The following is a 118395-nucleotide window of genomic DNA, read 5'->3' as shown; positions in this document are numbered from 1 at the left end:
ACTGCTAATCTCTGATAACAAGTACCAGATAGTTGATAGACAAAGCTGATTGAGTTTCTGTCTGAGGCCAAGACAGTCGATTCAGTTTGCTTTGCAGTCTTGGTATGGCTATTAGATGGATGGTGATGTTGGGGCTTTTTGACTATTTAAAAATGACTTGTGGGTTCCTATTGGGTGGATCTCTGGGTCCTGGGGGCTCCAGGAGGGGCCTGCTGTCATACTTCCTGGAATGCATTCTGTATCCGTATCCACCTGTGCTTCCTCAAAAAATGGAGGAGTCCACCAGAAAGAGCCCAAAACAGGGGATTCTGAGGTCTCAGAATTCTAGTCCAGGTTTGGCCATCATCTAGATGTGTGACTTTGGACAGTTCACCTCAGCGTCTTCATCAGTAAAATGTTTTGGACTAGGGGATCTTTAAGGGCCCTTTGAGTTCTAAGCAGTCATGATTGCTCAAATAATCTGAAATTATCCTTGTGATATCTGTATCATACGAGGAGCAGAAGTCCCCTTTCATTTTTGGTACTCTGTCATGCTGTGAGGATGGTCAGGAAAAGATATAAAGAAATTATTTCCTGGAGTCACACTGAATGAGATCTAGCATCCAGGACTGTGGGCCAGCAGCTCTGAAATCACAAACTGGAGGAACGTGGCTCACCTCTCTCTGGGTCTTACACACTCTTCTTGGTACAGATGAAACTTCAGGGCCCCAAGATTTGAAAAAGTGCTCCTTCTGAAGACTCCAGATTGATGTTCTCCAAGTGGAAAACAGTACTTTTGTTTTGACCCAAGTAATGAGGTTTAAAAATGTTTCAGAAGCTATCCATCCAGATGAGCACTGTCTCTCACAGCAGCCACCTTGGAAACTACTTACTCCAATGTTGCAGCCATTGCACAAACATATTGGAACTCCCTTTAGATAGTATTCAGGACCCAATCATATCACCCTAAGAGAACCGGGCTTATTGCTTCTTAGCCACATTTAGTTTGGGGCCCCAAACAGAATTACATCACCTGACCAATTTTTGTCACCAGTCTTGATTCTAAATGCTTCTTCAAAGAATAGAAATTTGCCCTCAGTGGAGAGGTATTGAATGGTCTATAGGTTCTGGAAGCTAATCCCAGTGAGGGAAGCAGAAGTGATGGAAGACATCTTCAGTCTTCGATGGCTGCCACACTGAAGACGAAAGCATGCTATGCCTTAGTTCAGGTGTGTTTTCTTCAATCCATCAAATGAGCTTGGTGTCTCCCCTCACTACCCAGCCGCATTGATGAGAGGTGAGAGCGCCCACGGGTTATCAAACTGGAACACACCTCCGAGGTTTCCCGCAGGGTCCTGCACAGAGAACACTCAAAGTCATTTCTGCAATTTGGAGCAGTGGTTTTTTAACTTTTGAGGTCACAGACCTCTCTGAAAATGTAACAAAAGCCATGCCCACTTTCCCAGACAGGGACACACTGCCTGAGATTTTGCATACCATTCACCATTTTAGGGGTTTTACGAACTCTGGAAACTCCTCCTTAAACCCCAGGTTAAGAACTCCTGCGTTCAGCCTCTGGTTTAGTCCACGCTGCAAGGCTGTGGTGGTTAAACTGACCAGGTCAGCTCTGTCTAGGATGTCCTGGCACGTGGTTGGACAATTCGGGCCCAGAGTAAATCTTCCCGTTTCGCTATGAAGTCAAGCAGTCGAACAGTCCCAGGGCAGCTGTCAAGGCCCCTGGAGCTTCTCTAGGTACCTGGGACGTCCTGCAGCCTAAAACCTAGTTTTTCACACAAGGACAGGGCTGAGGAATTCCTGGTAGCCCTTTCCTTACAGGAGGGTATAGGTCTGGGGTCTATGGGAGTACAATGGGGTTACAGGACACAGCTGCTGAGGATTTGGGGAAGTTAGCATTGCAAAGGTTTCCAATAACTGGCCTGGGGAGAGTCTGAAGGAACGGAAAGAAAACTGAACCCCCCTAGGAAAAAGGACACCTTTTTCTCCAAAGGATTGGGAGATCCTGCCTGAGTCACTTACAGATCATAAGAGGTCTCACAGATCATTTGGTCCAAGTCCTCTTGTCCCACCATCATCAAGGGAACTTGCCCAAGGCCACAGAGCTGGCGTGAGGAAGAGCAGCACCTAGCCTCACTAGGGAGCCCCTGAGATGGGCGTGAAGGAGCTGTCCTTGCAGTTAACGTGCTCACCATGTGGGGGCACCAATGTTCTCTCCCTTGTGGCCTCCAGAATGTAACAGCTCGATTTCCAAGCAATCTCAACTTCAATCAGTCCAGAAATTCTGCTGAAGTTAAGTACCTACTACTAATGGAGCGCTACTGCACATCAAACGCTGTGCGTGGCTTTACATAGCCACATAAAACATTGATACATCCTCCCAACCATGTTTTGCACACGAAGAAGATACAGCCCATGGATTTTAAGAAATTCACTGAAGGTCACAGGACTAGTACGTGCAAAATCAGGATTCAAACCACACCTATTATTTGACTCCAGAATCTGGGCTTTTACACCCCACCCCTGCCTCTCCTAACAGGTGGAAACCTAAAAGCTGGAAACCCCCACAGCCTGGGTCTGGGTCCCACTCCAAGATGAAGTCTCTCATCATCTTTCTAGAAACTGGGGAGAATCCTTGGTTCCAAATTCTCCCAATTTAGACATGATGAAAAAAGGACCAGAACCAACCGAGGGATAGGGCTTATTGTCCACAATTACATGCCCAAAAGAGGGGCAACCAGAACAGCCCCAGGAGCCTCACTCTCAGCCCTTGTTGCTCCCTAGGTGCCTCCAGGAACATGGGAAACCTCCTCAGTGTGGTCAGAATCCCCACACGCTTCCATTGGCAATTTGATTCCTCACCGGATCCTACTGCTTGTCTCCTTCACTTCCTTTCTTGCTGTCTTTGAGGTGGTTGTATTTTAATCGATTTTCACGTTCATTAAAACTTTAACCCTGTTGGAGAAATCAGGGGCACAAAGGAAAAGGGAGGAATTGGCTCCTTGGCCCTTAGAAAGCTGGGCACTGACCCCCATAAGTGCTGAGGTCCGGACTCCTGTGGGCTTTGGGGTTGCCTCCAATTCAGGAGGCAAATAATAACTAAAATGTATTGAGCTGTTACTATATGCCAGGCCCAGTGCTAAGAGGCTTAAGTGAATCATCTCAGTAAATCCCACAGTAGTCCAGTGAGGGAGGCATTTCACTCCATTTTACAGCTGAAGAAACTGAGGTACGGAAAGGTTAAATCACTTGCCCAAGCTCTGCCTGCTGAGTGGTAGGATCTGGACCCACGTTGCCAGATGCAGGAAGAGGGTTCTTCACTGCTATTCTACATTTCTCTTCTAGGAGCTTGCCCTTTTCCAGGCAGATTCCCTAGCCGTATTGTCTTAGAATGATTGCATACACTTGCATCGCACTTTACAGTGTATGAGTGTTTTGTATCTGATATCTCACTTAATCATTCATCCAAAGAATATTTAATGAGTGCCTCCCAACTGCCAAGCGCTGTGCTCTAAGTCCTTGCTGCTCCAAGTACAGTCCCTGGACTAGGACTAGCAGCAGCAGCATACCTGGGAGCTTGTTGGAAAGGCAAAATCTTGGGCTCTGCTACAAACCTGAGTGAGAGTCTGCATTTAAACAAGATTCACAGGTGACTCATATGCACATTACAGTTTGAGAAGCCCTGCTTTATATTTCCATAGTAACACCATGAAATAGATATCCCACTTAACACATGAATAGATTTAGATATTGTGACTTCCTTGTCTCCCATGGCTAATAATGAGGCAACATATGTAAAGAGCTTAGAACTGGTATCTTGCACACAGTATGTGCTCAACAAACAGCTACTATTATAAATGACAACAGAGTCATCTGGTTTCTCAACTGTATACCCCTTTGGCCTCAGCAGAGTCCTCTTAGGCACCAGGCATTCATTCCAAGAGGTGAGGCAGGGATTATGGCTCTGCCGTCCTTCCCAGCTCAGCCAGGGTCTACAGAATGGGGAGTTGGGGGCTCCAGCAGCTACTGGTGGGGTGTGCCCGATCCTACAGCAGGGGGCATCCTGTGATGGGGATGTTCTCCAGAGGAGGCCAGATAGAGAAAGAGGGAGACCAGAAGGCTCTCGGGGGATCCCTCTTGGAAACTCCATGTCCTCAAATCTCACCTCTGTCTCTAGGGTTCCTGTGTGCTGAGGACCGTGGGTACCAGCACCCCAGGCCTTCCCCGCCTTCCTCTCCTCACTTCCTGCCCTAGCCCCTTCAGAAGGCCACCTGTCGGGCTCCCTCTCCATCAGCAGGACACAACCCGAGGAGGGACTGGGCCTGCCTCCCCGTGCGGGCCAAGTCCTCCCAAGGACTCAGCTATGGTCCAGGGTGCCTGCCATCCGGGGCAGTTTCTGGAATACCTGCTCCTGCACTTCTGAACTTCCCTGCTGACTTCTTGGAAAGTGTCAGCTCCTCATCCTCTTTGGAGAGCTAAAAAAGGAACATACTTATTTTGAAATAGTCTACTATTTTCTCTCTTTTATTCTTTGAGATAATTTAATATACAAATATTACTTTTAAAGGAAAATTTGTTTATGGTAAAAATTCAAATAATAATATTTAAATAACATAAAGCGAAAGATCCCCCCGCCTCAAAAGTTTCATGAGAATTTCCTGACAACCTGTTTCTTTTTCACAATTACCTCGCTGGGCTTGGAAGCCGAGTCAAATCAGCTCAAAAGCTCGCCTCTGCCTGAAACTCCCAAAGCGCTCCTATTCAGCAACTTTTCTCTATAACCGTCTGTCTCCGTAAGACAATCCACTTTCCAAGGGCGGCTGGCTTCCTTCCACCACCGGCTCCGTCTCGGTCTTTCTCCGCCCGCCTCCCACCCCCGCGCTCGACCCCGACCCTCGGCCGCCTCCCAGCCTCCAGCGGCCCCCTTAGGGGAGGAGCCGCGCGCTCGCCCCGCCCGCTCCAGGACAGAGCCCCGCCTCCTGCGCTCACCCCGAGGGAGGAGCCTGGCGCCACGCCCCTTGCCTCCCACTCCGACCCGCGGACCGACCTCCACGGCCGCCGACTCGTCCCCGCCCTCGCCGGCGCTGGGCCTTGCTGGGCCGAGCCGAGGGGCCGCGGGCCCGGAGCCGGTGAGTTCTGCCGGCCGCGCTCCCCGTGGCCTGCGCGGCGGGGAGCTGGGGGAGCGGGCCGGCGGGCCCTCCATCCTAAAGGCAGGGCTTTCCCCGGCCGTACGGCGGCCTGCGCGCGGCGTCCTCACCCTGTTCGCGACCTGGAACCTGAGTTATCGTACGTTTTACAAGCGTCCCTGATGGAGCCCGCGCCCCGGGCCGAATTTGTTTGTTTGCCACTGTGCCTCCGTGCATTTCCCCGCTGCGGGGCCCTCCAGCCTCGTCTCTGGGTCCACCTCTCTCCCCCCTGACCCCCAAGAGAGTTGGGAAAAGCAGCCGTTTTAGACTCTCCCTCCGGGAATGAATGATTGACTTTAGAAAAGAGGACGCAGGTGACGCCCCTCTCCTCTCCTGCTTTCAGCGTGGTCCGATAGCGAGCCATTACCCAGCCTCTCCGCGGTGAACAGCTTGAGGGAGGGGACTTGAAGGTGGGCATGGTTTGTCCACCAAATCTCTGTCCCTTCTGGTTCTAATCTTTTAAGGCGATGGTAGCGGCAACTTGCTGCTCAGTTTTCCAGCTCCGTAAATATACCTAAAAGAAACATGCCCGGGTGTCGAGAGATTTTTAAGGACTAAGTGCGCTTCAGAGGGAGGCTTTCCAGAAGCTTCCTCTGTTGGAGATGACCAGGGCACGGAGAGCTGGTTGAGGTTAAGGTCGGCTGCGGAATGGCAAGCCTCCTTGCGGCCCCGCAGTTTTGTCAGGATAGCCTCTTGAGTGTCTTGAAGGTTTGATTAGGGGAAATAGTTCTACATTCTAGCGACTCTAAGTAGCATCAAATTTAAAATACACGTCCGTGAATGTGCTGCCAATTAAACTAGGCGAAAGCATGGATTGTAAGAGGCATCCCCATTTCAGAGATTTTAAAATGTTATTTTAGAATTGTTGAAATACAGTAGCTCCCACCATGCCAGGTACCTCCTTAGTTCTTTGGGTTTTCATCATAACTTATAGAAACTTGTGCAGGTGAGGAGGAGGTGGTTAAGTAGTGTCCCCTGGGTAAGGGTGGGGGGCACTTCTGTGTCTGACAGGCTGGATGCAGACCACTCAGACTCAGACACCTGGACGCCTTATGCACAAGTTCTCAGCGAACTTGGATGATTTGGAGCAGGGAGAGATGGGGGTCACAGATAACCCTACCTGAGGGTTAAAATGGAACCCCACTTGTTCCTCAGTTACCGCGGACAATTATTTGTAGTTAAGTGGGATGTGGACTCTCCCTGCTCTGAACCGACATGACCCCATGCCTGCACTTGTCCTGATTCTGAGCTCTGCATTGTCATCACATCCACCGTGCCTCTACTAGGGCGTGGTCCTGGAAGAGCTGGATCCACATATATCCTTGTGTCCCTTACAGCCTTCTCTTCTGTGACCATCTCTCCCCTGAAGGGGCAAATAAATCAGCAGCAGTGGGTTGGGAGGATTGGTTTTGAGGGGCAGAAAGGAGAGGACAGAGAAAGTGTGGAGATGAGTTAGGGGCCCACAGTACAGGCAAAAAATAACAAAGTCCAGCTCCTGTTCAAGCTGCCACAGGATCAGAGCGGAGGGCGCCCATGAGATGATGCTGAGCACACTGTTGGTGCTTAATAAGTGTTTGCTGCCTGAAGAAAGATGAGAAGGGCTGGAAAGGGAAACCATTCTTGGGAAGCTGGCCTGTGCCCTGCCACAGCTGGTCCTTCTCTTTGGTCTGACCGCCCTCCCCAGCCACACTCCCTTTTTGGCCATAGATACTCTTAAAGTTGGTGGCAAAAAGTAGCTGCTTGAAAGCTTGGAGCTTGGCACCCATTAGAACTGCTAGAAAAAAACTAGCTAAGTCAGTGGCCTCTTTCCCCCATTTCTGCCTGCAGGGATGCCAGAAGGGCCATCTGTGAGGAAGTTTCACCATTTGGTCTCCCCCTTTGTGGGGCAGCAGGTGGTCAGAACAGGTGGCAGCAGTAAGAAACTAAACCCTGCCAGCTTTCAGTCCCTGTGGCTCCAGGACACCCAGGTGAGTTCATCCTCTTAGGCTGGGCTTGTCTGATATGTCACACAGGTGTCCTGGCTTCATCAGCAGCTGTGCCTCCCCTAGAATTTATCTCCAGACTTTTCATGCATCATTTCCTTGAACCCAAGGCACCCACACTCGGACTCCACGCAGCTTCTCCTCTTTCCATCCGACGTTTCTCAGCCAGAAGTGAGCATCACAGTGACCTGTGGGACTGTAAAAAATATACATGCATGAGCTAGAGATTCTGATCACTCCAGCTGACTCTGATGTGCACCTTTGGTTGGGAATCATGTTTAATCCCACGGGGCCAGCACGGAGGTAAGGAAAGAGCCAAGCCTTCTGATCTAGGTTCCACCCGACTCACCTTTGCCCTGAGCATAAGTCAGAATTCCTTCAAGGGAGGCACAGGGTACCTTGTGGACTGACTCGTGCCTCCCTCTCTAGCCTGCTTCTTACTCTCTCTTCCAATCATATTGAACTATCTGGAGCTCCTCTAACAGTCCTTCTTGCCCCTGATTTTGACAGTCTGCTCCCCTGCTTGGGCAGGTCTTCGTTTTCCTCCCGACTCTGACCCCATTCTTGTCCCTCATGTTATCGTGGTAATTCCTAGTCTTTGTTCTGGATTCAGCCTTGCCATCACATTCTCTGAGAAGCCTGCCCTGCCTGCTCTAGGTCGGGGGAGAGAGACTTCTTTGTGCTTCCAGGACCCCCTGTACTGCTTCCTCCTGTTGGACCCGCATTGCTGAGTTTGCGCTGCCTGCTGAGTGGAGGAGACAGATAAACAGGGCAGAGGCTATGTCCTCATTAATACGGTATCCCGAGCGCCTAGCTGAGTGCTTAGGCACTTAGAGTGCTTAGAAGCATATAGTAATTGGCTGTAGAAAAAATAAATGAGCTCTGCTGCTGCTCAGCTGTGTGCTCCTAGGCGAGTTACGTAATGACTTAGCTCTGGTTTCTGCAGTTGTGAAATGGGATAAACTACCTACCACGCAGACACACACTCCCCATGGGCCGTAAAACCATTCCTGGTTAGAACTGGGAGAGGTCTTCTAGACATTCACTTGTATTTTCTGTGTTTGGAGACAGGGGCTCAGAGAGGGGAGCACTTAGCCCGAGTTGACATAGCTAGCAAGGGACGGAGACTGGGGCCAGGCCTCCTGACCTCCAAGTCCATGTTCTTCCCACAAGAGCATTGGGACTGTTTGTCCAGTCTGTCCTGTAAGGTTCGCAGGGCAGGATTATATCCCTTCGTCTCTGGATCCCCAGTACTTAGCATGGTGCCCGTCCCAGAGCCATCTCGGAGAATATTTACTGAATGGTTGAGTGGACAGATGAGTGTGTGGGAAGGGAGCCTTGAGATGGAACTGGAAGCTGCTTTCCCAGTAAACCAAGGCAGCAGTCTGTGATGTGAGGAGGCCAAGGAAGCCTGAAGGAGGTGGCCTTGGGGACTACCTGGCATGTAGTAGTAGAGGGTAGTAAGTGGGATCCCTTCTCTGTGCTTCTGTCGGTCAGTCTTCTCCCCTGAGGAACTGAGAATTGAATTTTGAAGGTAAGACATATGTCTCCATAGGCGAAACTGTTAGGTAACAATAAATAGGGAGGAGGCGAGCATACGGTTAAGCCTCAGCTGAGGGCCTTGACATGAAGAGATGGTGTCCTTGGGGCCTGGAGGATAAGATGTCATAAAGGAGGTGGGACTTGAGTTGGACCTTGAAGGCTGGAGGATTTAGATGGACCAAAATGAGAGGAAAGGGCATTTCAGGTTTGAGAAGCAGTTACAGAGAGGAAAATGGAGATAGAATGAGCAAGGTTGGTTAATGAGGCAGGGAAAATACTGGCTCCACTCTGTGCCAGCTGTTTTTCTGGTATGTCTCTTCACTGTCCTTGTCAGCTATCTAGTTGCTGTATCAGTATTTAATTACTCATAACAGACTTAGAAGAGTGGCTTACACAAGTCAGGATTTTTTTCTTTCCTCTTCATGTAATGCGAAATCCAGAGGAGGTGGTCCAGGGTGGTATGGGAATGACATGAGATCACTGGGGACAAAGCTTCTCCTGTTCTCCCCTCCCTGGGTGTGGCCCTCATCCTCATGATGGTAACATGGCAGCTGGGATTCTAACCATTACATCTGCATTCTAGGCAGGAAGAAAGAGGAAGGAAGGAGGAAAGGGCAGAACAGACCTGTAAGCATTTTAAAGAGCGTTTCTGGAAACCACATTTGACCACTCCTGTGTACATCTCACTGGCCACCCCATCTGTAAGGGAGGCTGGGAGATTTTTAGCGAGTGTACTGAGGTCCCCATCAATCAGTAGATTTGTTAGTAGGGAGGAGAGAAGAGAGGGATACTGGGAGACAGGCAGCAGTCTGTCTACACATGGTCCGTAGCATCTTCTCTTCTGTTTTATCCTCTCGTTTCGCAGAGCACACACTCCAGGCGTTGCCTGAAAACAGATGCGTGGGAGATAAATGAGTCCTCGCATGGCTGTTAATGTTTCTGTCCCATCCTAGTTTGGGTGGGGTGGGAGATCTAGGGATCAAACCGCACTACATATTTAGACTTTTACTCCATCTTCCAGTTTTTAAAAAATACTTAAAAGCTTGATTGAGATGTAATTTACATAACATACAGTTCACCCTTTTAAGTGTGTAATTCAGTGACTTTTAGTATCTTCATAGAGAGTTGTACAGCCATCACCACAATCAATTTTAGAACATTTTCATCAGCCCAAAAAGAAACCTTGTGCCCATTAGCAGTCACTCCCCATTTCGCCCCAACCCTCCATTCCCAGCCATAAGCACCCACTAATCTATTTTCTGTCTCTGTAAATTTCCCTTCTTTTGGATATTTCACGTGCATGCAATCATGGAATGTGTGTTTTTTTGTGACTGGCTTCTTTCATCCAGCATAATGTTTTGAAGGTTCATCGTGTTGTAGCATGTGTCAGAACTTCCTTCCCTTTAAGTACCGAGTTCCTAGAAGGAAGGAGTGGAGACTTACTCCTCTGTGTGCCCTCAGAGCCTAGCACACTGCCTGGCACACAGTATGAGCTCAGTTAACCATCAGTTAATTGAAGTAACTGCAGTGTCACAGGAATTTAAAAGAGGGACAGTAGAAATTGCCGAAGTTGGACAACGTACAAGGAAATCCTGACCTAGGGATTTTCGACCAGGTAAATGTTTTGACCCTGAGGGGCATTTGACAAATACTTTCATCCACGTTATACCAGTGTTGGTGAATTTCCATCGAGAAAGTGTTTTCTGGAACAAATTCTATTATGCCCACTTAATTCCTTGCTCAGTTTTTTATTAGTAGCTCCGTTAAACCATTTCTGATAGCAAACAGCTGTGCTCAGATTTGCAGATAACTTATTCTGGAATTATTTAGAAAGGTAATGCCCTCTTTTGGGGAGAGGATTTCAAAAGTCTGCTGCAGTTGTAATTTTATACTAATTGACAAATTGATCATATCAGAACTGTGATCTTTAAGTTTGTACCTTTGGTGGTCAAAAAAGTAGCACAGGCATTTCCATTATTAGTGCCAGATTTTTATTTATTTTTTTTCAGGGAAAGGTTTGCCCTGAACCAGCATCTATTACTGGTCTTCCTCTTTTTTTTTTTCTCCCCTCCCCAAAACCCCAGTGCATGGTTGCATATCCTAGTTGTAAGTTGTTCTAGTTCTTCTGTGTGAGCTGCCACCACAGCATGGCAACTGACAGATGGATCGTGTGGTTCCATGACCAAGAAGCGAACCCTATCAAAGTGGAGCATGCCGAACTTTAACTGCCGGGCCATCATGGCTGGCTCCAGATATTTTGGTTTTAACTCTTTAAAAGTCTCTGTGAATTTCAGGTCGTGTACAACAGGCCCATCCCAGGATCTGGCCACATACATATTACATGCTAGAGCTAGCAATATGAAAATGGAATGAAAATGGAATACAAAGCAGCTGGAATATTCTTATACACACATTTTCTATTCTCATTTTCTTTTTTTTTTTTTTTTAATTTTATTTTTTTCCTTTTTCTCTCCAAAGCCCCCTGGTACATAGTTGTATATTCTTAGTTGTGGGTCCTTCTGGTTGTGGCATGTGGGACGCTGCCTCAGCGTGGTTTGATGAGCAGTGCCATGTCCGTGCCCAGGATTCGAACCAACGAAACACTGGACCGCCTGCAGCGGAGCACGCGAACTTAACCACTCGGCCACGGGGCCAGCCCCTATTCTCATTTTCTTTTACTGAAATAAGTTTCATTGGGATGAAGTGAATTCTTTTCCTTATACATGGAAAGGAAATGGTGTTGGTTTGAGTCATTGATCAATTTTTGTGTCAGTATTCAATTTTTATTGATTGTAGTTTTTTTTATTGAGTTCTCTTGTGGCCCTTACTTCTGTCAAATCTAATTTCAGGGGGGTGGTGAGGGGTACCAAATTTTACAGTGTGTTGTCTTTAGCTGCTGTCAATTTGTGTGTGGCCCGTATGTGTGTGTTATAATTATTTCTAATATACGAATGACAGTTTGTACTTATTACTTAGCTAATCCATGAAAAAACTGGGAGCATTTCTCCTCAGGTGTTCTAGGTGGCTGTGCTGTCTAGCATGGATCTATTTCATTGCTAATCTAGTTATTCCATTAGTTTGCAATCACATTGAAAACCATATGCTAACTGCCCACACCACTGGAGCAAAGAGCAAAAGGCAAGTCCAAAATAGTCAACTTGGGAAAGCTTCATGGAAGAGGCAAGAAGGGAGAAATTGCATTAGGATAAATGTCTGTAAGCACCTCTTCTGTCTTCCCCTTTCTGAGTCTGTAAGGCTCTCTTAGTCCATTTGGATTCCTATAACAGAGTACCACAGACTGGGTGGCTTATGAAGAACTGAAATTTATTTCTCACAGTTCCGGAGGCTGGAAGTCCAAGATCAGGGTGCTGGCAGATGCAGTATCTGATGAGAGCTCACTTCCTGCGTCATAGATGGCCATCTTCCCGCTGTGTCCTCACATGGCAGAAAGGGGTGAGGGAGCTCTCTGGGGTCTCTTTTATAAGGGCACTAATCCCATTCATGAGGGCTCTACCCTCATAAGCTAATCACCTCCCAGAGGCCCCACCTCCAGATACCATCACATTGCCAGTTAGGTTTTCAACATATGAATTTTGGGGAGACACAAACAAGTCTACACCAAAGGCTTAGACCATGTTCATTTTTTTCTAGGTCCACGGAAAGAAATTATTCCTTAGATTTGATCCAGATGAAGAAATCGGATCCTCTGGCAACAACCCACTCCCAGAGTCTCTACAAAAAGGAGAGAGAAAGGAAGAGGCTGGGGACCAAAAGCAGGCCTTGGGGCCCAACAGCCAGAACACTGACCAGCCCTCCCAGTCCTGGGAGCTTGTTGTCCCCGGTGGAGAGGATGCTTCGGAGTGTTTGGGGGGAGACGGCCCTGCAGGAGGAGCTGAGAGGTGGCTGCAGGTCCGCTTTGGTTTGTTTGGCAGCATTTGGGTGAATGAGTTCTCCAGAGCGAAGAAAGCAAACAAGAGGGGAGACTGGAGGGACCCGGTTCCAAGGTAATGGCGTGGGTGAGCAGACCGAGGGCTGTGGTCTGAGGCTCCTCAGGGTTCTACACAGCCCCCACCATGCCGGGCGGGCCTGGGCTGGGCTCTGCGGGCACTCGGGGGACATCCAACCTCCTCCCCAGTAGCCTGCTTCCGAGGAGAGAGACGGTACTTCTCCCTCTGCCTATAGTAGAAAGTAGACTGTGTGTGCACCCAGAGAGGGATGGTGACATCCTGGGGCAGCCCAGGGAAGGGACAACTTTCCCAACAAACATGGCCCTTGAGTGGGGGAGGTCTCTGAAGCGCGTTGTGTGGCTTGACTAGTACGCTCTGAATTTAGGGACAGTGTTGTCCCGGGTTTTAATCTCAATGTTGAGAAGAATATCTTGGTGCGTAAAACGGTATCCATGTTCAGGATTATTTCCTCAGTGTAGATTCCTAGAGGAGTCACTCCTGGTCAGAGAGAATGAACATCGTGTGGCCTTGCCAGAGTGCTCGCCTGCCTGAATTCTCACGGGCACTGAGTTGTTCGTGTACTTCTTATCAATTTGTCGGGGCTTTTGGATATTATGTGTTAACCTTTGTGATACGTGGTGTCAGTGTTGTTTCGAGTCAGTGTTTGTGCGTTTTGGTATTCAGGGTTTTTAATTTTTTTGTGTCAGTGGTCAGTATTTTCCTGAGTAGCTCTTAAGTTTTCTCCTCTTGCTAAACAAGGCCCCTTCTACCCAAAAGTCACACTACTTTTCTCTTTTCTAAAATCTCATAATTATATATATTTTTAATGTTCAGAACTGTAGTCTTCATTTATGGTATGATGTAGGGCCAGTCAGATGCTTTGGACTGTAACAATTACTCAGACTGGCTTACGTGGTGAGGAGATTTTTGGCTCACGTGATGGGAAGCTCACAGGGAGGGTGAGCTTTGGTGTTGCCTCAGTTCCCCGCTTCTGGCTTCACGTCCTTGTGACTTTCAAGTCCTCGCACTTTCCCGCGTGTTGGTTTTGTCCTTAGACCAGCAGCAAGGGGCTCTCGCAGTTCCCGGCCTCATGTCCACACGAGAGAAGAGGGAGAGAGAGAGTCGTTCTAGAAGTTTGGGTGAGCAAGGGGAGCTTCCTCAGAGCTCCCAGCAAACCTCTCAGGGCCCGAAGCCGGCTCCTGCCCTGGTTCCTGAGTTAGTCACCAGCCAGGGGAACGGAAGTGCTCTTCCAGTAACAAAGCTCACCCCAGGTTTTCATGTTTATTTTTACACGGATCATGCACTTATTTTTTAATCTCTTCTTGTCATGTTATGTCTCCTTTCTGATTCTTCATATTTTATATTTTGCTTTGTCCCCGTATCCCTTTTGTCTTTTTCTTTTTTTTTTTAGTTTCTTTTTTTGGTGAGGAAACTTAGCTCTGAGCTAACATCCATTGCGAATCCTCCTCTTTTCTTTTTTTAGCTTGAGGAAGATTAGCCCTGAGCTAACATCTGTGTCAGTCTTCCTCCACTTTGTATGTGGGTCACTGTCACAGCACAGATGGCGAGTGGTGTAGGTCCATTCCCCGGGATCCAAAACCAAGCTGCTGAAGCAGAGCACACCAAACTTAACTGCTACGCCACGCTCCTGGCCCCCCCCCTTTTTTTCTTAATTAGGTTTGCTAGAGTTTTATCTACTTTGTTGGTCTTTCACACAAATGATATTAGTTTTATATACTTTATCTATGTGGAAAAATATTTCTTAATTTTCCAAATGCTTGAGTGTTCGGGCCATTGTTTTGTTTTGTTGTAATTTTTTATTGGATTATGTTCAGGATGTCAGCCTGTAGATTTTTGACTTTTGGCATCTATTAAGATTTGCAGCCGGCCAAACACAGCATTGATCTGTGGTTATATTTTATGTACATAAATGAAGGTACTCTGTTCGTTAAAAGTAAAACATTCTGTATATGTTAAGAACAGGTTATTGTTTTGCTAACTCAAAATCTTTCTGTGCTTGCTCTTTTTTTTTTTTTTTTACCTTTTAAAACAATTGTATAAGTTTCAGGTGTACAGCTTTATGATTCGGTATTGCTTACCCTACATAGTGATCCACCACTACCATCTAGTTATCACCCATCACCGTATAGTTGATTCCCTTTGCCTCTTTCTCCCTCCCCAACCCCTTCCCCTGTGGTGACCACCAATCTGTTCTCTGTATCTATGAGTTTGTTTTTATTTTATTTGTTCATTTGTTTTGTTTTTTTTAGTTTGCACATGAGTGAAATCATACAGTATTTAAATTTCTCTGTCTGAGTATTTTGCTTAGCATAATACCCTCAAGGTCCATCCATGTTAAGTGGCAAAATTTCCTTCTTTTTTATGGCTGAGTAATAGTTCATTTTATATATATGTATACACACACACACACACACAGACACACACACACCACATCTTCTTTATCCGTTCATCTGTTGATGGGACTTAAGTGTTTCTGTTTCTTGTCTATTATAAATAATGCTGCAATGAACATAGTGGTGTATATATCTTTTCAAATTAGTGTTTTTGTGTTTCAATAAATACTCAGAGGTGGAATAGCTGGATCATATGGTAGTTCTATTCTTCCTTTTTTGGGAACCCTCCGTACTGTTTTTACTAGTGGCTGCACCAGTTAACATTCCCACCAACTGTGCTTGAGGGTTCTCTTTTCTCCCCATCCGTTCCAGCACTTGTTATTTCTTGTCTTTTTGATAATAGCCATTCTGACTACTTTTTGTTTACTTAAGGTGCCAAACTTGGGCAGAGGGGCATTAAAGTCCCCCGGGTGATTGTGGTTTTATGTGGTTTCTCCTCTTTCTAAGTGTTTCATTTGTTTTTGCTGCCCTGGGGTCCCTGGCATCAGGTCCCTGCTTCTCAGAGGTTCATAGCAGCTTCATTAATAAACAATAAGATACCCTCTCTTTGCCTGTGGTCTTAAATTCTGCTTTTCTTGATGTTAATAGTACTGCTCTGTGTTCGGCTGGCCCCCACGTTGGTCTTTTTCCCCTTAGTTGTAGGTGTGTGTTCTTATTTTAGGTATGCTCCTTACAAACGGTGAGTAGCTGGGTTTGTATCTCTTTAAACTCAAACTGAAATTCTTTGTTTTGAACTGGGATAACCGTGGTCTTTGGATTTTCTTCCATTTGCTATTTTATAGCAGCTTTCCTTTTCTTCTGTTGGATTTATCAAGTTTCTTTTCTTTTTTTACCCCTGTTAATTGGGAAGTATTGCTATTCATCTTTTCTCTGTTATTAATATTATTTTGAAATTATATCTCTTTTTTTTCTGAGTTAATAACTACCAAATTTTTAATAACATTAAATTAATAATTCTTCTCCTTTATTATTGAAACTGGTATTTTGCTCACTGTCCTTCATTCCTCTGAGATGAGACCTTTAAAAGATTTCTGCTTCATGACTTCTTTTCTGTCGTATCCACCCCATCTCCTGCGTTTGCCGAGAGGGTTTAGAATTTTAGTTCCAGATTGTTAATGAATGAACTATACTATCTTGTTAATCACATATAATTAAATTAATTAATATTAAAAACATGTTAATAGGTATCTTTTGTTTCAAGAACTCTTTCCTGACATTGTATTACAGTTCTCAGTTGTACATCATAATCATAATTCTTTTAGGATTTCACAATAAACGTTAGAAAATCTAGTGCTGCTCATTGTGTCCTGTCCTCTTCATCTCCCCCTGTCTTGAGATCCTGGCTGATTTAATTTCCCAGGGTGTGTATTTATTCTTGAGTAGTTAATTACCTCAGATACTTTGTGCAGATAGTCTTTCCAAGTCCCTCTTCCTCTAAATTTGTCCTTTTACTTTCACATAAGAGTACCACCTAGGTCAGATAGATGAATCATTCTCCTTCAGATGTGGAGTCCAATTCCAGCCTGATTATGTTCCCCTACAAAGTTACCTGTTGTTTCTTTATCAAAGTTCAAAGGTTTCTCCTCTGTCCTTGGGATTTAGGAAGCCCATGGGAGTACCCACACTTGCTTGGTAAATCTTGCCTGGGATTGGGAGTGGTTCCTCTTCAGCATCCATTTCTCTACCCTCCTTCCTAACAAGCCCTGCTTTTTATGCAGGTAGCCACACCTCCTGAACTTCAGACTTTTCTATATGTCCCAAATTGTCTTCAGTGAACATGTTCTGCTATGATCAGACAAATGGAGAGATATGTATGTTTTCTTTTAATTACTCCATTTAGCCCTGAGATTTTTATGATCCTGGCAGAGCCATCCCGTTTCTCCTTTGGGACCTTAGCTTCTGTAGGTTAATCCTGACTGTGGAGTGGGAGCTGTAGGTGCGTGTGGCCTGTACATTTTCTACTTAGATACAGTCGCCGTTGTATGCACTTACAGTCTTTTCTTTCTCCCCAGGTTGGTCCTGCACTTTGGTGGTGGTGGCTTCCTGGCATTTTATAATTGTCAGATGTCTTGGAGCTCTTCCCCAGTGGTCAGACCCACCTCTGACATCTTGTCTGAAAAGTTCCATCGAGGACAAGCCCTGGAAGCTCTGGGCCAGGAGCAGCCTGTCTGCTATACATTGTTGGACCAAAGATACTTCTCAGGCTTAGGTATGACTGATGGGAAAGGGTTGAGCCCCACAGAGTGATTTAATAGACAGGTCGTTTGACTGGAAGGCTCAAAACAGAACCACCCCTGTGGTGCCCTCACTGCTGGTCTCGAGGCGATCACTTAGTCTCTTTAGCTTCATTTCCCATGTTTTTAAACTGAGGACGTTAGATTAGGTAATTTCTAGCTTCTCTCCTACCTTCAGAATTCACACCCTACTTGTCTTATCGGTTGTAGTCTGCCTGACAGCCACAGTGAGCATGACCTCCCAAAGGGCAGGGTCGTGTCCCCTCTCTCCTTGGATCCTCCACTGCCTGGCGCAGTGCCTGGTACACAGGAAGTGCGGGACCCATGTCTGCCAGGAACTGAAAGCTGTGCCACTTGCTAAGGGACATTTGCTAACGGGGGCCGCTCCTGGGCAGATGGAGCTGCCTGCTGGACAAAGCACAGATGTCTCAGGTCTACATCGGGATCTTATAAGACATGAATGAAGAAGCAGCTTCCCTCTCTCTGTTCAAATGTCCTGAGCAGTGAAGCTGTGAACATTTTGAGGTGGGGAGAAGAGCTGAGCCATTTGAAAACTAGAACAGCTAATTAGCTGGACTACAAGAACCTACCGTTCTTATTGCCACACTGAGGGAACAAGTGCACCTGTGATACGTGCCGAGGCAGGTGGGTGAGCTGGTGATGGCAGAGTCACCTTATATCCAAGGCCTGATTTTGTCTGCTGCAGGCACAGCTTACCTCATGATGGGGAGGAGCCTCGGTGGCTCACCAGATAGTAGCCTTGCATCTTCATGTTAGGACTGTGGGAGTCCCTGCACCCTCGGGGCAAAGAGGCTTCCAGAAGTGCCTTTGGGGTATATATAGCAAGAGCTAATGCTCTACTAACTTGTTGTTATTACTAACAGTAGTATAACAGCCAACATTTTCTCCATGAGTCTAACATGCCAGGCACATGATTTCATCCTTACTGCTATTGCGTAAGATAGTTATTTATTCCTTTTCCTTTTATTCAGATGAAGAAACTAAAGCAAAGGACAGATTGTTAGTAAACGGTACAGCCGACATGAATCCAGGTGGTCGCCAGTGAATTTTAGAAAGAAGTTTTATGTGCAACCAGGAGCGTGATGATGAAGCTCTTGGAAAGAGCAGTAATTTCATTCATTGTTCACTTCACGCGTGCTGAATGGCTGCCCTCTACCAAGCTCACCTTCTCTCCTTGGGGAGACTGTTGCCTGGTGGCCCAGCAAGCATGGACTCAGGTCACTGTGACTTGAGATAGATTGTGATAAATGCCTGGTAGAGGTTCAAGAAAGTGTTGGAACATTTTGAAGAGAGTGGTTGATCCTGGAAGGAGGGATCAAGGCTGGCTTCACAGAGAATGAGGCGAGGGTAGAAAAATAATAAAATAATACCTTTCAAACACTTTCTGTATTTCAGGCATTCTGCTCGACATTGCAAACAATAGCAGCTAATATTTATTGAGTACTTTTTATGTACCAGCCACTGTGCTCAGCATTTGCGTGTGTGTGCATGTGTATGTGTGAAAATCCTCATTTACTGCTCACAAAAACCAGGTAACCTATCCCCATTTTACACATAAGGAGACTGACATTTAAAGAAGCTAAGGAACTTACCAGGGTCACATAGCTAGGATCTGGTTGAGCTCGGATTCAAATCCAGGCAGTCAGGTTTCAGAGCCCATTTTGATAATCTCTTTGCTGTAACATGGGCCACGCATGAGTTTTATTTCATTCCATTTCATCTTCACAACAACCTTCAAAGTAAGTGTTAGCAAACCAACTTTGCAGACAGGGAAGTTGACTCAGAGAATATGTGACTTGTGCAGGAGCCCCTGGTACATGGCAGAGCTGGTTCCAGGTCTTCTGAGGCACTCCCGTGTGGCCATCATACCAGCTTCGCTTTACTATATTAACTTGTGGACGTGTCTTTTTTTCTTCCCTTGTCCTCTCCCTGCTTTCTTCCAGGGAACATCATTAAGAATGAAGCCTTGTACAGAGCTGGGATCCATCCCCTTTCTCTTGGTTCGCTCCTCAGTCCTCCACGACTTGAGGTCCTCCTGGATCATGTGGTGGAGTTCAGTGCAGACTGGCTTCAGGGCAAGTTCCAGGGCAAACAGCAGCACACGCAGATCTACCAGAAGGAGCAGTGCCCTGCCGGGCACCAGGTCATGAAGGAGGCCTTTGGGCCTCCAGGTGGCTTCCAGAGGCTCACCTGGTGGTGCCCACAGTGCCAGCCCAGATTGCCACCCAGCGAGCCGGAGCAAGTCCAGCTCCCCTAAGACGCTCGGGCACCTTCTTCACAGAACCTCATCTTTTGGGGACCGTGATGTCTGAGTGTCCAGAAAGGGGCGTGGGCAGGGCTTGGGACCGGGTACAGGAATTAGAGGGCACAGTGGGGCAGGGCATTGTCAGTACTGTTATCTGGAGTTATGTCTAAGACAGTTTCCGCAGGACTAGATGTTTTTCTTTTTTAGTTTGGTTAATTTTTCCTGTCTAATTCTACCATTGTGGAAGATGAGAAAAATCATCATGAAAAACCTCCCAGGACAGTGGGGCAATGAAACTGAAAGCCGGTGGAAAACAGCTGTGCCCCAACATTGCTGTGCAGGTGTTTGGTTTTGTTTTGGAAACATTGGTTGTTTAAGGCCGTCCATTTAAGAAACATTTCTTCATTGCCCTAGAGGGATCCAGGGGTAAGGATGCAGTAGCATGAGAGCAGTGCTTGGATTCAGCCTGCTGCCTGGTCTCTTCCCATGGGATGGAGACACCAGGAGAAGGGATGGAGGGAAGAGGGCGACCGGAGAGCTGGCCACTTTCCTGGTGTGCCTAGTGGGCTTTAGAAAAAAGCTACTTGTTTTCTCTTCAAGGGGGTATATTTGTGACTGATAATTTAAACAATGTTGGAATCAAGCAAGGGTTGTAGAGACACACTGTCAGGCTATTAGCAACAGCTGGAAGAAACCAGGACAGTGACATAAAAATAAAGCCCTCTGTTATTTTCTGTTACTGTCTTTATTTGGCAGCAAAGACTTTTACACTAAGTAACTGAGCATCTTTGTGAAGGTGGCCAGCTGGCCATGTTGGACTTGTTGAGTTGGCCTAATGGGTCCCCTTGAAAGGAGCAGGGCTGGGAGTGGGGTGAACACACACCTGCTCTTCTGCCCCTGGTGCCCTGTGCTGGCAGGACATCTGGTGAAGCAAACATGGATTTCAGTTCTGTGGCCCCAGCCTCTGGCATGGAGAAGATAGTGATTTGTGTGAGTGAAACTGAAAACAGTAGCTGATATTTCTGGTTTTCCTTTACTCTCATCTGTCTTAAGTCATTGAGTGTTGTCAACAGTGGGAAAAGCCACTTGCTAGCATACCTCTAACCTGTGTAATAGTTAATAAATACTGAGTGCTTAGCATGTAAAGCACTTAGCTTAGTTCTTGCCACATAATCTGCAAAAACCCCATGAAGATAGGTACTCAGTCTTATGTCCTTGTTCAGATAAGGAAACTGAAGTCTGGAGAGGCTGAGGAATTTGCTTGAGATCACACGGTTAACAGACCAAGGGCGTGCACTGATCACCCACGCCATTGTAGCCACTCCATGTCGGGCCTCGAGAGCTGCACCACGGGATGTGGCCAAGTCCTGGCCGAAGTCCCTGGGGGTACGTCCCTCAAAGTCGCCAAGTTGTCTTTGATCCATCAGCTCTGGAATGTGATCCAAGGAGGAAGCATCACCCGCGGTGTCTTACAGATGAAGGGTTCTGTGATCAAATAAGTTTGAGAAACACTGCATGCCATCTCCCACTCTTGGAGCTTCATGGAGCTCATAAAGGCTCCAAGAAGTTCCACAGTAAAGCAGACTGTTTTAGTTAGCGCTACCCAGTATTTCCAAACCTTATTTTACCATGAAACCCTTTTTGCCTTTACTATTCTTTGGAATATGGTGTACAAATTGGTATTATTTTCCATTAGGATCTCCAAAACTTCTCAAAGCATCGTTTGAACCTGCATTCAAATGTACGTCTCCACTGTCTGTTTTCTCTTCAGACCATCGCCTGCAGCCAGCATCAGCAATGTGTTAGTCACAGCATTCTTATAGCTAATCTAAATCCTTCTTGCTTTCCTCATGTCTCCTTTGTGTCACATTTTACATATCTTACACACTTGCACCTTAGCTATCTCTCTTTAAAAAAGTGCCAGTTCTTTTGGCTTATGTGTTAGTCAGCTAGAGCTCCCGTAACAAAATATCCTAGACTGGGTGGCTTAAACAAGAGAAGTTTACTGGAAGCCCGAGATCACGGTGCCAGCAGGATTGGTTTCTTCTAAAGCTCCTTTGAGTTACAACTGTCTTCTTGCTGTGTCCTCACATGGTCCCTTCTCTGTGTGCAGGGACTCCTGGTGTTTCTTCTTAAAAGAACCCCAGTCCTATTGAATTAGAGCCCCATCCTTAAGACTTCATTTAACCTTAATTGCCTCTTTAATGGCCCCATCTCCAAATACAGTCACAGTGTGATTAGGGCTTCAACACAGGAATTTGGCGGGGTGGTGGTGGGGGCTGCGGGGACACACAATGATCCGTAACAGACTACAAAAGGGTTTTAGAGAAAATCTTCAACTTCTCACAGGTCATCTCTCGTTCCTTTTTTTTTTTTTTTTTTTATTAGTCTGTAAAATCCCACTACCAGACCAGATGCTCTGAAAATACTATTTGAGTAATAGATTGAAGTTTGTATCTAGATGAGTCTGTAGACTTGCACATTATGTATATAAAGTATGTTATATAAAGATATGTGTGTGTGTGTGTATATATATATATTTTTTTCTTCATTCAAATATATCTTTCTAACCCATATGAGATAATATAAGCATGAAGTGCCAGGCATAAGCTAGGGGCAAAGATGGTACCCAGACAGACCATTTCCTGTAAGTCAACATCTGTCATACAGTGGGTCCAGAATACAAGAAGTGATGGGATGGTGAGGCTCTACAGACATGGGGGGCTGGGCTGGGCTGGGCTGACCACCGCGGCCTGCATGTGGGTCTGTGGGTCTACACCCATTGTGATTTGTAGAAGAGAGAAAAATGCTGTTGCAGTTGTCGAGAAAAGAAGTGATGGGACTAGAAACAGCAGTGGAAGTGGGAAAGGGGAGGGATGTGAGGGCCATCACAGTGCCAGCCTCCAAAGGTGTCAGCTGACTAGATGTGGAGGGGAGGAGAGGGGGAAGAGCTGAAGATGGCTCGAGCCTGGCACCTGAGAGCCAGAGGAGGCCACCTCCCAAATCATACAGAAAATCATGAAGGAGAGGAGCAGGTTCTGTGGGGGAGGAGGATCAGAGTTGAGGCATGCTGAGCTTGAGGGACCTGCACCCCATCTAAGCTGTGTGGACAACCTAACTAGGAAGTAGGGCTGGCTCCCCACAAGTGCAGGCTGGGCTTGGAGGCACAGATTGGAGAACTTTCCTCAGCATGATGGTCAGTTAAAGAAGGTTCACAAGGGTGATCATGTAGCATGAAGGAAGATGAGAATCCCAGTGAAACCTTAAGAGAGAGTCTTGCGTTTAAGGGGCAAGAGAAGAAAGAGAAGCCAGTCAATGAGAGATCAAACGTAACAGAGGAAAAACAACTTTGAGTAGATGCTTATGGTCCATAATGTTGAATCATGCTGAGTTGAAGGAGAATGATTGAGAAGAGGCCTTTCAATTTGGCAGTTGATCACGTTTGAGGTCGTAACGACCTTCAAGAGAGCGATTTGTGCAGAGTGGTGGCCAACCTAAGGGGGCTGAGAACTGTTTGAGAGCCGAGGAAGTGGCAATGATGAGAGTAGCCTGCTCTTCAGGAAGGTTGGCCTTGAAGGAAATGAGGAAGAGAAAGTCAGGGAGGAGCATTATTTATTAACAGATGGATATATGTCAGGATTTCTGTGTGATTAGTTGAGGGAAAAAACCAGGAGGGAGAGAGCACACAAGTGCCAGCACTTAACGATGACTGGGCTAGGATGGGAAGAAAAAAACAGATCCAGAGAAAATTTGCCGAAGGTGAGGTTTTTTGAGGTGCAAAGGAAGAATGGGCAGGTTTGTAACAATTATGGGAATTTAGAGCCACACTGAAGATCTAGGGTAGTTGCTTCATTTCCCGACTTTGTCCAGCAGTGTCTAGTAGTTTAGGATCAAAAAAAAAAAAAGGAAATGGATGCTAGATTAGCCCACAGTTGAAGGTTGTCAGGGTAAGACTAGTGGAAGGCCAAGAATCCAAAGGAGACTCCTTATTTTGTTATTTTAAAGTTATTTTTTAAATTACAGACATCAAAAGATTCAAGCAATACGAAAGTTTATAGAGCAAAATGTGGAAGAAAAATCCACATGCCTACTCTGTCCTTTTAGGAGGAGACTTGCGTATAATTCCTCTGACTTCAGTGACTTACCTACAGTCTGCAGAATGGGGAAATAATAGCACCTAGCAGCTGAGTTGTAAGGTCGTTGTGGGCGCTGTCAGAACTACATGGACTTGGTTCTGCATGGGAGAAATGGGGCAGCGGAAATGTGGACAGCTAACAGAAACCACGCCCCTCTCCCAGGCTCTTCAGCAGAAAGTTTCAAGATCTGAAAGGAGGAAGGGAAGGGATAGATAGCCTAATTGGAGTGAAGGAGAGTTAGAGAAGAGGTAGAGGTGGTACAGAAACAGCAGAAGTGGGAAGTTGAACAGAGAGAATGACTCCTGTTGTCCATGTGCCTGTTGGATGTAAGGAGAGGCTTTTGCTTGAGACTGCAGATGAGAATGGGGTACATAGAGGGTGACTCCAGGTTTCACTTAGAAGTAAGGAGAAGTGAGATATTTGTACTCAACAGATTCTACAGGAAAGATGTATTTATCTCATGACCTGGAGTTTCGTGATAACTAATGCTGTGAAAAACTTGGAGTTTATTGTTAGGTTTCAGTGGCCCTAGTAATTAAATAAATATTTCTGAAATGCCTCCTGAGTGCTAGGTTTGGGAGTACAAGGATAAACAAGAGAAGAAAACCCCTACACTAATAGGATGAGGCTGGCTTGTTACAAAAGTGTCAAAAGTGTTTCAGTAGGTTATGGAAAAAGTGCCATGTGAGGGTGGAGAGGATAAGTGACTGCCATCTGTCTTCTAAAAGTTCCAGTATAGTCCCGATTTCAAGCATTGTTACTCAACAAAAAGTAGTGGAGACTTGTTATGTGGCAAGCACCGGGTCAGGTGTTATGTTTAGCCATGGTCTCTTGACCTTAAGGGGTTCATGGTGAGGTGGAGAGTCAGACAAGAGATAGTTACAACATAGTTCAGAATGAGAGGAACCACTGAACTTGATTGAAGGACTGAGGTTTGTGGAAATAAAGACCACAAAATAAGAACGAACAAATGAGGCTCTTTATTCAGAGCTTGCTATAGCAAGGGCATGAGCCACCATCATTTGCATTTGGCAGAGACTCAGAAGTACACAGGGGAGTGGGAAAGCTTTATAGTAAGAGAAAGGAAAGTGGTCAAGTGTGCTGTGGTTGGAGGAGGCTGGACAGGGAAGCTGGCACCAGGCTAACTAGAAGCCAGGTGTCTTATGTAATTGGTTTGGGGAGCATATTTGGCTTTCTGTGGTTGGTTCTGAGTTGAAAGTGGGGGCAAAAAATAGAAAAGTTATTTATCAAGTTCTGACCATTTTAAGCCAATTGTTGCATAGGTTGTGGGTCATAGTTCTGTTATTCTTTACGGTCTGACCATTGTCCATTTGTACATGCAGCCTTCGGTTGGGCATCTAGGTCAGAGTAGAAGAGCTGGATTAGGCTCCAACTGTGTTTCTAATAAATAGCACCATCATGTCAAACATGTCTGTCTCTGGTTCTGGACTGGAAGCTCTTTGGGGTGGAAAACCTCATCTCATTTGTCTTTGTTAGTTTCAGAGTCTGCCACACTGTTGTGTACTGGATGTTTGTTGAATCCAAAGAACAGATAAAGGAGAGGCCAGGGAGCTTCAGAAAAGGATTCCTGTAGAAGGGGATTCTGCCTGAGCTGTAGAGAAGGCCTGGTGGATAGCAAGGTGAAGAGCAAGGCATGGCATTCCAGGCTGGTGAATTATTCAGGCGCAACCTGAGGCGTGAAGTTCGGTGGCCTGTTTGGGACCTGGAAGTGCTGTCAGAGCTGGATCAGGATTTGAAAGTAGGGGAGTGACTGGATAGGAGGGTAAAATCCAAAAAAGGGAATATAGGTGCCAAATGATGAGGGAGTTTTTATGCTCTGCCAGAATCCTTGATTTTATCTTGAAAGGCATTTCCTTTGAGGAATTTAAAATTGAAGGATTGTAGGCAAGATACCAACATAATCAAGTGTGTGTTTCAGATAAATTAGCTGCCCCATGGAGACTGATGGAGAGAGATGGGAAGTTGGCCTCAAAGTAGTTTGAGAGAGAAGATGAGACTTAAACCAAGATGGAGGAGAGAGGAGAGATTATATGAGAGACGTTTGTTTCTTGGACTCCATAGGATTGGGGAATAATTATTGGACTCTATAGGATTTGATGAATGATTTTGAAGTGGTGGGTATAGGGAGAGAGAGGAGGAGTTAGGGATCACTTCTGGATTTTACAGTTAGGCAATTGGGAGACTGTTAATGCCATTCATAGGACAAACAGGTTCAATGGGAGAGAGATTTCAGTTATGGACATGTTAAGTTTGCACCGTTAGGGGGACATCAACAACGGGGTGTTCTAGATAGTGCTCGATTCAGTAAATATTCATTGTGTGCCTAGCATGTGCCAGGCACTACTGTAGATGCTTGGGGGAGTGTTAGTGAACAAAACAAAGACCTGTCATCTTTGAGCTTACATTCCAGCAAGGGGAAACAAAGCTAAACATCATAAGTGAATTATGTATTATATAAGACTGTGATAAATACTATGGGAAAAATTAAAGCAACATGGGGATCAGTAGTGGTGGTGGTGGGGCAGGCTGCAGTATAAAATAGGGTGACCACGGTGGGCCTAAATGAGAAGATGAGACTTCAGCACAGTTTTGAAGGAGGCGAAGGAGTTAGCCAACTGGATATCTAGGGGGAAAATATTGCAGGAAGAAGTTAGTGAACAGCTAGACAAAAGGCCCTAAGGCCAGAGAGAAAGAGCCTGGAAGAGGGGAGGTCAGACGTAATGGGGTGGAGGGCTAATGAAGCAGAGCTTTGTAGACCTTTGTAGGAGCTTTGTCTTTTACTGAGTGAAATCGAGGGACATTGCAGGAATTTAGGCGGGGATCTGATCTGACTTAAATTTTAGAAGGATCTCTGGCTGAGCGGTGGGGGCCCTCGGTACCAAGTAGTTTGTAGAGCTTGTGAGAGATCTAGGATGGAGATATAAATTTCCACATCACCCTTGTAAAGGTCGTAGAAACGCTTCAAATCATTTCTTGGGACTAAGCGGGATCTAAAATAAACACGTTAAAGAGGGCAGTTGAAACTTCAGGAGCGACTGACACTGCCCAGGGCGAAGTGAACTGCTGGGGCCGGTCCCAGGTGTTCCGCGGGGCTGCATGTGGGAGGCAGGTAAAAGGTACTGTGCGGCGGGTGTGGCGGATGACTGCCAAGCTTTGTTTTCCTGTGTTAGCTCTAAAGACCCAGCGTAGTGGTGGGCCCACCAGCCTTTTAAATATTCGGCGGCTTCACGCGGGACGCGGTTCCAAGCGGAGCGCGTCACCGAAGAGCTAACCCAGCTGGCAGGACAGACAAAGCTAAACACGCGGACGGCTTATCGACAAAATCCTAGCAGACTCTCGCCTGCTTAGCTCTCACAGGACCGCACCAAGCACCGGCTCCGGGAGGGCTGGGTTTGCACCTCTGGACTGGCGCAGGGCAAGCGGAAGAAAACAAAAGCCCGCCCCCATTAGGAGCACCAATCCCACTCGCCTGCCTCTTTCTCACCTTCCAATTAGCTTCTAGGGTGTGGTCGTCACGCCAGCCTCATCCCGCCACCGATTGGTCGGCGTGCTCCTGGTGCGAGCAGCTCTGGCCAATCAGCGCCCCTCAGTCCACCCCACGCGCCTCGGGGAAGCGGCGCAGGAGCCGGAGGCCCGTTTGGGTGGGCGGGAAGTGGGCGTGGCGCCGCCGCGCTGGGCCCGCCTCTGCTCCCGCCCCGCCCCGCCCACCGTGCCTACTTCGCCTAATCCTGCCGTGGGTTGGTGGGTGCCGGCTATAGGTGTCTGCGAGGTGAGCCGGAGGTCCGACAGCCCGCTGCCGCCGCCAGGATGGAGTTCGTGAAGTGCTTGGGGCACCCCGAGGAGTTCTACAACCTGCTGCGCTTCCAGATGGGGGGCCGGCGGAAGGTGATACCCAAAATGGACCAGGTGGGCCGAGCATCCTTGCATCCCAGCCGGGGTGGGGAGGCTGCGGGCAGCCGGCCTGCGGGTCTGGCCGACTGGCCCCACAATCGAGGGCGAGGGATGCGGCCAGCCTCAAGCTCCCTCCTTCCCTCGGGGCGTAGATTTCCGCCCCATCAGGTGGCCCCTTCCGCCCAGCCTGGTTCCGCTCTCCTTAACCCAACGGCGGGCCCTGCTGGACTAGATCCCCTCGGCAGGCCTCTCTTCCTCGCTCCCCACCCTGCCCCAAGTTGTCTTGCTGCTTAAAGTGTTTCTGCTCCTTCAAGGCATTGGTTTTCAGATAGTTTTGCTTCACATTTCGTTATGTCCGTGAACATTGACGTTTATCTGCTCCTAATACATGGGTTACAAAATGAGGTTATATGGGTAGATTAAGTGGGCGAGGACTTGAGAGAATTTTGTAAGTATAATGAACTATGCAAATATTGTCACTTGAATACCTTTTCTGGAATGAAGCCTTACTTATCCTTCCAGTTTTCGGTTACACCACCTCCTCCATACGCTTCTTGCACTTTCCTGCAGTCTGATCAGTCTCCTTCCTCGCTGCTCCTTCAGTTTTTATAACACATATCTACTCTTCCAGGTTCTTACTAGTTATCTCTATGTCTGTCCATCAACTATATTGTTGGCTGCTTGAAGGCCAGACCTAGTTTTGTTTATATTTTATCTGCCTCATTCCTGTACCCTTTGCTAAATGAATGCTTACAAAGGTATAACAACAAGAAAATTACTTTTAAGTTATTATTGAATGAATAGACACATTGAGCCCAATTAGTGGATTATATCAAAAGTTTAAAATTTTTTTCCTCAAGGGAAATATCACAATCAAAACTGTTCTTTGTTTAAATGTACTCTTAATTTGGTATCCTTTATTAAAACACTTCAATTTTCCATCAGAAAAAAAATTTGCCTTTGTCTCATAATTCGGAATCCTTCTCATCCTTCAGTGTCTAGCTTAAATGAGTGCCACCTCTCTTGACCGTTCCACAGACCTTTATTTGGTGCTCGGCATTATACTGGCTGCAGCATGGCAGCATGGCAGTATAAACAAATAAGACACTCAGAGAGCTCACCATCTTGTCAGGTCAATAAAACGTTATAAGACTGTTTGTAGAAAATTTAGGAAGGCACTATAAGGAGATGCCTTTTCATGTTTCCTATGAACCATTGTCTCAAGCTTATGTCAGTCCCATAGCCTTGTATTGTGGTTATTTGTGAATTGGTTTTACATTTCCAGAGTCCCTTTCAGATTTAAGGTTCTATATTTGATTCTGGATTTTAAGTTATTTGAAAATAGGAATCTTATTGGATGTACCTTTAGTGAATTAATGAACAACAGTTGGGTGCACTGCTCTCAAAAAAACCTCTGGCTTTTTAAACAAGATAAACTTAAGTAAATAGGGCAGAATATAATAAATGCCATAAGGAAATTCACAGAAGGGAAAAATCATTTCTGGCTGAGATAAGGGATTAATCTTCTCAGGGATGCCTGAAGGAAAAACAGCTTTACATTGCTCCTGTTCCTCGCTCAGTAGATATTTGTTTAATTAGAGATTCTTACTGAGAGTTCTCACCTAGAGCTTTCCTGAAAGTCTTGCAAATATTTAGATTATTATACATTTGTGTGTTTTGGGGGGAGGAGAATGGTGTCCACTGTTATCAGATTTGTCAAGGGATCTGGGGCCTAAAACAGATATATAGTCACTGCTTTACAATGCTTTTTGTTCAGTCTCCTGAACACCTCCTGTGACAGGTAATTCAATACCTCTGGAGACTGCCCCCTCCATTTCCAGGTAGTTCTGGTTTTTAGGAAGTGTTACCATGTAATGAGCTGAACTTACACTCTTTCTTCTCCCTCTGGAGCTAGAATATAATCCTTGTTTTGTAACACAGCACTTGAAGTATTTTGCGAGAACTCTCATATTCTTTCTAAGAATTCTTATATCTGAGCCAAATGTTCTGTGCTTTTCCTTTAGTTATTCGTTATATTTCACTCTTTCCAGATTATTTACCAACCTGGGCTCTCTCCCTTTAAAGTCTCGTGTCCAAAATTGAACAGTACTTTAGGTGGGGTCTGGTCATTTCAGAACTTTAAATTCCTTTCTTATGGATGCTGTATTTCTTTAATTATAAAGTATTTCAAGGAAATAGAAAAATACTGAAAATACTGTAACAAATCATTTTGTGTCTATTTCTAAGATTAAATTTAAAGTTTTGCTATATTTGCTTCATTTTTTTTTTTTCTTAAGAAATGTCCAGATACAACTAAAATCCTTTTCCCCATCTCACCCCCGCCCCCCCACCAGTGTTCATTGACTTTTTTAGGCAGTCTCCTCATGCCGTGGGCTTAAATTGTGCTCAGTCCAGATCCCCAGTGGCACTTGTTCAGGACCTATTCCTCCACCTGGATGCCCTGCCGAAAGACTTTTTACACCTGGATCCTTCCCTTTTACATAAAGGGTGTCACCATAATGGCTAACATTCATTGAGGTTTACTATGTGCCCAGCACTATTTTCAACACTTCCTTACATCTATTATTTAAACCTTCCAGTAACCCCATGAGGAAGCTACTATTATTTTTCCTGTTTTATACGTGAAGAAACAGAGGCCCAGAGGGATTCATTAATTGCCAGAGGTCCAACAACTATTCAGTGGCGGAGCCTGTCTTTGACCTTGGCAGTCCGACTCCAGAACTCACTCTTGACCCCACCATCTGCTCATCATTGAGGTGGACCACAGAGACACGTTAAGCACAGGATTGTCCAGATTGGGCTAAAAGTTGGTCACACTTGTGTGTGATGAACACAGAGTGGAAAAGGCCTGCCGTAAACACGTTCACAGGCCCATGGAGAACAGGTGTACAAAAGTAAGATCACCTGGGAAGTGTCAAGTACTCTGAAGTACATTTTGTTTTCCGGAAATTTTAGTGAAGTAACAATGTTTTGGAGTGGAAAGTTTTCAGAAAACACAGGAAAAGTGCGTTGTAAGGTGTCAGCCTTGAAGAGGTTAGGTTTAGATTAGTGGGGAGGATCCTCAGTGGAAAAAGCCAGCATGAGCCAAGACATATAGGTACACACAGTGTGTGGAAAGATAAGGACACCAGCCTGGCTGGGGCTGAAGCATGTGAGCTACAAGTGCAAAGTTCAGTAAGTGAGTGTGCGAGTCCAGAAGCAGAGCTGCAGCCAGGACAGCAGGTAGCGGTTAAAGGGCGAACTAGGACGTGATGAAACCAGCTAGTATGGTTTTAGACCACTAATTTGGCAGGTGAGTGAGATTAGGAGGAGATTGTATTATGAGTTAGAGTAGTCTAATTAATAGTGATACTGTTAATCATAATCTAATAATAATAATAATAGCATTTATTAAGTTGTTATGTTTGCCGGGCACTGTGCTAAGCTCTTTAAGTCTCTTATCTCAGGTAGCTTTCATTGAGTACCAAACCACTCCAAAACTGAGTGACATAGTTCTGGAGATTGGTTGCACAACATTGTGAGTGTACTTAACACTACTGAACTGCACACTTAAAAATGGTTAACATGGGGGGGCCGGCCTGGTGGCACAGCAGTTAAGTTCGCACATTCTGCTTTGGCGGCCCGGGGTCCGCTGGTTCGGATCCCGAGTGCATACATGGCACCGCTTGGTAAACCATGCTGTGGCAGGCGTCCCACATATAAAATAGAGGAAGATGGGCACGGATGTTAGCTCAGGGCCAGTCTTCCTCAGCAAAAAGAGGAGGATTGGCAGCAGATGTTAGCTCAGGGCTAATCTTCCTCAAAAAAAAAAATTGTTAACGTGGTAAATTTTATGTATATTTTACCACAATTAAAAAAAATCAAACTTAGTGACTTAAGATAACAACTGTTACTTAGTTCACAATTCTCTGGGAAAGCTGGGGAGTTCTGGTCTGGACGAGCGTGGTCAATTTCTACTGGGCTTGCTCAGCCAGCCAGTCAGCTTGTGGCTTGACAGTCTGATGGTTAGCAGGCTGTAGGCTGGAGTGTCAAGGGCAGACTGGGCCATATGGATCTCATCATCCAGCAGGCAAGCCCCCAGACTCTTCACGTGGCAAGTGGAAGAATGCACACTCCATGTGCGTGCACTTTCCAAGCCTCTGCTTGAGTCACATTTGCTACTGTCTTGTTAGCCAAAAACTCATAAGAGGAACCCAGATTCAAGAGGTGGAAAAAGACCCCATCTCCGATGGAAAAAGCCACAAACTTTTGTGGCCATTTTGTAACTTACCACCCTTAGTCAGTGTTGACAACAACGCTGAAGAGATAAGTACTGTTATTGCTGCTGTTTTACAGATTAGGAAATGGTGGCATAAAGTAACTACATAACTCTTGAAGGGTCACACAACTGCCAAGTGGTGGTTCCAGGATGCCAACCCAGGCTTGTCTGAAGACCTCCATGCTTCCAGTTTGGGGGCCACCTGGGATAAGGAGCAGAGGCTTTAGCCCCAGACAGCTGACCAGATCCCAGGCTGTCACATGTGCTCCCAGCACATCACAGGCACTCTACAATTCCTAGTTTCTTTCTTCCCTTCCCAATTCTGCATGTATTAGCTTCCTTCCAACCAATTAACCAACCAACCTCCCTCCCTCCCTTCCTTTCTTCCCTCCTTCCTTCCTTTCTTCCTCTCTTCCTTCTTTCCCCTTCCTTCGATTAACAAATATGTGACCAACAATTGCATGCCAGTTATTGTTCCAGGTGCTGGAGATACAACAGTGAACAAGATAGGTGAACATCTTGCTTTTATAACGCTTACATTCTAGAGGAAGAGAGAGAGAATTTTTAAAAAGCAAATATACAGTATTTCAGGTGGAAATAAGTACTACAAAGAAAAATAATAGCAGGGCAAAGGATCTGCGTGTCTGAAGTCAGGGCACACAATTTATAGGGTTGTGATTTGGGTTCAGAGACTTGGCTTCTCTGAGTCTCATTTTTCTCTCTATAAAATGAGACTATTGGAGAAAATAGTAGCGTTGGTTACCCCTGGAGAGGAGACTAGGTGGGCTTGGTAAGGGGGTAGGAGAAAGACTTTTCACGGTATAATCTTTTGAATGTTTTTAAAAGTGAGACTTGGGCTAGTCCCTCTTCTAGCTCTGAGATTGATGAACAATACAGTATAATATTATTTGTGGTGTTAGTTGCAGTTTTTCTGAGCCCTTTTTAACCCCCCCACCCAAGCCATTTTTGAAAAATAGTTGAGTGTACTTCTAATTAGAGGAAACATGGGAGAAATATTTTCCTTCACTTAACGTCATCTTAAGTTAAGTAAAGCTGGAAAAAAATTTACCTTAGGTATTGAGGGCTAATTATTTCTATCACAGAAGGATTTGGCTGTAAGAACTCAGGATTCAGTGGAATTGATTTATACTGAATTTTTAGGAGCATATAAGTAAATCTAGGGGCCTACTGCCACCTGCAAGTTGTGTGACATCACTCAGAGGGCACACAATGGAAAAAGCAGGTGTTTTGTGATCAGGCCCATCTGACTCCTAGCAAGTCTAAATCGTGTTATTTAGACTAATATCTGAAGTCTGTTTCTAAATCCTGACTGTTAGCTGAGTAAGTTTTGGTAGCTTAACCCCCGAGCGACAGTTTCTTCATCTGTACAATAGAGATGCTGGATCACAATCCCTTAACCACGATTTCCCAACTCCAAAATGGTCTGAAAACGAAGAGTTTTTTCATAAGTCTGACTCAAAATTTGGCCAGCAAACCTGACCTGAATTCAAGTGATCCCGCTTAGTATAAATATTCAATGTTTTGTTGAAGAAGCGTTAATAGTCAATTATGGGGTGCTACTCTACCATGACTGGGGCTGTATATGCATTTTATTGCCTGTTTTCTAAAATTCTGAATTCATGAAGATTTCAGGTGGATTGTAGGTCTCTAAGACCTTCCTCAAAGGGCTTTTTAGGGATTAAAGGTAATGATTGTGCTGTGGTTGGCCTGTAGTAGCTGCCCAGTAAATGGTAGCTATTAATTTGGTTGTTACATAAATTCAGTTCTCAAGTTTTTGGGGTCCCCCCAATTCTGAGGGAACCTGTGTTACTTCACGTCTCCGTGGAAGGCTGTGGGGAGGCTCGGTGGCTGTTCACCGTGGAACTGTCTCAGCTTGAGGCCGGAGCACCAGTCTGATGAATTCAGTCTTGTCCTTGCAGCCACTGCACGCTCTTGCCTTAACGCCCTTTCTCCCTGTTTTCTCTTGCTGGAGAGTTCTGGGGAGTGCGCTCACTCTCAGACAGCCGTGGAAAACATCGGCAGGCTCCAGGGACAGGCGCAGGAGGGCTGGCTTTTTGTTCCCCCTAGCTCATGGGAATCGAGCAGTGGAAATTTTTATAGTGAGTAGTGTTTTCCATAATGTATTTAATAGTTATACCTTCCTGTATCTTCTTGCTAGTTTGAGGAAATTATTGTTACAGTGTGGGGTACTGAAAACAAATAGGTGACTGGAGAAAGAATGATGGAGGAAGGAGAGAGGGACGTGATTTACTGACCTTGGAGAGGAGGGTAGCGTTCTTTAAGATGGTTGCTCTTCAAAACCAGTGCAGCTGCACCTTTGCATTTATTGAAACTCATGATTAGACATCAGCCCCCGAACCATTACTAGTTGTAGCTGAGGATTAAAACATGTGGCAGCCCAGTGAGAGGAACCACTGTGGCCTGATAACACCAGTGAGTGTGAGGAGCTGCCGCGGGGCTCAGCAAATGGCCACTATCCTGTTTCTTTTATTTTACTGTGAAGTCTTACCTCTCCACATTTTGAGAAGGAAGGAGTTGGTGAATAATTTTTGAATACACTATGAATGTATTCCTCTATTCATCAAAGCTTCACTGAGTATTTTTATATGCCAGACACTGTACTAAATGATTTTACTAATATATGGTGCTCAGTAAATATTATTTTATTTTTTTGCTTGAGGATCATTGCCCCTGAGCTACTAACATCTGTACCACTCTTCCTCTATTTTGTATGTGGAACACTGCCACAGCATGGCTTGATGAGCCGTGTGTAGGTCCGCACCTGGGATCTGAACCCATGACCCAGGACGCTGAATGCAGACCCAGAGCATGCAAACTTAATCACTATGCCACAGGGCCAGCCTGATATTAATTTTTACTAATAATTTTTTTATTGAATATGGCAATAAAGTCAAACTCTCACAATTATGTGATTTTTTTTTTAAAACTGTACTCTTTTGACAAAGTAATATACATCCATGGTAGCAAATATAGGAAATATACACAAGTAAAAAGAACATAATTCACCTGGACCCCACCCACTAGGGTCCAGGTCTCGATTTTAACATTCCAGAGTGACTATGGGAAATATTTTAACCACTCCCCTGTTGTTAGATATTTGAAATGTTTCCCGTTTCTCTCTTAAAAATAGAGTCGGGGAGGAGTATATGGGGACTCTCTGTACTTTCCACTCAATTTCCTGTGAATCTAAAACTGTTCTAAAATATAAAGTCTCTATAAAACAGAACCAAACCACATAAAAACAGTCAACAATTCTTTCTGATATGCTTGCATTGAAAATATGGCTTTTTTCCCCCTGGAAAAACAGTTCTTGTTTTCCTCAGGAAAGAGTAGAGTTCAGTAGCTGGTTACAACTCATTGATTTGGAGGGGGAAGATGAGAAGAAATCTTAAAAGAATAGCTAGCTTTCCAGAGGATAGTAGAGGTTTACCTAGCGTTAAAGCAAAACGAGAGCTGGACAGTAGTTAAAGCGGTAAAAACATGTTATTCAGACAAGCGACTGCAATAGGAGAAAAAGACTTCAGCAGAGAACTGGGCTGAATTCCGAAGACAACGAGGAAAAGTGGGAATTTATAGCCAAGGAACAGAGTGGAGGTGTCAGTGGATGGAAATTACTAAGAGGAAAGAAATATCTGGGGTAGGGAGGGGTTCTGGTTAAACGACCTCACGGGAGGTCCCGCTGGAGGCCAGGGCGATGGGATGGTAGGGGGTGAGGAACCGGGTCAGATAGTGAGGGTGATCAGATATGGGGATGGGGGATTCTGGCCAAACCAATTTAGGAGGGTTCTTGCTAAAATTGGCCCATGCAAAGATAGACACAGAAGTAGAGGATTCCGAGGAGCCAGGCTACAGTCTGGTCAAGGAGAGATTCTGTCATAGGGAGGAAGAGCAGGCTTCTCAAAAGAGGACTGGGTCCCGTTAGCAGCCTGGGGGCTCTGGAGAGAAGAGGACGACCCAGAGGGAGGCACGGGGTGGCGGCGGAGTTGGGAGCCGCGAGGCGGGACGGGGCGGGGCGGGGCGGGCGGTGGCCCCCACGTGTCGGGTGGCCCGGTGGGCCCGCCCCAAGCCTATTGGGGTGGAAGGAGAGGCCGCCCCGCCCCTCGGTGGGCGCCTCCCAGCTCCGCTCGGGTCTATGGAGGAAAAACCCTGCGTTGGCTCGGCGATTCCCATGGCCGCTGCCGCCTGCGGCACCAAGGCCATGTCCCTCTTCAAGCGGACCTTGGTGCTGAGTCCCGCGGCGGCGCCCAGGGGCACGGGCTCGGGCGCCACCCCGCGCGGGTGCCCCTTGCCGCCCGCCGCCTGGCCCTCCAAGGACTGGCCGCGGGGAGAGGGCGTCTGCGGCAGGCTGCGGACCCCCCCGGCCCCCGGCCGCCGGCCCCGGTCCCCCTGCTGCTCCTCCACGTCGGCCAGCTCCGCCTGTGTGCTCTGCCCGCAGGACTCGCTCAGCAGCAGCTTGAGGACTTGCTACAAGTATCTGAATCAGACCAGTCGCAGTTTCGCGGCCGTGATCCAGGCGCTGGACGGGGAAATGCGGTGAGTGGCGGAGGCAGCTCGTTTTGACTTGGGGGAGGAAAGCTTTCCCGGGGGACTGTGAGTCGTTGGAAGCTACTTTTTGACAGGGCCCCTAGCATGGCAGCCTCCGTGCTTGTGGCTTAGCCAGAAGGTGTCCCACCAGAGTGAAGGAAATGGTCGGGTTGGAACGCCCGTGTATTTACTTTAGAATGCCCTTCCTGGCGCCTCGCCATCTAATAGTGTCCCTGCAGGCCCAGCTCTGTCAGGGAAGGGCGGGGCTTGGGGTGGGGTGGTGTTTATTAACTCTTTTAGTCCTGGCAGCAGGTCGTGCATTTTTCTTGGCTTCACTTATCTACTTTTGCATTTCTAGTATATTGGGTTAATTCTTCTGAAGTTGCCTCTGTGCAGATTACATACGTGAACTTAGACCACTTGCCTTTATGTATGATAGTATTTATCCTGAGGGTTATTGTGTCTTTTTTCTTTTATTTTTTTATCTGCAAAGTATTCGTTCTGTCTAAATATTTGGTGTCTTGGTCTTTGTACAGTTGTTCTACGTTAGTTAAATGTAACTTGTTCTGGGAGGCGTAGTGACATCCAGCTGGTAGGTTTTTAATAAATAAACTATAGAAGTTCGTTGCTTCCATCTAAGAAAGGAAAACTAAGATTTTCGTTAAGTGGGCTTTGGGAATCCTTTCATGGTTCTGTAGAGTAGCGGGTGAAGAGGGTTTAGAAAATAGCCTGGCATAAATGACCTGTTACTTTAAAATAAATATTTTTGGATGTTTGTTCAAATATATTAATGGCTCTTCCTTTTTTACAGCCATGCAGTATGCATATTTTATCTGGTTCTGCGAGCTCTGGACACTCTGGAAGATGACATGACCATCAGTGTAGAGAAAAAGGTCCCACTGTTACACAACTTTCACTCGTACCTTTATGAACCTGACTGGCGCTTCACGGAGAGCAAAGAGAAGGATCGACAAGTGCTAGAGGACTTCCCAACGGTAGCAGCCTTACAAATCTCTTCTGCATATAGTTGTGTTTATAATTGATGATGTTGTTGTCAGCTGGCCCACATCCCTGTAGTGAACAGTGCCATAAGCAGTCTGAAGGCAGCATCATATAGTGTCATGGTTAAGAATTCTGGTAGCCAAGACTCTGAAGCCAGACTGCCTGGGTTGGAATCCCAGCTCTCCCACTTACTGACTGGTGCTTAGGTACGTAGTCTGTGCCTCAGTTTCTTCATCTGTAAGATGGAGATAATAATAATACCTACCTCACAGTATTGTTTTGAGGATTAAAAGAGTTAATATAGGTAAAGCTCTTGGAATGGTGTTAGCTCCTATTCTTATTACCAATATGTTTGGAAGTCCAAATCTTCCTGTGGAAAGATGCATTCAAATTCCGATGTTGTAAAGGTGGCTTCTCAGGCTAGCTTACAAAACCTGTTGCTATATAATGCAGCCTAAGTCTCTAGCACTGCTGGCTTCTTGGGTCCCCTAAGCCTGGGAGCGTGGATGTGCTGCTCACAGAGGGTCTCCGCAGTGGGGCAGGGAGCGGGCTCTGCAGCTGGGGCGAGAACTGAGAAGCGGGGTCATCCTCTCCCACCTACAGCTGTGTGATCCTGGACAAGAGCTTTAACTTCTCAATTGTAAGGTTAGAGCTGTGAGGATTAAATAAGTCCATACATATAAAGTACTTGAATGGTGCCTGGTACATACTATGTATTCTGTAAATATTAGCTATTCAGTCCATTCTGTTGGAGTTAAGTGAGTTATAATTAAAATCTTGAACTTTAGAAAATCCCACAAGTTTATGTTACACAAGTGACTAGGTCCTAGTTTTCTGGAATTTGCATGTCTTATCACACAAATAAGTGTTTCTTCCATATCTTCTAAATAAAGATTTGATTTAGCGAAGTCTCATGTTCCCTACTAGTGCAAAGAAACCCTTCTTTTTGTACATAGCTGCCAGAATTTGGGGGAAAGAAGAGTCCTTATGTGGCTCTTGCTGTTGAAATGAATCTTTATTCCTGAGTGGGGAGGTGAGGAATCCACCCATTACAATAGAAGGTTTGGGAAAGACTCCTTCGGAGCAAAGGGGTACCTCAGATTACTGAGGTCACATCTTCAGTGTCAAAGCCAAAAATACATTACAGTACAATACAAACCAAAGGAAAAAATCTCGAGAATAATTAGGCGTAGTTGACACAATGCGATACAAAAGAAGAAAGAAAGAATCTGTAAAGAATAGTTGGAGGAGGATTAAGAACTCTCACCTGGAGAAGGTACCGGTGATTTGGCTCTCACAGGGCACCTCTCACAGGGCCAGAGGATGGATTCCCTCTGACTGGAAACCCATGGACATTCGTTCAGAAGCTTTTGCAACTGCTGAAGCAGAGGAAGTGCTGCAAACAGGCTCCCTCCCATTGGTAATTGAAGTGTAGTCTCACTTTAAAAAATTAACTATGTATTCTAGCTAAAGCCTCCGAAAACAAGGACAACCTCCCAAACTACTTCCTAATTGAGTACGTTCATACCAATTAAATACTTTCTGGTCATGGGATGAATGTAATAGGTATTTTAAAAATCAAGGCAGCCCTATCTACTCAGCAAAAATGAGAGAATATGAAAATGTGTGAACGCTAAAATCATTTTGCAAGTATAGCTAGTAAGTTTGTAGACAGTATTCCAATATGGTTACAAAACCTAAGTCTCTTCCTTTATAAATACAGCATTCCAATGGAAAAACAGCACATTGTTCTGGAAAGTTTCAGTTTGAACATTAAATCCATGTTTTCCTCTTTTGGGTGGTAGTGTTAGAGAGCAGGCAGATGCTACCCTCCTGAAGGCAGACTTGCCCCTGGTGGAGTAAAGGGCAGCACAAAGCACAGGCCGCGCATCACTGTTCTGCTCCTGTTAACCTTTTATATCCTTATGAAGATGAAATACGTGAAGCTGCGTGTTTTGTGGGAGTATAATTTTAAGATCCTTGAATTGAGGTCCTTTCAGTGTGTGATTCAGCTTGAGATAGGAGTTTATGGAAGTTCTGGTGCCTTAATCTCAAGGACTGGTTTGTGTATATGCTGACCCATCCCAGCATCTCCTTGAGATGAGATGCACAATTTGAAGGGTGAAGCAGTTGCCTGGGGTTAGGTGTACAGTCAGTTTTTGCCTGGGTCCTAGGGCAGGACAGATAGCTTGGCCTCACACAAAGTGAGGCAAGGAGGGCCCCTCCGCCTGGCCCCTTACTTTAAAGGGCCCCACTCTGGGCTTCTTCACCCTCGAAAGCGTGAGGGGTTCCTGGGGCTATGGGAGTGTGCCCACCTGGAGCTTAGGTGGCTCCCCTTCTAGACCATGTCCTGGGTACCTGGAATTGCTTGCCCCTAATTCCCTGAGCCCACTTCCAGGGTCCACAGTCTGTTTCCTCAGGCCCCTCTCCTCCAGGGTGGGCCGTGCACCAGTGACAGTGTCCCTAGGCCTGAGAGCGGCCAAGGACGGCTGTTCAGAGGGTTGTGGATGAAGCAGGGCCCTGCAGGCTGAGGTGTCCTTACACATGAGTGAGAGATCCCTCCTCCCAGTGCCGGACAGCTGCAGTGGGAAGGGAAGGGTGGGTTGGCAGTGGGGATCCGCAGTCTTGGCCCTGCTGCATTTTGGAACAAAAGTCCGAGAGCCCAGGCGTTTTAAATTCACACGTGAGTCCTGCAGGTTGTTATGAAGGTGTGTTTGTCAAGGCAGGAGAAGAGTTACTAGCTTGATCGATCATTTTTAAATTTCAAGCCATTTGGTGTGTGGGCCCCCTCTTGTGCCCTTTTCCCAGGCCCCACGGAATTAGGGCTAAGCTTAGAGTGTGCTAACCAGGTGGACTCTTTCTCCACGCACAGTCGGCCTGCATTGAGGGTGACCCTGGCGCTTTATGCCTTAGTGGTCGTTAGTTGATATCATTTAGAGTCAGCTTTCTAGACCTCTCATTGTATCTTATGGATTAATTAGAGTATATCTTTTTCATCTGGTACTAGTAGAAACTAGTAGTCTTAGAGATCTACCTCTAATAACAGAGTATTTTAAATGATAATAGCAATAATAGCATATATTTATTGAGCTATGACTTAGTTATAAAATATATTTCATTATTGATTTACCATTTATATTATTTTATATTAGTGTAGTTTTAACAGGTAATCTATGTGATGTGCTGTTATCCACATTTCGTGTAGATGAGGAAACTGAGGCACAAGAGTCTTAAGGACCTTGCCTGAAATCACCTGTGAAGTTAATTGACAGAACCAAGATTCAAATCCAAAAGGTCTGACTCCAGAACCCTTGTGCTTAATCACTGCTGTACTGTACTGCCCCTTTGAAAAAATGGTTAAAAATAAAACTCCACATGTAGGTGAAGGTAGAGTGGCCCAGTGTTTTGATCATAGCAGCCCAAGGTTTAAGAGGAGATTTTTATTTACAGGTTAATGGAAGCATCACACTACCCTTGCGCCCTCCTTGGGATGTGGCCTCTCTCCCTCATCCTCGTGGACTCACCCTGGGATCCTTCCTTCATGGACTTGGGGCCACCAGAGAGTGACCCAAGGACCTAGAAATCAACTGTGGTTGTGAAACAGACTTACCCAGACGGGCAGTACAAGGCCATCCCGGCCCACTCCATTCGGCACTTACTGTTAGTCTAGGGAACATGGGCGCTGAGTGTGGAGCGAGTCAGCAGTGCTCTCCCTCCTCCCTTGGGTTTCTGGGAAAACACAGAACTCTTCGTTGTCGCTCTTCCCCAGCTATTTTTTTCATTTTTTGAATTATATAATTATGTAATAAGTGCCAAAGAGTTGTTGCCAGGGATGGTTCATATTCAGCAGTGAAGTGTTTACTTTGGAGTGTTTGTTTTTAAGAGTCTAAGCTGCTCCTCCTCCCCCGCCTCTCTGGCCTTTCCTTTCTTATAAATAGAACTGACCCGGCCAGGGATCTGTGGAAAGAGCGGGATCCCAGGGAGACTCAGGGATTCAGGTAACCTTCGGGAGAGTCGCTCTCTTGGTAACTATAGGTGTTACCTTTTGGCTTTATGTTGGAACAGCTGTTCTGGAAAGGTTGGATTGATTTTATGGGTTTAACAGTCGATACTCCTCGGAGTAATCCTAAACTAGTTAGGCTTCTGAATCCCATCAGTGCCCTGCAGCCAGCTGCTTTTCCCTCAGGTCCTCAAATTTAGGTGTTTCCTGAGGAAGTTTTTCTCACCTTTCTGTCAACACAGACCAAGTATCTCTCACACTTCTGGTGTTTAAGGAAGTCTGCTCACTGTGTTCAGTATCGTGCGTTGGCTCTTAATATTTTGTAGCATTTTATTTAAGAAGTTCCATGGTGTTTTTGTATTGTATTTTGATCATCTATAAACACTTCTTTGAACTTCAATAACATATTTGTGCAGTAGCAATGAATTTTAAAAACATCAGTATTACTGTTTTGCATTGGAGCTTGGGCTCTGAAGAAAAATGTTGGGTACTATGCTTCAAATTGAGCTAAGTTGAGTTGTTGAAGGAATTGAAAAGTGTAGCCTTATCGTGGGGGAGACGCTATAACTTAGGTGCTATAAATTTGGGGACTGATGATAGAAAATGGTTGGCTGATCTCCTCGATAGAATATAAATTACTTTACGTGAGTTTCTGGTCGTTCCCGGCTGTGTATCCCCGGTGCCCAGACAGCACTTGTTCCGTAGGACGTGCTCGATGATGTTTGCACGCGGGAATCTTCCCTGTCATGAGGTCTATCTGAAATGAGGCCTTTCCTAAAATTCTTACCATTAAATGCCCAGTTGTATGTGAAAGCATCTCATTTATTATGCATTGGCAAGATGAGTGTATAGTAAGACATTGAATCTTCTTTTGAATCTAGGAACTTTACCATTTTTAGACCCTTCTATTTAAATATTTATAAAGTTTGCTGAGTTTAGTATTTAAAATGTAGACAACTGTGATAACCTAGATGTTAGGCTTATAGATGAATCATTGGGAGTCTTGATGAGTTCTGCTATGCTTTGCTTTATGATCCATAGGTACCATGTTGGTTCCCAGTGTAAATACATATTTCATACTTTGTCTTTTTATGATCTCCATTTCAGATCTCCCTCGAGTTTCGAAATCTGGCTGAGAAATACCAAACAGTGATTGTTGATATTTGCCGGAAAATGGGATATGGGATGGCGGAGTTTTTGGATAAGCACGTGACATCTGAACGGGAGTGGGACAAGGTTAGTGTCCGTAAAGCATTGTCGGTGTGTGGTGCCTAAGACAGGGCTGGCAGGACTCATCGCGAAGTTCAGAACAAGGGCAAAGGTGTCCACCAGTTCTGGGTTTTCTGGTTTTACAACCCGTCTATTTAGCTTGAATGTCTCATCGTAAACACTTAATAGGGGCTTCTAGTTTAATACTTGAAATAACCCAGGCCCTGGAGAGTTTACCGTTAAGTTAGGCTGAAGTAGATATAACTTGTCCCAGAGGTACAGTCATTAAGCTTATAAAAGTGTCTTCGACTTGCTGTGAAATTTTAGGTAAGTGGCCAAGTTACTTTATGTTATATAGAGATATCAGTAATTTTCAAATCTTAAAAACGTGTTTTTTGTTATTTTTTTCCTTTCCATTACCGAGTATGTGTGTATGTCTAGGTACCTTAGGATCTGAGTCATTTCCAGTTCCATCTTAACACAAGATTGCTTTTGAACTCAGTGTAGCTTGGCCCCATTTACTTAGGAGAAATAATTATCAGTTACCCTGTTAAATTATATTATGCATCTGTTTCCTTAGAAATAGGAAAGGTTCGTGAGAATCCAGAGGTGTTAACTTTGGATCATAGGTGTGTTATGCTGAGGAGTGAGTGCCTCTCTAATACCTTACTTCTTCCTTTCCCAGCATCTCCTTAAGAAATAGGACAACAAGAGATGTTCCAAGTTTCGTGACACCCCTCTCCTGATTCGTATGCTGGTTATAAATGAATACATGTGGGGATGAGCTGTGGGATACCCCACATGGGTGAGGCTGTCTTCCTGAGGAGACAGAGTAGCTAGAAAGGGCTATGAGAGCAGGTGATGTGGCAAATAAAATTTAATGACCTTTATTTGGTCAGAGGTTATTCCTGACCTGCAGCCGCGTAGGATAGTGGTAGGAGTATGGGCCTGGAAGAGAGTGCTTGTCTAGACAGAGTAACCTAATCGACTATGAGGACTAAACTGAACATCAAAATGCAAGATAGGGGCGAAGGGTCTTGCCCATTTTCCATTGGAATGGGTTTATGAGACTAATTCATCACCCCAATGGAAGCGGAGACATAAAACATCTAAATTGTGTACATATTTTGTATCTTTAATACTGTTTAGGTTAGGATCTCACAAGAGACACTGCTGCATATTCACTGAGTGAGAGTAGATCCAAAGTTTAGCCTCTTAATCCTTCAAGCCTCAAAACTCAATGGCAGCATCTTTGGAGCTACTGGTTTATGCTCCCCAGTGAGCATGCGTGTGACTGCTGCTGGAATATCAGTTTATGAATTTAAACTTCAAGTGAAACTCCTCCTGCCCAAGACCAGCCCTGGTTATCTCATAGTAACTCCTTTCCTGCTGTGCAGATCTGTTCAGGAAGCTTAATTACGGGTTGTTGAACAGAAGTTCTGATCAGATAAAATAGAATATTTTTAAAGATATTTTTTTCCTTCAACTTTGGAGGAAGATAAATACTTCCATTCTAGGAGTATTTCTACCCGAAGAACTGTTATCTTAAAATAAAAATAGACTTTTCTTTGGACAGCACTGTGATGTACTAATGTTTTTAAATTTCAATTAATTCTTTTTAAATTTCTTGTAGTTGTCCAAGGCTCATTTCTCTCTGTCTAATTTCAGCACATCTTTACTCCTTCCAGATTCTTCCTCTCCTGGAACATAGTTCAAGTGCTTTCTCTTTGCCATCTCATTGTGCCCCTTGATTAGTCTCTGGCTTTGTATTGCTTTTAACTAGAGATACTCTTTGCTTTGTGGTCTTTGCTAACTCTGCTCCAGAGCGTACCTTCTTTAATGACTCTTCATTCTTAGATTGCCCATTGGGCCTTCATTTTATAAGTATTCCATTAAGTTGTCTTCATATACTCTTTTCAGGGGAGGGCAGCTTTGACAAATCACTTTTATGGGAAAAAAAATCTTTTCTTTTTTTTCCGGTGAGGAAGATTCACCCTGAGCTAACATCTGTTGCCAATCTTCCTCTTTTTGTGCTTGAGAAAGATTCGCCCTGAGCTAACATCTGTGCCAGTCTTCCTCTATTTTGTTTGTGGGATGCCTCCACAGCATGGCTGATGAGTGGAGTAGGTCCGCACCCAGGATCCAAACCTGTGAACCCTGGCCACTCCCAAGTGGAGTGCATGGAACTTGAACCGTTGAGCCACGGGGCCGGCCCCTGGAAAAAAATTCCTTGGCAATTAAGAATTATGTTTACTAAGGTCTCGTTTGAGAGAGAGAGAGTTTTGGCAAAGTTGTTAAAGCCTGCCTCTTAAGCCAGACTACCTGGCTTTGAACCCCTGGCCTCTAACTTTCTAGATGAGTGATCTTGGGCCAGGTAATTGACCTCTCTGTGCATCAGTTTCCACATCTATAAAATGGTGATAATGGTATGTACCTCATAAAAAGTTTGTGAGGATTGACTGCAGAGTGCTCTAAACAGTGTCAAGAACATAATGGCAGTGCTCTGTTCTACGTGAGGATTTTGAGACACTGCCAGATCTGGAAATGTCTTCAAGATTAAACTCTACTTTGAATTCTAGTTTCTATTCGAATATTCCTTATTCCCTCATTGTCTTCACTTCAAGTTTTGTATATCAAAAAGTTTACTGTACTAGTTTAGTGTTTCAATAACCTTTTATTCTAGAAGCAGTGCATGTGCATTGTAGAAATATAGAAAATACAAGTAAAAAAATAAAAACATCAACTAGCCAGAGATCACTTTTGTTAAATCTTTTGTGCACATCCTTCTTGACATTTTTTACTCCTTACATGTATATAGTATATATTTGTGTTTTTCAATCAAAATGAGATCTTATACATTCTGTTTGGAACCTGTGTTTTTTTGTAGCTAATGATCTCTAGCGTTTCCATTTTAGTAAAAATTTCATTATTAAAGTACTTTAAAAATAATCTTTTACAGTACTGTCACTATGTCGCCGGGCTGGTGGGAATTGGCCTCTCCCGTCTGTTCTCGGCCTCAGAGTTAGAAGACCCCTTAGTTGGTGAAGACTTAGAGCGTGCCAACTCTATGGGCCTGTTTCTGCAGAAGACAAACATCATTCGTGATTATCTGGAAGACCAGCGAGAAGGAAGAGAGTTTTGGCCTCAAGAGGTAACACATTCAGGGGATTTGGGGAAAAATAATTTTAAACACTCTCTGAAAATAAACCATTAAACTCTTTTGGTTACGAGTGACAGGAACGCAACTCAAACTACCTTAGGCAACGTAAGAGAATGTCTAAAATGTGGTGAAGGTTTAGTTTGCTCCAGGTAGACTGGCTGAACCTAGAGGTTCAGACTGTGTAGTCAGGCTCTGTCTCCTTACTTTCTGTCTCTTGGACAGGCTTTCCCCAAGTGGTGAGTATGTCATCCTATGACTCAAAACCTACTAGCTTAACAAAAAAGTCCTTAGCAAGGCCTGGTTGGTAGGACCTGGTTCCTGTGCCCATCCCTTAATCAGTTACTGTAGCCAGAGGGCTGAGTATCTGTCTACACCTGGATTATGTCTGCCCAGCACACATGGAGTAGACTCCCCCTAAGAAAGAAGGATTCTTTGCCAAGAAGGGGGAAAGGATGCTAGTGAGGCAAAAACTACAGATGTCCGTTATGAGAGATGGGAGTTGATCTCTGACTTAATTCAAAAACGGACAGGGAAAGGAAAGGCTTTGACATTGATTTTATTTGGAAGGAAAGCTAGAAAATATGACTATTTCCTGATTTTACTTTAGTATTTACCTTGTACTTTCCATAAAATGGTTGGTTTCCTAAAACCAAATGGTTTTAAAGTGAAAAAAGAGAAGGGACAAAGTGGGGAAAATATTTGCAGCTTATACTGTAGATAAAGGGTTAATATCCCCATATAAAAAGAACTGCTAGAAGTTAGAAAAAAGGCCCAGTGCCCTGGAGAAAAATGGGCAAAGAGATAAGAACAGATCTTCACAGAAAGATGCAAATAATCCTTAAACATCTGAAAAAATGATCAGTCCTACTCCTAATAAGAGACAATCATATTAAAACTATCCTGAGGGGCTTGCCCCGTGGCCGAGTGGTTGAGTTTGTGCGCTCTGCTTCGGTGGCCCAGGGTTTTGCTGGTTCGAATCCTGGGCGCAGATGTGGCACCACTCGTCAAGCCATGCTGAGGCAGCATCCGACATGCCACAAATACACTCCTATGTACCAGGGGGATTTGAGAGAAGAAGGAAAAATAAAATCTTTAAAACGAAACAAAACACTACCCCGAGCTCAGACATAGAGATTTTCAAGCTTCCCAGGTGATGCTAACGTGCAGCCAGGGCTGAGAAACAGCTCTTGACCGCCCCTCCACTGACCCCAAGGCTCAGAGAAGAGTAGAGGCTTGACTAAGGAGCCCCCGTGACTCAGTGGCTGCCCTGGAAGGGAAGCCTCAGTCTCCAGGTGCCAGCCTGGCGCCTCTCCACCGTGCCACGCTGCCTCTCAGATGGGCATGTCGCCCGCTGCCGTTCATGAGCACCAGCTCTGCAGGCCTGCAGGCGTTTCACTTCCCTCTTACATAAAATAGCATAGCTTGCTTTATACCACAGGATAGTGGTGTAAATAAAATGAAGTCAACTTCTAGCCTAGAGTGTTTAATAAGTGTCAGTTCAGATAGCTTTAAAAAAAAAAGAACCGTAAGATAGCATTTCTCACATCAGTTTGGCAAATAGTCATGAGTTTGATAAGCCCTAAGCAAGACCAGGGCAACAGCCCCGTATGCGCAGTGGTACAACCCTGGGGTGAGCACTGTGGCAAATGGTGATTCTGGGAGGTTACTGCCCACAGCATCGTCTGTAATAAATAACACAGATGTCCCTCCATACAGGACAGATGAAATGAACCATGGTATATCCACCCAGTGGAGCACAAAAGCACTGTACCACTATGCAGTGATCTCCAGGTTCTGTTATTAAGTGAAAAAAGCAAGGTGCACAACAGCGTGTATAGTTTAAATGGAAGGAAAACCCAAAAAGTAATAAAATGATTTCAGTAATCATATTGAAATACTGAAACTATTATAGAAAGTTTGTAGCATAAAGCAAATAGATAATTGTATTCATATCATTAGGAATCAAGATTTTCAGTCTAGGGCCTGGCCCCGTGGCCGAGTGGTTGAGTTCAAGTGCTCCGCTTTGGCAGCCCAGGGTTTCACTGGTTCTGATCCTGGGCACGGGCATGGCACCGCTCATCAGGCCATGCTGGGGTGGCGTCCCACATGCCACAACTAGAAGGACCCACAACTAAAAATAGACAACTATTACCACTGAGCTTTGGGGAGAAAAAGGAAAAATTTAAAAAAATCTTTAAAGAAAAAAAGATTTTCAGTCTAAAGTAAAAGATACAAATATAAAACAATAAAGTTAAGCAAAAACTCCCATAATCTTAAGTTGAATTGGAAATATCGATATGAATTTATGATATGGTTTCTGTCAAAAAAAAACAACAAGTCTAGCTCTATCTTCTAAAAGGTGTAGAAACAATGACCAAACCCAATAGTAAAGTGTACCTGTGGTGTTCCGGTTATGGTCTTTTGTGTGTGTGTGTGTGTGAGGAAGAGTCACCCTGAGCTAACATCTGTTCCCATCTTCCTCTATTTTGTATGTGGGATGCTGCCACAGCATGGCTTGATGAGCAGTGTGTAGGTCCACACCTGGGATCTGAACCCATGAACCCTGGGCTGCCGAAGCAGAGTGTGCAAACTTAACCACTGTGCCACTGGGCTGGCCCCCAATTGTGGTCTTTTGATACCATTTCTCACTAAAAGGAACCGGAGGAATAGGAGGGGCAGGAAATATACAAGATGAGCTTGGGACATCATGTCACACCAGGATGAAGGGAGCTGCCAAAGACTGGGTGAAAAGGAGCCAATTTGAAGGGGCTTTCTCTGGCCACATGTGGAACAGTTTGAGTATCAAAAAGAACAAAAACTGTAATTGATAGAAACACATCATAGATGTTTAAATCTAAATCAAAATGAAGGAAAAGCAGACATGCACCTCGATGAGAGATTTGGTGGTTTGTTCTTTTATCAAAAGGCACATAATGTCTGATTTTTGCCCACTTTTGCTGTTAGCAGTCATTATGCTTCATGCCTCGTTCTGTTAATTATTAGGCTTGCAAATAGTAATTTTTTTTTTTTTGAGGAAGATTAGGCCTGAGCTAACATTGTTCCCATCTTCCTCTGCTTTATATGTGGGATGCCTGCCACAGCATGGCTTGCCAAGCGGTGCATAGGTCTGCACCTGGGATCCGAACCAGCGAGCCCCAGGCCGCCGAAGCAGAACATGCGAACTTAACTGCTGCACCACCGGGCCGGCCCCTGCAAAATAGTAATTTTTTATCACAGCTTTATTGAGATATGGTTCACATACCATGTAGTTCACCCTTTTAAAGTTTTCAGTGGTTTTTAGGATATCCATGGAGTTGTGCAACTGTCACCATAATCAATTTTAGAACATTTGGTTACCCTAGAAGTAACCCCATGCTGACTGACAGTCGGTGTCCATTTTCCCCTGACGGCCACTCTCCAGCCCTCACCAACAGTCTACTTTCTGTCTGTGTAGATTTGCCTGTTCTGGACCTTTCGTGTCATAGGTGGTCTTACATGACTGACTTCTTTCGCTTAGCATGATGTTTTCAGGGTTCATCCGTGTGACAGTGTGTACCAGTGCTTCATTCCTTTTTATTGCCAAATAATATTCAGTTGTATGGATATGCCACATTTTATTTGTCCATTCATCAGTTGAGGAATATTTGGGTTGTTTCCACATGATCATTGTTAATAATGCTGTGAACATTTGTATACAAGGTTCTGTGTGGCCATATGTTTTCATTTCTCTTGGATATGTACCTAGGAGAGGAATCGCTGGTTCGCACAGCGACTCTGACCTTTTGAGGAACTGCCAGACTGTCTTCCACAGTGGCTGCCCCATTTTACAGTCCTACCAGCAGTGTATGGGGTTCCAGTTTCTCCACATCCTTGCCAATGCTTACTGTACACTTTTTTAACTATAGACGGTAAAGTGTACATAATATAAAATATACCATTCTAACTGTTTTTAAGTATGCAGCTCAGCGGTGTTAAGTACACTCACAATATTGTGCAACCATCACCACCATCTATCTCCAGAGCTTTTTCATCATCCCGAACAGAATCTCTGTACCTATTAAACACTTAACTTCCTGTTCCTCTCTCCCTGTTATCTATCTTTTTGGTTATAGCCTTACTAGTGGGTATGAAGTGATATCTCATTGTGGTTTTGATTTGCAACCTCTGATGGCTAATGATGTGGAGCATCTTTTCATACAGCTATTGGCCATTTGTGCATTTTCTTTGGAGAAATATCTATTCAGATGCTTTTACTGAATACTACTAAAATGCTTTCAGATATTTTGATTGTGTTGTTTGTGTTTTTGTTATTGAATTATAATAATTCTTTTTATGCTCTGGATACAAGTCCTTTATCAGATGGATGAATTGCAGATATTTTCTCCCACTTTATGGGTTATCTTCTTCCTTTCTGGATGATATCCTTTGAAGCACAAAAGATTTTAATTTTGATGAAGTTCGATTTATTGATTTTCTCTTGTTCTTGTGCTTTTGATATCATATATAAGAAACCATTGCCTAATCTAAGATCATGAAGATTTATGCTTACATTTTCTTCTAAGAGTTTTATAGTTTTAGCTCTTACATTTAGTTCTTTGATCCATTTTGAGTTAATTTTTTGTATATGGTGTGAGGTAGGAGTCCAACTTCGTTTTTTTGCATGGATGTCCAGTTGTCCCAGTACTATTAGTTAAAAAGACTGTTCTTTACCTGTTGAATTATTTTAGCACCCTAGCTGAGAATCGGCTGACCTGAAATGTGAGAGTTTATTTTGGGACTTCCAATTCTATGGCATAAAATAATAAATTTTTAGTTCTATTAATTTTGTTTTCATTTATTAGCTGGATTGATTTTATAAGGAGATGCCTCCCCTCATCTACTATTTGGTTACTAAGTGGTACAGTTCATGTAGGGGAAACAGTATATATACTTGATTTTTTGTTTTCCCAGCTTTTAAGATAATCAATTGGTTTTCTCTTATCCTCAGAAGGTGACCAATTAGGTATTTTTTTGTTATCATTATAAACTCATGGATTAAAACATATTTGATTGAGTTCGATCTATTGCAATTATTTGCATGATGAAAGCACAAAATTTCACTTCTTTGGTCAGCAGAAGGTTCACGTTGGCTCCTGAGTTCTCTTGATGGGACCCTAATAGTCTTTGATGGCTTCCTTGCCATTTGGCATATGTCAAGATGTTCTGAGCTGATTTTGTGCATTCTTCGCCTGAGATCTGGTCTCATCTGGTTCTTTTAATGGGAAATGGTACTGAAGACCACACGTGGGCACTAGGATACGCATTGCTCTCAGGGTGGTCAGTGTATGTGTGTTTAGTTTAAAGCTAAAATACGTGGTAAGTTTATAGTGATATTTCCCATTCAAACTCAGGACTATAGGATTGTTAATATAATCTCTTTTGTATTAGATCTCTACCTCACTTCTTCCTTATCAAGATTCATATTCCTCAGGGAAATAGGAGATGATAGAATTAGTATATCCCATAAGTATTCACTTGCTTTTTTCCCACATTACAAATCCTGCAGTCTCTGAATAGTGATACTAATGCTATTATCACCAAGTGTGATTACTGAAAACAATTGAAAATGTTTTTCTGCATGTGCTAGTTTAATTCCTTTTTTTCTTTTTGGCTGAGGAGGATTCGCCCTGGGCTAGCATTCATGCCAGTCTTCCTCTATTTTTTAGTATCCCCCTATTTTTTGCGGGCCACCAGCACAGCATGGCCACTAACAGAGCTGTGTAGGTCCATGCCCGGGAACCAAACTGAGGCTGCTGAAGCAGAGCACACTGAACTTAACCACTGGGCCCCTGGGGCTGGCCCTAATTCCTATTTTTTATGGTTGTATTTATATCTAATTGTCAGATCAGATAGCCATTACATACTATAATATCTCCTTTTCCCCCCTTATTTAGTCTTAATTTTATGCTCACGACCAGTCTTTATGTTGATGTCTCTAGTCCTTTTGGTTGTCTGAGGCTTGTGCTCTGGAAAGACCCATGAGGATAACAACTCCCCAGGTTTATATGTATTGATAATAGTGTAGGTCCTTTGTATTTGAAGGTCAGTTTTTCTGGATATGAAGTTTTTAGCTCACATTTTTTAGTATCTTACATGTGGTACCCTGTTTTCTTCTGCTTTAAAGACTGGCTGTTGAAAATCTAATGAACACTTAATTTTCTTTTCCTTACGAGTAGTGGTTCTTTTTCTTTTCCTTGGTGGTCACTGCCTAGAACCATTGTCATTGGAGATGCCACATGGTAGTATCCTAATTCTATCATCCTTTCTGGATTTATCAGCTAGAATTTTGGATTTTGTGAAAATGGTAGTAGTGGTGACAGCAGCATAGCTTTTGGATTTTCCCAAATTCTCACAAAAAAAGATGAAACAACTCAACAAAAAAACTAAAAGAAGCATACCCAAAACCCGGCCCATGGACAACATGTACAAAAGCACCCAGTGACAGAGCATCCCTAGGAACCCCAGAACCCAAGTGGATGCAGACAAAACTCCAGCAGCACACAGAGTGCCAGCGTGCTGCCGGAGTCCGCGTGGGAGAAGGCAGAGGTTGGCACCAGCATGTCTAAGAGGCCTGAGAATGGGAGAGGCCCCCAAAGAGCCAACAGGTGTTCACTGGACAGCGGGGCGGGCCCATTGGAGAAGATGAGGTGGAACGGGGAGAGGAGTTTCTTCCTCAGCAGTGGGTGAGTCCACAGGAGCCATGCAACGCCTGCAGGAGCTCCATGGACCAGCCCCCTTGAACTGGACACTGACCAGCCAGGACTCTCTTCCGCTGGGCCCCACATTGAGGAGTGAAATAAAAATTGAGCAGAATAGACCTAATTGAGACCCTGTGTGACATGAACCAAATGCAATATATGGATCTTGTTTAGATCCTTATTTGAACAAACCAAGTGGAAAAAAAATTTAGACAATGCAGTGGTTTGAACACTGAATATTTTGTATTAAATATTTACTGTTAATTTTTAGGTGTGATAAGAGGTGTTGTATGTACAAGAAAGGTTCTCAGTCTTTTAGAAATTCCTGCTGAGCTATTTGTGGATAAAATGATATATCAAGGCTTTAATTTAAAATAGTCCTGGGGCTAGGGCAGGGGGTATATAGCTGGAATAAGATTGGCCAAATGTCACTAACTGTTGAAGCTGTGGTTGGATACGTAGGGGTTTTCTCCAGCTTCTGCAGAACCATCTAGTACCGTCAGCCTGAGTGGGTTTAGGTGCGAATTCAGAGTGGGTAACAAATTTGACTTTCCATAGAATCTCCTAATTCTTCTAGGCCTAGTCATTTATTTCGGGAGGTGTATAAAGTTACCATGAGTGTTATTCTTTAGGAAGCTTAAGGATTACCCAAGAATAAAAGTAAGTTATTTTCTAGCTTCGGAGAATCCTTTAAATAATATTAAAAATCATCAAGCCAATGCTACTGTTGGAGTTAAGGATGTTATTTCACTTTCAAGGTGCTGAGATTCCAAGAGGTAGTGTTCTTACCGTGTAGCCCCAGCTCTTCCCCATATGCTCGTTCAGCAGCATTCTTATCAGAATTGGGAATGTAAAGTTGATCATTAATATTCTGAGGCCTAGCCATCTTGAGAATGTTTAATGTGTAGCTTGCAACACTGTTGTAGCTGATTTTGTATATATCTGGTTATTTTCCAGGAGTAGACTAATGCCCTCTGAATAACAGGAGGTCTCTTTAGTCTGAGGGCATCAAAATATTGATTGGTACACGGTGCACTAATTGTCCCAAAGGGACTTCCCCAAATACTGAGCTTACTCTTAGGTTGTAATTAGACCTTGACTGGTAATCATAAATAGCCATTGCATGGAGCTTAAAATGACTTGGTTTTGGTGAAAGATAAGTCAGCAGCTAAGGAAGACTTTACTGGGTATCATAGTTTTTATTCAGTGACAGTCCTTTCATATTACTTGTACATTCTTCCCCTGTGCACATGTTGACTTGTTTTTTAAACTTATCTGTCTAGGTTTGGAGCAAGTATGTGAAGAAGTTGAGTGATTTTGCTAAGCCAGAGAATATTGACTCGGCCGTGCAATGCCTGAACGAACTTATAACCAACACCCTACACCACATCCCAGATGTCATCACCTACCTTTCAAGACTTAGAAACCAAAGTGTGTTTAACTTCTGCGCTATTCCACAGGTATGGAATGGGGCTATTCTTGTTGTATATGGGAAGCAGAGGCTAAAGGGAATGGTGTGATGGGGGTGGATAAAATGCCTTTACTATTTTGGTCTGCTGTATTCAAGGATATGGTTCCCTAAAAAGATGACTTTATTTTCTTTTGCTGGGGGGCAAACAGTGTTCCACAACACCTCCCCTTTGCCCCACAACCACCACACTCAGCCTTGAGGTTAAGTCTGCTCCTTTCCAGAACCTTCCAGAACTTTTCTTCCATTAACTATTCTGAACTAGTTAGATCCTTATCCTCACAATTAAATGTAGGGCTTTGGCCTGGATTTATGGCAGTGCTGAGTGCTTCGTGTAGGTGAAGCTGTTATCAATAAAGGTCTTAATGAAGCACCACTCTCCTTTTTACTAGAACCTGATCCTATGGACTTAGCCCCTCAATATTCTAAGACTACACTTTTTAAATGCCTTTCCCAATTACTTCAATTTTTAACTCAAATAAGTGAAGAAAGTCATAGGATTTAACTGATTTGGAAACTTGGTTTGGTCTTGTTCTAAGGACCAACCTTGAGTGGTTGTTGGAACTAAAATCTGTGTGCCTGACTTAGGTTTCCATTTATCCTAGAAGTAATTTACATTTCAGCTGGGAAACTACCCTCCCCTTTTCTTTTTTTCCCCCCCATGTTATTTTTTAATGTATAATGATTATGTTCGATGTACGAAAAATAGAACAAAATAGAAAATTCTTTCCAGATATTATTTTGAGACATATTTTTCAGATCTAATAACTCATTGCTCTAGCATGGAAAATGTTGCATTGGCTTGTGTTTGTTTTTTCCAAATAAAAAGGAACTTTTGTGGCTGAATTGCAGAGTTATTTAAGACTGCAAAGACCCCTTTATTCTGTGTGTTGTTGAGAAAGGAGGAGTGGGAAAAGTCAAAGTTTTGATGTCCTTTCTTCATGGGTGTTTTTTCTGGTTAGTTACATCTTAGCTCTTTGGCGCTTTCTCATTCCACAGAAGGTTTTCTTACCTTTTATGATGCTGATTGCTTACAGCACTGTTTCTTACTTTTTTCATGAAATGAATCAGTGTTTTATCTCTCTCCTTATTACCTGTAGGTGATGGCCATTGCTACTTTGGCTGCCTGTTATAATAATCAGCAGGTGTTCAAAGGAGTAGTGAAGATTCGAAAAGGGCAAGCAGTGACCCTGATGATGGATGCCACTAATATGCCAGCTGTCAAAGCTATAATATACCAGTATATGGAAGAGGTGGGTGTTTATTTAACTACCTGGATAATTTGTAGCTGTTTTTATGATTTAAATAATGTCAGTATTTAAACATTTCGTATTTGGATGTCAGATGATTCTAACAGCTCACTCTGTTATGGCGTAAAGAGACAGAGTTGGTATCCTTTATTAGGAAAAAGTATATGCACGGGGAGCTGACTGTTCCGAGCTGCACACACAGTACCCTGATGTTAGAGGCCACCTACCCTTCTTGTTTATGGGTGAGGAGTGTGGAGCTGCAGCCTGTGTATGCTAATGCACTGTCCGACTGAGTGACTCTCAGATCCCAGTCCACATTTCCTGACACCCAATCCAGTACTTTCTATTACACTATAGGCCTCAATTGAGAAACCACAGTAGGGCATTTCAGCAAAGGGAAACCATCAAGTTACAATTATTTTTAAATTTTCTAATGTAAATCTCATTTTTTAAACGCCAATGCCATCCTATAAACAAAACATCCTTGTTCGAGTCAAATCTCCAGCTGTGGAGGGTATGACATCTGACTAGGTTCAAAAGAACTTTGTCTTAGAGGCTGGAACTCTCTAATCACCAGGCCTTAGGGCTGTGGTTCTCAAATGGAGGTGGTTTTACTCCCTCTCCCCCGGGGACATTTGGCAATGTCTGGAGACATTTTTGATTGTCACAACTGGGGAGGGGGATGCCTACTGCCATCTGGTGAGTGGAGGCCCCGACATCCTTAGGTGTATTCTTACTGCAGATTGAAATACTACAGAAGTACATGACAGCATAAAAGGACCCCTCCCTCCTCCTTCCCCAGAGATCACTGCCGTCCGTAGATCGCTCTGTCCTTCCAGCCCCCGGTTGTGCCTTTACACGGAGGTGATTTGTAACAGCAGTTTCATCAAAACAGAGTTCTAGAAAACCTTTATTTCCTCTGATTTCTATTCCACATCCCCTTGTATTTCCTCCCTGTCTTCTCTTTGACAAATTCTGGACCTCAGCATTGCCACCAGAGGCACCTATAGAAGGTATAAGAGAAGACCACGTTTTATGAAAGTCCTAAAATCCTTTTAGTGACTAGATGAAAGTGTCCAGCCATTGACCAAAATATTGCTACCGCCAAGACTCAGGACAGTCTGCTTAACCATATAGCCAGCATTTATTTTGGGCTTCCTATGTGTCTGGCATACAACGGAATAGGTAGGTACTATTAATATCAAGGAAACTTGAGGCCCTAACCCCATGGCTGGAGCTATAACTTGGACCCACGTCCGGCTGACTTTGGAGCCTCTGTTGTTCACCACGATTCTGAGGGGTTGAATTACTCTTTCTAAACTGTGAATACTGCCATTTTAGGCGCAGTTTCTCCATTTTATATAAATTAGAAACGTTTTATGTAGTATGTAGTTCAGAGAATATTTTAGCTTTGCAGTTTTATTCTGATTCCTAATTTTAGAAAACCATTTTTTAAAAGTGTTGTAGGCAGTTCTATTACTATATTAAAATTTGAGTTCTAGTGTTCCTCTTAACTACTGGAATTAAATCCTAGTTGTGATTCACAGTTTGATTTAGGGCAGGGGTAGGCAGACTACAGCTGGCTGACCCCGTTTTTGTAAATAAGTTTTTACTGGAACACAGCCACACCTGTTTGTTTACATGTTGTCTGTGGCTGCTCCCGCAATACAGAGGCAGAGTTGAGTAGCTGCTACAGGAGGTGCCCCACGAGGCTGAAAATATGTTTTGGCCCTTTAAGAAAAAGTTCGCTGAGGGCCCTGCCCTGTGGCTGAGTGGTTAAGTTCTCGGAGCTCCCATTCGGAGGCCCAGGGTTTCACTGGTTCGGATCCTGGGTTGGGACATGGCACGGCTCGTCAGGCCATGCTGAGGTGGTGTCCCACATGCCACAACTAGAAAGAACCACAACTAAAAAATATACAACTACGTACTGGGGGGATTTGAGGAGCAAAAGCAGGGGAAAAAAAAAAGAAGATTGGCAACAGTTGTTAGCTCAGGTGCCAATCTTTTTAAAAAAAGAAAAAGAAAAGAAAAATTTTGCTGAGCCCTGATTTAAGGCATCCGTTATTTTGTTTCAAGTTACTCCAGTGAAACTCAAGGTATTTTGGAAGAAATGCTTAAGTTGATTTGATTCAAAAAAATCTCTGAAGATTGCTGAGGCTCAAGTAATAGAATGTGGAAATGATTTCAATGTCAGCATTAAGGACGTTTTGTAAATAAATTTCAAGTTAAAACTTTTTGTATCATGTCTACAAGTTGTCTGGCATCCACGTACTCACACTGATCCTATTTCTCCTCACTGACCAAGTGTGTCCTTGGCAGTAAGACAGGAAGACATTTCTTCCGTCATGTCCCTGGCCTTACTGGTCGAGGCAATAATGCACCTGCAGGGGACTTTCAAGATCTCCTTGTGCAGCTCTCATGGTTAAAAGAGTTGGAGCGAAGCCCAGATGCTCCTGAGCAGGTGGACGCTGCTCCTCAGGGCGCTCCGTCCTCTGGAGCAGCCTCAGCTTGGAAAGGGCCTAGATACCTGTCAGCTGGGGAGAAGTGCAACCAGCTATTTTGAGACAGAAACAAATGCGCAGGCAAACAGCCAGAAACTTTATTTCCTTCTCCGCCAAAGTTAATTCCTTGGCATGAGCAGTCTTTTTCAAGCTGGCAGAGTTTCCTGTCTCACTCTCGCTGTGGTTAAGGTAGGGCATCGCCATGCTCTTCAAGCCCTATTTATTCTCTCCGCTCAGAGTGTGGGCCTCTGTCCAGCAGCTTCTGCGTCCCTGGGAGCTTGCTGGAGTCTCCGTCCCTACTGGAACCTGCTGGATCAGAATCTGCCTTTACCACGACCCCCAGGGATTGCTGTGAATGTAGCGTTTGCAAAGTACTGCTCTGTGTCCCAGCCTCTCACTCTCAGCTGACTCCGCCTTTAACCATGTGAGGAAGTGCGAGGTTCTACGTTGGGAGCTCCCTCCACTCTTGTCTGTGTCTGCCTCTCGCGTGCAGGCCTTACTCCCAGGTCCACACATTCATTTCCTCCTGTCTGCTCAAGATCCGCCCTCTTCGTGTGTCTAAACCCTTTCTCTTCCCTGCGTCATTCCTCTCAGTTTATGTATGTGCTCAGGTCACTCACTTCAAGAGGTGACGGAACCAGAGATCTTCCTGCCATGTGAACTCGCCTCCGCCCGCTCTGCCCCATCTCCTTGCCTTCACAGCTGAGCTTCTCCAAAGAGCAGCTGTACTTAATGTTATTTATTCATTCCCATTCTCTTCTCAACCCACTTCCTTCTAGCTTTTGTTCTTACCTCGTCATTAGAACTTTTCCTACTGGAGTGATTTGATGACCTCCTAATTTACAAATCTAATGACCAATTTAAAAAACTTTTCCACGATCCCACTGTTTCACTTGACGCTGGATCTTTCTCTCCTTGAAGCCCTTTCCTCCTGTGGCTTCTTTGACACCTTCCTCCGGTTTAACCTCTTAGCTCTCTGTCTACTCCTTTCCCTTCTTGCTCCTTAGCTGGTATTTTCTTGAGTTCTGTCTTGATTTTTATTTTCTCTCACTACACACAAGCTTTCTGGTTCTCTCATGTATGGCCATGGCTGCTGCCTCCACCATGTGCTCGTCACTCCTGACTTGCTTCCTCCAGCTCAGACCTTGGTCATGAGCTGCTGTTGTTGCTGTTAATGACATCGCCATTCACCTAAGCATGGAATCCAGATGACCCGGGGGGCGTCCCAGAGTCCTCCTTTATTCTCCCTAACCCTGTGTAGGAATCTCCATGTCCTGCCTCATCTACCTTTAGGCTTTCTATACTCATCAGAGTTCTGTGTGCGTGACCCTCTGACTGAGCAATCTAGGACTTTCCCTACAAAAAGAACCAGAAAATTGCGAGGATGCTTATTGTAGCATTTTGTCCTCAATCCTCATGGAGAAGGAATTGATTAAATTATAGTACATTCATACTGTGTGGCTTGTGTTTAAAAAAGATGACATCATTTTGTAGGTTCTGGCATTAATGAATGTCTGTAAATTGTTCTGAGTGAAAAAAATCAAATTATAGAATATGTTTATAACCTGTTTTTTAAAAATAAAATTCTATATATGTATAATTTTATATGCATAATTTAGAGTTGCATATATTTATACATTATAATATAGTCATATATAGAGTACATAAAATATATATATGATATTTTATGTGTTATAGATAGGCTTATATGGGCATAGCAAGAGGTATAAAAGTATACTGGTATATTACGTTATTATGTCAGTCTATAGGGGACGTTTTATACATTTATACATAGACTTAGTAAGGGCATAGCGAGAGGAGGTGTGAAAGGAAGGATGCCAGCCTGTGGCTGAGGTGAGTAATGTAAGGCAATTTTGACTTTTTACTTTATTTCTATATTGCTTGTTTTTACAAGCATCATTCCATCATCTAAAGTTGTTTCTAAGGAAATTAAAGAAGAAACTGTGGTTTCATCCCGGCTCTGTTTTTCTCCCTGTCGCTGTCCTTTGCAGCAGACTGTTAGATATTCGGGATCGTTAGCTCATTCCTGGAGGCACAGTCTTTCGTTTCCTTGTTATATGAAATTGTAGCTGGGCTTTTTTCAGGGAGGAGGAAGGGTGGCAAGAATATATGTTTGTGGGGGCTGGCCCCGTGGCCGAGTGGTTAAGTTCGCGTGCTCCGCTGCAGGCAGCCCAGTGTTTCGTTGGTTCAAATCCTGGGCATGGACATGGCACTGCTCATCAAACCACGCTGAGGCAGCGTCCCACATGCCACAACTAGAAGGACCTACAACGAAGATTATACAACTGTGTACCGGGAGGCTTTGGGGAGAAAGAGGAAAAAAAATAAAATCTTTAAAAAAAAAAAAAAAGAATATATGTTTGTGGAAAAAATACCTATTATAAATGAGAATTTGGGGGGGGGGAAGTGTGTTTTTAATGCCTGCTCTGTCCTCCTCATCCTCCTGCTTCCTCTCGGCTTGGACCATTGTCACCTCCCACCGTATCACCTCTTACTGATTGGTCAGTTTGGGTCAGTAGACATTTACGGAGGCCCGCTGTGTGGCAGACGCAGGGCCAGGCTGGAGAGAGCTGGCTGAGTAAGACATGGTGCCTGTGAGGCTTACAGTCTAGTTAGAGAGACAAATACAAATAGATAATTTCAGTGTAAGTGATAAGGAAGGAGGATGGACAGGAGAGCAGCGCTTGGCCCGACCTGGGGCTGTAAGGCAGGTTTTCTAGAAGATACAATACCTATGTTGAAACTTGGGCCATAGGTAAGAGTTAGCCAGGTGAAGGGCTGTGGGAGGAGCATTCCAGCAGAGGGAATGGTGTGAGTGAAGAAAGGAACAGAAGCGTGCAGAGGGTGGTGGGCAGCAGCAAGGGAGGCTGGAGAGCAGTGGTGGGCCCGATCATGGGCGGCCTTGTGCCTCACATTCAGGAGCTCAGACCTTACTTGGCAGGGGCTAGGGAGCCAATGAAGTTGTCAAGCAGTGGTTTTCCATCTCTTTGGGGACAGTGTGGAGAACAGATGAGTGGATTTAAGGGTTCAAGCATAGAGGCAGGAGTTCAGTTTGGAGGCTGGTGTAGCTCGGAGGAGAGGCACTGAGGGCCTCACCAGAGGCAGTAATGATAGGCATGAGGAGGGGGACTGGGAGGTTTGTGGAGAGGGGGAGGAGGTGTGGAGGAGCGAGGACTCTAGGATGACTTTTAGGGGCCCTGCTTCTGCTCTTGCCTGCCTTCCTCTCCCCTGTTGCCTGTACCACAGATTCGATCTCGATTCCCTGAGCTGCGTTTGCCCAGTCTTTCCAATATTATTTCCCTTCTCCATGTTACTCTGCTTCAAGCTAATCAAACTGTGCTGACATTACCAGGTGCCTGTGTGCGCCTGGCCTTGTGAGGTGTCGGGGATGCGACAGTCACTGAGAACCTGGGTAGCTCCCCAGGTGCCACACGTGCTCAGGCCTCCCTGCTTGCTCCCGAGGATGGGCTTCAGGATTACACAGGCCTGCAGTGACATCGGGCCTCCTTGATGGAGTGGCTTTGGGTTATTACTTTCGTGCTCTCTGAACCTGAGTTTCCTCATTGGTAATGGGCATAAGATACCTCCCTGCTTAGGATTGTCGTAAGAAGGAAACACGGAGGATGTTTGTAAATTTCCCAGGACTCAATAAGTGGCACTGACTATTTTTTCCTCTTTCTCCAACAGATTTATCATAGAATCCCCAACTCAGACCCATCTTCTGGTAAAACAAGGCAGATCATCTCCACGATCAGGACACAGAATCTTCCCAATTGTCAGCTGATCTCTCGAAGCCACTATTCCCCCATCTACCTGTCATTTGTCATGCTCTTGGCTGCCCTGAGCTGGCAGTACCTGAGCACCCTGTCCCAGGTCACAGAAGACTATGTTCAGACCGGAGAACACTGACGTGGAACCAGGCTGGGGGCTGAAGTTCACCATGACATGGATTGACCTTTTCTTCATGGATGGATATTGGCTTCCCCTCCTTTGTTTCCCTCCTGCTTTAATCCCTAAAAGAACTCTGTGGGCTTGGACCTTTCGAAACTGACATGCAGTTGAGAAGAAGATGAGAATAAAAGGGAAGGATGTCTCATCCTCAGCTACCTGGGGATGCTTGTGGGTGGTGGCAGCTCGCGCAGGGGCTGATGGCAGAGCACTCGTTGCCGCGGGCTTGGGGAAATGGTTGCATATGGGACTGCTGAGAGGTCTTCTTTAGTGTGAATCCTGGCTACAATTATAATTAAATGTATTTCATTTGAAGCAACCTTTGAATACCTCTCCTAATAGAAAATGAAGTGAATTTTCTTTCTGTTCTATTCCTATTTTTCTCGTCCTTTTTTCTTCAGTTGATTTGGATGTAGTAGATATGAATGTTCATAGTTCTAGGTAATATTCCCACCCATGTTCCTAAGAAATGCAGACTGTCTTCTGCACATGAAGGCTGGGAATTAACTTCTGGGTGTTCTGGTGTTATTTCCTCGTTTAAAGGGAGTTTAGCTTTCAGAAAGAAACAGCAGGATTGCCTCTGGCCCCACTATAGAAAATTGGTCTCCAGTTAAGGCTGATGTTTTTGAGAAGATTTTTATAATAAAGAATTGAATTATTCTGCATTTGTCAAGGGCACTTCACTTGAAAGCCTGGATGGGCATGGCATGCGTGGAACTCAAGAATGGAGTTAGTGACTGATGGATGGCTGACTGTCTGCTGCCACCACGAAGCAAGCCAGAACAATACTGAGGGGCACAGCTACCCTGCCCCATGCGCCTGTGCCTGCTGGAAACGGAGCGAGTGGCCACACGGCCTCACTGCCCCACCTTGTGACCTGCATCCACTCTGCCAGCCTACTCGACTTTTGGCTCGTTCTCTTAGCTGCGTTCTGAAATTTTATTGCATTCAGAGTTGTTTTTCAGCTTTTCCTTTTTTTAAATTACCAGTTTATACACCGAAGTCTCGAGAAAGGTAAAAGATGTTCTCCAGTGATCGGTTTAAAAGCTGAATGCTGCTTCGCCTAATTCTCCTAGCAGGGCTCATCTCCCTCTTTACCCCAGCACAGCCAAAGTCTGTGGTGTCCTCTCCCCCAGTGACTCACTGAGATTCTCGCCTCGGATAGGGATGACATGGCCCCTCGCTAGGGGTGCGTTTGCAAAAGCCCCTTAGGCTGAGAATCAGTGTTGTAGGGCGTTGAAGTAACTTTCCAGAAGCCGTTAATGCTCTCAGTATATATCATTTATAGTCTGTTCCTTGGCTACAGTCCTTTGTGTACAGGGACTTAATCATTGGATTTGAGGTTTTTTCTAGCAATAATGTTGGATTGACATTGTTGCACACACCCTCACTGATTGTCCTCCTGTGACCACTGCTGCTGTCTGACGCAGCTGGCTTAGCCTCCGTCAATGGAGGCTTCAGTTAATCGGTTCCTTTGAGGTTCCGCCCCGGACAAACTTGGCGCCACGCTGAAGCCAGAGTAACTTGCCACATGCCACTGTAAGCCAGACTCAACAGTAATTTCCCAGGCAATTTAACCATCAAAACTTGATTGGAGATTCCCAGGAAGATTGTTGAAAATGTGTATGTTGAAATCTAAGGTCAGTTCTGCTAAAGTTCACGTAGGGCACAAGACACCCTGGCAGAAGGAGCCTTGATCTGCGGTGGACGAACTGAAAGCCTCTCTCCTGGCTCAGTCGTGGCCTGTGGGACCTTCCAAGCTTCCGTGTGGTCTAGGTGATCTCTTAGGTCCCTCACAGCCAGAAAGCTATGTAATTTTCACTATCACCGGCTTGTGCAAAGGTCTTAGCTCTCATGCCCTCTGCTAAGCTCTTTGGAAGACTGTTTCCCTCATAAATATGTTTCTCGGCTAAAATTGCCGGGTAAAATACAGGAGGCCCAGCTGGACTTGAATTTCAGATAAAGTGCTTTTTCAGTATAATGATGTCTCAAATATAGCATGGGACATATTTATAATAAAAAATTACTTTATCCAAAATTCAAGTCTAATGGGGCATCCTGGATTTTCATTTGCTAAATCTGGCAACCCCACCCTCTACTCCATTTTGAAGGTAATTAAATGTATAGCGTTGCCGGCATACAGTCTACTTGATTCCTACTTACAGTGGAATATTTTAAGTTTTCCTCAGAGGAGCAGCTGACCCCTCTGAATGTAGGGCTTTAAATGACTCAGTTACAACAGATGGGAGCAGGAGCCTGAGCTCTAGGTTTTGGGAGCTTCTAGAGCTCTAGCTAAACCTGCACACACGCACACCTCCTTTTGGTAAAGTTCTCGGAGCAACTGCCTGGAAGCCCCGTTCTTCTGTCTACTGAGCCATTTCTCTGGCTGGAGGGGGTGTGTGACTAGGGGAGGAGGAAAGATGGCTGCCCATTTGTTAATAAGCATTCTAGGTTATTAGCAGTTCTGGAAGCAGAGCTCTAAGGCTGTGGTTCTCAAATTTTAGTGTGTATCATTAGTGCCTGACGGTCCCAGATTGCTAGGACCATAGACTTTCTCAGTAGGTCCGGGGAGGTGCCCCCAAACTTGTGGTGTTTTTCGTTTTTTTTTTTTTATTGAGTTCATAATAGTTTACATCACTGTGAGATTTCAGTTGTATATTATTTCTTGTCTGTCACCACATAAGTGCTCCCCTTCACCCCCTGTGCCCATCCCCCACCCCCCTTCTCCTGGTAACCACTGAACTGTTTTCCTTGTCCAAGTACTTGTTTATATTTCACATGAGTGAAATCACCTGGTGCCAAACTTGTGGTTCTTTTAACGAGCTCTCAGGTGATAACAAATGCTGCTGGTCAGGAGAGCAGTTGGAGAACCACGGCTTTATTTAAAGAATTATCCTTCAATCCTTCACTTTAGTGAACATATGAATCACCTGGAGTCTTGTTACAGTACAAATGCCGATGCAGAGGTCTGGCCCCAAATTACGCATTTCTCACAAGCTCTGAGGTGATGGCAGTGCTGCTGGTCTGTGGACCACTTCCAGTAGCCAGGCTCTGTGAATAGTTATCTGATGCATATTAAAGAGTGGAAAAGCTTCAACTACCTATCTTTGCTCAAACGTCTAAATCTGAAATGTCTAAAAATATGCCCTTCTCCAGGTAAAGAATGAAAAGGCACTGTCACTTGTCATCTTGTTTGGACAGGCACCCAAGGAAAACTTATCACCTAGGGAATTGAACTGACGTGACGAGGTGATGACTGATGGGGTAATTTGAGCTTTATTAAAGTGCTGACATCGATCCCAATCATAAAATCCCTTTTATTTTGTTGTTTTCTAACAAAGACTCCTTAAGCCAAGTGTGAAGATACCCCTAAATTCATTTTGGTCCTTCATTTAGCACATCTCTGCTGGGGTGATGATGGAGTTGCAGGTGGGCACATGGTGACGATGGGGGAAAGCAGTATTGAAATGGAATTATTCAACTCAGTTTGGGAGTGGGTAGAAATATCCCAGAACTTCACTGAAGTTATGAATGTATTCTAACTGGAATTGTAAGAATAAAGTGATTACAAATTTGTGGCTTTGGTCACCCTTGTTAAGCACTTCACAAGTGCTATGATGTTTCACCAATTTTCCTACAGTGTTCACCAGGTGTTTAAGAGCTTATCTGAGGTAGCTTCTGATTCCTAACTTCTGAGTCAAATCAGAAGTCACTTTCCAAGCTTTTGGAGATAGTCCAACTGTTGGTTGGGGAAGGGAAATAATTGAGGTGTTGACAGGCCAGTGTTATGGGTACCAATTCTTCTAGTTCCCTCAAGAACTAGTATACTTCATTGCTGATTCTTAACTAGGACTATGCCAAGGTATAGTTCTTAACCAGCAATGTAAATTGAAGAGTCACAGGGACTCTTAAAATACAGCACACAGGCCCTGCCTCCAACTCACTCCAGTGTTGGAGGGCACCAGGGAAACGGGACATCACCAATACACCGTGCCCACATGAACCCTCAGACAGGTCACTGCTGGTTTGTGGTTGGTAAAAGATCGAGTATGACTACGTTCTTAGCTCCTTAAATTAAGCAGCAGCAGAGCTTATCAAGGCTTGGGGCAGTCTGGGGGATGGATTCACAGAGAAGGGTTGATGAGAATGACAGGGGACTACGAAGAGACAGAAGCCATGGTTCAAAAGTATGGCTGGGGCAGGAGGAAGTTAAAATTAGGTATTTATCTTGTTCCACCCAATTGAGGCGAGAGATCCTGGTTAGTGGTTAGAGTTTCAAGGGCACCCAGATCCACGAGAACGTGCTTCTTTCTGGGGGATAAGGATAGACAGCAGCTACAAGTCTACAGTGACAAATGATCTTTGCGATCCCACCAGAACACAGACTCACATTGAAGGAGAACACTTTTATTGGCACAGTCATTCCTTTCCTTGTAAATTAACAGAGTAAAGCAGTGATTTTTAAACAGTAAAAGCTGGTTTCTCCCACACTAGTTTCACTGTGGTATCAGAGGTCAGATCAGCCCAATCATAACCACCCAGTTTTAATTTAAGGAGCCCATCTGTGAAACTAGCACGGCTCTTCCAATGATCAGACTCTCATTCACATGATCAGCTGAGGTGCACAAAAAATAAAACTTCTATTACAAAAGAATCATGCCAAGGACAAGACTAGAGATGGTTAGCAACAGGGCAAAGCTCAGTAGTTGCAGGGGCCCTAGGAGAACGTGGCTTTCTCCAAAGAGCTGCCCGCCCCACTATTTCTCTTCTCAACCGATTCCAAATCTGGAAAGCTGCTTGTTTAGACCTACCACCGATGCATGGGAATTTCTCTTGTTAGTAATTTCACTTTCTGTCTCTTTGGAAAACCTACTAACCCTTTATGTCTCTGTCTTGCTGCCTGGGGATGCATGGATGGGGAAGGCCGAGGAGCTGGCTGCAGCGGAGCTGGAGCAGCAGGCCCTACACACAGCACTAGTCTAAGGGGAAGGACTTGCTCTGCTGGCCGCAGGGCTTATGTGGTCTGAGTGTGTGCACTGTGACAACAGCCCGCTGAGCGGGCTGGGAGGGAGCCAGGCCTTGGACGTGTCTCCTTGGAAGACAGCTCTGATGGTAGACACAAGGTTTGGCCCAATCCAGTCCTTCAGGTCCTGTCTAAAAGTGCTTGTATCTTATCTGAAAATAAAAGACATGCCCCCCTGCCCATAGCCCAACTGGCTCTATTTAGGGGAAAACAGCCCTGGGCTGGCCGACAGGCCCACCGCAGATTAGATCCTCTTCCAGTACTGATCAGTGCATGGGATTCCAGCCACGATTTCCGATTCAATTCCACAGTGATCCTGGCCTCTGAGGATTTTAAAGAAGCCTGGAAAGTAAAAGCAGGGTGCCTTTAGAGTGTGCTTTGGGTTTTGACCCTTGCCAACATATTCAGACTCATCCCTGAAGACCTAGGAGCAGAAGCTACCAAGCCAGCCCCAAAGCAGTCACCAAGCCAGCACCAGGGTGCTCTGTGGGCTTAAACTGTTTGCCCAGCGGCCCAGCTCCATATCATGAGGCCTCTGGACACCACTTCATTCGAGCCCACGTCACCGTTGCTGCAGCTGGTGCGATGGGGACTGTGGCAGGCACAGCAATTTGAAGTTGTGTCCTGGCCCATGCCACCTTCTCTTGGGATCAGAGACTGCCCTTGTGGCAAAAGGAAACTCCAGCTCAAAGGCACCCAGACAGTCACAGCTAAGCCCTAGAAGCCTAGGATTTGGAGCTGTGCAGCCAGGCGGAGCAGAGGACAAGATGACCACTGCGACCTAGCTCACAACACCCTATTCTGAGCAGGAAGGGAGCCGCCACTCACCATTGTCACCCCAGTCAGTGTTCCAGGAGTTGCCAACCAGCCAGTAGGGGGTGCCATTCTCCACTCCCCAGCCCAGGATGCGGACAGCATGGCCGCCCATCATATCTCCAGCAACGTGTTGGTACACTCCTGAGAAAGGAAAAACCTGTTCAGACGGAGACCAGGCCGCCGCCCCTTCTCCCACAGCATCCCTCTAACTCAGCTGGCTACCCCCAGAGCCAGGACAAATGGGGTCCAGGAGGCCCAGCAGGCCTGCCACAAGAAAAGGGTGAGCCCTGTTGTTTTCAAACAGGGTTCTATCCGAACCCTGGTGTTCTATCAGAAGGCTCTAGGGGTTCCCACAGCACTCAGAAATCATTTAAATATATTTTTGAAAGCCCAACACAAACATTTAAGTGAATATTAAAATGGAGTCCAACAAAATGTGCTTCTTGGTTGCCTTTAAAACTAAAGTTATAAATTCTAATTTAAGAAACAATGTTAAAATACTAATTATCTGTTTTTCATATTGGGGCTCCACATAAGGATTTATCTGTCAAAAGGGATTTGTGGCTGAAGGAGTTTTAAATTGCTGCTCTGTCTGGGGTACACGCTGGAGAGGCGAAGTAGGAGAGAGGTTGGGCTGGCGACAGCCAGTGCTGATCAGTGGAGAAAGATATTAGCTGAGGTGCTCAGAGAGGGGCCACCCGGCTATCCCTTCACTGGAGAATCACTGTCAAACTGGAAATGCATCCTTTTTAATATGGGTGGGGACTATGTTAAAAGCTGTGTGCTTTATGGCATTTTTTTCTTGCAGGAGTCGTCTCCCTGTGTCCAGCCCTTGTTTTATGAGTTGAGAGCTTTGGGGTTTTCAATCCAGCAGAAGGTAAATGAGACAGAAGCGGTCAGCACTGACTCCCCATCTGGAATAGGGAATTTCTAAGACAGCTCTCGGGCCAGGACCATCCAGTTCCCCGGGTTGAATCCCCACAGCATTGCACACAGCAAGGTGCTTCTTGTTGACTCATCCTCTCGGTGGTAGGCATGTTGCTGGGACTTTGCCAAAACAAAGGTCAATAAAAAGGGTCACTCGGCCCAGACACATCAAACCTATAGTCACAATGCGAATACACCAATAAAGCAAGGGAGGTGGACAGAGGTGGGAGCCAGTGGTTCCATGGAGGTGAAGACAGGCTTTCCGAAGGAGATATTTGAGCTGGCCTTTACGCGCTAAGTAGAAATTGGCCATATAGAAAAACTCTGGGGAGGATATCTGCAATAGCATGTACAGAAGATCAAATGCGAGCAAGAGGGCAGAGCAGGTGGGAAGCCGCCGAGAGCAGCAATTATGAGTGCCAGGAGCCAGCTGCTGAGTGGCCTGCAAAGAATGAGAGCAGGGCAAGGGGACGCCTGACATAGTCCTACTCCTGAAGGCCCTGCTTTCCTCCCCCGATCAAGTCCTGTTGGTCCCCTGGAACCCGGACGCCCTCCCCCGCGCTGCCATCAGGGAGTCAATACACACCAGACTTGTACTGCAGGAAGTCTGAATACACAGTGAAGGCCGCCTCCACTGGGCCGTTTTTGAAGATCTCTGCCATGATCTCCTTCTCGCTGCTAGAGACGCTGTAAGAACTGCATCCTGGCAAATGAACCAGCCAAGCGGGGGTGAGCTGTGCCTCCCGCATCTCCATCAGCCAATTATTCACTGATTTATGGGGAGTCACCAGGTGAAGACTGTGCGTTTAGGGGACTTGCCCAGCCCGGGCAGTCAGGGAAGATTTCCCAGAGGCAGGAATAACTGAGTTGGATCTGAAAGCTCAGAAGTGGGAGAAGGGGGCTGTGTGGTGAGAGGGGGCAGTGAGCATGAGACTCTGGAAGAAGGGCAGAGTGGTACCCAAAAGGATTCTGGGGTCTGATTACTCCTACATAAAATGAGGGGTTTGGTCCCTTCCAGCTCTAAGCGTCTGTGACTCTAAGACACCATTCCTAAAGCTGAATTCAGGGTGGAGACATGCAGAAAATGCAGTGTGCGCTGTTCCCTCCGGCAAGAGAGGCATCGATGACCCTCCCTTTTCCATCCTGTCTTCCTGACTCTGAGGTCTTACTGCCCTGGCCTCTCCCTTCCTCTGGCCTGGGAAGGGAGTCAGCAGGTCTGGCCAGCACGCTGGGTGGCCCGGGCCCCAGCTTACCGTAGTGTTTGTCTTCTTTGTAGGAGGGGCTGTAGCCGGGCTCGCAGATCTTGCTGCACTTGGGAGTGTCCCCTCCCTCCCCCGTGCATGGGGGCCGGGAGCCGTTCACATGGTGCTCACAAGGAGGAATGGAGTAGGGTCTGCAACCTAGGGGGTCAAGTAGAAAGGAGGGTGTCAGCCAACGGCCCCTACAGAGGCCCTTTGAGGCCAGAGAGAAGAAGTGGGGCAACGGCTAGTGGGATCATAGTTACCCTGACGTCTGCAGCATTGACGCTGCTCTTGCGCCTGCTACTAATTCTGCCACAGAGAGGACTGGCGTGTCTGTCTACCCTATTTTTCAGCCCAGCACTCCTCCCCTCAACCCTCGACCTTCACTTTGTAATGGAAAATGAGACCATCATTATTCACTGCTTATAAAATCCATCTGGCCAGAGAGGGGCTTAGGGCAGACACTCACCTACATGGGAGTCATAGAGGCCACCGGAAACCAGGCCCTGTTTTGTCCAAAAGTTCCAAGCTTCAGCAGGAAAGCCCCCATTACAGCTAAGAAAAGAGCCATTCGTCAAATTCATTATGAGAGAAGTTCTAGCTGCTCCCACACCGCTGCCTGGTGCCCAACGCCCCAGGTTCCCAGCCTTGCCACTAAGATTCTCCAGAAGACAGAAGGACTCTCATAGTCATGCCTACACCAAACTAGGCTGTGCCTTTTCTAGAACAGGGATTCTCAATCAGGCAGCACGTTAGAACGCCCTGGGGTACTTACAAAAAACACCCATGCCAGGGATTCTGATTTAAGTGGTGTGGGACGAGGCCCACGCACACCTTTTTTTTTTTTTTTAACTCCCAGGTATTTCTGACCTGCAGCCCCGGCTGAGAACCACTGTTGCAGAACCAAGGCCAGAGCTGGTGGAGGGCAGGCACCTGAGGGAGGAGTTTAGTGCTGTGTGACCAATTTGGGGACCCATCATCCTTAATTACAGACGAGGAAACAGGCCCAGAGGCTATTACATTTCCTTGAGTGAAAAAGGGAAGAAGGATGATAAAAACCAGACCTGTGACCAGAAATTTAACCCCATATTCTGAGACCATCTGTGTGGCCCAGAACACACCACCCACACCCAGCTCTGTGGGCCCAGCCTGGTTTCAGGTACCTCCCAGAAAGCAGAAGCCACACTAGGGCCTGCTTACAGACTCCCCAGGTTCCCACGCTGTCTCAGCAAAGGACCACCCTCCACCCTCAAGGAGTACCACTCCCACTCCCAGGGAGCCCTCACAGTCATGGGCCACCTGAGGCGGCCTCGGCCTAGAGTCTCTTGGCGCCATTCCCGGGAACCAGGCTCCCACAGTGGGAGGTGCTAGCTCTGACTCACCCGTCCCCACACTGGTCACCACAGCAGGTGAGCATGTCCTCAGCAGACACTTCCACGCTGACATGCCCATTGGTGCGGATGCAGATCCGGTCAGAAATGGCTTCCACAGCCCCAAATGCCTGTAGGAACATCACCCAGGTGAGCCCCACTCCGGGACTGCGGGCCCCTCCAGCGACCACCTTGGAGGATCACAGCAGGCACCTCAGACCTTCTTGGTGGCTAGTTTCTCCAGATATCAGGTGAGGGTTCTGGTGCTCAAGCTCAGCTCTGAAGCAAGAAACCAGTCCCCACCCCTAAGCCTCTACCTGGGCACTTGGTTCATTTCTGAAACACGTGGTTTTGGATTTCAATATAAAGACAGAGCTCACACAAAGGACAAATACTGTCTGATTTCACTTATATGAGGTCCCCAGACTAGTCAAAGTCAGAGACAGGAAGTGAAAGGTGGCTGTCAGGGGCGAGGGGAGGAAGCAGGGGGTTAGTGTTTCATGGGGAGAGTTTCAGTTGTACAAGAGGATAAAGAGCTCTGTGGATGGACGGTGGTGATGGCTGCACAACAGTGTGAATAACGCCACTGAGCAGTGCACTTCAAAATGATTAAGATGGTTAAACTTAGATTATGTGTATTTTACCACAGTTAAAAAAACAAGACAGTTCACTGAGTACAGATACGGATGGGAGGCTTCAAGAAGCAGAGCAGGGGTCAAAAGTCATGGTATTGGCTGATGGACCAGGACAGTGTGTCAAACAGAGAAATAAACAGCTTCACAACCCACACACAGGCTGTGCCCTGCACAGGGTGCTTCACACGTCCATTCTTCCACCCAATCCTTGCAAGAACTCATGATTTTAGGATCTTTATGATTTTTACATTCGTGGAGAGTGAGAGTCAGGAAGTTTATGTGACTTGCCTATTCACAGTTGGTCCAACACCTTCTCCCCGGTCACTCCCATCCCACCTCCTCCCGCTTTGCTCCAGCCCCTCCCGCCAGCAGGGCTCACCCAGCAGGAGCCACAGGAACCCTGGTCTCTGATCTCCTTGATGGTCGGGCAGTTTGGCCACTGTTCCCGGGCATCAAAGTTTTCAGGCAGAACCACGTCCTCAGCAAACCAAACTCTGGATAAGGAAGGTCTCTATTACAAGCTCACATCTGACCACTCAACCCACCCCAATCCTTGTGAAGGCCAGCTGACTTGGGACCTAGAAAGGGAGTGAGGGATGAGGACATGTGCAGGGATGTCCCCTTGAAATTTTATAAAAGAAAACCTGATTCTACTGCTCAACACAACTTATCATTCCATATGCTTCTTTCTAGAAATATTTCATGGATACTCTTCAAGAGTCTTAACCATAGGGTCCAGATAATTGTGTTTCTTGCTTCCTCCACCCCACCCCCAATCACAAACATCTGCCCAGGTTCCTTGCACCATTTTTACTGTCTTCACCACTGTGTGATGTCCCATAACTTAACTATCTCACCCTCATTGCGAGATTTTTCTAACGCTTCCTATAAGAGTAATAGCCATATGAGAATGTCCACTGCCAAGTTTTCTAGAAAAATAAAACACTAATGGCAGATCATATGGCTATTCTTTAGCTTTTCCTTAAATTATTCAAAATCGGGCCCATCCATACTGTGGAGACCCAGCCCCAGGGCCTTCCCCACAGGGGCTTGGAGACACCCGGAGAAGCACAACAGGGAACTTCTGGCATTTGGGGCTGAGCCCTGGACCTCGAGTAGAGTCCCTGTAGCTCTAGGGGAACTGAGACCTACGGACACCAGGGAGGCCTCTCTCTTGCGTCCTTCCCACTCTCCCAAACACTGCCGCTCATATGGCAGCCGTTCAGGTACAGCAGTGCATCCTCCCCGGGGAGCACGCACTCACCTCTGGGGCAGCTTGGGCCCACCCAGGAAGGTGCCACACAGCCTCTTCACATAGCTCAGGTCCACATTGTGGAAGTTGTGTCCGGCCTGGAAGACAGCCCCGCCCACAGCAGTCACCCACCAACAGAGGGGTTGTTTCCAGCGAGGGGGCGGATGTGAGTGTGCACACTGCCCAGGTGCAAGGCCTGACAAGATGAGGGGTCCCATCCAACTCAGCAGAGCAAGGGGGCTGGGGCACTGCCCTAGACCGGATGTTTGCATTCCCCAAAATTCAGACATGCAAACAGCTGCAGCCACCTCCCTCAGGAACCAGAGTGCAGAGCTCAATCCTCGGAGGGGACACATGCAGGAAGCAGCCCCCACAGCTCACCTTCCACGTAGTGTTACGTTTGTTAACATAATTGACCAGCTCATCTGACAGCGGCTGGAAATACGGCCTGCTCCGGGCATTGGTCAGCACCACCAGACAGCTGAGGGCGGCCAAGAGCTGCCACATTTTGGAAGCTGGATCCTAGATTCACCTAGAAAGAACACAAGACATCAGCATACTCCTCCTTCACTCAGTTCAAGTGTCTAACACACACAAGAGCGCTATCTCAGGCAGCACGGTTCTGGGGCCAGGAACAACCCAGTGGTCGAAAGACCCAGGTTCTCATCCTGGCTCTGCCATTTGCCCCTTCTGTTCCTCAGGTCCCTCTTCTGTGAAGCCTGGGCGTGGCAGCAGAGAGCCCTCAAGTATCTGTGGTGCCTGTGGGCTCCCAGGCCTCATCTCAAAGCCCCAACCTGTGCCCGTAGCACCCAGGACTGCGCTACAGACTATGTTTATGCACCCCCACCACCAAATTCACGTTGAAATCCTGACCTCCCATGTGACGTATAGGGAGTGGGGCATCTGGGGAGTGACTAGGTCATGAGAGTGGAGCCCACATATGCGGAATTAGGGCCCTTATAAAAGAGGCCCAGAAAGATCCCTCATCCCATCCACCATGTGAGGACACAGTGAGAAGTCTGTGAGCTGGACGAGGGCCCTCGGCTGACCATGCTGACGCCCTGGACTTCCAGCCTTCAAAACCATGAGAAATCGACGTGTTTAGAAACCTCCGAGTCTGTGGTATTCTGCTGTAGCAGCCCAAATGGCCTGAAACAGATGGTGTGTGCTTCTCCTCCAGGTGGCTGGGAGCCAGGAGAGAGAAAGTAGAGGGGCTATGCGGCCTGCAGTGAGGGAGGGCCCCAAGCCACTTCGGGCCAGTGACACGTGTTGCTTGGGTCTCCAGGGCTGTCGCTCAGAGCTAGGGCAGGGCTCACACTCTCAGACAGTACTGTTTATTGGATGGTTTGTGGCCTCCACCATCTTGTGAGCTGCGAGGACGGCGCCAGGGCTGACCTGCTGTCTGTCAACCCCAGGGCCCAGGCAACAAGCAGTATCAACAAGCCCATCCCAAATGAACAAATAAACCTAGATCTCCAGGCTAAATGGAGTCCAGTGCCCTCTCCACTTCTGCCAAACTGCCTTTCCATGGATTTGAGGAACCAAGTTTGAGACTCTTCCCACCTTAGTGCTCTGAAAGCATAAAAAGTCTGTGTGATTACGTCAAGTGGAGGACCAACGGGATGAGAAAAATCCAGGAGAAAACAAAGCCCACAGGCCACATTTTGGATACAAAACAAGCAAAACACCAGCCAACCCAAGCTCGGCGTGTGCCAGTCTCGGGAGAGCCAGGGAAGCAGAGCTGGTCTGGCCAGTGGCACAAGTCCCCTGGGATTCCCTCTGGTTTTTCCAGTCAGCCAAGGGCTCTGCTTCTGTTTTCAGAGACGGTGCCTCCGAGACGAAAACCATCACATCACAACCATGGGCCTTAGATCTCGGACTGCAAGTCAGGAGACTGTAAAGTTCCAGCTTGGCCTCTGAGGCGAGCTGCTCTGATGAAAACAAGACACGGGTCCTGGGTGCTACAGCACCGCACGTGTGTTGGGGGATGTGCCGTCCCTGACCTCAGGGGCTTACACAGCGGGCCATGTGAAACAACTCACCCCCTCACAGGTCACAGGTTGTTGCGAGGGTTACAGGAAGATGACGGTGCTGCCTCCCACAGGGCGAATTATAGTTGATGGAAATATAAACTTAACTGTTGCTTAAGCAACAATTCATCTGAAAGAATAAACGTGTGAGGACAGCAAGACAGTTCTGGAGAAGAGCACGGACGCGGGCCTGGCCCTCCAGGGTAGTAGATGTAGTATAAAACCCTGGGCAAAGCTGGTCCAGGAACAGCTGGATCAACAGACCACCCAGAAGCACGTCCTACGTGTGGGAATCCAACGTACGGAGCAGACGCGACGGAGGAACCGGCATGTGAGCAGACGGTGCTCGCACAACTGGGGAGGCATTTTGAAAAACAGAGTAAGGCTGAAGCTTTACACTTGATTTCCTACACAAAAAGTGCTACAGGAAACAAAGATCTTGAATAAAAACACAGATGTTGTATGAAGAAAATAAATGCACTTTTAAAAACGTAATATTGGAGTGAGGAATGCCTAAGATTGACATGAAACAAAACCTTAAAGGCAAAATGTTTGACTGCATGAAAATAAAGCCTCTCTTCTAGAAAAACAAAATAGAAAGTGACAATCTGAAAAAAAAAATTGTGCCTACATATACCTAAGGTTTCATTTCCTTAATATGCAAAGGGCTCTGAAAATTCAGAATAGAACAGCATCATAGAAAAAGGGCAGAAGGTCATACTGAATTTACAGAAAAAGAATTACGAAGGCCAACAAAGACGCTCAACCATAGGGAGATGCAGAAAAAGTGAAGGAGGCATTGATCTTCAGTCAGACCGGCAAAGCCTGGACAGCCTGTTAGACTTCAGTGGCTGTAGGATGTGGGGAAACAGACACCGCATTGGTGATGAAGACCCAGTGGAAGACGACCATGGAGAGGCCCACCTGGCCGGCTCCATCCATTTTTCCATCCGCATGCCCTTTGACTCAGCAATTCGACATTTACAGATTTATCCTACTAGCCTCGAAATGCAAAGATATGGGTACATGGATGTCTACTGAATATTTTTTCTATTAGCAAAAGACCAGAAACAAAGCAGTAACTGTTACGTAATGGTAAATGGTTAAATAACAGAACGCAAGCAGCCAGTAAGAAATGAACTAGCTGAAGTGACTCATACTGTACCGATAAAGTCAAAATGCCCAAGACAGCCAGGAAGTGAAAGAAAGCAAGGAACAGGTGAGTCACAGTCAGCACTTGGGCCCCTTGAGCAATGTCCACATACATTCCTGTCACTACACGCAACGCAGCACGAAAAACACACAAAAGGAACAAGAAACTGTGGCAAGGAGACATTTTTCACTATATCATCTTTTTTTTTTTTTAAAGATTTTATTTTTCCTTTTTCTCCCCAAAGCCCCTGGTACATAGTTGTACATTTTTACTTGTGGGTCCTTGTAGTTGTGGCATGTGGGACGCCGCCTCAGCATGGCCTGAGGAGCAGCGGCGCGTCCGCGCCCAGGATTCGAACCGCGAACCGATGAACCCTGGGTCACCAAAGCGGAGTGTGCGAACTTAACCACTTGGCCACGGGCCGGCCCCTCTTTTTTTTTTTTTAAAGGAACATTATATTGGAGGTTTTGTTCTTTTAGGAAGAATAACAGCTAGTGCTACGAAAGATCCAGTGCCACCAAAGTGAGAAAAGAACACTTGTTTTCATGAGCCCCCAGTGCATCTCCAATTGTCTCCCCAGCCACCAAAGAGGCTTCCTGCTCAAAACACTTAACCTTCCCAGTTTTGGTGACTCATGGGGAGGCTGCTGCTCACACAACACACATCAGGGGCCCACATGGTCTCCAAACTCTTAGGTAAATGTCTCGCTGTGTCCTCATGGTGGAAGGGGCAAGGCAGCTCTCTGAGGCCTCTGGGCAGAGAAGCAAAGTGGTCAGGTTCCTTTCTTTTTATTGACACCCTCTGATCTACACTTGGCATCAACATCTTTCCAAGAAGGGAGAATCTAGTGTGGAAACACTGAGAGTGCGCACGCCCTGCACGTCGAGGTCTGGCTGAGGGCCGATTAGAATGGCACCTGGAAGGGGTGCCATCCTCAGCTCTCACCAGGACCTGTCCAGGGAGACCAGCACATGGCCAGAGCCTGAGGCAATCTGAGGCAGTCCTGGCAGAATGCTCCCTGGATGTCAAACAGGAGTGACCCCCAGAGGCCCTCTTGGGGCTTAGCTATCTGTTTGCTGGGATGTTAAATCATAAGCTAGTGGAGAATGGGAGCACTTCCACAGCAAGCTGGATCTTTGAACACGATTTCTCTGGTTTCTGTGGTGGAAGAAAACACAGGCCACGCCCATCTCCCAGATGGTTCCCAGTTCCTGCCCTGACACCTGCCGTGGCCATCGCTGGGCCTGTGCCTGTGGCCTGCCAGGCCCCCCACGCTACTTCACCAGTTGTGAGACTTTGGTGCACACACTGTTCTTTTCCTCTGGTTCCACAGGTCCTCCATGTTTCCTGTCCACGTTATTCTCCCTCATGACCCTACCTCAGTGGAGAACCAGGGCCCTGGCGACCTGCAGACCCGGGAGCTCGTAGCTCAGCAGGAACCACCGACTCCCAACCCCATCCAGACTGAGCACCTGGGAAGCCCTTCCTTCCAGCCCCAGCACCCCTGGCACAGCGCTGTGGCACTATGGGAGAGCGTCTGAGTTGGGGTTCAAGTGGTCACCAGCCACTGCAGTGGGCAGTAAGGATTAGCACAGGGCTCAGAGTCAGGAGACCTAGATTCCGATCTCGGCTCTTCCACTTACTAACTGTGCGCCCTTGAGCATAAGCCTTCACTGAGCCTCAGTTTCCCCACCTGTAAAATGGAGCTAATAACCATTAGTTTCTCCAGGTGGAAGTCAAGAGTGAGCTGAGGCTGGGCAGAAGCGCTGTCACAGTGCCTGCCATACAGCAACAAGGCAATGAAGGCTGCTCACGTGGGCTCCTGAGTTCCAGGTCTGCCTCTCCACCCTTCGTCCTTCCTTCCCTCTCTTCTCTTCTTTCCCCCACTTCTAGCCTGTGCAAGAGAACTCCAGTCGGCTGTCCCCGGTACCTCAACATCACAAAGAAGAGTATGTATTAAAATTGAAGGGTTTTTTTCATTTGGTTTGTTTTATTGTGAGGAAGACTGGCCCTGAGCTACATAACATCTGTTACCAATCTTCCTCTTTTTGCTTGAGGAAGATTGTTGCTGAGCTAACATCTGTGCCCATCTTCCTCTATTTTATGTGGGATGCTGCCAGAGCATGGCTTGATGAGCAGTGCTGGGTCTGGTCTGTGCCTGGGATCTGAACCTGTGAACCCCCGGGCCGCCAAAGCGGAGCACGCAAACTTAACCACTATGCCACCGGGCTGACCCCCTAAAATTAAAGTTTTAACCTCAATTAACCTCCAAATGGGCTTCCATTTTGAGGGTTCTGAGACCGCTGAGAGCCCAAAGAATATTAACTCAAATTTCTCTTCCTGGAGGTACAGACACAGACACCCGAGAGCTGTGGCCATTTCATTCTAGTGAGCACCAGCCATCTTTCTTTCCACAGCCACACAAATCAGGAACACTGGACAAACCACACACATGTGGTTAAAACAAGCTGTGCTGTTAACAAGCCGGTCACGGGGTCTTACCACGAAACAGAACCAGCTCTCCCTTCCTGTCTTTTGGGCACACACTTCCCTTTTATTACTCAATTCTATGGGTTTTTTTCTTTAACTATAGGAGAGAATGAACAGAAAGTCCTTATTTCATGAGGGAAGAGGGGCCCAAACAGGATAAGAAACTTGCAAGTCACCAGACTCCCTCCCTTTCAGGGTGTGGGCCCGGGGCAGGGGTGGGGGGAACAGCCACAGGCAGATGCTACACCCAGCGCTAGGTCAGCTGGACTTCCTCACAGACCGGGGGCTCCACCACACCCCCTGCCTCTTTTCTAAGTTAACGTCTGGCTAAAAATTAATGGGCTCTCTCATTTCTTTCCTCTCCAAACCCCTATAGCACTTAACGGTTTATATGAAAGCACGTTCCACTGAAGTTCTGCAGAATATTGTCGTGTGCAAAAAAGGACCTGTTGCCAGGCGATCCTTCCACCTCCCCTCACAGCAGAACCATTCCCCAGACTACTTTGAAGCCATTCCTGGGACTAATGTGGACCTTGGGACTCTGGAAGGCGGTGGAATGAGCACAGAAGGAGAGGAGCTGATGCCAAGTCGCAGGAGGCTTCAAGTCCTGACATCCCTAAGGACATGAAATCAGTTTTGGCTGCCACCAACCTTGACTTTTAAAAAAGCTTTCTTACGAGGTTACAGAGCCCTCAGGTAGACTGAATTCTAAATCTGTACTGGCTCTAAGGAGAAAAGACATATATACCTGAAATTTCCAAATAAGCCAGCTGCAATCTTCTGGCCAATACAGAAAAAGATGAATGAATGTCCACCAACAGTCTTTCATCCAGTACCTCACTTTTCCTTGCCCACAGCTGCTGTTCATACACTGCTGACCTCTTTCACAGTTGGCTCTAAAGAATCAAAAAACTGAGTGGCCACACTTTGCCAATCGCCACAAATTAAGGTTGTGCCTTATATATCAGCAGAGGGTGACAGGTTGGGGGGAAGGTGGAAAGAGAGGGTTGTGAAAATTTAGTGGGACCTTGCTAGAGAACTTTCTAAGTTTCTTTCTCTTCCACAGAGACTGGTCTAGTCTCTTGCTGTCACTGATGGCAGTTGTTCCCAAAGGGCCGACCACTTCAGTACAGCCACATGACAACACTGGGCACACCTTCACCCCCCTGGGCTTGAGTCTGCCCGGTTACACCTCAATGCTGGAGCAGTGCTGTGGTGACCGACATCAGCGCCCTGATCTCGAACATGCTCCAATCCACTTGAAGCACACCTGAGACCCCTCCTTTCTGAGTCTGAATTACAGCCTTGATGTGGTCTTTCGTGTTTCATGTCTTTGCTCACAATGGAAACGTGTTTAACTGCTTCTTGGCTTATGATCTTCAAATTAAAAAAACAAAAAATGGCTCCTAGTGATCACCTGTCTCCATAAAGCCATGAGGATCAACAGGCACCAGGTGGCTCCATCCCCCAGAGCTGGGCTCCCTACAGCTGAATGTTCCCAAGCACCTGCCGTGACCCAGAGAAGATGTCCACCATAGCTGGCCACCAGCAGGCTCCAAGGGAACCAGGAGAAGCAGTGAGAAGGCCCCACGCCTGCCTTACCCAGCTAAACCCTTTAGGGCACTCATAAGTACTTCCCCTGCTACCCACCTGCCAATCATCTCTCCAAAATAAGTGACTAATTCCCACCAGGTTCAGCAGGGCCAGCCTACTCAAGCTACTCTCCCACAGTGTCTGGAAACCTTGTAGCTACAGCGGCCACAAATGGAACATTGCCTTAGATCAGCCATAGCAGCCCACAACCTGCAAAGAGAAGAAAATTACTACCTTAGGCTTAAACAATGGACCCCAGAAAGGTCCTCAACTGTCGAAATATTTTGTATTCTTGAGAAACAAGACAATCTGGGCAAAAGTTCCAGAAGCTTGTGCTCACCAGCTTGGCTCATCACTTCTGAGACTGACTGAGATGTGAAGGGGACACTACATCCCCATATCTTGGTTTCTAAAATGGGCACACTGCCCAGATTCTGAAGGACCCTGGGAGGACTTTATAAAAGCTTTTAGAAATCCTTAGAGACGTAAACCAGATTAGCGTTCCATGCCTCTCCAGCCTGCAGGAACACAGCAGCTCCCCAATTCGATCATAGGCTAGATTACATCTCCCTGCCGGCTGGGGCAGCTGAGACACTGGCGGCCACAAAAGCAAGCAACGGAAAAACCTCACCTCTCTGGCTCTGGCTTGGTCCTGGTTTCCTCTCCTGGACCCCCCAGGAAGAGATACCTGACAAAGCTGTTGGGAGATGGAAAGAGATGTTTTTTTTGAAAGTGCCTTCCCCGCAGCCTGGCTCAGAGCAGGCAGCCCTTACGCTGAACTGCCACCAGGAAACCGTCTCTCATTCACTAGTGGGGTGAGTATACCTCTCCCCATGCACAGGTCAGTTAACTCTTGCTCTCCCAGGCTAATTGTTTTTATTCTCAAAATATCCCAGGGTGGATGAAAAACTATGATCCCCCTATTTTTAGCAACAAGCCCTCAAATGATGGTTTATTCTGCCTTCTGCTTTCTTGCCCATAAGAACAAAGCACACCCCAACTCCTGTAAGGTTAAGTGGATCAAGAACAGGCAGCAGATGGCTCCCAGCTAATGTCTGACAATCCCACAACCCTGAAGGGCTGAAGCCCTTGGTCGGCACCACCTTCCTAGGTCTTGCGCAAGCCTGGAGACCATGTGACTTGTGTGTGCGTGCATGCACGCAGGCGTGTGCATACATCCTGCCCCAAATCCAGATCAGAGGGTCATGGAGAAGCCCAGCCCCTGCTGGGTCTCTTGGCAGAATATCTAGATGTTCTCACAGTGCTCTATAATGAATCAGTTTACTATCTTGGTGGTATCTGGCCCATCCCCCTCCCCTATCCTTGCTAGTAACTCTAGGTTATCTTGATGACCAAACTAAATGAGTTCTTGGCCTGGTAGAGACAGATAACACAATCAAGACTGCAGGCCTGGGGGCCAGCTGGGTGGCGCAGCGGTTAGGTTCGCACGTTCTGCTTCCCGGTGGCCCGGGGTTCGCCAGTTTGGATCCTGGGTGCGGACATGGCACCACTTGGCAAAAAGCCATGCTGTGGTAGGCGTCCCACGTGTAAAGTAGAGGAAGATGGGCATGGATGTTAGCTCAGGGCCAGTCTTCCCCAGCAAAAAGAGGAGGACTGGCAGTAGTTAGCTCAGGGCTAATCTTCCTCAAAAAAAATAAATAAATAAGACTGCAGGCATGCATCCTTCCCAGCACCCAGCATTCATCAAACAGTGATGCTGGCAGAGGACCTTTGGTCTTGTATAATGCTTCTGTTTCATAGGTGAAGAGTAACCCCTGAATGGTCTAGCTGACCAGGGATGGAGAATGGTCAAGAGGCCAAATTCTAGGAGAGATTCCACCACAATTATCTGAGTGACCCCCATCATGTCACAGACTTGCAGGTGCCTCAGTTTTTCCATCTGTAAAGTAGGAGAGTCAGACTGCCAGTACCCAAAACTCACATGCATTCTGAGAGTTAAAAATTAGAAAACGTTATCTAATATAGAAGTCCAGATACCTAGGTTAGGATCTAAAGAAACCTTATTAAGTTCTAGCATAAACACATTAAAACTACAAACACTACCACTGATCAACAACAAAAACAGAAAAGCTTCACTAATCAACAATTTCCTAGGGCAAAGAATTACATTTTAACTCCTAGTCATGAAAATTAAAACAGGGACACCATTTCAAGCCAATCAGATTGGCAAAAATTGAAGTCTGGTAATATCTAGTGTTGGTAAAAATTAGGAACAGGAACACTTAACACTGCTGGGAGTATACGCTGGTAAACCTCACCGGACAGCACTGTCAGTACCCAGCAATTGGAAGGTGCACACACCTTTCCACCCTGCAATTAACTCTATTTCTCCTGCTTTTGCCCCAGAGAAACTCTTGCAAGCGTCTGAGAGATACCAGGTGTAGCTCTGTGAGCAACAGTGAAAAAGCAAAAACAACCTAATTTTCCCTCAGTAGATAAACACACTGTTCATTTAAGATGAATGAACTTGATCTATATAAATAGCTCTCATAAATAGGTGTGGAAAAGGAGGATACATGCAGTACAAAGTTACATGGATTTAAATAATATTGTTCATGGATTGATACAAAGTATTAAAAGTAGCAAAAAAAAAAAAAAAAAAAACAAGAGAAGAGAAGAGCAGATAGGAGCTAGGAGGTCCCTCAGGAAGACCGGAGCAGGCACAGTAGCGGTAATGGACTTGCAGAGCACAGAAGCTGAAACCTGCTGCCTGCAAAGGGGAACTGTGACCAAGAGGGAACGCACTCACCCTAAAAACCCCCACACACACCCGAGACCTAGAGGCCCCCAGGCGCTCTGGATAGGGGTGGGGAGGAGGCTTGAGGTTAAAAACAGAACTAATTAAAAGTCTAAAGATGGAATGGCATTTGATCCCTAGATCCCCTCTCCCTATCCAACCTAGGGTGGAATATGCACATCATCAACCACGGAAGAACTCGGGATTTCTCTCCCATGCTCCCTCTCTTAGGGGGCTCCTGGAGTGTGCGCCGAGAGCGTAAACCAAGAGAGATGATGCTATGGGACCAGGCGTAGACTGCTGACTGCTTCCCAGTATCCCATGTGTGCGATACAGACCTGTATGTACCTCAGCTGATTCAACTTACTGTCAACCCCCACCACCACACTACATGTGAGACTGAACGATATGGAAGTGCCCAGAGTGCACACCTTCTTGACCCACACAAATTCCCATTTCATATAGTTCGACCTCATATTCCTAATACTTTCCTCAAGCCCATCTATCAAAAATTGCTAGCAGAGGGGCTGGCCCCGTGGCCGAGTGGTTAAGTTGGCGCGCTCCGCTGCAGGCGGCCCAGTGTTTCGCTGGTTCGAATCCTGGGTGCAGACATGGCACTGCTCATCAAGCCACGCTGAGGCAGCATCCCACATGCCACAACTAGAACCACCCACAACGAAGAATATACAACTATGGACCGGGGGGCTTTGGGGAGAAAAAGGAAACAATAAAATCTTAAAAAAAAAAAAAAATTGGTGGCAGATGTTGTGAGTCCTCACCCCGAAATATTTCAGTCCTTCTCTCCGAAGGACAGGGACATTCTACACAACCACAGCTGACTACCACACCTAAGAAAAGTCACCCAGTCATTCCAAGGCTCCCCTGGAAGGGCTGTCCTTTCGCGTCTCCATTCAACTACCAACAGTAACACAAAATTTCTCTTACCCCTAAAATGTGTGCAACTTCCTACTCCAACTCTCAGGTCCAGCAGTCTGAGACAGAACCAGTCTCCAGGAAAGGCCTCAGTTCCAGCTGCTGAATCAGCAGCACGTGGGCGGGTACATCCTGGAGCCAAAGGGCTTCCACCCTCACCACCTGACCACTTCCGAAACAGGGCTATCCGGACCCAACATCAGGGAAGTTACTGGAGCCAGGGCTGCATCTGGCCTGTGTTGCCTCCCTCCGGGGGCTGGGAAGCCCCCAGATAAGGAATCTGCACTTTTCCACTCAGCAGTACCCCAGCTCTGGGACAAACGCCCCAAAAGGTTTGAGCAGACCCTTTCTCCAAGGTGCCTTCAATTCTCTCTGGGAAAGTGACACAGGGCGGGGGAAGCCCAGCCCCTTTCTTTACTCTAGGGCACTAGGTCACCATCACCAGTGCCAACAGGAAACAGTTCTCCATTAAGGAGGTGATGGAAGAAAAGGAAAGTAGCTTTACCAAACCAGAAGCCCTTCTAAGCCTCTTCCCCTTATCATTCTGCATCTTTAAATTCAATTAGATGAATGCATCTCAGCTGCATTCACCTCTGTTTGAAGCAGCACTTGAGGACCAGTCTTTCCAAGGTAACAAACAGTGTTAGGTCTCCCTTTGAAACCAAGCACCTCCACTCCCACGGGGTGTGAGGGTCTCTATAGCATCAGGTAGAGGGATGTGAAGCCTGGTTGCTGCCCTTCTCCCTGCACCAGCCTGTTGGCTTCCTCAGCACCCGGAGAAGGGGCTGACCTAGACCCACTAAGAAGGCAAACATGATTCACATTTATCTGGACTGTCTGCTGAGCCCTCCAATTCAGTCCCACTGCCACCCCTGCTCCCTAGATGCTCCCTCTGCCAGGCCACCAGGGTCATTAACTGAGGGAAGAGGTGATGCCCCAGAGACTCTGCCCTGCTCTCCCCTCTCCCATACCACCCCGGGCCTGAGGCACTGTCTCCCTTCCACAGCAGTCAAGGACTAGGGCGTGGCATGCTCTTCCTCTCCCCACACTCTCAGGTGGAGTACTCTCCCCCACGCCCTATACAGTCCCCTAGCCTCCTCTCTGCTTAGACAGATTCTCATGCCAACCGTGGCTTTAACCCTTCGTGTGGGTTACACCGTACTCCACCCAGTTCCAGTCTCCTGTCTTCCGGGGTCCCTGGAATTGTGTGTGATTGTGCGCAGAAAGTTGCCCAGGCAAACCCTTTGGAAGAAGAAAACACTTAAAATAGATGCAGATAGATACTATTATCTTAGCAATTTTTGCCGAGGAACTGTGGTCCAGAAGCTCACAAGGGGCTGAGGAGCTAGGTTCTAGCCGAAAAGGCACTGGGACGCGGGCCAAGCTCTTCCTCGCAGGCTCCTCCCTCCATCTCCCCAGAAAACCCCGCAACTCCGCCCTGGCCGCCTCCGGGGTCGGCTGACCCTGCCCGGGGCACGAATGCAGCCCAAGGGTAGGGGCCGGCGGGCGCGAGCTCCCCGGCCGGGGTGGGGGCAGGGGGCCCGGCTGCCCGCGGAAGGGTTGTTTTTTGCTTGTCTCACCACTGGGACTTTTAGCAGGCGGCTAAAAGCTGCACGCCCAGCTGCGACAGCCCGAGGGTCCCTCCTTCCCGCCGGCCTTGGGGACGCGGCGAGACCGCGCCTGGGCCCGGAGCGCGGCGCAGAGGGGCCCCAACCTCCCCATGCCCAGCCAAGGTCACTTGCGCCGCGCCCGCGCCCGCACCCGCCTGTCCGCCCGCACTCACCGCGCCGCGCCGCCGAGAGCCTGGGCCTGCCGCCTGCGAGCGCGCCCCACGGAGCCGGCCGAGCCCGAGCAGCTGCAGTGGCCGCCCGGTCGCCCCCGCCTAAGTACGGCCCCGCGCCGCCCCGCCCCGCGCCGCGGCCGCCGACAAGTCACGTGGGCGCCGCGAGCCGCCGCCCCGCCCCCGGCTCCCTGTTCTCCCGCTGCGGGTCCCTCCACCCCTCGCCTACCCCTGCGGGCTCCGCACCCCGCCCCGGCTTCCCGCCCACCCCACTGCGGACCCCGCACCCCCACTCTGTCCCCACCCCCAGCTCGCGCTTTGGACCCCGCGCCCGGCTCGGCTTCAGGAGATCCCGCTGGGAGCCAGCTCGCCAGCCCGGGAATAGGGGCACTAAGCCCCGCCGGCCTCTAAGCCTGCGGACTGGGCCCCTTGGGGAACAGAAGGAGGCGAAAGTGGCCCTAAGGGCCTCCTCCCAGCCCAGAGAAATTCCCCAGGGTCCGCCGCTGCCTGAACACAGCGCATTCGCAGCCTGCTGGATCCCTGCTTGGGGGAAAGGATAACTATCTCTCATTTCATTCATTCAGAAACCACTGCCAGAGTTGGGCTTACAGAGACAGCGGGCCTCCCGGAAGAGCCTTAAAAGGCCCTTTTAGCGTTGATATTCTAAGGACGTGACTATAAGATATTGCAACTATGTGGTAATAATTAAAAATGGTAGCTATTACCACTGAATACTAATTTCAGGACTACAGAGGATCTGTTTGGAAGAGGGTGCCAGGAGGCCTCTCCTGAAGGGGGCATACACTGCAGCACACTGTTTCCCTCGGAGTTCATTTGGGCGAGTGCCTGGAGAGGCTGACGGAGATAAACCCAAGAATCCTCAGGTGTTTCGAATCCTTATGACAACCTTGCAAGGTTGGTATGATCCCAGTTTTATTCAAGAGGCTGGTATTTATCCAGCCTGGTATTTTATCCCAGTGCTACTGGGAATAAGAAAGCTGTAGGTCTGGTGAACTCCAGGAGGCCCAGGCTACCTGCCGCATCCTGCAGATGCCTGACCATCAGCTGTCACATAGTCCTCGTGCCTGTCAGGGCCCATCAGAGAGCTCTCTGGACACGTGTCCTTGCACTTGTTTGGTTCCAGTTAAGGATAAGAGTGGAAGGAAAGAAGTCTCAGAGTCTGCACAAGGTTACTACATCCTCAACTGAGGGGAGTTCCCAAGGAACTTAGGACAACGGGAAGGACAGAGACTCCCGTCTTGCACTCCAGACTGCAAATCAGCATTTTGACATGTCACCTTCCGTATGGATGTCAATAAGTTTTGAATTCCACAATGGAACTAATAAGAGGAGGCACAAATGGAGAGGACACACACGTAACCATGATAAGTCTCTCTCTCTCTCTCATCTTTATAGCGTGACAGGAGGAGTGCTGATTGCTTTACACACATTATCCCAATTTTGTGGAATTTTGCATGAGTGCCATTACAGCGGTAGAAATCACTTTTGGCGTAAAAGAAAAATAAACAAGTACTACTAGAGTAGAATTAACCCTTCCTTGGGCATCCAGGAATGCCTCATGGAGAAAGGAATACACCAGATAATTTGCTTATTTTCCTCACCTCCTCCTGGATCTTAAGCTCTATGAGGACAAGGATTTTTGCCTGTCCATCCACTGATGAATGGATAAACAAAATGCCATATGGCCATGCAATGGAATGTTATTCATTCATAAAAAGGAATGAAGTACTGGCACATGCTACAACATGGACAAACCTTGAATACATTTATGCTAAGTGAAAGAAGCCAGACACAAAGGCCACATGTTATATGATTCCATTTATATGAACCGTCCAGTATAGGCAAATCTATAGAGACTGAAAGTAAATTGGTGATTGCCTTGGGCTTGGGGGGAGGGCAAGATGGGAGATTTGGGAGGTGATAGCTAGAAAGATAAGGGATTTCTTTTTGGGATAATAAAAGTGTTCTAAAGTTGACTGTGGTGATTTACATGACTAAAAACCATACTAAACTGGTACATACCATGAACATACTAAAAACCATTGAATTACACAGTTTAAATGGATGAATATTATGGTAAGTCAGTCATATCTCAATAGGCCTATTACCAAAAAAAGGAGGGTTGATTAGGGAAGTTCTGGAAAAGGCTAGAGTAGAAACAATCCTTTTTTTTTCCTCTTTTTGGCTGTACTTTAAGAAGTCCCTTTTCCAAAGAAATGCCTGATTTGTTTCCCCCTTATTTGTAAACCCTTGTAAGTTTGTTCTCCTCTGATCTCTCTCTGCCAGCTTCTAAATCCCAGGGAGGCAGAATCCTTGCTGGAGAGATTTTTAATCGATGGTCTGTCGACACTCAGTAGGTTCTTTGATAGTTGACCAGGGGGCGGCTCTGATGGTTTTGGCTTTGGCCAGTTCTTTTTCCCAAGTGTTGACCCAACAGAGTGACACCTGATAAGAGCAATCCTCTATTTTCTTTTTGCTGCTTAAACCCACTAGTTCAAATTTACCTTCAGGCTTAGAATTGTAAGGGTCTCACAAGATCAGACCAACCTTTCTACCTGGACTGGTGTCCAAGGACAGCAACAGGACAAAAGGAAGGGCACAGGCCCCAGGCAAAACTGTGACAACGGTTTTCACCATCCCCAGAAGGAACCTGACAATATTTAACATAATAGAGCAAGTTAACTTTCTTCTTAACAATCTATTTAGCCAAAAACAGTAGGGAAAGAGAATGAAAAACAACAATTATTGATAATCTATTATGTAATACACTCTATTATGTAATATACACCTTTTAAAAAATATTCTCACCAACCCTGTGATGTGGGAAAGTTCCCCCCATATTACAGATGAAGAAAAAGGGACTCAGAGAAGTCCCATACATCCTAGGTTAACACAGTTTATTAGGAGCAGAGCAGCATTTATAATAGGACCACGTGAATCCACAGCCCCAACCTCTCTCCAGCTTCATCAGGCAATCAGGATTGGCTACAACTCACACACCTGTAGGCCACAGAGTCTGTGATGGGATTTTAGGAAGGGACAAGAGTGGCTTTTCTCTGGCCAAGGTATTTTGTGCTCAAGAGATTGCTGTTAAAATGTAAATAGATCACCTGCAGAGGTAGCCAGGGGTTGCACAGCACACCTTTTAAGAATTGCTCTCTCTTTGCTGGGACTCTGCAGTTTGCCAAGGGTCCCTCTGCAGGGGAACTTCCTTCCCGGCCTGCTTTGGGCTCTAGTCCCTACTAAGACAGCTTGGAAGGCTCTCCCTTCCCTCAAGATCCACACGCTTCGGCCTTTTGTCTCAGAGTTGGGGCCTCCACACGGAGTGGGTGCAGTTGAAGCTGAGCCTGCCTTGTGAAGAACATTGTCTTGGCGTGGATTCCCACGTGTGGTCTCGTGGATTGGAAGGACTGTTCTCTCAGCACTCCAGCTCCAAGCTTGGGATCCTATAGCCCCTGCGTCAGTCTTCTCCACCAGGAGGTGGACAGAATTTGGAATCTGCCATATGGAACTGTGTGACTTTGGATAAGTGACAGGTTGCATAATTATATTCACCTCATACAACTGTGAGGACTAAATGGATGGGGCTCCATTCATTCCATTTCCTCTCCATTTGTATCTCAAACCCCAGAACTGAACACCAGTCGCTCCAATAAATCTGAGCGCTCTCCAGGTACAGAATTAACTCTGACTGGGTCAAACAGCCTATTTGGGGGGTATTATTTAATCCCAGCAGAACTGTAATTGGAATTTGAGTTGCAACCAGCACCCCTCAGCCCCAGAGGTTCCTTTCCTCAGAGGCTTCGGGCAGCAGGGAAGACCTTTGGAAGGTCTCCTTGGGCCCCTCATTCTTCCTTCAGGCCTTGTATGAGCCCAAGACTTTGGTCTCCTGAGACCTCTAGCAGGTGGAAGGAAGCAGGTGTTCAGAGGAGGATTTCATTCTCCCCTAATCCCTTGTCCCCATTCATCCAAACCTACAGGGCCAGAAGCACCAGACGCTACCATGAACCAGACTCTTCTGAGCTTCCTGAAGGGCTCTGACCAATGGGAAAAGGTCGACAACACTCCCTTGCACAGGGATCTCCTTTCTCAACACTGTGTTTCACTACTCCTAGCCAGTGTGCAAAAAGAAAAGGAACCAGAAAAACCTGGGTTTGAATCCTAGTTCCACAATTACTTCACTTTTCCCAGCCTCTGAACAGGTTGTTATGAGAAATAAATTTAAATTAGATAATGCACCAACCACAGTGCTGTACAGACTCAAGCTAGTGATGACAAAGCCTTTCCCGTTTTCTATTGCCTAGAGCCAAATATAGAGAAATTTCTGGTCTTATTAAAAACACTGACAACACCAAATGTTGGCAAGGATGTGGAGCAATGGGGGTCCTTGTATATTGTTGGTGGGAGAGTAAGAAGATACGGCCACTTTTTTAAGAGACACTCTGGTGGTTTTTTTTTTAACTAAATATACCCTTATCCTATGACCCAGCAATTCCATTTTTACGTATTTGCCCAAGAGAAAGAAAATATATGGCCACAAAAAGACTTTGTGCAACAATGTTCATAGTGGCATTGTTCGTAAAAGCTGAAACCTGGAAACAGACCAGGTGTCCATCCGTAGAAGGATGAATCAACAAGCCGTGATATATTCAATCATCCTTCCCAAACACAAAAAGGCATCAAATTACTGTTACATGCAACTACAGGATCAGTTTCAAAAGCATTATGCTGAGTGAAAGCAATCATATGCAAAGAGGGCATACTCTGTGATTCCTTTGAAATTCTAGAACAAAGAAAACTATTGTATGGTGGAACAAAAACTATAATGGTTGCCCCTGGGGATGGTGAGGGTGGAGATTGACTGAGAAGGGGCTTGAGAACTTTCTAGAGTGATGATTATAGTCTACATCTTGATGGAGTTTGGAGTTACACAGGTATATGTCCTTGTCAACACTTGGAGAAAATACACTTTAGATTTGTGCATTTCAACAGTGCAGGTACATTTTAACATCAAAAGAAGCCACTGTAAGCAAATATTGGATTCTGGTGAATGATATGGATGCTGAAAGGGAAGTTATTGCAATTTACTCTGAAATGCATTAAGACGATGGATGGATGGATGGAGGAAGCGAGGGACGGGTAGATGGATAGATGTGCAATAAAACAAATGCAATAAAACGGTGAAGGTAGAATCTGGGTGGCGAGTGAACCAATATCCAACATAAAATTCACTGTAAAATTCTTCCAGCTTTGGTGTCTTTGGAAATTTTCATGATATCGCATTGGACTAAAAGTTCTAGTCTTATAAGCATATGAAACAAAAACAAAATATAAATTGAAAACAACTACACAAAAACTGTTCTTCAAAGATGGGCTCAAATATCCCTTTTGTTCACACGTCCCTGGTATCTCTTTTTGTGTCCTAATCTCCTTTTCTTATGAGAACACCAGTCGCGTTGGCTTGGGGCTCACCATAAAGGCTTCGTGTAACTAATCATTTCTTTAAAAGTCCTGTTTCCAAATTCAGTCACATTCTGAGGTCCTGGGGTTAGGGCTTCAAGGCACGCATTTTAGAGGAACATAGTTCAGTCTATAACACTGTCATAGAGAAGAGGGCTGCTTTGGACTTTCCCATAAGAGGCAGGCTATTTGGAAACCTCAGAGAAAAAACTGACTGGGGATATTCCTGACCATAGGAGTCTCAACCTGGTGGTGAGCAGAAAACAGTGAGGGAGCAAAGGCCAATCGTTTTTTTCAACAAATGTTAGTTGACAGTCTATTGTGGGACAGGGGCTGTGCTGGGTACTGGGAGTTAAAAGGGAATTTTGCTATAAGCCATGTTGGATTAGGTTGTGCATGTGTTAGTGATCAAAGTAAATTTCCTTGAAGATAAGTGCAATAGTAAATGAGCTTTCCTATATTCATTTAAAAAATATCTTTGGGGCTGGCCCTGTGGCCCAGTGGTTGAGTTTGCACGCTCTGCTTTGGTGGCCCAGGGTTTTGCTGGTTGGGATCCTGGGCACAGACATGGCACCGCTCATCAGGCCATTCTGAGGAGGTGTCCCATGTGCCATAACTAGAAGGATCTACAACTAGAATATACGACTATGTACTGGGGGGCTTTGGGGAGAAAAAGAAGTAAAGAAAAAAAAAAGATTGGCAACAGATGTTAGCTCAGGTGCCAATCTTTAAAAAAAATAAAAGAATTAAGGTAGTATTTATTCAGGTTTTTGTATTGCAAATAAATACCGTCGTCATTTTTACATATAATTGTGGTTTGATTACCTTGCTGATACTTGATGTCTAGATCCAACTTTAAACTGTTAAGCCATCCTAAATGGTAGCACCTACTTGCTGCCTGTGGCTATAGTCAAGAGAGGGTTCAATAGTCGCCATTAAGAAGGACTCTTGGGGATGTATTAGTCAGGGTAAGTAATGCAAGCTGCTAAAACAAACAGGTCTATCCCAACAACAGTTCATTTCTGACTAAAGTTGGAGACCAGTGAGGGTTGGTTGGGGTGAGGTGCTCTGCTTCGTAGTGTCACTGAGGGACCCAGGATGCTCCCTTCTTGTTGTGCTGCCATCTCCTACACATGGACTCCAAGGTCCCTGTCAAAGGAAAGGGAGAGAATGGGGGAAATGTCCATGTCGTCTTCACCCCACTAGCTTGTGAGCAGTATACAATGCTTTCACATACATTACACTGAAGAAAAATTTGTGGATGTCACAGGGCTGGGAAAGGTGGTTTAGCTGCGTGCTCAGGAGGAAGAAATGGTTCAGGTGAGCTCTAGCTCGTCTCTGTCATGAATTCATAATCCTGGTTCCACCTCTTCCCAGTTGGTGGCCTTGGCCTTAAGCAAGTTCATTAAACTCTCTGGGCTCCTTTTCCTCCTCTATAGAATGGCATTGATGATAGGGCTGATCTCATAGGGATGTTATGAGATCAAGGGAGTGTCTTAGTCTGCTCAGGCTGCCATAACAAAGTACCACAGACAGGGTGGCTCAAACAACAGGACTTTATTTCTCACAGTCTGGAGGCTGGAAGTCCAAGCTCAAGATGCCTGCAGAGTTGGTGTCTGGTAAGTGCTCTCTCCTTGGATTGAAAATGGCTGCCTTCTCACTGTGTCCTCACGTGATCTTTCCTCCATGCCAGCGGGTAGAGAGAGAGGAAGCAAGCTCTCTGATGTCTCCTCTTATAAGAGTGCTCTCATGACCTCATCTCAACCTAATTACTTTCCAGAGGTGCCATCTCCAAATATCATCCCATCGAGGGTTAGGGCTTCAACATATGAAATTTGGGGGACACAATTTAGTCCATGGCAGGGAGTTAATATATGTGAGACCCTGTGTGCCCAGCCCAGAGCAAGCTCAGTAAACATGAGCTATCACTCAGCCTGCTCCAAATCAAAACTACTGACAATGCCTGTGTTTGACTTCATATAGCTCCTTACAGTTTACAACGCATTCTCACCCTCATAACCTTTTCTACTTGGAGCCTCTTAGCAGCCCTGTGAGGTAGGCTTTTTCCAGATGAGAAAACTGAGGAGAGGCTGGGCTATGTGCCAAGGTCACATGCACTTAAGCAGCTAAGCCTCCTGACTCAGTCCAGTGTTCTTCCTGTATCTTTCTGAGAACACAGTCACCTTCTTTAGCACAATGTGGTGTCCTGGACCCAATCCAGGGCTGCTGAGAAGCTTGCAAAGAGGGTTTGAGTTACAGGGAATTGATGAGTCTACTTCTGGTCCCATACCTTGGGATTTCATGGAATGTTTCAGAGTATTTTTGTCCTAGATACTAAATTTGCCCTAGGGACAGACCTATTGACTTACCTCTCTGTGAAAAAGCAGCTCCATGCCCTCAGCAGTGAATATTGAAGGTCCAGTCGACAAAGTTATCAGGAGGAATGGCAATAGGGAAGTACCCCAATTCAGGGTGACAAGAGATTTTCACGTATTGAGGTGTGGGGTAGCTATTCTGGTTCAAAACTGATTGGCTTGAACTAAAGAAGCCTGACTCATGGCCTATGAAACATACACTGTACTTCTGCTTGAACTATTAAAGTATGGAATGCATTAAACATTATCTTGAAACAAAAGAGTGCATGCTTTTAAGATAAGAATGCATACTCCCCCTCCTAGGCCCACCAGTATCAGTACCTCCAGTATTAGTACTCCTGAGGATGAGTTCCCTTTCCTGGACGTCAGGGTCATGTTGACTTGCTAATTTGCAACTCAATACCTCTTTGAAACTTTGATGAATATATATCCTGGGTGTGTTTAATGTGTGTTCTTTGTTCTAAAAAAGTATAAAACTGTACTGAAAAGCATGCTTCTCTGGAATGCTTCCTTCCTTTGTGGAGACTGCCCTCCTGGTTATAATCCTCAGCTTGGTCAAGTAAAACTAACCTTATCTCTCATATCTATAGAATGGTTATTGGTCATTTTGCGTTGACAAGGGTTTCTCAATCATTTTCAGCCCAGCCCACAGTCCAGATGGGGAAAGATTTTATTACCACATGCCAGCAGAAATAGTTTCTGAGTATGAGATTCTTTTCGCCAAGGGAAGGTAAAGCGTAAATTATTCCCATTTAAATGCATAACCATTGCACTGGCTCGTTTTAGATACCAGTGAATTCAGCCATGGAGAATGGTTTAATTTCTCTATTGATTTCAGAAACAATGTCTTGTTTGCTGTAGATGGGCAATAAGTAATTTTCAAAAATTCATCTACAAAGAAGTATTTTTATTTTTCATGAATTCTGCTTTTGCTCAAGCATGTCTTCAGATTTTGGAAATCCACGTGACACAAGAAATCCTTTGTTTCCTCCAGATGTTTATCTGCATGAGCTTTCCATCCTGTTTGTTTATCTAGGGTTCTATGTCGGTGAGAAGACCTCCCCTAATTGGTAGATGTGTCTGTGACTGGACATATAAAGTATTTTTCAGTTGTTAATCAACCCATTGGTATACGTGAAGGAAGTAGTGGATCAGTCATCAGGGAGCAGGTGGGGGAAGTTTGTGAATTTTGCAACAAGAGCTGAGAAAGGCTTGAACATTCAATGGGGGCAGGGAACAGCCATAATCTCAGCTCAGTTTATTGCCTTTCATTCAACAAGAAGTGGCCTGGAACACGAGCTTCATGGGAGGTTGGCTCAGGTTACGGGCTTGTGAATCTGTAAAAGAATGGAGCCTCCTGCCAACAGAGGGAAGATGACATGTGGGAGGCAGGATTCTAGCATGACCTGACCTGTCGTCAGAGTCTGCTGGTAGCGCTGAGCCAGATGTAGGTCAGGAAGCCAAGGGAAAAAAGACTGGCTTTGCTCAAGCCTGGGGCCAGCCTTGGCAGTAGACCAGCACATCAGCTCGAGACCAGGGGGCAGTTGGGAACCAGGGTCTGTGTATCTAAGACAAACCTGAGTTAATGAAGGCAAAATATCTGTTAACGTGCCCCTTTTTGCTTTTCTATTTGCTTGCTTGCACGTTAGCTTTTCAACTAGGGCCTCCCCTCCCTTTAGATCCTGGTAAATGGATGGAAATATTACATTTCACGGCCTTTGGCTGTCCCTAAGATGTTTGCAAATCTCCAGGTGAAGGAGGAGCACTGGGGGAGGAGGTAGTGCTTGCTTTCTGAAGACATAAAACTCCACACCTGGCTTCATTTCCACACACCTGAAGCTCACACACATCCTGACCCCTCGTGGAGATTTGGGAGTAGGTATTGAGGATGGGGAGGAGGTGCTCAAGAGATGGAGGAGGGTTTTGCCTTGCAGAAATGCATCCAGAACATGAGGAATCCAGAAAATGTTCTTTGGTGACCCCACCATGCTGGATTTCATTTTGTCCCGTCCTCTCCATCTTTTTGGCTCCCTCCCTCGTTCATGCATCTCTCCCCTTCCTTTTTAGCCGCAAAACAACCCATTCCTTCCCTGTCTCACCCAGGGCAGCCTCCTCATTCTCTGAAGTCTCAGTCCTTGCTGACATTCATCCCACAAGATCTCATTTACCCCAGCCTGGCCTCTCCAGGCTAAAGATTCTGTACCAGTTAGAGTTCTGGGGCCAGCTGTACTCTCTGTTTTTAATTTCACTTCTCTAGGAAAGTTTCTTTTGGAAATTCCACCCTTGTTCAGCTGAACTAAGAGAGTCAGGGCAAGAATGCTGGTGGGGTTGTGCATGGCTGGAGACCCAAAGTTGTTCTGGTCTCCCCCGTTCCAGCTTGTGCCTGTAGAGAGCAGATGAGCTCGCCAGCAGGGAAACCCAGCAGCTGGGTAGGGGCACAGCTCCTTCCCAGTTGGCATGATCGCTGTACTCCAGAAGCTCCCTGGGAGGGGAAACATGTTCTAGAAACATCTATCTAGAGAGCAAATTTGCCCGGAAGTTTTTTGTTCACTTTTTAAATAGACTTCATTTTTTAGAGCTGTTTTAGATTCATAGCAAAACTGAGAGGAAGGTACAGAGATTTGCCATATACAGCCTGCCCCCCGACACACATAGCCTCCCCCACTATCAACATCCCTCACCAGAGTGGTACATTTGTTACAACTGATGAACCTACACTGACGTGTCATTATCACCCAGAGTCCATAGTTTACATCAGGGTTCACTCTTGATGTTGCACATTCTATGGGTTTGGACAAATTACAGTAGGTATCCACCATTACAGTATCATACAGGGTAGTTTCATTGCCCTAAAGACCCTCTGTGCTCCACCTGTTCGTCCCTCCCTCATTTCTGCCCCAAAGTTTTCTTCTTAAAAATGCATTTGAAGTTCGATTTTCATTCATAATATGTTCATGTTTGTATTAATATAAAAATAATATATTCTTCAGGTTTGCAGTATCTGTACATTTATATCGTCTGCTATGTGTCAGGCACTGTACCAGGCTGGGGCCTGAGTGGCAAGCAGGACTGATAAGGAACTGAGGATCTAGGTGGAGAGACAGATGTTAATCAGTCAGCCCAACCAATGGTATTTATCTGGAGGCTGTGTACCTTCAAGGGTCTAGTAAACCTGGTTGTCAAGTTGTATGCTACTCTCTTCCAAAATCTTTGTGTAGCTATTCCAACATTTGGCTCACAGTAGGCACTTAGTGGACATTGGCTGAATGATTGAGTAAAGGGGTAAATGTATGAATTATAAAGTTTGACTGTGATTCTCATCTCGGAGGGTTATGGTTAATTTTATGTGTAAACTTGATGGGCTAAGGGATGCCCAGATAGCTGGTAAAACATTATTTTGGGGTGTATTTGTGAGGTGTTTCTGAAGAGATTAGCATTAGGTTTCAGTAAAGAAATGGGCCCTCACCAATTGAGGCGGGTGATCATCCAATCCACTGGGGGCCCGGATGGAACAAAAAGGCAAAGGAAGGGTGAATTCTTTCTCTCCTCTTGAGCTGGGATGACTGACCATCTTCTCCTGCCCGCAGACATCTGAGCTCCTGGTTCTTGGGCCTTTGGACTTCAAGGCGTACACCAGTGACCCCTAGTTCTCAGCCCTTTGACCATAGAAGGGAAGCTACACCCTCAGCTCTCCTAGTTTTCAGGCCTTTAAACTCAGACTAAATTATAGCACAGGATTTCCTGGGTCTCCAGTTTGCAGACAGCAGATTGTGAGACTTATCAGCCTCCATAACTATGTGAGCCAATTCCTAGAATAAATCTCCCCTTTGCTCTCATTCTCTCTCTCTATTCTATTGGTTCTGTTTCTCTGGAGAACCCAGACTAACACAAGGAGCTTGATACAGTCCCTCTAGGTTAGAGATGAAATCCAGGGAGTGGAATCCAAAAACACTGGTGCTTAAAGATTCTCAGAGATGATTGAACTTAACCGCTTAATAGAGAGTTGAGGAGGATGAGGCCTAGAGAAATAACACGGACATGCAACTCATCCAAACTATAACTAACTAGAACTCTAGTTTCTGGATTAAGCACTGTGGATGTGAATGCACTGCCCATGTTGCTCGTCCTTCCAGGCACACTCAGATGATTGGTAACCCTGCTTGGTATAGATGTCAACACACATGATGCATTCACTGATAGGGATCATCACCAAGCTGGTGTTTCTAGGGCCAGAGTTAACCAATGTCAAGGTCATAGTGATGTGGGATCGGTGAGCCAAGGAGTCGAAAGAAAGATTTCTTGGACTCTCAAGGTCTGGCAGTAGTACTCTTTTATTTAGAGAATAGTGTGGGATAGCGTGGGGACAGGACCCATGGGCAGTCAGAGCTGCTGCAGGCATGGGTTGAGGGTAGGGCTAAATTTAAGGCATAGGTATGTGAGTTATCTCTTTACAAGACAAAGGAAAGAATATGTAAAAAAAAGTCATTAAAATGGTATCAGTGCAGGTGGGGTCTGGTTATTGGGGGGGGGGGTCCTATAATTTTTAGATAAGAATCAAACTGGATTAAGTAAGTGGCTGAAGCCACCACTTTAAATGTTATTTTTAGCTAAAGACAAAGGAGGATGTTTGGGGTGGAGGGGGGTGTTGATCATGGGAGATTACCACACAAGTACAGTAAACAAGATGCAGATTTAAGTCCTTGCCTTTGGCATTGATTAAGAGTTTCTAGAGATAAGGTCATCCCCCCTTCTTCCTGGTACAGAGAGGGAGACACCTTTACACACGGAGATTTCCTTTACAATGTAAATGTCTCTTAACAAAGGGTAAGTAAATTCTACTCTTCAGAGCCTCCTTCCCATCTGCAGTTTTTAAAAGTAACCAGCCTAAAATAATCCTCATCAATAGTGTGGATGCTGGCTGCTTCCCTAGCCCCCTGACTGCCTGCTGGAGTGTGAGTCAAGAGCATGGGGCTGAAAAAAACAGGCTGCTAGGAGCCAGGGAGATGGGTTGGCAGGAACGCATGATCTGTAGACTATCTTTGGTCTATTCCTGGCTGGATTTCCATTTAATTAAGTGCATGATGATCCACCAGCAGTGGATGATGAGGTTGCCATCCCTGGAGGTCTCCTGGCTCATGTAGTGGCTTCCCCACTGAAGAGGCTTCAGGAGTCTCTTGGGGGCTCTTTTTGGGGGTCTTGGGAGCACCACTAGTGAGCTACACAGGTGTGTATCTGTGTGTCCTCTGGTTTCTGTAGGTGTGAGGTAGGGTGATTTAGACAAAAGACAGGTTTTGGGGAACTAGAATTCAGCCTCTGTGCCTTGCTAGGTGGTGTGTTCTTGAGCAAGTCACTGAGCTTTTCTAAGTCACTTCAGTTTCATCCTCTGTATCATCTGTGATGGGGGATAATATTGACAAGAGATTTTCACATATCGAGGTATGCGGGGTATCTTCTGGTTCAAAACTGATTAGGCTTGAACTACAGAAGCCTGACTTATGGCCTATCAAACACACGTTGTACATCTGCTTTAACCATTAAAGAACGCACTCTCAAGAATGCATACTTCCCCTCCTATGCCCTATTGGTAATGCCCAATGCCCCTGGTAGTCCATTTCCCAACATTAGGGTCATGTTGACCTGCTAATTTGCAATGGAATACCTCTTTGAAACTTTGATGAATATGTATCCTGGGCATGTTAATGTATGTTCTTTGTTCTAAAAAGGCATGAGTGTACTGAAAACCATGCTTCTCTAGAATGCTTTCTTCCTTTGTGGAAACTGCCCTCCCAAATTATAATCCTTACCCTGGCTCAGGTAACACTCACCTTATCTCTCTTATCTATAGAATGGTTATTGGTTATTTTGCGTCAACATTATTTACCTCACAAAACGGATGTGAGGGTTAGGAATAACATCTGGGGTCGACCCTGTTGCTGAGTGGCTAAGTTCACATGTTCCTCTTTGGTGGCCTGGGGTTTTGCCAGTTCGGATCCAGGGTGTGGGCATGGGACCGCTTATCAGGCCATGCTGAGGCGGCGTCCCACATAGCACAACCAGAAGGACCACAACTACAGTATACCACTATGTACTGGGGGGCTTTGGGGAGAAGAAGAAGAAGAAGAAGAAAAAAAAAAAGGAATAACACCTGTCAAATGCCCAGCACAGTATTCAGTAGATGGAAGCTGTAGGTGATGGTCATCATCATAATTATTAGGTAAGGGGCCCCACTCTCTGATATCCATGAGGATAAGAGCTGAGATCAGAGTTTGTATAATAGTTAGTGTCTCCTTCAGAGAGGGCAAAGGACTCCTGCCCCCACCCCCCAGCTGCTTCCTGTCAGGTCCTATTGGACACTATGTGGCTCTAATATTATGTGAGGACTTGATGGAGGCACCCTGTCAGTTCGACATCAGGTCTTCAGGTCCTCATGACATTGCTGTGGGGGGTGGTGACGCAAGTGCAGGTGACTAAATTGAGTGGGGCCTGACTTCCCTACGATATTAGTAAGACATCCCTTCCATTGGAACATTCTACATTGATTGGTCCAGTACAGGATAGATTCTAGAGCATTTTCAAGAAAACATAGTTTTCTAGGCAACTTGATATGATACAAAGAAAGTGGGTTTTCCAACCCGCAGACTTAATAGCAAATCCTGGCTATGAAACTCACTCACTGTGAGAAATGGGACAAATTAACTGACTTCTCTGAGCCTCAATTTCTTCTGCAAAATTAGGGAAAAAATTAGGAAAATAGGGTGAAATGAAATATCCCAGGTGCACTTGTCCTCGCAGGCTGCCATAACAAAATACCACAGACTGGGGGCTTAAACACCAGACATTTATTTCCTCACAGTTCTGGAGGCTGGAAATCTGAGATCAAGGTGTTGGTAGGGTTGCTTTCTTCAGATCTCTCCTTGGCATACTGATGGCTGCCTTCTCTCTTTGGCCTCACGTGGTCTTTCCTCTGTGCTTGAGCACCCCTGGTGTGTCTCTGTGTTCAAACTTCCTCTTCTTATAAATACACTGGTCACATTGGATTAGGGCCCACCCCAAAGGCCTGGCCTCATTTTAACCTAATCACATCTTTAAAGACCCTACCTCCAAACACAGTCACATTCAGAGGTACTGGGGGTTAGGGTGTCAACATACAAATTTTGGAGGGACACGATTCAGCCCAGAACACCAGGTAAAGCTTGTAGCCATGTAGTGGCCTCCATAGGTGTTCATCATTATGGGACCTTGCCATTTCTTTCCCCAGACTCTTTCTCCCTGCTCCTGTTTCTGGAATGTTTCTGTGGTTTGGGAGTTGGTAATTATGCAGGCGGGTGATAGTGGTATATTTCACAGAATTTAATAGTAAAAGCTAATTAATGGCAGGAAGAGAGAAACATGAAAAGCCTGCTCAGCATTGCTCTATAAACAAGGAGTCTATCCTCAGGTACTTTTCTGGGCCTAGTATTACTGAGAATTGTTTGCTGCTTCTGGAATATGCAGACAATGTGTTGCCACCAGGTCAAAAACATGTGCATTACAAAACTCACCTCTTGTGCCTTTTGTGATGGGCTGTTTGCTGCATAAGTGAAGAAAGGGCGTTTAGGGGATATTTATATATCCACATAAGCAGAACCTCTTTGGTCAGAAGGTCTTGTTCAGCAGCATTTTTATTTATGTTACAGTCCTTGAAAGAGTCTAAGTAATCTTAAAATTGAAGTGTACTTAAACACCATGGAGGGCCTTATAAGTGGCAGGTACTATACTGGATTTTGGGGACTGTAGGGGAGGAAGAGCTTTCCTCTACCCACTCTAGGTCCTTCTGGCTGGGCTACGAATAACAGGAGAAAATCAAACAAAGCTTTATAACATGTATACAAGTGAGAGACTCAGGAAAACTGAGCAACTTGCCAAAATGGTGGAGGTTCTCATCTTAAATACCATCTTCAGTTACCAAGGAGGATGTTGTGGGTAGGGGGAGTCAGTTATGGGAGATTACCAGAAAAGCACAGCAAACAAGAGTAAGATTATCATGCAGATTTAAGTCTGCATTGATGAGTTTTTAGAGATAAGGTCATCTTCACTTCTTCCTGGTACAGAGAGGGAGACATCTTTACAGACAGAGATTTCCTGTACAAATGGAAATGTCTCTTACAAAGGGTAACTTCTACTTTTCAGAGTTTCCCTCATGTCTGCAGTAACTAGCCCAAAATAATCCACATGCCAAAGAGACATATCTTGGGGTGGCCAATTCCGATCCCCCACAGGATACAGAGAGAGTCTTGACAGCCTCTCTGCTTTCAGGGAGGTCAACCTTCTACAACATTCTGTACATCTGTTGTACCTCCCATGCAAGGCAGTAGTACTTTCTATATGTAATGGCTGGCTAGTGGTCACCAGCCCTGTGCTTGAACAATTGAGATGCTGGGATGCTTGCTACCTCACAAGACCTCTCTGATTTCTGAATTTCCGGATACAGAGTTGGATCTCTGCCCCACCTGCCTCACTCTCCAGGTTCAAGTATCCCTTTCTGCCCAGGCGAGGCTACCATAGCCTTTGGGGTAGGGCCAAATAGGCTCTGTACCATCAGTTTATGCTCTTGGGATATGGTTCCCAGAGCTGACATCATCCTGATTGGGCTTCTTACCATTTGCCACAATCTTCCTAAAAGTGTGGCCTCCAAAATGGACCCAATTCTGGAGCAGTCCAGCTTCAGGGTGGAGGTGGGGGGCAGCATTCCCCACTGAGACCTAAGTACCATTTCCTCCGGATGCAGTGGGGTCACAGATGGTTTTTCTAAAGGCAAGAGACTTTTTCTCTAATTTTTGATGTTCAGATTCTTCGTTAAGTCACCTGACTTCCCCTTTCTCCACATTAGGGTGACATAATGAAACCACATGTCTCTCATCTCCTTTCTTATGATGAGTAATAATGTTGTTTTATTTGTAAAAATGTTGACTAGCTATGAAGAAGTCTGGTGTAGCAAAAGCCCAGCCCTAAATATTTTATGGATTTCTAAAAGCCTGACCTGTGGTTTGAGCTGCAAAGAGGATGACAGGAATTCCTCTGTCTTTCCAGAATAGCCCGAGTAGCTGGGAGCCCAAGGACGGGTCATGTCTTTTGCACAATTGCAGTCATTGCAGCAAATTCTTATCTCTGGGTTCAAGGTGAAAAGGACTTTGGAATTCTCAAAGACAGATCTTAAAATATATGTTATACAAACATAACAAATCAATATAAATGATAATAATAGTCAACACGCACTTGCAGTGCACACTGTCATTCAGGCTTTAGATCAACACTATAAGACCTTTTAACAGATGAGGAAACTGAGGCACAGGGAGGGAGGTAATCTGTCTAAGGATCCATAGTCGGTTGGTCAGCGGTAAAGCCAGGACACAAACCCAGTTTATTTGGCTGGGATTCAGCAATTCAGGCAGGGGCAGAAACCAAGACCAACCAAGGCCCTCCTTGAGCTAGGTTTCAGGGAAAACAGGGGCAGGGCAGAAAGCAGAGGGAGCCCCAGGGCCCATCTCGAGGAGCTGGTGGCATTCTAAGTGGGGAATGGATGACTTGCACCTGAACACGCGCGCGCACACACACACACACACACACACACACACACACACACTGTGTCAGGAGAGGAGGGGAAGAAAGAGGGAGCATGGTTGGAATTCTGACTGGGAGAATCAGGGAAGGCTTTCCCAAAGAGACCTCTGAGTTAGACTCTGAAAGACAGAATTTCGACAGCAGGAGGGGACGTGGGGAGCAATGTCACAGATCTTTCCAGGCAAGGGAACAGCAGAACAAAGTTTTGGCAGGGACGAGGTCTGGCACATCCCTGCAGAGGGCTGGGTGTGGCTGGAATGTGGGACCTGGGGGCGGCGTTAACCAGGGTAGGAGATGGTAATAACAGACTCCCGTGGGCCTTCAGTTCTGAAGAGCTTTCACATACGCTCTTCCACAGCCACGCCTTTGAAATTTGTTTTTGCGGTGCCCTCTGCTTCAGATGCTCTCTTCTCTCTCCATTTCCACCTCGGAGCTCCAGGCTAAGAATAAATGCATCTCTTCGCTGAAGCCTGTATTGATCCCTGTGGTGGGAAGGGCGCGCTCACTCTCCTGAGGCTGCAGGACTCGTTCTTCTTGTTCTTCTCATGGTTCTTGGTTCCCCGTGGTCACCTGACCCCAGGCCTGTGGTTACTTGGGCAAAAGTGCCCTGGGAAGGCCTGGGAGGGAAGGATGGTACCCTGCTCATCTCTGTCCCTTCTCAGGACCGTCTCTGGCCCTGCACGTGGGCCTCTCATCTCAGTCCTTGCCTCCTCAGCCCCTCCTGCTCATTTAGTCCGTGCACCTGTGGAGGGAGCCTCTCAGCCAGTCCCCCAAGAGGGCCCCCAGTGGGCCCCAAGAGGCCTGGCACTAACTGTACCATAAATTCATTATTCTCTGAGGAGCAGGTGGAACAAAGCTGTGACTGCTGTCTAGTCTTGAGACCCCTCACCAAGGTTTGTATTCCCCTCTCCCAGAAAATATGCCAAGCAGAAGAATAGAGAGACTCCTGCTTGCAGAATGTCTTGCAGCAGCCCCTCTGGGTCTACAAAGTATGTTTGCTTTTCAACGTTTCAACTTGACAATTAAAAAACAAAACACTTGCCCCCATTACAAATGCAGTCAGAGAATGATGGTAGCATGTCTTTGGGGGAGCCCCCTTTCTGCTCTAGGGGAAGAAAAAAGGGGCTTGAAGCTACTCTCTGGCAGCCCCTTAGGCCCCAGGCCCCATGAAGTTTCAGCCTGTGCCCAAGGCAGGGCCAGTGGTAAGGAAATAAAGGGAACGCACACCATTTTGTCTGGTCTCTTGGTGTCCAGAAACTTCCTTTTTACTGCTATAGAAAGCGTCACAGTGATGTCTCACCCAGAGAGGCCAGTTATGCCTCGTTTGCTCCTGAGTCCAGAGTCCTCTGCAAGCCCCAGCGACCAGCCAACATGGACAACACGCAAATTGCTAACCTTGGACTTCAGAGGCCTCCTGGTGTTTGCTCTGCCCTCTCCCCCTTGAGGATCATGTGCTTTGGCAAAGATGAAAGCAGAAAGGAGTTAAACGCGTTCACTGTCTTCTGTGGTCTGCTGTCATGATCAATCCTGAACCTTCCTTGCTTCTCTTCTTTCTTCTAGCAAAGCTGAAGGGCTCCTTCTGTCAGCCTTAGTGCACTCCCCATCCCCACTTGGGGCTGTAGCCTGCCCGCCCTGCTCTCGTGGGTCTCTGCCACATCTGTATCTTTCTTGTGCCTCCAGGATGCACTGGACAGCTGTGAAGATTGTTCGCTGCACAACCCTAGGGGGCGCCACTCACAGAAGTGATGAGGGGAATTGCACAGGGGTGCACAATGGCCCCGTGGGCCCCCTTCCATATTTCATACACTGTCTTTGTCATGTCAGAGTCCATCAGAGGCTTCCCTGAGTCGGTAGCTCTGAGTTCCTTTTCCCATTTTTGAGAAGAGTATTGCACAGAGAAATATTTCTCGATTATAAACAAAAACAGTTCAGGGACTATGATAAGTAGTAATTAATACTTGGCCTCTGTGTTGGGAAGAGACCAAGGGAGTGATGAGGAGTGGAGAGAAATAGAGCACGTAGTCCTTAAATCAAACGATAACTTCTACTCAGTTCCAGCAGATCCTGGCCATGCAGGGTTGAAAGCAGAACATTGCCATATCTTCTGGTTTATTCCATAGAAGTGGAAGTCTGTCTTTTTAGATGAAGTCTCTTGGTTTTCAATGTTGCCTTAAATGAAAAACAAATGAAGAAACAGATATGAAATGGGGCCAAACAAAACGACTATGAACTGCTCTCGTTCTACCGGCTGTGGGTACTACTGATTTCTGCTTTACGTCCTGAAAGGCAAAATTGTCACAGAGAAAGAACCTCATCATCAGAGGTTCTGTTTCCAGTGATGGAGACTTTCTTTCAGCAGCATCCATCCTGCAGTTTTGAAGGCTAGGTGGCACCTATGAGATCTGTGGGATTTTCCTATTATGATGGCACCTTCCTCTCTCCTTGATTCCATAATTTCTTTTTCTTTTTTTTTATTTTTTATTTTTTATTTTTATTGAGTTATTGATAGGTTACAATCTTGTGAAATTTCAATTGTACATTAATGTTTGTCAGTCATGTTGTAGGTGCACCACTTCACCCTTTGTGCCCACCCCCCACCCCACCTTTCCCCTGGTATCCACTAAACTGTTCTTGGTCCATAGTTTTAAATTCCTCATATGAGTGGAGTCATACACAGCTTATCTTTCTCTTGCTGGCTTATTTCACTTAACATAATTCTCTCAAGGTCCATCCATGTTATTGCAAATGGAATGATTTTGTTCTGTTTTGCAGCTGAGTAGTATTCCATTGTATATATGTACCACATCTTCTTTATCCATTCGTCTGTTGATGGGCACTTAGGTTGCTTCCACGTCTTGGCTACTGTAAACAGTGCTGCAATAAACATTGGGGTGCACAGGACTTTTGGGATTGCTGACTTCAGGCTCTTTGGATAAATACCCAGTAGTGGGATGGCTGGATAGTATGGTAGTTCTAGTTTTAGTTTTTTGAGGTTGATTCCATAATTTCTTGATCAACACATCTTTGTCCTGGCAGTAGGGCTGGGACACTTGATCTCCAGGGATGACAGTCAGTTTGGAGGCAGTCGTGTGCCCTCAGCAGACAGAAAACAGTGAAATAGTTCTATGGTGGGTAAGATCCCTGAGTGCCTGCCCCCCCTCACCCCCTCCCCCATCTCTCAACACCTCCCTGGGGCCCTCTGAACTAAAGGGCAGGAAAGAGTTAATATCTAGCACAGTAGAAAACCTCCAGGCAGCAAATTGGTCACTAAGTTCTTTGACTATCACTCACATGGTTTCCATTTTTAGATCGAGAAAGGAAGTCTAGAGATTTCTTCAGTTTTGCCCGTAACCTCCTGCCTGGTGAGTGGAACTAGACCATCAACTCAGGTTTTAATTTCAATCTCTTTTCACAAGAGCACACGATTTTCAGATATTTAACAGCTCTGAGTATTGAATTTTTAAGACCAGCCTAGGTCCCTAGGTCTTCACCAAGGAAAGGGAACAATGCCGTAAGTAAAAGGACGCATGTAGGGAAAAGCATGGCATGGACACGGGAGGAGCCACCAGGAGTGTAGGACCCTGGTTAAGAACATGCCCCTTCAGCACCGGCCTCAGAACGAACGTGGAGCTGACCTGAGCCACACATGCAGCCTGCCGCTTGAGGCAAGGCCCCCACCTATGCCTAGTATAAATCTGCCAAGTCATAGTCAACCTGAAAACTGGCAAGAGGGAGACCAAATTCCTGGTTGCAGCCGCCAAGGTTTGGGGTGGCGTGTTATGCAGCACCATTGTGGATATAGCTGACTCATTCAGAAATTGGTTAAGACTTTGACGTGAGTCAGACGTGAGTCTCACTTGGCTTCTGTCACTGTCTGTGTGATCCTGACCAAGTTACTAAACTTCTTACCACCATAGTACAGGGCTTATTTTTGTGAAGATTAAATGAGACTAGACATGTAGTTTGTTTAGAATATTATGTGGCACATAGCAGAGTCTGAATATTCTAACTAATAATAATGCTATTTTTTTCTGAGGGGAAATAAAAGTACTTCTGTTATCCTAAAGACTATTCTCATTTTGCACATTTCTTTCCATTCTTGCCCACACGAATACGCCTTTTAGGTCCTTGCAATGATAATGTACCTAGCCACCTCCACTTTGATCATAAACATTTCCCTTTGTTTCTATGTAGCTTTCAGAATCTCATTTTTTTACTGTTTGCAGAAGATTTGTGCAGAAAGATGATAATTTTGCCACAAATTTATAAGATTTCTAGTTTTAAAAAAAATATTGCCAGTGCACAATAAATACTAACTTAAACATTTTATTGGGCATCTGCATGTACCAGGCACAGTTCTAGCAGCAGAGGATATAGCAGTAAATAAAGAAGATAAAAATCTCAGCTCCATGGAGCTCCCACTGCAGTGGTAGAAAACAGACAATAAAAAAAGATGCATAAATAATAATATAGTGTGTCAGATGATGATATGTGATGGGAAAAAATAAAGCAGAGTGGGTGGATGGGAAGTACCAATGAGGTACAGGGTGGTGTTTGCAATTTTAGATAGGATGGCGTGGGAAAGCCCCACCCACCAGTAGAGGCTGAAGAGGGGAGCAGTGGAACCACCTGGATATTTGGGGAAGAGCATTTTCAACTGACTGAGAGATTAGCAAGTGCAAAAGCACTGAATGCCTGGTGTGTCTGAAAAACAGTAAGGAGGCCTGTGTGACTGAAGTGGGATATGTGTGTTGGGGATGGTAGGAGATGACATCAGGAAAATAAAAGGCAGTCAGAATGTGTAGGGCCTTGGCTTTTTTTTTTTAAATTTTTAAATTAAATCTGTCTATCTAGCCTATCTATCTACTTATTTTTATTGTGGTAACATACACACAATATAAAATTGACATTTTTGACCATTTTCAAGTGTAATTTTCAGTGACATTAAGTATATTCTCATTGCTGTGCAACCATCACCAGTATCGATCTCCAGAACTTTTTCATTTTCCCAGATTGAAACTCTTCACCCCTTAAATGCTGACTCCTCCTTCCCCTCCCCCAGCCCCTGGCAACCCCCATTCTCCTTCCTGTGCCTTGGCTTTGACTTTGAGTGTTATGGGAGCTGTTGGTGCATTTTGAAGAGAGAAGTGCTATGATTCGACTTTTTTAATAGGCGCCTTCTGGCTGCTGGGTTGAGAAGGTTCTGAAGGAACGAAGCGGCAGAAGCAAGGAAGCTAGTCAGGAGGCTGCTGTGATAATCCGGGTGAGAGGAGAGGGTGACTGAGATCAGGGTGGTTGCAGGGGACGTGGTGAGACGTGGGACTATGCTGAAGGCAGAGCCAACAAGACTGCCTGATGGATTTGATGTGGGCTTTGAGAGAAAAGGAGGAATCAAGGATGACTCCAAGATTTTTTGGGCTAAGCAACTGGAAGAACAGATTTGCCATAAAGTTAAGTGGGGAAAGATTCAGAGGAGGAAGTTTTCTGGGGGAAGACCAGGAGCTCAGTGTTGGACATGCCCAGAGTGAGATACCTTATTAAATGTTCCAGCTACAATGTTGAAGAGAGAGCCAAATCTGGAGTTCATAGCAGCCAAACTGAAGATAGGGATTTGCAAGTAATCAGTGTGCAGATGGTATCTGATGCCACGAGACTGAGTTCACCAAAGTAGCAAGAACAGCCAAAAAAATAAGCCCTGGGAGCGAGCTTGAAGATGCTGCAAGGTTAAGAGGTCAGGGATACAAGGAGGGATCAGGAAGAAGCAGCTAAGGAAGAGGACAACCAGGAGGATGTGTCTTTGTGGAATTCCAGTGAAGGCGCTGTCCCAAGGAGATCAATATAATCAGTGGTGTGTGCCTGATAGGATCTGTCTGCAGACCTGCTGAGTGTGAGGGTCACTGGCAGGTCAGAGAGCACAGCTGAACTATGAGGAATCGAGATTGAGGAGCAGTTTAGACAGGGCCAGGGTGTCGGGGAAAGGGCCCTAAGGAATGAGTGGGAATTTGTGGATTAGGGAAAACAGCTGCTCAGAGGTGTCCATTTTGGACCCCAGATGCTGGGGTTAATCCCCAGAGTAAAGGAGACCAATGCAGTGGTGGGACATGGGAATGCAGCAATCCTCCTGGGACCTCAGGATCTGCCCCATAAGAAGGTCTCCCATGAGCTCTGAGGCTGCTGGTGCAGCTCTCCTCAGTCAGATGGACCGACTGGCTGCCAGCCTGATGGTGAGAGCTGATGATGGTAGGAGCTGCTAAAATGAGGTCAGGTCTGTGTTATGGGCTGAATCGTGCCCCCTACCCCCACCCCCCAATTTATGTGTTGAAACATTAACCCCCAGTATCTCAGAGTATAACTGTATTTGGAGTCAAGGTCTTTAAAGAGGTGATTGAGTTAAATGAGGCCTTTAGAGTGGGCCCTAATCCAATCTGACTGGGTCCTTATAAGAAGAGGAGATGTAGAAACCAGAGAAGCACACAGAGAGGGGAAAAGGCCATGTGGGACACAGCGAGAAGACAACCATCTGCAAGCCAAAGAGAGAGGCCTCAGAAGAAACCAACATTTCCAACACCTGGATCTTGAATTTCCAGCCTCCAGAACCATGAGAAAATAAATTTCTGCTGTTTAGGTCACCCAGTCTGTGGGAAGACCTGCAAGGCAAGAAACTGAGGCTGGCTTCTGGCCAAAAGCCAGCTTGAACTGGGGCCCTCAGTCCCACAGCCCAAAAGGAGCAGAATCCTTCCGACAACCACCTAAGTGAGCTTGGAGGCGTATCCTTCCCCAGCTGAGCCTTCAGGTAAGACCACAACCTTGGCTGACATCTTGAGTGCAGCCTTGTGAGAGACTCTGAAGCAGAAGGCAGCAAAGCTGTGTCCAGATTCCTGACCCACAGAAACTGTGTGATAATAGATGTGTGTTGCTTTAAGGTGCTAAGTGTGTGCTCATTTATTACTCAGCAGGAGATAAACAATACAATCCTGAAATAGGTCCTTGGGAAATAGAAGTTTGGACAGATCTCCAAGATTTCTTTCAGTGCAAACTTTCTACGGAACAGATTAAGAGCCCACAGTCAGTACTCTTGGATTGGTTAGCTTGTGGCTGCCCATTGATGCCTTGTTTAAAAGCCAGCTTTTTGTGTTTCAGATTTTTGCAGAAGGCAGCTGGAGTTTGTTAAATAGAGTCTCCCTAAAATTCATGTCCATCCAGAACCTCAGAGTGTGACCTTATTTGGAGGCAGGGTCTTTGTAGATGTATTAGGTTGAGATTATACTGGATGAGGGTTGACCCTAAATCCAATGACTGGTGTCCTTGTAAGAAGAGGAGAGGACACAAAGAAACATACAGAGAAGAAGGAGATATGAAGACAGAGGCAGAGATTAGAGTGATCAGCTACAAGCCGAAGAGCGCAAGGATTGCCAGGAGTCACCAAAAGCTGGGAGAGAGGCAAGGAAGGATTTTTTCCTAGATCCGTTGAAGGGAGTGTGGTCCTGCTGACACCTTGAATTTGGACTTCTGACTTCCAGAACTGTGAGAGAACACATTTCTATTGTTCTAAGCCAGCTAGTTTGTGGTAATTTGTCATGGCAGCCCTAAGAGACTAATACAATAGCATATTTACATTTTTAAACTCATGTATGCCATACAGAAGTCACTGGGATTCTTGGAATTTTCATGAAGAATTATACATATTCCATTATGTGGCTATGAAGAAGAATAATTTTGAAGATTCTAGGTAATTTAGAAAACTGCTTATGATACAATGTTCAGAGCAGAAAGCAGAAATAGGTACAGTATGAGCATAACTAGGCTAAAAACAAACCCTCTATGTAGGGAAAGAGAGGAGGCTGTGAGCTGAAATATAAATAGGATCGTAGAACTGTGTAGGATTTGCTCCCTTTTAATTTTTCAAAATTCTTTAATGTTTTTATATTCACTTCTATGCAAAATATTTTAGGAAAATTGAATAAAAGAAATCCAGATTTTAAGAGAGAATGTGAAAAACATTCAGGTTATGGACCATAATCATGAAATGCATGTTTGTGACCCTGCTCCCAACCTAAGACTGATGACATTGGCTATGAAAGCGCAGCATTTGTGTACACTTTCCTTATCTCTCTCTCCTTCCCAGAGGGAACAGCCATTCAAAATGGAAGACATATCAACCATTTTGCCTTTTTAAAAATTGAATTATCATGAATTACGAATCTGTAAATGATAATTACTTGGTTCTACTTATTTTGAGGTTTTGTGACCTCATTTTGTGACATGCTTTTTGATCAAGTGTTATAGACCTAACACTCAAGCATACTGATTTACATAGTTGTACTTCATTTAGTTTCGTTGATGTATAGCTTGCTCTTAAAACATATTCATTCATGGCTTTGTCCAGGTATTTTAGAATAAAGGAATAAAAAAATAAAGAAAACAAAGGAAAAAAAAGAAATCCAGATTTTGAGGAAAAATTTTCAGAGAGCGTGACTTTCGCAAATAGGGACTTGCAGGCATAATTTGACCAAGTCATGGTGATTGTTTTCTTTTCTCTTTCTCTCCCCAGTTTGTGTATTTCCTGGCCTGCTGTCAGGCCTGATTTATCTGAGGCACCCTCAGACCAGTTCCCATTTCAGGAGGACCCGAGGGCAGGATGAAGGGTGGGGAGGGCAGAGCCCTTGAACAGGGACCCTGGACCGCTCAGGGCAAGGCACAGACTTCACAGCGCAGCAAAACTCCGCTTGTTTCTTCAGAAGTCATTACGAAAGGTCTTTTTGGCATTTTTGCTTCCTTTCTGGAGCTTTGGCCCACGCAGCGACCTCAGTGTCTCCTGACCATGGAGTCACGTGCCTTTCTCTACTGTGGAGTTTGAGCTTTATAAAGCCCCAGCTCTTTGGCAATAGAGAGCATGTGGGCCTGACATCAGCAGTGGGGCGAAGTCTTTCTTCGGCTTTCCATCCATGTCCACATGATACCAATGACTTCTGGTGGACTCCTGATTTGACCCTCCGATAGAGGAAGCTGCACTACGCTGATTCTCCTGAGATAGGCCCTTAAATGCTGAGCACAGCACTAGGTAGGCCTTCAGAGTTTACAAAGCTTTCCCAAATACACTCCCATTAGAGCCCCACAGCCACCCTGGAGGCAGGCATCTCAAGTCCATTTCACAGAGGAGAAGATCTGTGTTCAGTGGGAGAATGGGGAAAAGTATGGTTCGAGGACATAACCAGCATGTGTTAAGTCTCTTCCTGGGACAAGCACTGTGTTGGATGCTCTATACACATTTGATCCTTTAAGTGAACTTGTGGGGCAAGTTGTATTTTCATGCTATTTTTCTTTAAAGATAGGATAACTGTGATGGACTGCATGTTTGTGTCCCCCCCAGTTCACATGTTGAAACCCTAACCCCCAATGGGATGGTATTTGGAGGTGGGGCCTTTGAGAGGTGATTAGGTTTATATGAGGTTACAAGTGGGGCCCCCACGATGGGATCAGTGTCCTCATAAGAAGAGGAAGAGATCAAGAGCTCTCTCTCCACCATGTGAGGACATAGCAGGAAGGCCGCTGTCTACAAGCCAGGAAGAGGCCTCTCACCAGACACTGGATCTGCTGTACCTTGACCTTGGACTTCCAGCCTCCAGAACTGTGAGAAATAGATGTTTGCTGCTTAAGCTGCCCAGTCGACGGTATTCTTGTTATAGCGGCGCAAACACACAACAACTAGGCTCAAAGCGAAAAGTGACACAGCAATAAGTGGAAGAGCAGGAACTGGAACTCAGCTCTCTGTCTTGTTTTTAGTGCTTTTTCCCATCACTACCTCCATTAGTTATCTTTTGCTGAACAACAGATCACCCCAAAACAGTAGTTTAAAACAATGACAATAATTTACGATCTCACAGTTTCTATGGATTAGAAATTTGGGAGCAGTTGGAGCTGGGCTATTCTGGCTCAGAGTCTTTCATGGAATCCCAGGCAGGATGTCAGCCAGGGCCTGCTGTCATCGGAAGACTTGACCAGGGCTGGAGGATCTGCTTCCAAGATGGCAGACTCACATGACTGACAAATTGGTGCTGGCTGTTGGCAGAAGGCCTCAGTTTCTCTCCCCCAGGGCTGCTTGAGTGTCCTCACAACATGGCGGCTGGCTTCCCCAAGTGAATGATCCATGAGAGAGCAAGACAGAAGCCACAATGTTTTTTATGACTTTGCCTCAGAAGCCAAATGGTCATTTCTGCAATATCCCCTTGGTTGTAATTATACTTCATAATTTTTTTGATGCTCTGATGCAGTTTTAAAGATTTTATTTTTATTTTTCCTTTTTCTCCCCAAAGTCCCCTGGTACATAGTTGTATATTTTTAATTGTGGGTCCTTCTAGTTGTGGCATGTGGGATGCTGCCTCAGCATGGCCTGATGAGAGGTGCCATGTCCGCGCCCAGGATCCGAACTGGCAAAACCCTGGGCCGCTGAAGCGGATTGCGCGAACTTAACCACTTGGCCATGGGGCTCACCCCTCTGATGCGGTTTTAAACAACTATTTTGAAGTATAATTGATTTATGGTCAACTACACATATATGCAGTGTACAATTTGGTGGGCTTTGACATATGCCTACATCAATGAAACGATCACCATAATGAAGATAACGAATACTTCCATCACCCCCAAAAGTTTCCTTATGCCCCTTAGTAATCTACCCCTACTTCTACTCCTGCCCCCAGGCAACCACTGATATGCTATCTGTTACTAAGTATTAGTTTTCATTTTCAAGAATTTTTTTTTTTAGTGAGGAAGATTGGCCCAGAGCTAACATCTGTTGCCAATCTTCCTCTTTTTGCTTGAGGAAGATTGGCCCTGAGCTAACATCTGTGCCGATCTTCCTCTATTTTGTATGTGGGATGCCACCACAGCATGGCTTGATGAGCAGTGTGTAGATCTGCTCCTGGGATCTGAACCCACGAACCTTGGGCCGCCAAAGTGGAGCACACAAACTTAACCACTATGCCACTGAGCTGGCCCCCCATTTAATTAAATGGAACCACGCAGTACATTCTCTTTTACATCTGGCTTCTTTCTTTCAATGTAATGATTTTGACAACCATCCACGTTGTTATGTATATCAATAGTGCGTTCCTTTTTAAATATTAAAAAATTTTAATAGCTTTATTAAGGTATAATTGACTTATAATAAATTGCCTGTATTTAACATGTACGCATTGATAAGTTTTGACCCATGAATATACACCATGAAACCATCACATTAACCAAGATAATCAAAATGTCCATCACCTCCAAAAGTTTTCTCATGCCCCTTCATAATCCCTCCCTCCTGCTTTTCTCTCTATCCCCAACCCAGGAAACCACCGATCTTGCTCTCACAATGAATTTGATTGCATTTTCTAGAATTTTATACAAATAGAATCATACAGTATTTCTTATTTGGAGATTCATCTATGGAGGTGCATATGTCAACAGTTCACTCTTTTTTATTGCTGAGTACTATTCCATTGAATAGATAGGTCACGATTTGTTTACCTGTGCCTGTCAAAGGAGGTTTGGGTTGTTTCCACTTCTTGGCTGTTGTAAAGAAAGCTGCTACGAACATTCAAATGCAAGTCTTCGTGTGAACAGATATTTTAATTTCTCTTGGGTACATACCTAAAAGTGGAATGGCTAGGTCATATGTAAGTGTGCTGAACTTTTTAAGAAACCGTGAAGCTGTTTTGAAGTGCTGGTACCATTTTACATTCCCACCAGCAGTGTGTGAGAGTCCCAGTTGGTCCCCATCCCTACCAACACTCTGTGTGGGCGGTCTTTCAGTGCAGTCGTTCCAGTGGGGCTGTGTGGTATCTCATCGTGGTTTTAATGTGCATTTCCCTGACAACTAATGTGCTTATTAGCCATTCATATATTGCCTTTTGTGAAGTATTTATTCACACCTTTTGCCCATTTTTGAAACTAAACTGTTTATCTTCTTCTGAGTGAATAAAAGCAAAGTACAGAGAGTGTTATAAACATGTAAGTTATTTACACAGGAAGAGTGGGCCCTGTCTGGTTTTCCTCCTGGCCTCTATAGCTCCCTGCCCACATTGTGACCAGAAATCTGTTGCTGGTGGAGGGGAATTGTAAGGACCTGGGCAAATGCAGCAAAGAGGGTCACACGGCAGAGGAGGCGGGGTAGATATGAGGTTGGCAGGTATCTTATGGCATCATAACCTCATACGACTGGGAAGGTCATTGAGTCTGGGCACCTCTTTCCACTTCTTTTTTGGTGAGAAAGATTGGCCCCGACCTAGCATCTGTTGCCCATCTTCCTCTTTTTCCTTGAGGAGGTTTGTCACTGAGCTAACATCTGTCCCAATCTTCCTCTATTTTGTGTGTGGGATGCCACCACAGCATGGTTTGACGAGCAGTGTGTAGGTCTGTGCCCAGGATCTGAACTGGTGAACCCGGGTCGCCAAAGCAGAGTGAGCGAACTTAACCACTATGCCACCGGGCTGACCTCACTTTCCACCTTTTGATCCCAGCTCCCTTATAGCTCCTGGTTGAAAATCCTTCAAACTATGGATATATAAATTACCAGGAAATTTGGCTGCAAAGTGTAAACACTGTAGATGAATCCCATCTCCAAACTGATGCCCAAGTAAGGCAGAAGTAGTGGGGGGTGTGGGTTGGGTGGTCTTTGCTCTGCCCCCTGAGAGTGGTTTTGCACATCACTGGGCACTTTGCCAACAGTGACGATTAGGATGAGGATTCTAACTATTCTTTACACTGATCGAGCATGAAACAGTTTTAACAGCATGTCCTTGCCTATTCTACTTCTTCCCTCTGAGATGGGCTCGGCATTGGTCACTGAGCCCATTTTACAGTGAACCCAGCTGAGGTTCTGACAGGTTGGGAATAAAGGAGCCACTCCAGCGAGACCAGGGTGGACTCATTCCCAGGGCAGGCTAGCTGTGACTGCCCACGTAGGTGACCTCCCACATAGTTTACCAGCTCTCAAACCACAGTTCACCAGCTCTCAAACCACAGTTCAGGCCTATCTTCTGTTCTCTCTTTTCCCCTTGATTCCACCTCCCTCTGCCATTTTTATTTATTGCACAAACATGCACTGTTCACAAAACAAAGAACAAAAAGAGAAACAACCGTGCTTACCAAACTTTGGAGCCAAAGAAACTTGAGTCCTGTAATCTCAAGGGACCAGTTTTCTCGCCTCTAAAATGCACAGCCACCGTTCCTGCCCCATCGTCTTACGTAGATTCGACAGACCCTCTTCCGGAGCTCACTCGAGCACCAGCCAGAGCTGGCGCTCCTGGTTTGTATTTATTTCTAACTCAGGCCCGCAGGTGGGCCCCTTGAAGTCACCACGACCTTGATCTTCCTTGACCCAGCCCATGGGTGGAGAGGAAGCTCCAGGATGCACGCCACATCTCAGGCGGTCCTCCCAGCAGCGGCGGAGCCCGGCGGCTCCCTCCGTTAATGCCTGCAGCGCCACCCAGCGTCCAGCCTGGAGACCTGTAGCTATCACCAGCAGAAAGCAAGGCGCGTTCTGGGGGAGGAGGGATCGGGAAAGCTCAGCTTTGGTCCAGATCGGATAGGGTGGAAACTATCCCAGGCAAGAAGGGGCTTTCTCCTCCATTGAGGACGAATAGCGGCCCACAAGCCAGCTGGAGCCACTTCCGTAGCTTCTACTGTTGTGACCTAAGCATTTCCTTTTTTCCGTCCCTGTGAGAATGAAATCTGTGCACAGGGCTGTGCCTGAGGGAAGCCCTGTCCTGAGGTCTGGCTTGGGACTCTCCTATCCGTGCCTGCAGCACATCCACAGATCTCACGGGGCATGAGGGTTTCTCTCTTCTCTTTCCCCTCAGGGCTCCGTGGGAATTCCTGCCTTCTCCTCCTCCTCCCTCTTTATCAAACTCAGTTTCCTGGACATCCAGGTCCTCTCGGGCTGATTGACCCAAGGCATGCAGTCAAGAGACTTGGGATCCAGATGCAGCTGTGCTGTGTATGAGCATCTTGTCATCTGTAACATGGGGGTGGCAGTGAGAGGCCTCACAGCTGAAGACAGAGCATCCTGGGTCCAAGCCTGCTGTGGGGCGTGCCCTTAGCCTGTAGGTTAGAGAACAACAGCCTGTGTCTGCAATTCCAGACCCTATAATCTGGCCACAGCCTGATCTTCCAGCCTTAACTCCAACTACTCTCGACTCAGGCAGATGGGCTTGCTGGCCCCCATCAAAACATCTCTGTGATTTCCCCCCTCCACACCATTGGTGGAGCCCTTCTCTTGGCCTGGAAGGTCTCTCCCCCAGCTCACTCTGCCTGAAACTGGCACATCCTTAAAGGCTCTGCTTGCTCCTGAGCCTTCCGGGACATCTGACAAGAGTCTGCCATCTGAGCTCCAGGACCAAAAGCTATGTTGGACGTGTGGATGTGGCCTGTTATTTATGTTAATGTTTTCTAATTAAAAGGGTAATATATGTGCTCTTTTGTACAAAAAAGTAAGACTCACCCGTTATCCTACTACCTTGATATAACTACTATTAATTTTTAATTACTTTTTATTAATTATCCCTCTAGACAAATTTTTCTGTGCAAATGCATGCATTTTACAAACATAAGATCACATATATTTAGCATCGTTTAATGTGCAAAAATTATGCTTCTTCAGCTAGTTACTGAGCTTCTAGAAAGCAGGAACTCTTACTCACCCTTCAAAACTCAGCCCATGTGACCCCTCACAGGGAGTGTTGCTCTCTCATCTGCATGTGATGACACTTAGACCATTCTTTTATTTCCATGCTTGTTATCTTGTATTTGTCTGTTGGTTTTTGCATCTGACTTCCCCACTTGACTGGAACTCTTTGAGGCTGGGGACCCTGTCTCATAGATTTTTGCATTCCTGTTAAAGAGAAATTATTCTGACGCTTGTTAAAACGGTAAGGAAGGCTTTGTTCAAGACTATTGCAGTGGGGGTCATGACAGTTGCAGTAGGGGAGAGGGATTGGGCTCAACTCCAAATACAACGACAAGTGGGGATTTATAGCCAAGGAGTAGGGTGGGGGTGAGTGGAGGGAAAACGACCAAGAGGAGACATCAAAGGTAGGGGGATTCTTGCCAGCCTGATCTAATAGGATTCTTGCTAAAGGTAGGCCAAGGACTTAGATAGCAAGGTGGGGCGTGAGGAATTTGATCAGATATCTTGGGG

General features: G+C 46.0%; 3 protein-coding genes across 11 annotated transcripts; 2 read left to right on the top strand and 1 right to left on the bottom strand.

Annotated features, from left to right (window-relative positions):
* Positions 1-4991: 4991 nt before the first annotated feature.
* Positions 4992-22094, top strand: NEIL2 (nei like DNA glycosylase 2). 3 transcript variants are annotated; one of them, XM_070505083.1, is made up of 6 exons: positions 5021-5123; positions 7008-7147; positions 12042-12157; positions 12356-12708; positions 17078-17274; positions 19264-22094. In XM_070505083.1, the coding sequence occupies exons 3-6, from the start codon at positions 12080-12082 to the stop codon at positions 19575-19577; spliced, it is 942 nt and encodes a 313-aa protein (XP_070361184.1). In that variant the 5' UTR covers positions 5021-5123; positions 7008-7147; positions 12042-12079; the 3' UTR covers positions 19578-22094. The 3 variants fall into 3 exon arrangements, with proteins under 3 accessions (XP_014683332.3, XP_070361184.1, XP_044622869.2); XM_014827846.3 differs by lacking the exon at positions 12042-12157 and having other exon boundaries at positions 4992-5123; XM_044766934.2 differs by lacking the exon at positions 12042-12157 and having other exon boundaries at positions 5116-5280.
* A 5243-nt stretch (positions 22095-27337) lies between these two features.
* On the top strand, positions 27338-65330 carry FDFT1 (farnesyl-diphosphate farnesyltransferase 1). Of its 2 annotated transcripts, XM_014827842.3 has the most exons (8): positions 27338-27628; positions 36370-36467; positions 37270-37453; positions 42568-42696; positions 45629-45820; positions 53850-54026; positions 55135-55287; positions 61494-65330. In XM_014827842.3, exons 1-8 carry the CDS (start codon positions 27530-27532, stop codon positions 61713-61715), a joined length of 1254 nt encoding a protein of 417 aa, XP_014683328.1. In that variant the 5' UTR covers positions 27338-27529; the 3' UTR covers positions 61716-65330. The 2 variants fall into 2 exon arrangements, with proteins under 2 accessions (XP_014683328.1, XP_070361178.1); XM_070505077.1 differs by lacking the exon at positions 27338-27628 and having other exon boundaries at positions 36016-36467.
* Positions 65331-66145: 815 nt separating this feature from the next.
* On the bottom strand, positions 66146-116645 carry CTSB (cathepsin B). 6 transcript variants are annotated; one of them, XM_070505080.1, is made up of 12 exons: positions 83988-84030; positions 80916-80981; positions 80342-80494; positions 73400-73550; positions 73031-73116; positions 72146-72260; positions 71144-71262; positions 70231-70316; positions 69774-69920; positions 69107-69223; positions 67606-67734; positions 66146-67119 (listed from the first exon to the last, which is right to left on the bottom strand). In XM_070505080.1, the coding sequence occupies exons 4-12, from the start codon at positions 73523-73525 to the stop codon at positions 67022-67024; spliced, it is 1023 nt and encodes a 340-aa protein (XP_070361181.1). In that variant the 5' UTR covers positions 73526-73550; positions 80342-80494; positions 80916-80981; positions 83988-84030; the 3' UTR covers positions 66146-67021. The 6 variants fall into 6 exon arrangements, with proteins under 6 accessions (XP_070361181.1, XP_070361180.1, XP_070361182.1 ...); XM_070505079.1 differs by lacking the exons at positions 80916-80981; positions 83988-84030 and adding an exon at positions 85759-85894; XM_070505081.1 differs by lacking the exon at positions 80916-80981 and having other exon boundaries at positions 83988-84049.
* Between the last annotated feature and the right edge of the window lie 1750 nt (positions 116646-118395).

Source organism: Equus asinus, chromosome 3 (assembly GCF_041296235.1).
Source record: "Equus asinus isolate D_3611 breed Donkey chromosome 3, EquAss-T2T_v2, whole genome shotgun sequence".
NCBI lineage: Eukaryota > Metazoa > Chordata > Mammalia > Perissodactyla > Equidae > Equus > Equus asinus.
Note: the sequence above shows the minus strand (reverse complement) of the source record. Positions and strands in the feature narration are given on the sequence as shown.

What these genes read in the sequence shown, in the direction of transcription:
- CTSB (XM_070505082.1), bottom strand. Translation starts at nt 73,525, where the DNA reads ATGTGGCAGCTCTTGGCCGCCCTCAGCTGTCTGGTGGTGCTGACCAAT. An exon ending in GGTGACCAGTGTGGGGACGG is followed by an intron (nt 70,317 to 71,143) that starts GTGAGTCAGAGC and finishes CTCTTTTCTTAG; the next exon opens with CTGTAATGGGGGCTTTCCTG. An exon ending in CCTCTATGACTCCCATGTAG is followed by an intron (nt 69,921 to 70,230) that starts GTGAGTGTCTGC and finishes TTGACCCCCTAG; the next exon opens with GTTGCAGACCCTACTCCATT.
- FDFT1 (XM_070505077.1), top strand. Translation starts at nt 36,067, where the DNA reads ATGGAGGAAAAACCCTGCGTTGGCTCGGCGATTCCCATGGCCGCTGCC. An exon ending in ACTTCTGCGCTATTCCACAG is followed by an intron (nt 54,027 to 55,134) that starts GTATGGAATGGG and finishes TATTACCTGTAG; the next exon opens with GTGATGGCCATTGCTACTTT. An exon ending in TATACCAGTATATGGAAGAG is followed by an intron (nt 55,288 to 61,493) that starts GTGGGTGTTTAT and finishes TTTCTCCAACAG; the next exon opens with ATTTATCATAGAATCCCCAA.
- NEIL2 (XM_014827846.3), top strand. Translation starts at nt 7,010, where the DNA reads ATGCCAGAAGGGCCATCTGTGAGGAAGTTTCACCATTTGGTCTCCCCC. An exon ending in TGTGGCTCCAGGACACCCAG is followed by an intron (nt 7,148 to 12,355) that starts GTGAGTTCATCC and finishes ATTTTTTTCTAG; the next exon opens with GTCCACGGAAAGAAATTATT. An exon ending in TGGAGGGACCCGGTTCCAAG is followed by an intron (nt 12,709 to 17,077) that starts GTAATGGCGTGG and finishes CTTTCTCCCCAG; the next exon opens with GTTGGTCCTGCACTTTGGTG.